Source organism: Aethalodelphis obliquidens, unplaced genomic scaffold (genome assembly GCF_003676395.1).
Source record: "Aethalodelphis obliquidens isolate GAN/ISIS:26980383/991018 unplaced genomic scaffold, ASM367639v1 scaffold4, whole genome shotgun sequence".
In the NCBI taxonomy this organism is placed as follows: Eukaryota; Metazoa; Chordata; class Mammalia; order Artiodactyla; family Delphinidae; genus Aethalodelphis; species Aethalodelphis obliquidens.
Window position 1 is genome coordinate 17,134,796 of NW_020837948.1, and position 144,179 is coordinate 17,278,974.

Consider the following 144,179-nt stretch of genomic DNA (forward strand, 5'->3'; position numbering starts at 1 on the left):
AACCTGTGTCGCCTGCGTTGGCAGGCAGATTCTTAACCACTGCTGTGCCACCAGGGAAGTCCCTGCCATTTTTAGAAGGGCAAATTTTAAACAACAGTAATTATTCGCTTGTGGTAGATTTTCAGTCATTATGATGGTATAAGGGATACATGGGGCAATGGCTTCCTAGATGACATGACAGTTGTTTTGCTACCCAGAATTCCCTTCCCTTCCTCTGGCAATCATATTTAGATATTCCTTTGGAGAACTACCATCTGCGCACTTCTCAAACCATTCGAGTGGACACGATGCTTGATACTGAGGGTTGACATGGAACTTAGACCTGGCCAATGAGGGCTTTGCATTCCTAGTCATAGTAAGGTAGAAGCAACAGTTTGGGAAGACTGTCATCAGCATACCGTGAACAGTGATATTCCCAATTGCACCTCTTTCTTCCCAGACCCATATATACACTGGTCACTGGTTGAGACAAGATTTCACATTCTCTGTGGACCCCAATTCACAAGGCGCTGACTTCTACCTACCATCATAATTGCTGTCTTCAATAAGCCATTTCATTCTTCTATGAGGCCGGCTGCTTCTGTGCAATGAGGTACGCAGTAAGATCTATAAATCTTGTGAGAATAAGCACATTTCTTTACTTCTTTTGGCTAAATTTTGCAGTGTTTTGAAGTGCAACGTATTTTCCTTTCATGTGTGACTTTGTAACTGGGTCCCTGTGGGATCAGATTCTACTTACAGGTCCAGAAGGACTGCTTTAAGTAGAATGGAACATGAGGCAAATTAGTATCCCCTGGTTAGGTGACAACTTCAACAAAAGTCACCACAGCTTTTTAAAGCAAGGAAAGACTAGAACACAGGATAGAAGGGGCTACATTTGCTGTCATTGGAAGGTCAATGGGTTTAGTTTTGGGATAAACAGAATTTTCCAAATTCTTCCAAGGATCACCTCTCCAAATTCCAGAATCTTACTTTTTCCCAAGATATGCATTTTCACGTAAGAAATCTGGCAAGTGTTTGAATTCAACCCATGTTGTAATTTAACAAGCCGTAGGGTCAGACTCTGGTTTCCGGCTACCAACAGCCACAAGAAAGAAGAGTTTTTTAAAGCTAAAAATTTCCTAGTTCTCTAACCACACTGAGTGGATAATTTAAAGCCCTGAATTTTTCATTTCTCTTTTTAATCTAACGCAGTATGCAGCAGCCAGTTCACCCCTACTCATCATGTCTTCATACTGTGCCACCTTATCACTCAGTTATCCAAGTCATGTTTCCACTAGGCACCTCAAGCCAGGTGAATACAGGTAATAATTTAACTATTTCACCACTAGCTTCCACAGATTATTATTGTTCCATTGTTTAATGGTAGGTCAATCCTCACTTCCTTCAAACCCAAGTAGGTTAAGTACCTAACCTACTACCTCAAACACTATTATCAATCAGAATTCAGTCACAGATAACAGAAAACACTCTATTTCAAGCCAGAAGTAATTTAAATCAGGGAATTAGATACTTATAAAATCATTTAAAGAGACGGAGAATTGGACTCTAGAAATAATTTCAAAATGATTCTGGCCCACTAAGGGAGCTGCTAACTTGACCACATTTAGGGAAGCTGGAAATCTGGAAGCTGTCCCTGGAACTATTGCTCTGGGACCAGTTACCTTAACTGTGCAATCCAGGGATCTGGAAGGTGTAGCTGTTAGCTCTAGAACCATTCTGCACCTCCTAGGCTCTGTACTATAACTGGGTCCTGCAAAGCTACTGAATAGACTGGGGGCCTTCACGTGAAGCAGGGAATCCTAATTCCTGCGCAACCATGCTTACCAGCAAAATCAGCAGAAACTGAAGAAGGGAAACCTATGCCTTAAGTAAGTTTCAAATTTTGGGCATCCCGTCTGACTGCAGAACCTAATCCTTCAGCCCTAGCTTCAGCAGACTCTGAGAGGTATAGATTTTAGCTTTCTCACTCCTGCAGCTCAGGAAGTCACACAAGAGGGGCCACATCCCCCATAAAGTCCCAGAGCAAAATTCTAACAAGCTTGAAACAGATGACCTCACTTATTCTTGGATTTGTAATAAATGTGGTTCTTGGATGTGTCATATTTACAAAATGTTAATGAGCTACATTCTGAGTCTAAAATCGGCTTAAGCACAATGTTTTTCCCCCCGCTGACTTTCAGTGAGTTGGGACTGTACTACTTCTCGAACTTCCTTCTCTATGTGGTCAAGGGCTGAATTCTAAGCAAAGCAAATTAACTTCTAGGGATTTGTGAACTGAAAGGTTCTATAAACATCCCTTTAAACAATGTTTAAATTTACCTAAAGAAATTCTGGGGTAAAGTTTCATATGTCTCAGTGCAAGGGGTAGGGAAACATTTCCTGTTATATAGGTATAACAGAGGAATATTATCTCCGTGAGTAGCTTTTTTATCTGTTTCTTAGAAAATACGATGATCTTTTTATTTACATTAATTGACAAGAAAGGCAAATTATATGCTGATTAGGTACAGTAATTTCCTAAAATAATGATTATTAACGTGACATGTGCAAGGGAAAAACAATGGATGAGAGCCCTGAGGCACATGGACATCCCTATACAGCAGCAGGCCCATTGCAAATGGAGCCACATATTTGCAAATTCTCAGATGAGATCTGCACAACCACATCTCATGGTTTAGTGTTTTTAACATATGGACAAATCAAAGAGGAGAACAACTTTATACTATTTAATTGTTTATGTTAATGGCTGGAAGTTTAAAAGCAAAAATGAATTGTGTACAGATATGTTCAACAAATTTAAATAAAAAGGGGGAGGAAACTAAAGGTAGTGTAATCACTTTCAGGACCTAATAAACGTGCAGCGATGAAAGACCATTCAAAATTCAAAACTGTTCCTTAATTGTTCTCTGCATTGGGCACATCCTAACTAATACTTTGCAAACAAACCAGCCCATTCACAGATGAATGTTTTTGAATTAACTGTTGCACTTAGGGTGTACCATTTGCAATTTATTTGCTTACATTTACATTCTAAGTTTCTATAAATTTGCTCCACACATCGCCAACTTGGATAGAACGACAAGGAAATTCAGTTTCAACTCAAATTCAGTGAAAGAAGAATGTCAAAATCCAGATCTGGACATCGTGGCTGGGAACTGAGCGTTCTGTGTTGCTTGGCTGAGCAGTGATGTAGTTGTCCTCTGGTTCCTATTTGCCCTAGTTGCTCATACTTTGTGGTTATTTCCAGTCAACGTGTGCTCTTAAATAATTGAACCCACCCTTCTTAACATGACCTAACTGTGGCCTTTGTATTTATATATCCAAAAAAGAGTATCATTTAATAAATGGATTATTAGTATGGTATAAAAAACACAAAAGGCAAGCAGAGTAGGAAAAAAAAAGGAAACAATCTGTTAAGAGAAAAGGGGAACCAACAGCATAGGTTAATGAAATTCCATGTTTGATTTGAAGAAAACATAGACCATGTATTTCTTGGATTTCCTGAGTGAATCCATCGATAAATCTCTTCCTCCAGCATATGTGCTTGAACTAACTCACCAACATTCCAACAGACTAATGTCTCCACCCAGATACTCATTCCAGAGTTATAGTTATTGAGTCAAATGCCTTGGCCATTCTAAGAAAATTCCACAAGTAACAATTACTGTACTTGGCAGGAAGCCTGGTAATACCCAGCTAGAACTTTTTTGTTGTTGTTGATTTTAAAAATATTTTTCAGATTTATTGCTACTTAGGAAAGTGTATCATCAAAATATAAAGTGAAGAAAGAGCTAAAAGAAGTAACTTAGGCTAATAAATATATAATGATATTCCAAGTCAATATACTTTTTAATTATAACCTAAATATAATTGAATCCCTGTCCCCAAATGGCCTATTCTCAAATAGTAAATAAAAGCAATTGGAATCTTTGCGAAGTCTCTTGGTGGGGGAAAAATGCCTGAAAACGGATGGAGTGTTTTTAATACAAGCCACATGACTTAACTTTTTTATTCTTTTGGATAGTTTTCTTGTTCCTCATCACTTCTCAGTATTCAACTCCATCCCTTAATATGGTTCTCCCACTGCCACCCTTTCTCTCTCATTTTCCTCCTTCCAGAGGAGGGACCCTCCTATGAGTCCCTTACCAATAGCTCTAGCTGCCTACAGTGACTTTCCCTGTTGCATGCAGCCCTCTGTCAAATTTACTCTCACCCTGTGCTTTGATTGCTTGTCTCATAAGAATTATCCTATCACTAAAATTCTGCATAGAAAATGAGACCCAATCAGTAATAATTTTTTCTTCTTGGAAGAAAACAAAGTGGTGAGGGAGGCTATGGATACTTTCAAAGTAATTCTATTTCTCTGTTACCCTTTCTCCCATCAGATATTTATGCACCCACAACCCAGAGGAGAATGCCATATGTGTTTGTACAACTCACCACTACCACTCATCACACTCCAACATGCTTTTCTCCTTCTTCACTTCGGTCAGACAGGCTTCCCATCAGGCACTCTGGAAAGTGTACCATACCTGTGTCTGTCTAAGTTTCTCCTAGAAAATTGGAAAGGAAATGCATCAGCATTAGGATTTTAGTGCCCAACCACCCTCCTGGGGTCCTTGCTTTCATAACATGAGGATGAAGGTAATTTCACAAAATTCTTTCTATTACACAGGCAATTGACTATTAGATGAACTGTACCAACATAACTGAGGCAGTATGGGACCAAGCTGAATAACCAAAGTTTTGAGAAATCAGAAGTCGCCTAGAAAAAATTTCTTGCCATCCTGAATACTATAAAATGAGGGGAGTTAGATAGCTGAAAAATCATACTGGAGTTAAATAAGGAGGGACACTCCCCAAACTGGAACTCCTTTGGCAAGACAGGGGCTCCTCAGGGTCAGAAGTCTCACTGTAGAGCATCGCACTTCAAGAGGCTCAGTCAGTCTTGCCCCATCCCTTCCTCTTCAAGTCTTCTGCAGATCTGGGGTTTAGGTTCATTCACCTGTGATTCTCCTTCAGGGCAGCTGCATTCATCAATTGGTCTACCTCAGCACTGTTTAGCTTCACTAGCCACAAAAATTTGAGGGGATTCTGGGGCACTATAATAAAGTTAAAGCCTATTTAAGGTTTTCTCAAGTCTAAGACTAATCGTTCTTCATGATCAATCATTCCCTCAGGAACTTGATCCAGACAATTCTGAGCCTGTATCATGCTCTACTGCCCCCTAGAGGATGACTCATTTTAGTGGTTTTCTGTAGGAATGCAAAAGCAGAGTTTTTACCCACTCATAGCTATGAACTTGACATATGAATTCCAAAAAACTCCATCCTGCCATACACTCATTCTGGAGCAGTGAGAAAGTCCACTACAGAAAGGAAAAAACTGTGTGGCTTTGAATCCACTAGACCTATAGACAGTATTTTTCTGTCTCCAGGGAAGTCTACTAAAGCAGTTTTAAGTCATTTGCTAGCCACACCTAAAATTCCATTTCTTGGGTTCCTGGTGAGACACCTCCCATGAATTTCTCAAATTCCTAGTAGCAAGTAGCCTGTATCAGTAAATCCAGAAACTGATTTCAAATCTCTCAGTGGAAGCCATGTTCTGAGGACATGAAGTATTTGGAAGAGGAGTAGAGACATTATAAGCACATGTCTGCTATAATCTTTTTTTTTTTTTCCTTTCAGGAGTTATTACCAAAAATTGAGAAAAATTTCGAGAAATTGAGAGTCTGTTGAGAAAAGATTATAAATCAAGCTCATAGATAACCTCCAATACAATGCTGCATAAATCTAGTCCTATTTTTAGAGCATCCAGTTCCCAAAATTGACGTTTTGCTTCAGTACATCTCCACAGCATTTCATTGGCTTTTAGTATTATTCTAAAACCCATTGGCACTTGTTCTCATACCATTTCCTCCTTTATATCTATTCTGTTAATAGTTTGGAAGACATAGGGTAAGTGTTTAGTTCTAGCAATTATTATGCACTAGGCTCAAAATCACCAAAAGTAGTCCCTAACTTGTAACTCAGATAGAGAACTCGGGGGCTTCCCTGGTGGCGCAGTGGTTGAGAGTCCGCCTGCCGATGTAGGGGACACGGGTTCGTGCACCGGTCTGGGAAGATCCCACATGCCGCGGAGCGGCTGGGCCCGTGAGCCATGGCCGCTGAGCCTGCGCGTCTGGAACCTGTGCTCCGCAACGGGAGAGGCCACAACGGTGAGAGGCCCGTGTACCACAAAAAATAATAATAATAATAAACAATGGTCAGTCATCCTAATAGGTAATTAAGCAATTAGAAACTTTACTCAGTCCCCAAGGAAAATGCCAAAATAGAGAGCACATACTTACGACCGCCAGTTTTCTTTAAAAAAAATTTCTTCAGACATCACATTTAGTCTCAATACCTAGTCAATGTGAAATAAACATTGAATATTTAAGATATATCTCCATTCTCTTACAAAGTGTTATGGCAGAGCTGCTCAGAAATTAAGTTGGAGTACCATCATGAAAGACATATCTTTTTGTGAAAGATGATTAAATATACCGTAGCAGATATAGCAGTAGTTTATTTAGGGGTCCCTTAGTATCACATACAAAAAATGTAATCAACTTGATAATAATCAAGAAATAATCAACTTGATAATATCCATTTACTCATAAGGAAATGGGTAAACTGTGTCAATTTTTCTTATGAATCACTTGTTTATATAGTTGATTATTAGTACAGAGTTATAGCATAGTAAAAATGTATTGATAAATAAAACAGTAACTTCTGTTTCTTTATTCTTTGTTCCTATAGCTAGTTGTAAGGGATATTTTTCTTTTGTGAAAGCAAGCCTTTAATGTAGACACTTAGAGAAAAGCCCCTTTGATTGTGTACATAAGTGTCAACACAAGCAAAGTCTGCTGTAGTAATTTGTGAATTTCCTCTGTGGTTTGCTTGAAAGATCACGAAATGATCATTTAGCCCTTCTCATATGAAAATATCACCATTTGGATTGCAGCTGGAGCTGCTCTTAGCTGAGGTCCTGTTACTTCCAAAAACAAGTCACAGCATTTTTAAGAGCCCCGTTTCAATGCTCATGCATGCTTTCTGCCTCATAAACCTTGCAATTTAGTGTCAGATCACCTTAAATTATTTCTTCTCCTCATCTCATTCACAATTCACCATGCAGTCATTGTTGAGATGCCCAAACACCATTCTCAACAAAGGGCAGCTCATAAAATAACCAGAGTCCTAAGAAAATGTGAATACTCAGTTAAATGAATTATTCAATTTACAAATGAAAATTTAAATGGGATAACTCTAAAACTATTTAGTCTACTATAAAACGGCATTGTTTACAATTAAGTTACCTTTACCCTTTTTAAATTAAGAAACAAGTAGATGTTGGTACATGAAATGTGAGGGCCTGACTAAAGCCAGTTTGGTGTGGTCAAGTATTGGGCAAGATTCCCCATTCACTTCAGCCAAAACCTTGTCATTTTGGTGAGATTAAGGTTCCAATTGCTTCAGCCCAAGACCTCTCTGGAGCAGACGCTCTGCTATTCTGGTTAAATTAAGCCCGTTTCTCTCCCAAGTGAGTAATTACTTAAGTTCCATGCTGAGACAGCTGAAGTGACTTTTCATTTGGCACATTGATTCTGGGAGTGCAGTACATGTTTGTTGAAACCATGCTAAGTTAGGACAAAGTGTTTTTATTATTACTACTTATTAACATGTATTGATAATAGATATTGTACTTAGTCCACATATAATACATAAAGGAAGTCCTCATTCCTGCAGATGGAAATAAGCAACATAGATGAATATATATGGATGAAATTTATATCCTTATGGAAACTATAGCTCAATTGAGAAGACGGGCATTGAGCACATAATTACAGGTGAGGCTAGTTTTACAAACAAGTGCAGTATACTATGTATGTGCAAAAAAGAAGTTGACCTTGTTTTGGGGTGAAAAGAAAGTCTCCAGAAAGAAATGACATTTGCTCTGAGACTTGAAGAATGCGATGAAGTTGGCTAGCTAAAGAGTAGAAGAAATAGTGATTCATGCAAAAAAGACTCTGATGGGAGAGCGTATGACAGTTTGGTCTGGAAACTGCAATGAACAGCAGCAGTGTAGAGGAGGTGGGGCTGTGGGGATGTGGCGGTGGTGGCGGCATTGAACCTACATAAATTGGCAAGAGCAGAGTCCATTAGGCCATAGTAGGAATTTTCTACTTCACTCTAAGGAAGTGAGCTTCTCCTAAATTGTTTTGATGACAGAAATGACATCGTCATATGTGTGTTTGTAAAAATAATCACCCTAGCTACAGTATGGACTATGTGAGGGTGGGCATGGGTCAATGAATGTGGGGAAATTGGCTAGGAAGTTATTGCCTGAGAGATGATTGGTGACTTTGTCAGGGGTGTTTGAAATGGAGATGGGGAAAAGCAGAAATGTTAAAGGAGGTCCAATGGACCAAATTCTAAAATGGATTGGATGTTGGGGTAAAGGACAGCGTGACCTGAGGGATGACTCCCAGGTTTCTGGACTAGCCAGCTGGGGTTATGGTTACTAAGAGAGAGGAGAATAAAGTAAAAAGTTTGCTGCAGAAAAATAATCAGTTTGGGACATGTTATATTATATATTAAAAGTATTGCACTAAACATATATGTATATAAATGCATTATTAACATTAATTTAAAAATTATTTCCTTTCTATCCATGATTAAACAAACTTTCATATATACAAATACTATCCTGATTCCTCTTATGCAACTCTTTTATTGATTCTGTGATGGGTTAAATTTATTTAATAAGTAAATAAAATACTTTATACTTTCTTTTTGATTTTTGATTATGATTTTTTATGAATCACCATAATTAGTTTAGAAGTATTAATATTTTATATTAATTAGTAGGTGAATATTTTTGGTAGTATCTGATTATTTCCAATATTGTGAGTATGTGAAATGAATTATTCATGTTCTTTTCAATAGATTTTTTTATGTTTGTTGTTTTCCCAATTGTTTTCCCCAATAAATTGATTCATTCACAGATAGAATAAAGTATGTACCAGATATGTTTCTGAGACAAAGGTACAGCTGAATGTATCTGTATGAGCAGCTAAAAACAGAATAACCACTCAGCTGACCCAAAGGACTGTGAAATAATACTATGTGTATTATTTTAAGGCACTAGGTTTTGAGATGATTTGTTACATAGCAATAGTTAGCAGATATGGTACTATTTTTTCATTACCTACCCTCTAAAATTGTTCATATACAATCATTCTTTGTGATCATATAGAATCATTCTTTGTTGTTCTCTTATTTACATCCATCAGGTTTCTTTCACAGTCTCTTATTATTCTCCTCCTTAAATCTTAACTAAAACAAAGTTTTAAAGAGGATATAAAGTCAATGTATAAAATTTTTGTGTTTCTATAAACTAACAACAAACAATAAGAAAATTAAGTTTAAATATTTTCATTATAATAATCTCAAAACACATAAAATACTTATAAATTTAACAAAAGAGATGCAAAGTTTCTACACTGAACATTACAAAACACTGCTGAAAGAAATTAAAGACCTGAATAAGTGGAGTGTATACCACGTTCATGGACTGGAAGACTCATATTGTTAAAGTATAAATTGTCCCCAAACTGATATATAGATTCAATGAAGCTTCAATCAGAATTCCAGCATTTTTTTGGGTAGAAATTGTCAGGCTGTTTCTAAAATGTATATGGAAATGCAAAGAACCAAAAACAGTCAAAATATTTTTGGAGGACTTTCACTATCTGATTGCAAGACTTACTATAAAGCTATGATAATCATGACAGTGTGGTAATGACATGAGAATAAACATGCTAGTAAAAAAGAATAGGAAGTCCAGAAATAGATCTGCACATAGAGGCAAACTGACTTTTGACAAATGTGCAAAGGGGTGTCTTGGAGAAATAGTCTTTTCAACAAATTTTGCTGAATCAACTGGATAGCCATATGAAGAAAACCTCAACGCCTGCCTTGTACTATACCCAAAAGTATTTTAAAATGGATCATAGGCCTAAACATAAAGCTAAAATTATAAAACTTCTGGAAGAAAATCTTGTCAATTTGGGTTAGAAAAAGATATCTTAGGATGCAAAAGGAAAATAAATTGATCATCTGGATTTTATCAAAATTACAAACTCCTGTTCTTCAAAAGACATTAAGAAAATGAAAAGGTAAGTCCATGGATGGAGAAAATATTTGTAATACATATGTCTCACGTAAGTTTTGTTCCAGAATGTATAAAAAACTCTTACACCTTAATAAGAATATAAGAAAAAAATTGGGCAAAAAATTGAATATATATTTCAAAAATGTATAGCACACAAAAAAGTATCACATGAAAGTAATGCTTAAAATCATAAGTCATTAAGGAAATGCAAATTAAAATAACAATGAAATACCACTTCACACCCAATGGCTAAAATGGAAAAAGACTGAAATATCAGGGGTTGGCAAGAATGTGGAACAACGGAATCTCTGTATGCGGCTGGTGTGAATGTAAAATAATACAACTACTTATAAAAAGATTTGATAGTTTCTTATAAAAGTAAACACATACCTAACTCTAAAGATGCAGCAATTCTACCCCTAAGTATTTACAAAAATAAATAAAAAATACATCCACTGAATAACCTGTAGATGAATACTCATAGCAGCTTTCTTCATAATAGCTCCAGTCTGGGAAACAAACAAGCAAATAAACAAATTATGGTATGTTCATAGCATGAAACATTACTCATTATGAAAGATAAATGAACTGCAGATTGAGCAACAACATGGATCAATCTTAGACATGCTGAGCAAAAGAACAGACACAAAATGATAGCTGCTGCATAATTCCTACTTATATGAAGTCCTAGAGCAGATAAAACTAATCTAGGTGAAAAAAAATCAGATCTGTGGTTTCCTGGGGCAGGGGTGGGGTGGGCTCATGGGGACTTCATGGAATGATGGAAATAGTCTATATCCTGATTGTGGTGCTGATTACAAAGACATATGCATTTGTTAAAACTCATCAAACTGTGTACTTGCAAGTTACACATCTTATTTTATGTAAATTATAGCTAAATAAAGCTGACTTATTTTTTAAAGAATCTTCTTGCCTCAAAGTTACAAAACAGGCACTTTAAAAATTAAATAATGCCTCTTTTTCCATGTTTAGAGAAAACTCCTTTCTGCATAATTGTTTATATACAAATAGTCTTGTTGACTTTTAAATTGTAATGTCCAAGTACCAAGCATTAACAACAGTTATCACCTACTTACTGCCTAATGTAAGCTAGATTCTCTGCCATATACTTACAACTATTTCATCCTCACAACACTTCCTACAAGATAAGTCTTATTATCTTTATTTTTGGTTGAGAAACCTGAGTCTCAGAACACTTAATTCGCCCAAGAACTCCCTGTTAGTAAATAGTAGAGGTAATAGTTATCCAAGGACTGTCTGTCTCCATCAACCAGTTATCCCAAAGCCATTTACCCTTAGGCACTAGGTAAACAGTCATTGCTAGTCATTTAATTGACCTGGCCACAACCTCCTTCAGTGAGTCACTAAGCCTAATTTTCCAATAATTAAAACAAAGAAAGAAAATGAAAGAGACTATTACTTACCTTTATTCTACTTCACGTGGCAAGAGTAATATAGTGTTTATAACAGGATAAACCTGAGGTTCAAGATCTAGTTTTGTCCACTTTTAACTGAGCGTGTTGCTTAATCTATCTAAGCCTCTGTTTTCTATTCATAAAATGGAGGTATTAATAACCAGCTCACAGGGTTGTTGTGAGGATAAAATGAGGTAATACATTTAAGCACTTTACACTGTGTCAGAAGCATTGCAAATGACAAGAAATAGAAATGCTTATTGTTAATGAGAGGACCAGTAGTGTCCTTTAAAGAGAGTGATTAAGTTGCTATTTTTACTACTATTCATTTCCTTATTATTTCCTTCTTCTACTGAGAATCCATTTAGCAAGTTTGAAAAGGGCTTGTGTATTCAACTCATTTTTTGGGCATGAGAGATTCCTTCGTCACGGATCATTTTGAGGTTGTATACATTCATTTACAAGTTTCACTTAATATTCATTTAATATTTTCATTTAATCAATTCATTTAATGTTTCCAAATATGCCATTGTATCATAGGCTCTTGTATTACTTATTTGCAAAAACTTATATAGACTGTTGAGAATAAAGTATAAGAGATATGTCACTGGCAGAAAAGCCTGTCTTGTTCCCATAAGTAGCCCAGAATAGTGGTCAAACTGTTCAGTGCCATTATGTGACCTATAGGAGACAGAGTTCCCACACACTTTATGAGCTTCAATTTTTCTCTTTTTATCTGCCACTTTCTGGAAGGGATGGCTGTGATCCATGAAATAGCTGAAAAGTAGGAAAAGAAAATACATAGAAGCCAAAGAAACCCGTGTTTACAACAACGTACTAACTATATAACTAACTGGACCTGCTTTAAAAGCTATATCATAGCTTTAAGAGCCATGATATAAAAGTCTGATTCTTTGCTTAAGGTGCTATATAATCAAGAAGAAGTGAGATGGTGAAATAAGCAATTTTCTAATAATAACAGAAAGAGAAAGAACAATGATTCTCAAAGCTCATCTTGAGCAACGATTAGTAAACAGGTTTTCACCTCCAGAGCCCCATCAAGATCTTTCTTCACTCCGCCTTTACTCCAAACATCCATAACACCCTCAAATGTTCTGAGAACTACTGTCTTACGGGAGAGAGAGAAAATAATACAACTCCATATAATTTGCAGTAGGTTGTTAGTAATCTGTGGTCTTAGTCCTCCTGGATACTAAATGAAGGCAGGGCACTTTGGGTTAAGTTAAAGCAGAGGGAAGACGATCTGATGGTGGACTGCAATCATAGCATGTGACAAGTAGATGGGGACACCTTAGTTAAGCATGAATGTTCCCCTGACCTCTATCCCACCATCTCAGAGGATCATATCCAGGTTGTATTAAATAACTTTTAGGGTTCTGAGACAGTGAAGCTGAATCCAGGAAGAGCTGAGAAGCAGCAAATAAGGCAGGACATGGACCAAAGGACACACTTCATTGTATCAATTAAAAACAGGAATGACCCTAGTACAACTCATGGCATGAAGAACAGTGGATTCTTTGTCATGGACAGTCCATCACGTCCAATCGAATCACTTGGACTTCATTTGTAGGCAGTTTTGCCAAAAATAAGGCTGACCCCTTATTTCTGTGGTCAATGTAACCAAATTACTTTGAACTCTGATTAACTGAATTTCAAAGACTCATTCTCCTATCATAACTTCACCCCTTCTCATCTTCCCGTTTTGTTATAGTGACTAACAATATTTACTTAATCACATATGAATATGCATTAAAGACACTAGAAAAAAATACTTTTCCATTCCCTAGGGTTAAGCTCCACTTTTCCATTCCCTAGGTGGCCCAAGGAGATAAGTAACCAAACAAGATATTTTAAAATTCATTATTTCTGGAATTCTTCTATCTGGTTTGTTTACAGTTTTGTTTTGTTTTGTTTTCATTTCAGGCTTGACACAGAGATAAGTGTGTACCAACAGTCTACTTTTTATATTTGAGCGAGTACCTGGAAGTGGTATGTGGCAGAAGATAAGAATGAGGTCAAGGGAACACAAGCACATTGTTAACTTCAAAACTAACTTGCTCTTCTCCTCCATTTTACCCTAAGTAAGAAGATTTCTGGTCCAAAGACTTCTGGTTCACGCTGTACTCCTTTCTAAATTACCTTCAAAAATGTGCTTAGTGTTTTCATTCACCTCTCAATTCATCTCCCTTGTGTTGGATATCATGCCTACTTTTTTCTCAATCATTTCTCACTTACACATCTCCAACTTCCCACTTTCTTTGTTGATTTTATTCTCTGTGATGTTTTCAAACTGCATGGCACCAAAGCATGTATGAACATTAGTCTACCAACGAACGACATTTGTATGAGCTTCCTGAACCCCAAACTAAAGAATCTGTGCTCAACTCAGAGTCCTTCCACCAAGGCATTAGTGTTCTGGCTTTCTGCATAAGTCTACTTTCCATTTATATGAATTATCCCACATATATGAATACAGTTTACAAATATCAGAACACTCTTACAGAAACTTTCACAGGAGATGGAAGCAACCTAAGTGTCCATCATCGGATGAATGGATAAAGAAGATGTGGCACATATATACAATGGAATATTACTGAGCCATATAAAGAAACAAAATTGAGTTATTTGTAGTGAGGTGGATGGACCCAGAGTCTGTCATACAGAGTGAAGTAAGTCAGAAAGAGAAAGACAAATACCGTATGCTAACACATATATACGGAATCTAAGAAAAAAAAAATGTCATGAAGAACCTAGGGGTAAGACAGGAATAAAGACACAGACCTACTAGAGAATGGACTTGAGGATGTGGGGAGGCGGAATGGTAAGCTGTGACAAAGTGAGAGAGTGGCATGGACATATATACACTACCAAATGTAAAACAGATAGCTAGTGGGAAGCAGCCGCATAGCACAGGGAGATCAGCTCGGTGCTTTGTGACCACCTAGAGGGGTGGGATAGGGAGGGTGGGAGGGAGGGAGACGCAAGAGGGAAGAGATATGGGAACATATGTATATGTATAACTGATTCACTTTGTTATAAAGCAGAAACTAACACACCATTGTAAAGCAATTATACTCCAATAAAGATGTAAAAAAAAATTATTTATTTATTCTTGGCTGCGTTGGGTCTTTGTTGCTGCGCGTGGGATTTCTCTAGTTGCAGTGAGCGGGGCTACTCTTCGTTGCGGTGTGTGGACTTCTCATTGCGGTGACTTCTCTTGTTGTGGAGCACGGGGTCTAGGCACGCGGGCTTCAGTAGTTGTGGCACGCGGGCTCAGTAGTTGTGGCTCACGGGCTCTAGCGTGCAGGCTCAGTGGTGGCGCATGGGCTTAGTTGCTTCATGGCATGTAGGATCTTCCTGGACCAGGGCTTGAACCTGTGTCCTATGCATTGGCAGGTGGATTCTTAACCACTGCACCACCAGGGAAGTCCCAACAACTTTCACTTCTTAATCAATGTGACAGACACTGCAGTTTAAATTCTTGATATCGATATTCTAGAACCTTGAAAAAATAGCATAATTCCATCTCTTTTCCTCTCATGCTATATACTGTAGAATTGTCCACAAAAGAAGATCTCAGAGTCACAGTGGAATCAGCTATGGATCTTACTAAAGCTAAAAGCAAAGGTATCTTGATGTAGCTGCAGTTATTATTGTCATGATTCATGATTATTTCAGTGTTGAGTAGAAGGAACTGTAGTTTCTCCAATTTTGTGAATAATAGCTTTGTCATTGAACAGAAGGCACAATGTGTGGCTAGACTGTCTCTCACAGGGTTTGCAAACACTTTCAATTGTCCCCAATGTGCTAGCCACATGTTTGTTTTCAGTTGGCTGAATCATAAAGCAGAGAGAATTTAGAGAAAGGGGAAGAGAAAGAAAAGCAACTAACCATCTCATGAGGAAGTATAACAAAGGGTAATGTGTTTTCCCCCCTAAAGTAGTATTGTGTGTTTAAAGGAAAATAAATAGTGCACACATTACTATTCTAGTTATTTTATTCTGACAAGAAATTTTTAAGTCTGTTGGAGCAAATTTGAAAAAAATGGTGAACTTCATTCAGCCATAAATTTTGATGAGTTAATCAATTGACATTCATTGACTGCCCAGGTGGGCAAATCACCATTACGGTATACTACACTTCACAGTATAACTGTATTCAAGAAATATTTGTAAAACAAATGTACACTGAATTTCTGAAGGGAAATATTTAAAAAGGGAAAATGGCAGTCTTCACACTCTCACACATAAAATACATCCAAAGCTTTAAAGTCCAACTAAAGGAGTTATTCAATTAAATATTAATAATCATAATGAAACGTTATAGTGAATGAATTGAAAGTAACTGAAGTTACTTGGCTATTCACAAAAATCAGTGATTTTAAAACAGGGAAAATACTTTAGAAAGGATTTGAGTTAATCCTTGAATCCTACATAAAACTAAGAGCCAGGGAAAGTAAGTCAGCTGTCCAAAGATACACAGCTTTTTTATGTAAACACCAGGATTGGAAGCAAGAGTATTTTATCCAAGATCCAGGAAAAATTTTCTACCCTCCCATTAAGGGACACTCGGGTTTGCCACTCTGACAGTCTGAACTCCATAGCAGAGGTCTTCCCTCAGCAACGTGTGGTCAAGCCCTAGCAGTTGTGGGCTTCTCTTTCCTGGCGAACAAGCTCTTCATGGGTGAATATAGAACATTTTTCTGATGAGAGATAATTATACTCTCTCCCTTCCTGATTCTCCTATAATTTGGCCCGTCCATCCAAATTATATACACCTGCTTCTTCTTTTTACTCCGTCTCTTAGTGCGTTTGGGGAATTGAGTAGTTTAAGTTCTGCTGCAAGTCTATAACATGATAGCTAGAGATGTCTCTGAACTTCATACAGAGGGATAGCACTGCTGACCTGCCATCATCCATGGGATTTGCACTTGAATTTTTATCTTCAATATTTAAGTAAGAGATCTGGCAATCCATAGGCAAGCTTCCACCTGACACCCATTTGTGATCAAGGATGGTGTGTGGACACAGCAGAGCAAATCTTAATTGACTCAGTAAAAGCCAAACGCATCACCTTGGATTCAGAATCATGAGATCTGATTACGTGAGAGAACCAGCCAACCCTCACCTTAGTGTCAATTAGGGTTCTTGAGTGGTAAACAACAGAAATTGACTCTGACCACATTAAGCCACAAAGGAATGCAGTGGAAAAATGGAAGGAAAAGCTGAAGAACCAGGTCTTCGAAGGTACTGGCCTAAGACACCTTAAGGGGAATCTGTGTAGCAACAACTCACAGAAACTTTCTTTACTAGCGGGAAAAGCAGGCTCCAACATTTCTGACCTTTGTGTACTTCTGCTCAAGATTTGAACTCTAGGGAGATGGTTTGATTAGCCATGCTTGAGTCTAATGACCACCGTTTGAAGTGGGGGAAGTCTCACGAATGCTCAGTCAGTCCCACCATGCAACTGGGTAGGGGAAGTTTCCAAAAGGAAGACACAGTTGTTCTGACCAGAAAACAAGTGAAATGTGTGTTGGGCAGTCAAATCAGCAGAGGTCCATGACACAATCCAAATGTGGTGGTTAATCATCAAGAGACAGAGACCAACAGTGATAGGTGAATACTGAAGTGTATCTAGACAATGGCCCAATCAATGATGAGTCCAATTAAAAGGTTAATAAAACCTGGTTCTGACTGTAGTTTTAAATTAAGCCGTTAAATATTTTTCTTTGAAATGCTTCCAGCACTGCCCAAACCCTGAGTGGCATGTGAACAACTCATCCATTAAGCATCCCTTTCCAGTCAGCATTACCTATCTCCTACCCACAGCCTCCTACACATTCTCCTCTGGCCACTCCCATTCCCTTCTCTTTACCAAAATCTGAAACCCAAGGCTGTTTCTTCCTCAACCTCTTTGTTTAGCTTGGAAGATCAATCAAACACCAAAGGATTCTTTACTGACTTTTCAACATTTAACAAATGGTTATTTAAGCTTTTTTTTTAATCCAAAGTCAAACCTCCTTATTAAACATATAAAGAGAAAAAAATCAGATGAAATGCATATTTGAAACTGCCTTCTGAGTGCTAAGGCAGACTTGCTCTAGCCCCCTTTACTGAAACTTCCTGAGAGACACTGTGGAAATGAAAGATGGTTCTTCACTTCCACTTAAAGTACAATTCAGGCCTGCATTTTGAAAGAGACAGGTTTATTCATCACTTCAGCGTTAGCTGGCTTTGTTCCCTGTAAAATTTTACTTTTGGTTATTAAAATATTCACTGGAGGAAATAAATTTGTAACCCATTTCTCATATTACCTACACACAGAAAAACAAAATTTGATATCTTGGGGTTTATTTGCTGAAGGCGCTTCCCATAAAAGCGAGGAGTGTGGAAATTTGTCTGGTTAACTCCTTATGGATAAGTTAGTCACAATCGTTCCTCCGCCCACTTTCCCCCTCCCCCCTCCCCCCATCCCCGACTCTCGCCCCCAGCACCCTCCCCACCTCCCGACTTCCCGCCTCTGCAGGGCTGGTGACCTAATAGCATTTTTCTTCGTGCATATTTTGGCGTCGCCCCATGGCCTGGCTGGCTTTGCCTGTCTGAGTCTTTTGAAATTCCTGCATGTTCGCCCCAGATTAAGAGTGTGTCTCAGGATGTGTGTTCCGTTTTGTTCTTTCCCCTTAACGCTCCCTGTGCAACGTGTCTGGGGGGAGGAGGACAAGACGGGGAGGGGAGGGAGGGGCAGAGGCGAGGAGCTGTCCGCCTTGCACGTTTCCAATCACATTACGTGAACAAATAGCGGAGGGGCGGCCGGGCCAGAACGGCTTGTGTAACTTTGCAAATGTGCCAGAAAGTTTAAAATCTCTCCTCCTTCCTTCACTCCAGACACTGCCCGTTCGCCGGGGCCGCCACGCCGCTCCCCGTCGCCTTCCAGAAGGACTGAGAAAGAGGAGAGAGGCGAGTGCCACGTCCCAGCAGCCGCCTTTACTGGAGAGGGTCTGCAGCCCATCCTTGGCACTGCTTGGTGGGGACTGAGATAGACGCGAGCCCAGTCCGCCTCCCTAGTTGAAGATTTCTCCCTCCCTCTCGTGATTTGAGCCCCGTCTTTCTTTTTTTTTTTTTTCTCCGAGCTACGTCCTCCCGGAGCGGGGACAATCCAGCAAAGGGAGCGATGCGCTACGCCTGGACCGCACTCCTGCTCGGGCCGCTGCAGCTCTGCGCACTCGTGCGCTGCGCCCCGCCGGCCGCCGGCCACCAGCAGCCGCCTCGCGAGCAGCCGGCGGCTCCGGGCGCCTGGCGCCAGAAGATCCAATGGGAGAACAACGGGCAGGTGTTCAGCTTGCTGAGCCTGGGCTCGCAGTACCAGCCACAGCGCCGGCGAGACCCGGGCGCCACCGCCCCGGGCGCCGCCAATGCCACCGCCCCGCAGCTGCGCACGCCAATCTTGCTGCTCCGCAACAACCGCACGGTGGCGGCGCGGGCGCGGACGGCCGGCTCGTCTGGAGCCGCAGCTGGCCGCCCCAGGCCCGCCGCCCGCCACTGGTTCCAAGCTGGCTACTCAATGTCTGGGGCCCCACGCACCGGTAACCAGACGGCGCCAGGAGAGCTCCCGGCGCTCAGTAACCTGCGGCCGCCCAACCGCGTGGACGTGGACGGCATGGTGGGCGACGACCCGTACAACCCCTACAAGTACACCGACGACAACCCCTATTACAACTACTACGACACATACGAAAGGCCCAGGCCTGGGAGCAGGTACCGGCCCGGATATGGCACCGGCTACTTCCAGTATGGTAAGCACCCCCAAGTCGCCGGAAACACCCGCGCACCCTTTCCCCAACTCTGTGGCTCCCCGACGTGGCTGCCTGGGCGCGGCAGGCCTCAGTCCATGCAGATCCCATCCCTCCCCCTGCTCCTGCAGAGGCAGCCCTGGAATCTGCTGCAAACCGCGCGCCTGGCCCCTCCTGCTTTCTTTCCACATTGCTTTGCAGCCCTCGGCGTCCCCATTCTTCTGCTAGCCGCAGCCCTACAACCGCAGTCCGGCTGGGTGAAGGGTGAGGAGTAAGGGACATGGAGGGACCCGGAGCCAGGGTGAGGGCCGCGGAGTTGTCTCACTGTTTTGCCTATCGCCTGGCTGACGTTTAGGTCTTCCGGACCTGGTGCCCGACCCCTACTACATCCAGGCGTCCACGTACGTGCAAAAGACGGCCATGTACAACCTGAGATGCGCTGCGGAGGAAAACTGCTTGGCCAGGTACCAGCTGTATCTCCTCGGCCCAGCTCCTCCGTCTTGGTTCCGGGGGTGCTGCCCAAGTGCCTGGTTCTGACCACTCTTGTTCCGTGCAGAGAGGAGTTGGGAAGTGGAACGTGTTCTCCTGGGCATGCTGACCTGGATGGAGAGTTAAAATTTTGAAGATTTCTGTGGGTTCTGACTTTCAAACTGTGGCACAAGTCAAGGAGATGAAACAAACCCTATCCTGGAGAGTGTGTGTGTGTGTGTGTGTGTGTGTGTGTCTCCTATTCTTTTTCCAAGATCCTTAAACTCTGGAGCCAACTGTTTCCAATAAGGTTTTATTAAACTATAAGGTGGAAAAAATACTGTAATGGAAGAGCTTGTTAATACCCCTTTAAAAGTTTGTGAGCCACTTTGCCAGTACGGCACCCCTTATTGGGTGTCATAGTTTTCTTCTTTTATTTGAAGCCACAATTAACTTAGTTATTTTGGTATTACTTCAGCCAGAATAAGAGCATGAGCAAGAGCTTTGTTTTTGCATTAGTCCTAAAATAAAATCTTAGCAATTTGGGGAATGGAATTCCGAGTTTGCTGCTGGGAAACCAGCAGAGGGAGCAAAAGATGATTTGATAAGATGCATAAAAAAATTTTTTAATGTAAAATAAGGTCATCAATAGTTTTTAAATATATATATTCACACAAAATAAATAAGAAAAAATTTATTTTGTAAATTTCTTCCACTTCCTTTATAACTGTCCAGCTAAAAGAAGAAATCCAAGCTCATCATCTTCATTCTAGAGTCTTGCACCACACACCATTGCACTCCCTATATTACTACAGTAATGCCGTTGTTTTAAAGATAGTTACTAAATTATCTATCTAATCTGGGAATACTCTTTTATTAGAGTTACTTCCCCACTTTACATCTTAGTTAACTGTTTAAGAAAAAAATGTATGCAAAATGCCCTGGTCTCTTGGAACTGATAGCCTAGTTGGGGGAAGAGGGTAGTGACCATTATAAAATGGAAAGGTTTTGCTTATAATTTTGTCTTTAGTTAATATTCTCTGAAAATAATAACGTTTCTTTTTTCAAAATCACAGCTCAGCATACAGGGCAGATGTCAGAGATTATGATCACAGGGTGCTGCTAAGATTTCCCCAAAGAGTGAAAAACCAAGGGACATCAGATTTCTTACCAAGCCGACCGAGATATTCCTGGGAATGGCACAGTTGTCACCAGTAAGTGGATGGGCCTCTTGGGTACTTTTGAGTTGCTTTTTCATTTTACAGGTGATTCTTGACATGACAAATTCTTACACAAAGAGAGAAAATTGCTGTTATTTACATTTAGAATTTCTCTGTGTGATTTGACATAATCAAGGAAATCTATCTTTAAAATAATACATCAACTACTATATCCTGTTATCTTTTAAACTGGAAACTCTAAGCCCAGCTTATTAAAACTGTTGATAGGATACAGCAATTAGCTTCACTAGAATTTTATCCCAATGTACTACAGGTAAGAGTTCTAAAAAAGCCTATTACAGTCAAGATCATCTATAATTAGTTAGCATTTCATAGCATTTAATAAAGATCACACATTATGAAAAGGATTCAGATACCGTTCTCAAAGAAAGATGTAGATGACTTACTCCATGAACTGAGAAGGGCCTACCTCAATCTTTTAAAAGGCCTGTATCAAACCCAAGCAAAAGGTAGTTGCTTGTTTTATCCTAAATTTAAATATTTTCACATAAGGTAATTCTATAGTTTGACTTGGTAACTTGCCTAGGTGTTTACTGCCAGGAAATCCTGTTTTGTGCCCTTAAACTTTCTATAGTTCAAGCCATTTCTTCTTGTTCTTTCCTTATGTGAGAAGATGAACAGCTCAGCACCTTCACTTTAATGAAAGGAGGAAAATAGATGTGAGCACCTAATTTGCTGATAAAATAGAATTATTTCTAAATAAAAGTTTATACTAGTTAAATAATAATGGTGGATAAAACATGCCTTTATTTCTCCTTTGCATTTTAGTAAGGATTTTAAATGTGTGAGAACACATTTTTTTAAAATTTTACAGAAACCTCCCAAGAGACAAGTGCTCTTCTATTTTGGAATGAAGCATCGGTAGTGGCAGCCAAAGGAGATATACTAGATAACATATGGCAAGTTTCACTTAAACAAAGATAATTTACTATCTATCTCTATTTAATATTCAAATATAAAACAGAGTGAAATAGAAAAGCAACATACTCAAAGTAGGTCTTTTTTTCCTAGTAGCAAAGTTAAAGCCTTATAATTTTGATAGATTTTTGTCCTGGAAAAAAAATCTAGCATGAATCTACCTTGAAGAAGATCAACTTGATCTCAATTTTGATGTAAAAACAAGTGCAGGAAGCAGTGGGGATGTCATCTAGAATCCTCGTTGCTTTCTCTGTATGTTACTGACCACTGTCTCTGTGTTGTGTGGGACATTAGACATTACCACAGCATGGATGAATTCAGCCACTATGACCTGCTTGATGCCAGCACCCAGAGGAGAGTGGCTGAAGGCCACAAAGCAAGTTTCTGTCTTGAGGACACATCCTGTGACTACGGCTACCATAGGCGGTTTGCATGTACTGCACACACACAGGTAGGGTGGCAACCTGGAATCAAGAACCCACAAGCTTCAGAGAGAAAACAGTCTTCTATTTTCTTTCCTGCAGGCTGTCTTTTTAAAAGAAAAAACTATTTTATTTAGGGGGTCATCTAGTCCACATGGTAAATTATTGGGAAAAGGAAAGGGATGGCTTGATGATCCAATTACTTTTAAAGTATTTCATCATCACAGAAAGTCAATGTGCCTACCTGTTATGTTCTACAGTGAAAAGCAGTAGTTTATTATCTGAAAAAATCCTAATGGTTTCCAGTTTCTGCACTCATTCTGTATTCTTTAACTTGATTGGTAAGCAATTGTAGAAAAGATATCTGTTTTGTCACCTGCAAAACTATTCCTCCCTCTACCTATTAAACTAAAAATAGAATGGTGATTGGGATTAGCAAAAGGCCAGAAAATAAGTTTCTTAAAAAGTACTTTTAAAAATGTCTCTTTTAATCATATGAAGAAGAGCAGAGGACACAGTTTCTTTCTCCATGCATATATATTTAAACCTACAGTATAATTGATGTCAGATGTCCTTTGGATGGATTTTTAAAAAGAGTGCTGTCCTAAGCAGTTTGTATGTCTTATAATGGGAAAATGTGTGTCATTTAAAAGCTGTGCCAGTATTTCCATAAGAAACCCTAATTTGTAAAAGGACATTATAATTTTACTCCAGCGGAAATCTTGGCAGGGAGTAGTGAATGTACATAACTCAGGGCACAAAAGGATCAGCAGCTGGCATCTTGGGAAGCAAATTCCAGGGCTGTGGCAGGAAGCTTTCTGGTGACCTAAATGTTATCGTTGCTTCTTTCCCTCAGCTTAGAACATCATAGCAATTGGAGGGGTAAGGGTTCAATTCCTCTCGCCCTGGGGCAGGACTTACTCTTTAAGCAAAAGAGATGTAACCTACCCACACATTACACATATGTGTATATAGAGGTCCCCTTTTCACTCAGTGATCTCTAAGTCCCACAGCACCCACCTGTGCAGTGGACCTGGAGTTTATTTTCTTCCTTTAGAAAAAGAGGCACTCTGGACAGCTCACTGCTGAAATATTTGAATCTAAGACTATAGGTATTTATAGCATGTGAGTCCCCCAGTTCCGTGGGGGGTGACCCTACTTCTTTTTATGTGGTAGCTTCCTTTTTTTTTTTTTTTAACATCTTTATTGGAGTATAATTGCTTTACAATGGTGTGTTCGTTTCTGTTTATAATGAAGTGAATCAGCTAGGTAGCTTTCTTGTTAATTATCCTCCGTTTGTGTCCTATTTAACCATTATTCACTAGGTCTTACACTACAAATGACTAATGTATTTGTGTTTTTCACTAGACTGGTGTTTCTTGAACATGGGCTTCATTTAAAGGGAAAAAAAAATTCTCACAAAGTCCCAGTATTGACTTAGATTAGTTGTATTATAAAGTTTTTAAATGTATCCAAAAGTAATACTAAATAGGACTTCTTTATATTTATACTTTCATATAAGTTCTTAGATAACAAATTTACGTATTAAATATATACGAAACTAGAAAGTTACATTAACCTCATTAATTTATGTAACAAACAGTTATGTTTTGCTAAAACCAAATAGTTAATCTATATAGGCTTGGCTAAGGTTCTACATTTCTTTAAAAGTTTTTAAAGTTTGAATACAGGAAATGCCTGTTTGCTTACTGCCCTGAAAAACTCCTTTTTTGTTTGCCAGTTCAAATAATCAAAGCTTATACTTAAATTCTGCCACTTGAGTAAGGTAGAGTGGCAATTTCAGCATTCTTTAAAGTTCTTTTGTTCACTTAAAGGTAAGATAAGCATTGTAGCATTATTTAAACCAGTCTTAAGGGTATCTAATCCAGTGACTCCCTTACAGTGCCATGAAGGTGGTGATGGTGGTGGTGGTGGTAGTAGTAGTAGTAGTAGTAGTAGTAGTAGTAGTAGCAACAATAATAGCTAACACTTACTGAATATATATTATGTGCCAGAATCAGAATTATGTGCTGGAAATCAGAAACAGAAAATTCTTCATAATATATTTACTACTCAACATAAGGTTAACGAATGACCACAAGTTGGTATGGACCAAAGTGGGAAAATGGTTCTCACTGCTGTGGCACAGGTACTTTTTGAGTTTGGCCTATCTGTACTACTGTGTGCTGTATGAGAGCACAGTTCTCCCCCATTCTTCCCAAATCAAACCACAGGCAAACCAGCACTAGTAGAACACGCTTTAGATGATTCTGCCATCTCTCTGGCGACCAAGGTGATCTTGAGCACCAAACAATTTTGGTTGCTGAAATTAAATCGTGGTATTGAGTTTAAATGATTCTAGCCTATACTTTTTAATTCATTTTGATTAGTATTAGACTGCAAATACAACAGTTAAAACGTCTGATGAAGAACCAGTGGAATCAAGAATATACCTATGGACTCCAATTTGAGCAAATTTCACCAGGCTATAACTTTCTGGAGAGCAAGGACCATATCTTAGTGGTGTTTTTCTCTTCTCAGCCTGTAGAAGGCACTCATTTACTTATTGAAGTGACTATCTTTGCAAGTAGAGTTGATGTGGCAATCATCCCTTTAATACAACAAAATATTCAGTGATGATGTGAAAAAGAACATAGTGTGGTGGTTACAATCAGGGACCCTGGACCCCAAATGCCTAAACTCAAAACCAGCTCAGCCATTAACTAGCTGTATATTCTTGTGTGAGCTGTTTGACCTTATAGTGCCTCAGTTTCTTTATTTGTAAAATGGGTTAATACTACCTCCTGCCTCATGTAGTTGTGAGAATTAAATTTATATATTTAACATGTTTAATTGATCCTGGCATATAATACATAGTTCATAAGTGTTAACTATTCAAAAATGCAATATGACTCTGCCCTTGGGGAGCTTACAATCTCTAGTTAGATATATTCTTATATAGTATGACTTTAATATAGAGGAGAGAAGGATAAATACCATAAAATCTATACACAGAGTATCTTGGATATTCAGAGTATAGGAAGGTAATTTCCAAGAAGAGAAATTGGAGAGTTCCACTGATGACAAGACATTTGAGTCAAGTTGATTATTACATGGCCTTTATTCCTGAACTGGTAATATTCAAGAATTTTGGTAGAGGCCTATTTTGTCACTTAAGATTGTATTTATCACTAGTGATTTATGACAATTTTAAGAAGCGAGATGTACTACTACTTATATTAGTCCTGTATTTTTTTTAGCTGGAGGTGCTATAAGGCTGAGTAATATATACTTCTCAAAGGAGATGCAATATAAGTATAGTTTTATGTCAAACTCTTGTAAGTACTAACTTAAAATTTAATTTGCAAATAATAAGCATATTCTTTAGCACATTCTAGCCATATACCATCTTTTTAATTTTTGAATTTTATTTGTTTCAGGGGCTGAGTCCTGGCTGCTATGATACCTATAATGCAGACATAGACTGCCAGTGGATTGATATTACAGATGTAAAACCTGGAAACTATATTCTAAAGGTAGAGAACTTTGAATATGTACCCATAATTTACTTCAGTTGCAACTCATGGGCCTCTTCTCTGGATTCCAATGTTAAATAATCACGGTCCTTCAAGCAATTATACATCTTCCAGAAGTACTTCTAAACCAACCTAGATATATTTTAAAAATTCTTATTTGAAAGAACTTAGGGAAAAATATACAGCCTCTTTCGATAACTTCTCCAGAGTTGAACCATGTGCCTAACTTACACCCCCTCCCTGCTTGATTTAGTTGGAGCACATTGCCTCTGTTCTAGCCCTGTGAAAATAGGAAGGAATTAACCAGTAAACACTGCTAATAAAATCTGAAACACAGATGATGTTTATGTTGCCTAGGTCAGTGTGAACCCCAGCTACCTGGTTCCTGAGTCAGACTATACCAACAATGTCGTCCGCTGTGAAATTCGCTACACAGGACATCATGCATATGCCTCGGGCTGCACAATTTCACCGTGAGTCCTATTTGCCTAGCTAAGTAATTCTCCTGACAATGAGTTTTAGTTCATTGATAGGCATTATACACATTTGTTTTCACTACTACTGCAGCTTCCTTGTAAAATAGACCAAAGGTAGAAAACGGTAGCTTCTGTACTATAACATAATTAGAGCTGATCTTTTTTTGATAATGCTAGAGAATGGAGAAGGGGATGTACTCAGGTTTTTATCACCCTGAAACTTAGCTTTTAAGACAAGACACAGAGCACATTGTTTACCCTCAAAGTCTATGGCAGCTGAATCTGTAAAATATGCAATATGCAGTGTGGATAACCTTGTGGGAGCCCAGAGAGTTGGGTTTCCCGCCTCTTCCCCATAGTCCATGAAGGAGCCCTGAAGAAATTCCTAGAGTTCTTCAAAGTACACTTTGAAAGTGACTGTCTTAAAGCATGCAGCTGAAGAGGTCAGACCACCTGTTCTGTAGAAATCAAGATTTCACATATTTGAGTTCTACAAACACAAGTAATAGGGAAATACCCTGCAAAAGGAGGCTTGTATGGAGGTGCCTTCATAATTTTCCTAGTCCTGAAACCCTTCCTTGAATGAAATCTTAGAAGGAATCCCAGCATGTAAATATTACAGGTGTGGTGCTTTGATGAGAGTAATTAAAGGGTAGTTTTGCGTTCTTGTCTCTCTGTCCCACCTTGACCCCTTAAGCACTGCCTGCTCTAGTGATGCTGGGTTATAGATTCTAACTACATATGCCACCTGGGAGTGATACCTTCCCAACACAAGAACACCATTAGAGTGATACTGAACACATGTCAGCTTTGCTGTGATGTAAGAGTGCCTATGGATCATGCAGAAAGGTGTCTAACAGAGCTACACTAGAAACTTAAAATTTATAGAAATTTCTCCCTGCTACACAAACCAAGTGGTTGCTGCAGATGAACCTGTAGTTGGTGGGCTTTCCAAAGTACAGATAAACCTATCTGGTTGTGCATATTTTGCCCACTACTGGGGATCCTAGCCAGGAGGAAGGTGGAGCTTAAAGTGCATTGGGCTACATTCATCTTGGAGGGGAGCCTTTTCCTTATTTCCATAGAGAAGCAAAGCCTGTGCTTTTTAAGTGTCATCATAGCATTAGAGACAGATGTAGTCTATGACAGCAAAGGTGTAGCACTGAAAGAAGATTATCAAGTATATTCTTCTGAACATGTCCAAAATACAGAAAACCTGGCTGTTTATGGCCCATATTGTGTGGAGCTGATCACTGTATAACTGAAAATCCCCAGAAGAGGAGGAACTTAAAGTAAAATAATTTAAAATAAGTGGATTAATTTCCCTTAATTTTTATAATTCCTTAATTTATTCACTCATTATGTATTCATTGGCACTTTCATTTTTGATACAATATGAAAATTCCATGGTGGGGGGTAAAATAAAATGCAGTCAAAACAGGATGATCTCTGCTACAATAAGCTAAGTGACTCTCAGGGACAACTGCTGCCCTCCCATGAGGAAAAGGTCTGGTGAGGTGATTCTGTTGTTGTATAGAAGGTGTCTTGCTTGTCATCAGTAGAATCCATTGAATTGGGTATTGCTAGATATTTAGAACAAATAAAACTTGTTATTTTGTTCCAGCATAGTTTCTTTCTCTTTTTTTAGCCACTTGTCACTGACTAAATTGCAAGAGTGGTTGATGTAAAATTTTAATGAGCAATATTGATCAGATGAAAATATGAAAAAATGAAAGGACCCATATGTAGTGATCTGTAATAAAATAACGAGCTCATACTTCTCTACGAGTGGAAAATAATGGGAGAAGTACAGAAACCTTGACTTGCGAAAGAAACCCTCACCTTTAGAATGATGCTCACCTCTTATATTTTGACTTTCACTTTCGCCTCCCTTGGTAGGGATCAGAGTTCAGAGGAAGGCGAAATTTTCTCTGGCTGAGATTCAGGAGTGGCTTTAGGACAGCATTTGAATTGGGCCTTGAGGGCTGAGGAGGACTGCACTGGAGAGAGTTAAGGAAGGGCATGCTGGGAGGAGTCAACATCACCTGCAACTGCATGGCAAGAAGAAATTGCAGGGCATGTTTGGAAAAGCAAGTCTTCTAGTCTGGCTAAGGCATAAGTTTCATGGGCAAAAAGAATGGAAAATTTGGGACCAGATCAAAGCGAGCACTGAAGAGCAAGCTAAAATGTTTGAACTTCATCCTGGTGGCCACGGGGAGTCTTTGAAGTTTCTTGAGCAAGGTGTGTATCTTGCCTAAAGCCATGTGGTCAGTCCATGGCTCTGTAAGCAAGTGCGTGTGATTCCGTTGGTAACGTTATTGTACTTTTTTTTAACTCTTAAAGACACATCATCTCTTAGTTCACCGATTTTTTTCATGCTAATCAAATATTTGAGAGCATTCTATTGGTGTGTAAAAACCACCCAGTAAGAAAGTGTGTGCCTTTGATGTGTCCTATCTCCCTCATCTTCCTCACTGTAAACCCAACGTATGAACCAGGTAACTCTGTGGCCCAGTTCAATTCTAAGATACCATGATTAAGTTCTTTTTTCATAGAAATGACTATTTGGAAACTGATGGTTTATGATTTGGACTAAGTGATTCTTATTTCATTTATGTGGGGATCTATGATCACAGTATAAATACAATATTAGGTTTATTGGCTTTGACCCAGTCTCGGCCTGTTAATGTAACATTCTACATCCAGAACCATGCTGGGAAAGGACTAATGCAGGACAGTGCAGAGGTCATGAACCTGCTTCTTAGTGGACATGCCACACTTGCTGCAAGGAGTGAACTCACCGGGCCAGGGCTGCTGTTCCTATAAATCCTGCTTTAGCCTTGATTGTTTCAGAGGATGTTTCTTTTAACTCTAAACATCAAGTTTGTAGGTATCAGGCATACACTTTCTGCTACTGACATAGTCACTTTCTTCAAATCAGTATTAAAATAATGTATTAATGGATAATTTCAGAAGGTGACTATCCCTTTGGTTGAGGGAAATTGCTATCTATCTATCCATCTATCTGTATACACAGACACATATTTTAAAAAGGTGACTTTAAACTTGTCTACTATACTCATTCAGAGTATTATCAGGTTAATAACTTGTCTTATTTTGTTTTCTTAATCTAGGTATTAGAAAGCAAGCCAAAACTTCCAATGGATAAATCAGTACCTGGTGTTCTGAAGTGGGAAAAAATAGATTAACTTCAGTAGGATTCATGTATTTTGAAAGAGAGAACAGAAAACAACAAAGGAATTTTTGTTTGGACTGTTTTGTAACAAAGCACATAACTGGATTTTGAACATTTAAATCGGCATTATTTTGGAAATTTTTAATATTATCATTCACATTACTTTGTGAATTAACGCAGTGTTTCAAGTCTGTAATTGCACACTTGGCTCTTTCAAAGAAATCCAAATTTCTTATGCTCCTTCTGAAATTATAGTGCAAAACGAAAAAAAATATTTCAATGAATGAGTCAAAATTATTTTAAACTGAGAATTTTCTAAAGTTCTGAAACTTTAGTGAACCATAATAATAACTGGCTTATATATGTCCTAGAATAGATTACTTTAGAAATGAGGCTCCTACTGTTTAAATAGATATGGACACATTTGGTGCTGAGGAAGGAACAAACACGTTACCATTGGTGTCAAGAAATATTACTATATAGCAGAGAAATGGCAATATATGTATTCAGATAGTTACACCCTATATAAAATTTATGTTTACATTTTAAAATTAGTAGATAAACTCCTTTCTTTCTGTCAAGTGTAAAATTTCATTCTGACTTAAGTCAGCTTTTGTTTTGGAATTAATTAAGTAATTGAACTGCCCAACTCCTGTCTGACCTTTGTTGATGCTCCCCTCTATTCTTTAGTTTTCCTACGGGCAGAGACCTTTTAATTGGCATTCTTAAAATTACTGTTCTGGGGACTGCTATACATAGGACAACTGTGTCAATGGGAAGTCATTCTGATGATAGATGTAATACATCCAGAGATAGTATGCATTTAAGTATATTAAACTATTAGCCAAAAAAATTTCCTTGCTTACATGAAAATCATTCAAACAAGTACCCCAAACCACAACTGTCTCTAAAATACTTAGAAATATTAATGAAAAACACCTTAGGATTTTCAACTTTTCTACATTTTTTAAATGATCAGCTTTAAAAAGAATAAGACTGAAAAATTTTAAATTATCCAGAATAAATGACAATGTATATGGATACAAGAACATTACCCTAGGTCATCCAGGAATCAGTCATACATGTTTTTTTGTGTGTGTCTGAAATATAATACAAATTAGCAAAGCACATAGCATTATATACTTGAGATGTTGGTCAATAAGGAAAGAAAAAACAACTTTCTGCAAAACCAAGGACTGTGTTGCATGAGACAGCTGTGATTTTATTTTAAACTGTGAAACCATGTGCCACAACACAATTTGGAGAATTTCTATTTTTCTGAGATTCAAAAGGTACAGAAAGAAATCAAATTACACTTTTAAGTTAGTGGTGCTTAAGCAGAAATGTTCCTCCCTTAACCAGTATTAAAATCTCAAGCAAGGTATTTCCAGTGCCAGGACACATTAGGTAGAATTTAAAAGTGAGTTGGCATCCCTGTATTATATGTCATAGAGCTGTAATGTCAACACCAGCTACAAGTAACTGTTCTGCACTCAACAAGTGCCTAGCAAGGCAAGAGGGGCTAGAGATGGACAGTAATCAAGGGTAGATAGAGTGGGCCACATGATCCTCATCTGCCAGGGCACACACTTACCAAGAGACAATACAGACAGCTTGATAGAGACCCAGAACTTCCACTGAGCTAGTATCTGAGCTATGGGATAGCTTCTTTGATGTACCTCTTTGCCTTAAATTGCTTTTAGTTTTAAGATTCTAGAACGATCCTTTTAAATTGTAATCTTTTCTAATAGAGATATTTTAATATACTTGCTTTTTTAAAAACAAAAACTACTGTCAGTATTAATACTGAGCCAGACTGGCATCTACAGATTTAAGACCTGTCATTTCATTAAGATTCTTACCCCTATACTAAAAACTGGCTAATATCATGGCCTTTGGATACATATGAGAAGATGTATTTACTATCATTCCATGGGCCTTCCATCTATCTGTACATCCATCATCATTTAAAGGCCTAATATACACTAGGCACTCACATGCTAGGCATTGGGATATGAAAATGATTGTCCCTAACCTCAATAAGTATTTGAAATGTCATTATAACCCATGAGGTTCAGCTTATTTCATTTTTAACATCATAAGTACATGTCTGAAAGAATTTCTGTTTTAAGCACTATTGTTTTTCATGACCATAGTTTATTAAAGAAAATGTTAAAAATGAATAGATATATGCATGTATGTGTTACTAACAGTTAAAACTATGTTTCCAACCCCTGAAGTGTCTGCCTTTTAAATGTAACACATACTATTTCGTTGATTTTAGAAAAAAACAGTTTCGATTAAGAGGCTAAAGATTCTCACTTACTCCTTATATAAATATTCCTCCCCACCCCTAAACACTCCCACATAACTCACAAGTATTGATTTAACACTCAATATTTTTGAACCTCAAGTAATCTCTTCTCTGAATAACCACCAAGACTCACAGATAATGATTAGCTGGTAAAATTTATCCATTAATAAAATAAAAAATATAATCCAGTCTTACCAAACTCTAAATAAAAAATCTTTTAAACAGGAAGTAGAAATGATACAAAGAATGTTGAGTACTGAAAAGAGACTGGTTTTTAAACTAATAAGAACTGTGAAAAAGTTGGCTAAATGGAAAGATAACTTAGTGAGTCTTCCACATGCCATATTAGTGGCCTCATAATTATTCAGACCACAGTCTGTATTAAAGATGTCTTGACCTTTGAGGCTAGGATTCAGTCTCGCAACAGTACCATAACATACAAACACATAACTTGCCTATTTCCAGGAAATCTTTATATTTTTACATAATGACTTTATTCACAATTGCTATCATCTAATTATTCACTAGGCATTATTTTTAATAATGAACAATTTTTTTTCTCCTTGACCTCATAGGAGATAATCACACTCATAAACCTTCCCAATACTTAGATTGTAGAGGAAATGCAGTTCACTAAAATTATCATGGTACTAAGAATTTATCTTTACCAAATTTGTTAAAATATTGAATTTATGGTCAGAAGATATTTTGTTTTAAAAATAGCTTGATAGTTAACAGTATAACTGATAAATAAAAATTACCCTTTTCTATATTTTTTATGTTTAGAATTCATATTCACAATCAATATATTCAATCAATAGCCATATTTCATTCCCAGCTACCAAAAGTCCTGGGCCACTTTTGAACACTTAAAGCATTTCATTTAACCTTCTAGCCAAAATGGTGCTGAATTATTTCAACTTGAATGTAAAATGTGTTGTCTTAGCTCACAGGATATAAACATTTAATATATAACTGCTTGCTATGAACTGAGTAACATGTGATTTGGTATTGTAATGTTTTTAATGAAGTTTTAGTTTCTCCCAAATTTTTCAGGAATTCTAGTTGTAAAACATTTTTAACTTTTTTGAAGAGCTCTTATTTTAAATGCCCAGACACTGGCTTTATATTCTTCTTTACACTCTCACATTCTTTTATTATATGCCTACACTATGATTGCAAGATTATGTAAAAATGCCTTGAATAAATGATTTCAAGTGTCTAGAGTGGTCATTTATTGTTACATATAAATAAATGATATGAATTTCACTTTAGATTAAGATCTTAAAGCCATGTGTATGGTTGGTGGTTTTGCTTAATTGCCTTTTGTATTAACAAATTATTTAACAAGCTCACATGACTTGAAACTTGTCTGTGATGGATAAAAATCTAGCTGACGTTTTAAAAAGAAACTATCATACATGAACAGATTCTAATGTTTGTCATCATTACCGACCACTTCCAAGGATGCAGGGCAAGCATTGTAAGAATAACCACTCTCTGTTTTGATTAGCATTTCTTAGAAATATACAAGAGCATATATACACCCAGGGGACACATCCAGCTCTAGATACAAATTATTTATATGAAGAAAAATATTGCTATCTTAGTAATCCTTATTTAAACGTGTACCAGATTAGCCTGGAAGCTGGTAACCTGAGAGGACAAACAGGCCCCAAACTGTGGGCAAGTGTTTTGGGAGGACAATTTGAAAAATTAACCCACGAACAATTCACCTTTAAGGAGCTCTTGCAGGCAAAGTAGACGTAGGCTTGTGTGTGGCAATTTTCAGATTTGACATTAGCAGGACATTAGTGACACTGGAAACCACCAATTTCCTGCTTTCCTTGCCTGCTCAAGGCAAAATATGTTATTAGTGTAAAAGATGTTTACCTTTCTCTCATCAGTGTTGACTGTTTCAGGCACTGTTCATTATTATTAGCTCACTAACCAAAGATAGGGAAAGGCAGGTTTTCCATTCTATCAGAAACTTTGACTGCCTTAAGTTACTCATTTATTAATATTTCTAATCCTTGCCACATATTAGTAGGTAATTAACACATAGGTTGAATAAATCACTTAAAGCATGTATTAAGGAATTCTAGTTTCACAAATACTCTACTCAAAAAGAACCCCACAGTAAAATAACTATGGGAAATGTTATCTTTATGGTGGCGATTCACAATACATATTACCATGTTAAAGATTCTGAGAAGCCCTGGAGGAAAGAAACCAGTTTGTTAGCCAGTGTTTCTCAAATTTATTTTGCCACAAGTTTTCTTTTTTTTTTTTTAAATAGCACTTGTTATCCTGTTAAACTTTTTTTTCTTCTTGGAAAACTCTGGAATATGACATATTAAGTAATTATCAATTCATAAAAATAAGGTCATTTACAAATTACTTAAAGTATGATTGAGGTAGCATTTGCACTATAGGACATAGGAATACCTGAAACCCACCAATTTACTGCCTGCCTTGCTTCCAAAAACCTGCATGGTTAAATAGGGTCCTTTCAAAGGAAACGATTATTTCAGCTTCTAAATCATGTTCTCTTTCAGAAGGAAACAGAGATCTTTCTTACTTGTTAGGTAACTTGAAAGCTTTATATACCCCTAATTAAAATCTCTCCTCTCCTACATATTGTTTATAACATTCAGGATGAACCAGTCATTTTCTTCATGGCTCATTCATTTTGTATAACTGAAATTATTATGTTATACATAATAGCATAGCTTAAGTAAATTTCAATTAAATCTTAGTACTTCTCACAGTGGGCAGGGAAAAACAAAACTGCTAATGAATGACTTGGAAGGATATATGCATGTATTTACAGTTTGCAATAATTTGCTGTTTAAACTGTTGATAATAGGCACCAACTTTGGAGAGAGAAAAAATAGCCGCAAACCACAAGGTGAACCATCAATACAATGACCAAGAACATGTCTTTGCCGATGTTAGAAATACAATATTTCCAGTTCCTAATTCCTTTAAATACCAAGTCAAGCCAGAGTTCATGACACAACTGTACATAATAGGGACTAGGGACAAATGCAATGATAGAAACTTTTAAGAGATAACTCCTTTTAAAAATGAATCAATAATGCTGGATGTTTATTCACATATCTTTACTGAACTAATGCATACATTTGGAGCCTGAAAATTTTGGAGCCAATATTGCCAACCAGTCATTTGCAAACTAGTGAATTATACCATTGTCATACAGCAAACCATGAGAATCAACCATTTTCAATTATTACAACGACAGTTTTTCAGTGAGATGGTTTTAGGAAAAAAACTTATATAACAATCTATAGTTGGGTTGATGCTGGGGCTAAGATTCATGGACATATAAACAATCTAATAGTTGTGACCACTTCACTTTTGTTTTAGGGCTCTTTGGTTTCTGGTAACAGGAATATATTTTAAACTTGATTACTCCAAAGAGGAATTTTTAGGCTTATGTAACCAAACAGAGGAGGGGCAAGTTAGGGTTTGCCTCAGGAGCAGATGGAACCAGGAAATCAAATACTATCAAGACCACATTCTTGCTACCTTTTCTCTGTTTGTGTGTCAACTTCATTCTCTTAATTTAGTTTCTCAATAAGGATGGAAACCTTATTGCCTGCAGATCTGGGTACACACCAACATAGCTTGTTGATCAGAAAGAAAATGGCATTAGCCTGTTACTCAAGTGTGAAAATTCTAAGGGAAGGCATTTCATAGGCTCAGTCTGGGTCACGTGCCAATGTCCGTTCCAGTCATTGTGGATACTATGACAGGTCCAACTGAGTCAAGTTCTTTACCCTATTAAATCACCAAAGTCAAGGAGACAGAGTCAAGGAAGAGGATGGCTACTCCCATCCAAAGCAAGTGACTGCATTTTTGGCTTCATGTGTGGGTATGAGGGGAAGGTGGGGCATGGACAATGGTAACTCCAGAGGAAGGGGGTGAGTTATGATGGGTATTGTCAATGAAAAGATTACTGGGAGCCAGCAAGTCACTCAATTTATGTCCAGCAAAAAGACTAATAAAATCAATATCTATAAAATTCAACTCATAACGTTTCCTTCCAAAATACTCACCCACCTCATTTCTGTTAAGAGAACCCCATATTCTCTGTATCTAAGGGCTGACTATTCACCCAGAAAGAAGTAATGCCATCTTGCTCTCCCTTTCAAGATTATTCACCTCCCCTATTGGCAAGTCTGAACACCGTGTTCACTCTCACTCACCATTTCACGACATCTTTAGTAGGGCATTTCAGGAGGGAAGCTCATCTTTACACGTGCGAGAAGATCCTAGTTCCTTTTTATTCAACCAGTCACCTTGAAGTTGCAAAAAAGAAAAAAAAATCCATCCAAAGAGGAAAAGGAAAACAAATAAGAAAAAGAGCCATTCTTTTAAGATTTTGATCCTCCAAATGCTACCCATTCTCACTGACCCGTCTACTATCCCTCTACCCTGTTGTCTCTGACCATCAGTGAGAGACTCCATCTGGAAAGGATATCTTAGAGAGGGAATGTTGCCTTCTTTAGTTCTGTTAGTTGCATTATGCTTCTAACACATTTACAGTCCCTGTAGAGTAGGTATAATTCAATGGCAGGGAAAGTGGGGAATGAAAACCTCAGAGAAAAGCACAGCAAAATATTAGTGTTCTGGAAGAACTGCAGCTGTAATGAGAGGCTTGGGTGAGAGTAATAAGTAGTCAGCTATACCCATCCCTCTCCCAATATTATCTTAGTGTTTTCACCATTCTTTTAAATCCACAGTATAGAAAAATTTACACGGGGTTGATGCTGGGGTGAGGCAGGAGTGGTGCACAGGTATGACAACTCATCCCAGACGTTTCTGAACCTGAGTCCAAGCGCATCAGCAAACTGGGTTAAATTTGCTTTGCAGATGAGGATGAGCTCAGAGGAATGGGATGGAAAACATACATGGTGCAACTTCTTCACTAATTTAGGCAACTAGCTCTCTGGAAAGTGACCTACAAAGCCAAGATATTCTCCAAGGCCTAGGCTGACCAGAGTTGCCTTTTCGTCCGCAGGGAGTTATTCTGTTACTCTTTCAGAGTTTGAGAAGGTTTATCAGGAGCTAGGCACACATAGCCTTATTTCCTGCCCCCCTTCTCCCCAATTTTCTAAAAGGAATACTTTTGAGTATTAGAGACATGGAAAAAAATGACATTCTCCTTTTCTCTCTCATCATGTACAAGATTTCACAATTTAGCAACAGGGGTTCCTCTCTTAATGATCAACAAGAGGCCAATAACAGTGCTTTAACCTCAAACATTGGTCTCATTTGAATGTACTTAGAAAAAAATCTAAGAGTTAGACTTTGCCCTATCAGAGTATTTTAGATTTTCACTCAAAATCAATACTTCCATCCTGGATCCACTGAAATCCTTTAAGTTGGTTATCATCAATAAATAATTTTCATTTCCCTGCAGTAATTACTAAGGTAACAGTTCCTTAATATCATCAGATATCTAGTTAGCATTCAAATTTCACCAACTGTCTCATAATTTTTTTCCTTTTAAGTTGATTTGTTTGATTGAGGAGCAAACAAGGACCACACACTGGCTTGGTTATTTTGTGTTTTAGTCTCTTTAAAATATATATATTTCCTTTTTATCATTCTTTATCTTGCTCTTAATGTGTGTGAAAAAATAGGTATTTTTATAGAATACCTACTGTCTCATAGAATTTTCCACATCCTAGATTTTCCAGACTGTGTCCTGGTGGTGTCACTTAATACATTCTTCTGTTCCTTGTATTTCCTATGAAAAGTCAAATCTAGAGGCTTGACCAGATGTAGGTTAGGTGATTTGGGGGAGCAAGAAGACATGATACGTGGTGGTGTGTTATTCATAACTGCATCATATGACGAAGCCCAGGATGTCTCTACCATCTATCTTTTGGTGATGTTAAGAATGACTAGTGGGTTCAGTGTTGTCAGTCTGATCCATCCAATATAGAAGTCCCCATCAGATTTTCACCTACTCATTTTAGCAGCCATTATTGATCATTGCTAGATCCATTATCAAATTTTCAAAATAGGTGATTTTAAAATTTTTTTAACTTTTTTTTTTTACTTATTCCTTCTTTTTAAAAAATTTTTATTGGAGTACAGTTGCTTTACAATATTGTGTTAGTTTATACTGTACAGCAAAGTGAATGATATATATATATATATATATATATATATACACACACACATATATCCCCTCTTTTTTGGATTTCCTTCTCATCTAGGTCAAAATAAGTAATTTTCTTAAAAAAAGAACAGTGAGTATTCCATAATGCTATATATGCTTTTTCATTTGAATTGAACTACTTGTTTCTTTCATTAATGCACTTTTATTAAATTAAATAACATTTAACATGAAACTTGATAACTGATCTTTTTTTTTTTTTCTTTTAGTAATTTGAGATAGTTTTGGAACCTTATAAAAGACATTTAAGGTGCTGTGCTCTTTCACAAGAAAGGCCAAAACGTTGTTTTTGGAGCTGTTTTTCTCATGTGCGTGTATATTTTTCTCCCCTTATTGTCAAAGGTAATTTTAACCTTACACAAGTGATCTGTTGACTTGAAATATCATGGGAAAACTTTGACCTAGAACATTTTCAAAGAGGATAGTTACTGGAAATACACAAAAGCTAAGGACACTTGGCAAGGAGGTTATATTACTTGCTTCAAATCTCTACACAAGTACATAGCTTTCTCCTTCCTCAGATTTTTCAATTTTAAATTTGGTTTCTCAATTTCCTGTAAACTAAATTTCAAGAACTTTAAATGACATTCAAGGCCTACCTTTATCTCACCCTAATTCTTCACTTTATTGGTTTCATATCTACTACTTTTGTGCATTGTCTCCTCTGGCCAAACTAGACAACTGACTATTCTCCTTACCCCTCTTGTCTCCCCAGGAGTTAAGTACTTCCTGGGGTACACAGAGGGACTTCACTTCTCTCTTAAGGTGTTTGTTTTTTTTTAATAGATTCATATATATTCACGCTCTCTTACTAGACTTGTAGTGGACAGCTACTCTTTCTCGGCTAACACCATGTCTTCCCACTATTTAAAAGAAATTAGCACCCTGATTTCCTTTTGGGGGAATACTTCTCCCACATTGCATTGTTAATCACGGTATCCTACACCAAGCAGGACACAGCTCCAGGTCCCAAGCTCGATGAATTAAAAGAGACTTTCTCCCTAAAATTTTAATTATCAGCAAAGTGACTAAAAGATTGATTAACGGTTATAAAGGACTAACTGGCAGCCAGATGAGTTTCTCAAGAACTAATAGCTATTATTTACTGGGCGCTTGACAAAGAACCCTAAATACTATGTATAGACTACTATTTGCAAATATAGCAGGGCTAGGTCTTAGTATTTATTTTGTTGTTTTCAGGGTATTTCTTACCCTCTTTTCTTTCTCACTTACCCTCAATTGGTCATTTCTCTACTCCCAGTTCATATTCACTCAGGAACAAAGATTCAAAAAAAACTTACCACTGAAGTGTCAGATGAGTTCTTTTCTTTTTTATTTATTTTTTTATGAATTACAGAGATTTATTTAAGAGTTCCTTCTCTTTCCCCCATAAAACACACACAAAACACTTCTGAAAATCAGCAAAGTCACTCAAAGGCTTTTGTTTCCTGAATTTTATTTATTTATTTATACAGCAGGTTCTGATTATCTATTTTATACATATTAGTGTATATATGTCAATCCCAATCTCCCAGTTCATCACACCACCCTCCTCCCCGTTTTCCCCCCATGGTACCTATACGTTTGTTCTCTACATCTGTGTCTCTATTTCTGACTTGCAAACCAGTTCATTGGTACCATTTTTCTAAATTCCACATATATGCGCTAATATACAATATTTGTTTTTCTCTTTCTGACTTACTTCACTCTGCATGACAGTCTCTAGGTCCATCCATGTCTCTACAAATGACCCAATTACGTTCCTTTTAATGGCCGAGTAATATTCCATTGTATATATGTACCACTTCTTCTTTATCCATTCGTTTGTTGATGGGCATTTACATTGTTTCCATGACCTGGCTATTGTAAATAGTGCTGCAATGAACACTGGGGTGCATGTGCCTTTTTTAATTATAGTTTTCTCTGGGTATATGCCCAGTAGTGGGATTACTAGGTCATATGGTAATTCTGCTGTTAGTTTTTTTTTTTTTTTTTGTGGTACACGGGCCTCTCACTGTTGCGGCCTCTCCCATTGCGGAGCACAGGCTCCGGACGCACAGGCTCAGAGGCCATGGCTCACGGGCCCAGCCGCTCCGCGGCATGTGGGATCCTCCCGGACCGGGGCACGAACCCGTGTCCTCTGCATCGGCAGGCAGACTCTCAACCACTGCACCACCAGGGAAGCCCCTGCTGTTAGTTTTTTAAGGAACGTCCATACTGTTCTCCATAGTGGCTGTATCAATTTACATTCCCACCAACAGTGCAAGAGGGTTCTCTTTTCTCCACATCCTCTCCAGCATTTGTTGTTTCTAGGTTTTCTAATGATGCCCATTCTAACTGGTGTGAGGTGATACCTCATTGTAGTTTTGATTTGCATTTCTCTAATAATTAGTGATGTTGAGCAGCTCTTCATGTGCCTCTTGGCCATCTGTATGTCTTCCTTGGAGAAATGTCTATTTAGATCTTCTGCCCGTTTTTTGATTAGGTGGTTTGCTTTTTTAATATTGAGCTGCATGAGCTGTTTAAATATTTTGGAGATCAATCCTTTGTTGATTCGTTTGTAAATATTTTCTTCCATTCTGAGAGTCGTCTTTTCGTCTTGTTTATAGTTTCCTTTGCTGTGCAAAAGCTTTAAAATTTCATTAGGTCCCATTTGTTTATTTTTGTTTTTATTTCCATTACTGTAGGAGGTGGGTCAAAAAAGATTTTGCTGTGATTTACATCAAAGAGTGTTCTTCCTATGTTTCCCTCTAAGAGTTTAATAGTGTCCGGTCTTACATTTAGGTCTTTAATCCATTTTGAGTTTATTTTTGTGCATGGTATTAGGGAGTGTTCTAATTTCATTCTTTTACATAAAGCTGTCCAGTTTTCCCAGCACTGTTTATTGAAGAGACTGTCTTCTCAATTGTATATCCTTACCTCCTTTGTCATAGATTAGTTGACCAAAGGTGCATGAGTTTATCTCTGGGCTTTCTATCCTGTTCCATTGATCTACATTTTTGTTTTTGTGCCAGTACCATATTGTCTTGAGTACTGTAGCTTTGTAGTATAGTCTGAAGTCAGAGAGTCTGATTCCTCCAGCTCTATTTTTTTCCCTCAAGATTGCTTTGGCTATTTGGGGTCTTTTGTGTCTCCATAAGATTTTTTGTTCTAGTTCTGTAAAAAATGTCATTGGTAATTTGATAGGGATTGCATTGAATCTGTAGATTGCTTTGGGTAGTATAGTCACTTTCACAATATTGATTCTTCCAAGCCAAGAACATGGTATATCTCTCCATCTGTTTGTGTCATCTTTGATTTCTTTCATCAGTGTCTTATAGTTTTCTGAGTACAGGTATTTTACCTCCTTAGGTAGGTTTATTCCTAGGTATTTTATTCTTTTTGTTGCAGTGGTGAATGGGATTGTTTCCTTAATATCTCTTTCTGATCTGTCATTGTTAGTGTATAGGAATGCAAGTGATTTCTGTGCATTGATTTTGTATAGTGCAACTTTACCAAATTCATTGATTAGCTCTAGTAGTTTTCTGGTAGCATCTTTAGGATTCTCTATGTATAGTATCATGTCATCTGCAGACAGTGACAGTTTTACTTCTTCTTTTCCAATTTGGATTCCTTTTATTTCTTTTTCTTCTCTGACTGCCATGGCTAGGACTTCCAAAGCTATGTTGAATAATAGTGGTGAGAGTGGACATCCTTGTCTTGTTCCTGATCTTAGAGAAAATGCTTTCAGTTTTTCACCACTGAGAATGATGTTTGCTGTGGGTTTGCCATATATGGTCTTTATTATGTTGAGGTAGATTCCCTCTATACCCACTTTCTGGAGAGTTTTTATCATAAATGGATGTTGAATTTTGTCAAAAGCTTTTTCTGCATCTGTTGAGATGATCATATGGTTTTTATTCTTCAATTTGCTAATATGATCTATCACATTGATTGATTTACATATATTGAAGAATCCTTACATCACTGGGATAAATCCCACTTTATTATAGTGTATGATCCTTTTAATGTTTTGTTGGATTCTGTTTGCTAGTATTTTGTTGAGGATTTTTGCATCTATATTCATCAGTGATATTGGCCTGTAATTTTCTTTTTTTGTAGCATCTCTGTCTGGTTTTGGTGTCAGGGTGATGGTGGCCTCGTAGAATGAGTTTGGGAGTGTTCCTTCCTCTGCAATTTTTTGGAGGTGTTTGAGAAGGATAGGTGTTAGCTCTTCTCTAAATGTTTGATAGAATTCACCTGTGAAACCATCTGGTACTGGACTTTTGGTTGTTGGAAGATTTTTAATCACAGTTTCAATTTCAGTGCCTGTGAGTGGTCTGTTCATATTTTCTATTTCTTCATGATTCAGTCTTGGAAGATTATACCTAAGAATTTGTCGAATTCTTCCAGGTTGTCCATTTTATTGGCATAGAGTTGCTTGTAGTAGTCTCTTATGATGCTTTGTATATCTGCAGTGTCCTTTGTAACTTCTCCTTTTTCATTTCTAATTTTATTGATTTGAGTCCTCTCCCTCTTTTTCTTGATCAATCTGGCTTAAGATTTACCAATTTTGTTTATCTCCTTAAAGAACTAGCTTTTAGTTTCATCGATCTTTGCTACTGTTTTCTTTGTTTGTATTTCATTTATTTCTGCTCTGATCTGTATGATTTCTTTCCTGCTACTAACTTTGGGTTTTCTTTGTTCTTCTTTCTCTAGTTCCTTTAGCTGTAAGGTTAGATTGTTTACTTGAGATTTTTCTTGTTTCTTGAGGTAGGATTGTATTGCTATAATCTTCCCTCTTAGAACTGCTTTTGCTACATCCCATAGGTTTTGGATTGCTGTGTTTTCTTTGTTATTTGTCTCTATGTATTTTTTGATTTCCTCTTTGATTTCTTCAGTGATCTCTTGGTTATTTTGTAGCATATTGTTTAGCTTCCATGTGTTCGTGTTTTTTACAGTTTTTTTTCCTGCAACTGATTTCTAATCTCACAGCGTTGTGGTCAGAAAAGACGCTTGATACAACTTCACTTTTCTTAAACTTACCGAGGCTTGATTTGTGACCCAAGATGTGATGTATCTTGGAGAATGTTCTGTGTGCACTTGAGAAGAAGGTGTAATCTGCTGTTTGCAGATAGAAGGTCCTATAAATATCAATTAAATCTGGTCTATTGTATCATTTAAAGCTTGTGTTTCCTTATTAATTTTCTATCTGGATGATCTGTCCATTGGTGTAAGTGAGGTGTTAACGTCCCCCACTATTATTGTGGTACTGTCAATTTCCTCTTTTCCAGCTGTTAGCAGTTGCCTTACGTATTGAGGTGCTCCTACATTGGGTGCATATATGTTTATAATTGTTATATCTTCTTCTTGGATTGATCCCTTGATCATTATGTAGTGTCCTTCCTTGTCTCTTATAACATTCTTTATTTCAAAGTCTATGTTATCTGATATGAGTATTGCTACTCCAGCTTTCTTTTGATTTCCATTTGCATGGAATATCTTTTTCCATCCCCTAATTTTCAGTCTGCATGTGTCCCCAGGTCTGAAGTGGTTCTCTTGTAAACAGCTTATAAGTGGTATGTTGTTTTTGTATCCATTCAGCAAGCCTGTGTCTTTTGGTTGGAGCATTTAATCCATTCACATTTAAGGTAATTATCAATATGTATGTTCCTATTACCATTTTCTTTATTGTTTTGGGTTTGTTTTTGTAGGTCCTTTTCTTCTCTTGTGTTTCCCACTTAGAGAAGTTCGTTTAGCATTTGTTGTGGAGCTGATTTGGTGGTGCTGAATTCTCTTAGCTTTTGCTTCTCTGTAAAGCTTTTGATTTCTCTGTCGAATCTGAATGAGATCCTTGCTGGGTAGAGTAATCTTGGTTGTAGGTTCTTCCCTTTCATCACTTTAAGTATATCATGCCACTCCCTTCTGGGTTGTAGAGTTTCTGCTGAGAAATCAGCTGTTAACCTTACAGGAGTTCCCTTGTATGTTCTTTGTCATTTTTCCTTTGTTGCTTTTAATAATTTTTCTTTGTCTTTAATTTTTGTGTACTATGTGTCTTGGCACGTTTCTCCTTGCGTTTGTCCTGCCTGGGACTCTCTGAACTTCCTGGACTTGGGTGGCTATTTCCTTTCCCATGTTAGGGAAGTTTTTGACTATAATCTCTTCAAATATTTTCTCAGATCTTTTCTTTCTCTCTTCTTCTGGGACCCCTATAATGAGAATATTGGTGCGTTTAATGTTGTCTCAGAGATCTCTTAGGCTGTCTTTGTTTCTTTTTATTCTTTTTTCTTTATTCTGTTCCATGGCAGTGAATTCCACCATTCTGTCTTCCAGGTTACTTATCCATTCTTCTGCCTCATATATTCTGCTATTGATTCCTTCTAGTGTATTTTTCATTTCAGTTATTGTATTGCTCATCTCTGTTTGTTTGTTCTTTAATTCTTCTAGTTCTTTGTTCTTTAATTCTTCTAGATCTTTGTTAAACATTTCTTGCATCTTCTCGATCTTTACTCCATTCTTTTTCCGAGGTCCTGGATCATCTTCACTATCATTATTCTGAATTCTTTTTCTAGAAGGTTGCCAATTCCACTTCATTTAGTTGTTTTTCTGGGGTTTTATCTTGTTCCTTCATCTGGCACATAATCTTCTGCCTTTTCATTTTGTCTGTCTTTCTGTGAATGTGGTTTTCATTCCATACACTGCAGGATTGTCATTCTTCTTGCTTCTGCTGTCTGCCCTCTGGTGGATGAGGCTACCTAAGAGGCTTGTGGGAGCTTCCTGATGGGAGAGACTGGTGGTGGGTAGAGCTGGGTGTTGCTCTGGTGGGCAGAGCTCAGTAAGACTTTAATTCACTTATCTGCTGATGGGTGGGGCTGAGTTCCCTCCTTGTTGGTTGTGTGGCCTGAGGCGACCCAGCACTGGAGACTACCCAGCTCTTTGGTGGGGCTAATGGTGGTCTTTGGGAGGGCTCACACCAAGGAGTACGTCCCAGAACTTCTGCTGCCAGTGTCTTTGTCCCCGCAGTGAGCCAAAGACACCCTCTGCCTCCGCAGGAGACCCTCCAACACTAGCAGGCAGGTCTGGTTCAGTCTCCTATGGGGTCACTGCTCCTTCCCCCTGGGTCCTGATGCATACACTACTTTGTGTGTGCCCTCCAAGAGTGGAGTCTCTGTCTCCTCCAGTCCTGTCAAAGTCCTGCAGTCAATTCCCACTAGCCTTCAAAGTCTGATTCTCTGGGAATTTCTCCTCCTGTTGCTGGACCCCCAGGTTGGGAAGCCTGACATGGGGCTCAGAACCTTCACTCCAGTTGGTGGACTTCTGTGGTATAACTGTTCTCCTGTTTGTGAGTCACCTACCCAGCGATTATGGGATTTAATTTTATTGTGATTGCACCCCTCCTACCATCTCATTGTGGCTTTTCCTTTGTCTTTGGATGTGGGGTATCTTTTTTGGTGAGTTCCAGTGTCTTCCTGTCAATGACTGTTCAGCAGTTAGTTGTGATTCCAGTGTTCTCGTAAGAGGGAGTGAGTGCACGTCCTTCTACTCCATCTTGAACCAATCTCCAGATCGTTCTTATAGGCATACTTGTAGGGCTGTTTTCTCTGGATTCAAAAGAACAAATAAAACTGGAACTGGAAAAAGAAAAAGGTAGAGTGGGAATTCAACCTGCTGAGGAAGATGGTTAGAAAGAGGAAGGATTAGAACTTTCAGAGTTTGGGGGAGCAGAATGAAAGTTTCTCTGATTTTTTAACCTACAGGTAACCTGTCATTCAACAGTCCTGAATACTTGTGGGTCCTCCTGGAGAAAGGGGTGAGGGAACTTGGATAACCTTACATGAAGATGAGAAAAAACAAACAAAAAACACCCTTACTGTAATTGTAATAAAATTGGAATAAAATGAATGGGAAATTCCACTATAAATGAGGCAGAGGTAGAACCAGTGTTAATCTTATTTCTTCTTTTCCTGTTAGTTATACCTATCGTATTTCTTTTATTTCTAACTACACTGGCTTCAACTTTCCAAACCAATGTGAAGTGAAATTGTAATAATAGTATAATGACAGCCATCCTTGTTATGTTTCTAAATTCCAATATTTCTCCATTAAATGCAATACTGGCTATTAGTCTAAGATACCCATTTTCACATTAAGAAATTAAACTTCTACTCCTAGATTTTTTAAGTGCTTTGTTTAGAAATTGACAGATTAATGAATCTCTTGGTGTTTTAACGGGATGAAAAAAGATTTTTTATTGGTCTTACTGGAATGATGCATTTGGTCAAATTCAGTTCCTATCATTTAATTAACCATGGTAATACTGAACAACACTAAAAAATATAGAGAAGTTGGTTTGCAGTATTATTTGACATTTTCCCATTCACATTTATAAATGATTCAGCTCCTCCCACTCCCCATAATATAATCTTTGTTAATTGTAGTACCAAGATTATCCAATCTTCCAAAAAATACAGCAGCATGATGTAGTTGTTAACAACACAGGCGATTCAGTTCACATCTTAGCTTCACCACTTACTGGCTGTGTGACCTTCAACAAGTCAAGTGACCAACAAAGATTAGGGTGATAGAACAGAATGTAAATTCTATAAACCTTCATAAGGTAGAAATGGTATAAATAACAAACAGTGAGAAGGGAAGAAAAAGCAAAGAAAAATTTGCTACTTTTTCATATTTTTATAGCTGGGTCAAAATATGTAATTGAAAGCAGATAAATATATCCATCCACCTATTCTTAGATTTATTCGTATAAAGATAAACCCTAAGAAAGATAATATCACTGACTAATAGTGATGGAGGAAAGAATGCTGATAGGAAGAAGAACAATTTAATTTAATCATTGTTCAGAATATACTGTCTAAAGCAAGTCAACAAATATGGACAATTGGCTAAATCAAATACATCACCTGTTTTTGTAGATACAGTTTAGTGAAATACAGCCACATCCATTTGTTCACATATTATCTATGGCTGCTTTTGTGCTACAACACCAGAGTCAAGTGGCCACCAGAGACCTTATCGGCTGCAAGGCCTAGAATATTTACTCTCCCACTTGTTACAGAAAGTGTTTGATGACCCATGTTCTAAAGCAACAGAGTATTAAGTATGTCTGTGTATATATACGATTACAATGATAAAGATAGCCTCTATTAAAAAAATTCAAATATTTCATATTATAAAAGAATCATTGACACACACAAAAGTTGCCTAGAAAGAATGACAATGTAACTGACAGCTGACTTCTCAATAGAAACAAAGTCAGAAAACAGTGAGATATTTTCATACTAATGAAGAAAATAATTATTAACCAAGATTAGTTACCCTACTAGAATGTCAGTTGAGAATGAGACTGAAATAAAGACATTATTCTAATAGACAAAAACTAAGAGGGCTTACCACTAACCGATCTTCACTATACAATGTTGAAAAATGTGTACCTAGGAAAGCAGGAAAATGATACCAGAAAGAAGGTCAAAGACAAAAAAAAAAAAAAATAATTGGTCAACAAAGAAACTGGTAAACATGTGAGTAAATCTATATAAACATTAACTGTATAAAGCAATAATGATAATGTCTAATTTGGAGATAAAGTTAAAAGGCAGAACTGAAATTTTTGACACAAATGCATGCAAGATAAAAAAGTGATCAAAGAGTTAGGAAGCTTATGTATTGTTTAGTAGGCTGGTAGAGTTACTGAGGTTAATTTTAATTTTTAAAAATATTCACTTTAAATTTTAAAGGGTAATTACCAAAAGAAATTCCAAAATAGCAGAGAAGGAAAATAGGAAAAACACCTGAAATGCAATTGGAAAAAGGTAGGAAAAGAGAAAACCAGTAGCTTAGAAATCACAATGTATCAGAACCTTTGGTATACGGCTAAAACACCACACAAAGAAAAAACTGAATACCCTACTTAGGTAAACCATTAACTAAGTAATCTAGAAAAAATGTATAAAACATAAATACACAAAATAAAACAAAAGACTGAACTCGCCCAAATTTGTAGAGGTAATTTTAAAAATCAAGAGATTACACTGTTTAGCTCTGCAAATAAAATATATATCATGGATGAAATGGTTACTTTTTTTTTTGGGGGCCACACTGTGTGGTTTGCAGATCTTAGTTCCCCAGACAGAGATCAAAGCCGGGGCCCTGCAGTGACAGCATCGAGTCCTAACCACTGGACCGCCAGGTAATTCCTGAAAAAGTTACTTTTTAAGAAAAATACAAAATTGAGTTCAGGTGAAAATCTAAATAGATACATTAATATAGAAAAAATAGAGAAATACACTAGGCAGAAATGTTTTTTTTAGAATTATTCCACTAAATCTTTAAAGAACAAAAGAGAAAAATCACACAGCAATTTTCAAAAATGCTTAAAAGGTATGTGTTAAAACTCAATATCCATTCTTGATTTTAAAAAAGTATGTTTTAATAAGAGGAAAAGATCATAACTTCATAAAACATATCTTTCTAAATCTAAAAGTCAACTTCATGCTTAAGTGAAAGCACTAAAAGCATTTCCATTAATGTCAGGAATAGACAAAGAGGTCCACTTTCAGTGTTATTATTTTATGTTGTATTGGAGGTACTAGCCATTCTACTTAGGTAAGAGAAATAGAGTTACAAAAATTAGGAGCAAGTAAAATGATCATTATCTGAAGAAGGTATAATTCTGAACCTGGGAAGATGGAGGAAAAACAGTGGAGTAACTATTAAAAAAACAGTGAGAGTTTTGTAAGGTAGCTGAGAAAGTTTTAGCCTTCATATATACCAACAATAACCAGTCAGGAGGTTAAAAATTAGATATCATTTATAACATGAACAAAATCAAATAGCTTATTTGGAAAAAAAAATCAAAGTCAAAAGACAAATGACAAAATGGAAATTCTTTGCAAATCATGGTAGGCACAGGGCTTATTTCAGTAAAATATGAAGAACTCCTACAAACCAGTAGCAAAAAGACTAAGAACCCCAAATAAATATGGTCAAAAAATAGGTCATAGAAAATGAAAATACAAATGGCTGTGTTAATTGTTCTCATTTTAAATTAATTACAGTAAACTTCAAATGAGCTTCTAATGCTGCCTAGTAATCATACTGTTTCTTATTTCAATTATTCTCATACTTTTTCTCCAGCATTAATTCCTACTTTCTCCTCTATAATCAAACATTACCTTCTCTCCCATTCTCATTGTCCACTGCTACCATTCAAGTCCAAGCCATTCTATCTCTTACCTGGATTATTCTAATAGCCTCCTAACTGGCAGCTTCAGGTATTCAACTATATGAGTCACTGGTATGCTGAAAAAACTTGTATATATCCATGATTAGTTATTCAATAATAATATTTATTCAAATATTTACAGAATATGTATTTTAAAAGCAAATATTTAACTGAGCACTACCATGCACTTCTATGAATGTCAGAGAAGAAAAACCAAGCAAAGAGGAAGGAATAATCAGTAGGTTTCTAAGGGAAATCAGAGAAGCTCTCCCTCATAAGCTGACATTTGAACAGAGACCTGCAAAACTGAGGGAGGGAGACTTGCAGATATCAAAGCGGAGATGATAAATTCAAGCACTAAAGTAAAAAAATTCTAAGCATTAGTAATGCAATTATAGAACTCACTAAAGTAAGAAAATTCTAAGCATTGATAAGGCAATTATAGCATTACAGGCCTTAAAAATTTGATAGGGCTTGCAAACCTCTCCTTTATCACAGGTGGTACCTATGATTTAAAAACAAAACAAAAACAAAATCAGAACTAGTTCACACCTATTTTAGACCTGAGTTAAATTGGTTGTTGTTGGTATATGTGAAGACTATGAACTCCCGTCCATAATAGAGACAGCTAAGCTAAACACTGAATATTCATACCATGTTTAGTTTAAAAATAAACACAAATAATCCTCCTCCATTCATTGACCCTCTAAGTTTTGGCTGTCTTTACTGAAAAACATCCTTTCAATTATACCCTGAAAACAGCATGGAGAATGACTTTCTTTCAAAACAAGTTTCCCCTTGAGGAGAAACACATGTTCAAAGTACAAACAACATTCCAGTATTCAACTTAAGGCTACTTAATTTCTGCACGATGCTGTCATACTTAGACTACTGAACTTGCTCCTGTTTATATCATTTTTTCTACAGTTCTATATTTTAGGCCCATCCATGGAAGCAGACACGTCATTTTATACAACTAGAGAACAACAATAAGAACATGTTTGAAACACAAATACCTCCCAGGTTACAAAAATATTCTAAGAGTAATCAAAATTAATATCCCAAGACAATTTTTTAAAATAAAAAGACGCTGATCTTAAAATTTGTTTCTAAAGAAAAGACAAAAGACTTGCCAAGAAAATTCTGAGAAGAACAATTATGAGTAAACAGGGCTACTGGGTATCTAAGGAAAATACAAAGCTATAATAATTTAAAATGTAATATCTGATCAGAGAAACAGATAAGCAGAAAAGAAAGAGAGCCTAGGAACAATGCTGTGCTTATATGGTGACATTTCAAATCAGTAGAGAAGGGATGACCCAACTACTCAAAAATAGCATTAAAACCATATTCATTTCAGAAAAATTAGAAGAGTTAGATCCCAACAACATATCTTACACTTATTAGAATAATTCTTAGCTGCAGTAACAGATAACACCCTAAATCTCAGTGACATAACCAAATACTTATTTCTTACTCATGTGAAGTTCAACAGGTGGCTTGGTAGGGTTGTGGGGATCTGTTCCATGCCACCACGCAGGAACCCTGGCTGACAGAAATTTCACCATCTTCAAAATCTGTCTTGCAAGGTTGCCCAAGATGTTAACATCTAGCTGGAAAACAAAGAAAAGAAATGTGGAGATTGCCTGGAAAGTTCTGTGCGGCATGTGAAAATCACGTAATCACTTTTACCCATATTCGGTTACCAAAGTAAAAGGAGAAATAGATTAAGCGAACACTTTTTAGCCAATTTCTAACATAGTATGTCCTTCTGGTTACCAGGTGCCCTATCACATAGAGCACATTCCCTCCTTCCCTAAGTGAGACAAGCCAAAATTCCATCCAGTTATTACAAACAGCTCAATGTCCAGGATCTCTGAATAATGCACGGTTCTTTCCACCAGTTCTGGATATGGACACTTGAGGTTCCAGTGACACTTGCACCAGCAACAGATGTTATAGAAATCTCTCTACTGCCAGCAGGCCCAATTTATCGTGGTGAAGCATGGACAGGACATTTGTAATAAAAACTGCCATCTGGTAAAGGGAACATGGGAGACACACAGAAGGCGATGGTCTACAGCAGTTATGACTTCCTTCTGGCAGGTGTTTTGAGGTCCCTCTTATCTGGCAGTGGGACATTTTCCTGATTTCAGTTTTTCTATCTGGAAGGAACTACTTATTCAATATTCTTAAAAGCTCTGGATCTACCTTTTTGGAGGTTTTTTGGTCCATTATTGCATTTGATACAAATGATGGGGATCTTGCCCTCACTGGGGGCCTTCACAGGTTTTGCAACCCATCTCTTTCCTGAGCAAGTTTGGGAGCCCTAAAATACTAGTAATAGAATATTTGAAGGCTATTGAAATCCAGTCTGCAATTTCTTCAGCATTACAAAAAAGCAGACTACTGTTTTTGAGGGAAAGGTATCTATTCAGTCACATATGCTGACAGCACCCCCAAAGTTCTTTCCTAAATATAATTCTCACGCCTGCCTTATTTTTTCCCTCACTTGCCAACATAGCTTAAAGTCATCATGTTTAGGAGGAAATGCCACATCCTTACTTAGAACTGTGTGGAGCCAAAAGTCTTAGTGGGCATTTGTCCATAATCTCTTATTATTTGGGGCTAGAAGCCATGGCTTTTCCAACCTTTTACTTTTTTTTTTCCTGCTTTCAAACTAACAAGTTTTTGCTACATCCATTTCTTGTTTTTTGTATCACCTTGATAAATGCAGATAGTAACAATCAACATTCACTACCAACATTCTTCAGCCTCTCTCCATACTATGTCAGTAAGCACGTGGTCCACCTTCCAAGTAATTGTAAATGACCATTTAAAAAATTGTTTTGTTACTGCATGCAGAAATCTCCAGTTTTATAGCCCTGGATATTAGTTTCCATCTTGACTGTATGGTGGACCAATGCCAAGAATTTTGGATTTTTGTTACAGTAGCATCCTTCTTCTAGCAACAATTTCTGCATCAGAGTAATACCTTGTACTATCAACAAACAAAAAGCCCAAATTCTCAGTGGTTTTACACAATAGATGCTTGTTTGATGATAACTTAAGTCCAGTTGGCTTAAGTGGAGGAAAAGGTGGATAACTATGGTTTTCACAGTTATTGATGTTCCCACATTGATGGTTCTTTCTTCATCTTGAAAACAGGGTCCTCTACTGTCTCCCTGGGAATTGACACCCAGCTGAGGGACAAAAGAATGGTGGAGGAGAGAAGAGGATTTCATGGGCCAGACCTGGAAGTGGTTTACATAATTTTCACCCATATTCCAATAAGTAATTCTTGTCACATGATCCCGACCTAACTTCAGGAAAGGCTGAGAAATGCAGATTCATTGTAACTAACTGGTTTGATTAAGCAGTTTGCCAACTGGGGTAAATTCCAGAAAGATTAAGGCCTAAAGGTAAACATAAACCTATACAAGTACTAGAGGAAAATATAGTAGAATTATTTAGGGATGTCAAGTACTCAAAAGGGTATGGGAGTTCCATGGGCCTACACTGGGCACTCAGGTGAAAGATGGCGGACAGAACAAAGATAAGAGAAAACTTTCCTTGATGGTGCAGGCCTGAAAGAGGAGGTTACTGTTACAGGAAGGACACAAATACCCACTGGGATCCTTCTTCCCTACTAAGAAAAAAGCCTTAAGCCAGGGTAAGGTCATCAAACAATTAGCCAGGACACAGGTATAAAGACTCACTGTGGCTTGGAAGTGTAAAAGGGAAAACAAAAAACAAAAACAACTCTGTATCCCTGGGAAAGGTCAAGAAGCTATCCTTCACCTAGATCTCCTAACTTGGGAAGGAGCAAGAAACTCTCTCAAACAAGATTCACCACGGATGCAATGAAAGTTTAGCTGCCACAAGGAAGAGGGGCAGGATCTCTGTTCAGAAAGCCACAATACCAAGATCCAGTCATAATGTTTAAGTATGAAAACCACAGAAAAAATTTTAAAGTATGAAAACTACAGAAAAAATATTTAAATATCAAGAGCTCAAATAATTCCTTCCATGAGTCCTATTTTGAGGAATGTACTAGAAAATGAACTTCATCCAAACAAAACATAACTGAGAAAACTTCAGCAATTTAGCTTTAATATACTTAACTGCAAATCTAAGGCTAAAACTAAGGGGATAAGGGTAGAATAATGTTATATAATAATGTTCAATGTTACATGTTGTACGTTCCAATGAAGTTAAATTAATGCAATTAAAAATTGGAAGGGAAGGCAGATGGAAAAAAAATCTGGCAATTTTTAACTACATATATTTACCTTCTGACATAACAGTGTTACCTCTAGGAACTGACCCCAAAGGCATACCTCCAACAATATGAAAATACATACCGCTGGTTCATATTTTGTTTGAAACACTGTTTGTAGCTGTAAAATATGAAAAATAATCTATAGGCTCCTACATAGATGAGTGGTTGAATAAATTGATAGACCTACGCAATGAGGTACAATGTCATTTTTTATTTATTTATATTCTGTAATGGCTTAAACAACAAAAATTTATTATCTAATAGTTTAGACCCATGTAGTTCTGATACGGGTCTCACTGGGCTAAAAGCGGGGTGTCAGCAGGGCTGTGCTCCTCTCTAGAGGCTCTCTGGGAGGATCCTTTTTGTGGGTTGTTCAGGTTGTTGGCAGAATTCAGTTTCTTGAAGGGGTAGGCTTGAGATACCTATTTTCTTACTGGATGTAAACTGAAGGCTTCTAGAGGCCACCTGCATTCCTTGGCTTGTGATCCTTTTTCTCTATCTTCGAAGCCAGCAATAGCGGGTGCAGTCCCTCTCACACATTTTTTTTGTTTTTAATTGAAGCACAGTTGACTTACAACATTAGTTTCAGGTGTACAACATAGTAAATTGATATTTTTATAGATTATACTCCATATAAAGTTATAAAATTGGCTATACTCCTTATGCTGTATATTACATCCTATAACTTTTTTATACCTAGTAGTTTGTACCTCTTAATTCCCTCCCCTCAAGCCTCTCCCTTCTGGTAAGTACTAGTTTGTTCTCTTTATCTGTATCTATTTCTGTTTTGTTATATTCATTCGTTTTAGTTTAAACAAGAAAGATCTCTCTTGACAGATTTGTAGTGATTTTCAGAATACATTTTTAAATGAAGAAAGCAAAGATCATAAAAGTATCTAGGAAATGTCAATTTTTATGTAAGAAAGAAGGGGAAATAAGAATATATACATGTTTGTTAATCTGTGCAAATAGCAACACAGGAAGAATACACCAAGGACAAATGAGATTGACTATCTACATGGGGTGGGTGGGATTGAGGTGGAAAGGAAAGAAACAATTGGAAGGGCAGAGTTGCCACTTCTCTGAGTATACTGTTTTGTGCTGCTCTAACATATGGAACAATGTTAACGTTTCACATACATAAAGAAAAAAAAATCAAATTACCAAGGATGGAGAAAAAAATGCTTCAAATTAAATATCATCATAAACATATGAATTAAAATGCATTTCAAATGAAGTACTATATGGAAGGAGAGGGGAAAAAAAAAGAAACACTAATCCAGGTAACTTTTTATTATTATTATTTAAAAAACTGAGATACAATTCACATACAATAATGTGCATCCTTATGAAGTGCACAATTCAGTGGATTTTTGTATTCACAAAGTCGTGCAACCAAACTACAATCCAATTCCAGAACACATTCAATCCTAAAAGAAATGCCACAGCCATTAGCAGTCATTCACTATTCCTCCTTCCCCCAGCCCTCAGCAATCACTAACCTGCTTTTGATCTCAATGTATTTACATATTCTAGACATTTCATATAAATGGAACCCTGTTTTGTGTTTGGCTTCTTTCTTAGCATGATGTTTTCAAAGTTCATCCATATCACAATATGTATCAATACTTCATTCCTTGTTATGGCTGAATAATATTCCATTGCATGTACATACCACTTTTATTTATCTAGTCATCAGTTGATGGATATTTGGGTTCTTTCTTCTTTTTACCTATTATGAATAATGCTCCTATGAAATTCATATTCAGGTTTTTTTTTAACAAGTTTTCAATTGTCTTGCAGGTATACAGCTATGATTGGAAATATGGGGTCATATGAGACTCCCATTATGCCTATGTTGGTACATTTGATGGTATCCCCACAAGTCTTTGAAATTTTCGTTATTTTTTTTCCCTCTAACTGGATAATCTCAATTGATCAATTGTTAGGTTTACCCAATCTTTCTTCTGTCTGCTCAAATGTACTGTTGAACCCATCTGTTGAAAGTTTTGTTTCACAGTAATGTACTTTTCAACTCCTAAACTTTTTTCTTTCTTCTTTATAATTTTTATCTCATTACTGATATTCTCGATTTGATGAGACACTGTTCTCAAACTTTCTCTTAGTTTTTTAGATATGGCTTCCTTTCGTTCTTTGAACACATTTAAAATAGCTTATTTAAAGTTTCTGTCAAATATATCCAAACTTTGGACCTGCTTGGGACAGTTTCTATTGATTGCTTCCCCACCCTGTATATGAGCCACAATTTATTTCTGTGTATGTCTTACAACATTCTGTTGAAAACTAGACATTTTAAATAATATAATGTTGCAACTCCAAAATCAGATATTCTCTTCTCCTCAGGGCTTGTTGTTGCTATTTTTTGTTGTTGTCTAGTGACTTTTTTGAACTATTTTTGTGAAGTCTGTATTCTTTGCTGTATATGGCTACTAAAGTCTCTGCTTCATTAGCTTAGTGGTACACTAATAACCGGACAAAGATTTCCTTAATGCTTGCAATTGATATTTCTCTCATTTTGCTGAGAGTCTGTATGTGTGTTGGGGTACAGCTTCAACACTTGGCCAGGAAGTTGACAATTCCACATCAGCCTTCACTTCCTGCTTATGCAGAGCCCCCAAAGTCAACCAGAAGTGAGAGTTTAGGGCCTTCTCGGCACTTTCCTGAACATGCACATAGCCCTGTCATTCATGTGACTTTTCCTTAATTCCAGGAAATTTGTCAAAACTTATCAAATTCCCTGAAGATACTGAATTTTCCAGATTTCCTTTTAATTTGATTAACTTCTTGTTTTCCCCAACTGTTATTCACTGCCTCAGGCAGCTGTGATGTTAACAATTGCCTCTAATTGATTTCCAAAAGTGATCTGAGGAAAAACGCTTTTCACACTGGGAAAGCTCTTAGTCAAGTTAGATAAGGACAGAATTGCCATGGGGTCTTCCAGTGAACTACCATACTGGCCAAATAGTGATAATTCTCGGGGAATGTGTCTTTGAATAAGCTCCAACCCTGTTCTGGCCCCTCCAGTGTCTGCCAGGCTGCAGGTTTTCATCATTACTGTGGGTTGTTGATTTTCAAGACACCATGGATTTGGGGAGTGGGGGATGAAAATAGGACAAGTTAGCATGTCACAAAGATACTGTTCTTACCAAGATTCAGCCATTTTTAATAAATAACATTCCCTGGATTGCTGTAAACTTTTGGTTAATTCCACAGTTCTGAAACACTGATTCTGACAATATGGACAGTTTTCTCATTGTTTTTAATGGAGAAAAAGAATTTCTGGATGTTCTTACTCAGCCATTTTTGCTGACATTATCCCAGGTAACTTGCAAACTTAGTTTTGAGACCATATGCCCTCAGGCTAAAGAAAAAAGAACTCTAAACATAAATTAAAGTTTGGTTAGTAGACTTGTATTTTGCAAAGGCATCAGTCAGCAACTCTGAAGTTAACTTCTGCGTACTCTGGGGTTGAGAAAATAAGTAAATATATTGTGGAAAGTAAGAAACCACCTTCCTCACTATTACAGAAAGGATTTACATGCCAAAAGGACAGAGGAGACAGCTTGAGGGGGCTTCCACTAACCAAATTAAGGATAATTTGAGCATGAAAATAAAGAACTTGTATTTCCCATCACTATAAGATAACAGGGATTAGATCTGTTCTTCTATATTAAACAACTAGAAAACTGGACAAAGTGGATGAAACAAAGGTTTCAGACAATGGACAAAAAGCAGTACAGGATATTAATACCTGAGAGAAAGAACTCAAATGAGTTGAGTGCTATAAGTACACCAGTTCACTGTTTGAGGAGTTTCCAAATTACAGTGCAGGGGGAAGGAAATCCAAAATAGCCCAATGGCCTTTCTGAAGAGACAGTTCAAAGTTTAGATAGGTTAATGTGACTAGAATTTGTGAGGTAAAATAATAGAGGGGAGGGCTTCCATGGTGGCGCAGTGGTTGAGAGTCCGCCTGCCAATGCAGGGGACGCGGGTTCATGCCCTGGTCCGGGAAGATCCCACATGCCGCAGAGCAGCTGGGCCCGTGAGCCATGGCCGCTGAGGCTGCACGTCCAGAGCCTGTGTTCTGCAACGGGAGAAGCCACGGCAGTGAGAGGCCCATGTACCACAAAAAAAAAAAAAAAAAAAAAAATAGAGAAGGAGATGCACAGAAGAGGTAAAAGTGCTCTGTACAATGGTCCCCTCAAGTCAACTGTATTATACTGATCTGTGCAATGTATATAAAGAATCTAACAAGGCCAGGGGGAAAAAGTCACTAGAAAAGAGTTAGTGGAAACATCCTAGGAGCTAACACAGGTCCAGGTACAGTTTGTGTTCTCACCAGACACAATAGAAAAATTTCCTAACAAAGAATTAGGCAGAGTTCTTAGAATTGTAATGCCTCAGTAGTGGCGCCAAATGAGTCCTAGACCAAGATTTCACAACCTTAGTACTACTGAAATTCTGGGCACGAGAATTCTTTGTTGTATATATTGTAGAATATTGAGCAGCATCTCTGGCCTATATCCACTAGATGCAACATCCTTCTCCCCAGCTGTGACATTGAAAATATCTCTAGACATTGCCAAATATACTTTGTGGGTAAAAACTGTCCCAAGTTGGGAACTGCTCCAGACAAGATCATTAAAACAGCTATGAATGTTCTGTATGTTCCAGGAAGCACAGAAAAACATGGACATGATACAAAGACAAGTGGAATATTACAGCAAAATCAATAACCATGTACTATACGGTTAAATGTAGAAGCAAAAAGTATATAAACAATAGCACAAAAGCTGGGGGGAAAAACTGAAGTGTACTGTAGTAAGGTACTTGGACCATATGTAAAGTGGTATAAATACTACCTGAGGTCACACTGTGATAAATTAAACATGTACACTACAGTAAACTTCATAAGCCAATAATAGATAAAATGAAGTAATAAAAAATACCTTATTAATAAAAAATAAATAGAAAAGTAGAAAAAAGAGGTCTCCATGAGATAATACTGAAATACATTTAAAAACTCAATAAACAGGAGAAAATGGAAGACTCTTCCTTATTCTAAAAAGCCATCTAAAAAGTGTAGAAAAAAGATGAAATAAAAAAAAATCATCATTTACAGTTACTATAGCAATAGTTGTTTCAGGTGAGAATTATGAATGAATGTTAAAACTAGTGCATGAAAGTTTCAGGACAGAATTAAACATAGTCTCAAAGTATCTCCTCACAAGATAATTATTAATTATAAACAGAAAAACAGTAACTTTGCAGTGGAGAAACCTTATAGATACCACTTGAAACAAGTAAGTAAAGTTAATACTACCAGTAGTGGGCCAGCCATATCAACATCGTCACCTAACTCCAGATATGATGCACTAGGACAAATACAACATTCCTTCTCTAACACTCCTGCCAAAAGTGCAGAGCTTGAATTTGATAATGGAAATATTAGACAAACCCAAATAAAGGGACACTGCAAAATAGATCTGTACTTTTGAAAAATGTCAATGTCATGAAATCCTCTGACTGAGGTACTGTTCTCAACCAAAGAGAGATGACAAGTGAATGTAATGTGACAACTGTATGTAAGGCATGATGTTGCACTTTCTTTTGCTGTAAAAAGACCCTGGGAAATTGGCAAAATCTGAATATTTGATAATTGGAGTGTGGTAATACAAAAGAATAGAGAATGACTTTGTTTTTAAAGAGAATATAAAGGGGAGAGAGAACAAAGATGGAAATGATAAAAGGGTGAGAGGTAGAGAGTTGTTTTTAAAGAGAGAATATAAAGGGGAGAGAGAAAAAGATGGAAATGATAAAAGGGTGAGAGGTAGAGAGTAGGTAGAGAGGGAGAGAGGGATGAAGTGAAGAAAAGAGACAAGAGAGAAAGGAAGAAAGATAAAAGGAAGAAGAGAAAGGGGAAAAGGAAGGAAAAAAGGAGAGGAGAGAAGGGAGGATGACAGGCAAGGATAAAGTAAATACAGGAAAATGTTAATATTTGGGAAATTTGGGTGAAGGATATTGTGTAGTAAAGGACCTGGCCTTGCCCAAAGAGAGAAAGTGCCTTTGGCTTCAGCTTTGTGGATACACTCTATGTCATACCTGATAGAAGTGTCTTTGTTTAGGGCAGGAGCTGGCTGCACTAAAAAAGACCTACCATGTAATTTAGGATGGGGACTTCGGTATTCTTAATCCATCTGCAACAATCACGCTGGCAGTCAACTGATCACGTCTTCATATCGAAGCCACAATAAAAATTCAGGACACTAAAGCTCAAGTGAGTTTCTCTGATTGCCAATACTCTGTGCATATTGATGCCACGATGGTAATGCAACCTGAGGATAACAGAAACTTTGCTTTTAGAACCCTCACAGACTTTGCCCTAAGCATCCTCTTCCTTTGGCTGGTTATATCTGTACCCTTTCCCTGTAATAAACTATAACTGGGAATATAATAGGTTTCAGTGAGTTCTGCAAGCAAATTTTTGAACCTGAGTGTATTTGGCGAACCCTCCCCTGCAATCTCCAAACCTGCAGCAGGTGTCAGAAGTTGAGAGTGGTCTTGTATGGGTTCTTTCTTCTAACTTTGTAGGCAAACCGTAATTCCTTGAAGTTGGGGTTAGATGTCTTGGGCTGACAGACAGTGCTCTCAACCTCACAGTTTGGCTAAATCTGGGTAGGGATAGAGACATTATTTTTTAACTTTTCCTGTAGTAATTCTTTATAATTAAAATTTCAATTGAAATTAATTTCAATTTGACATAATTGGAATTATGTAAAAATAAAAATTTAAAAAAGGAGAAAAAAACAAATTTTGCATTTAATACAGCAAAAATAATTTTCTTTCTCTATGATCTCTTGAATTCTATTGCTCTAGTTATCTAAATTCTTAAGCTCTTGAAAAAGATAAAAATGACTTTCCAGAGCTTCTGAATTCCTGTTAACCAGAAGGTTTTTTTCTGTCATTAACAGCACCAATGCATAGAAAACAGAATTTAGTTAGTGTTACTTAGTTAACCAAGAACCTTAATTTCTCAGAGCAGCAAAAAGTGAAATATTTGAAGGGATTTTTAAAATCCTGTTTTCCTTTTAAATAACAGTACTATGAAGTATAAAACAGTCCCTTCTTCAGTGAGTTATCTCATAACCTCTGCTCAGCTATCAGTACAAATCCTCCTTCAATCACATCTCCTTCAGAATTTGTTCTTACAAATTCCAATCTATGATTCCTCAAAAACTGTTTCTATAAGAACACATGGGAGAGAGCAAGCAAGGGAACCTGTTGTTGGTTCTCACTGCCCCCTGCTGCTGCAGGGACCCCAATAAAGCCCTGCCTGAAAAAAAAATAAGAACACATGGTCAAGATATTACACATTCTTGATTTGACAGAAATTTTATATGCAGTAAAATACAAAATGCATTTTTGGTTGTGTTGCTACATTTAAACATGAATGTTGTTCAACTAAGTGAAGCATAATTCAGAAATCCAAAATTTTCCTGGGAACCTGTTTTAAAACAGTTAAAAACTAAAAAATTACAAATAATTAAAACTATAACAAAAGTTAATATTTACTTATATAACTTATTATCTGTATACCCATAATAAAAGTTACCACCTTAGTTTTGCTAAGAGCAATTTTCAGCAAAAATGATCTATTTTAGATAGCTACAATTTCCTCATATTTTTCCATTATTATTTTAAAAGTAAAGAAACAGAGCTAAACTAGTGAAATATACTTCATGATTAGCACAAATGAGAAAATCTGGGACAGCCCATATCTCAATATTCTTTTATAGAGGGAATAGTCTTGACATATTTAAAATTAATTTAAGTATGCACTTTATTTGTGGAAGCTTAAACATAACTTGAACACACTTAAAAAAAAAAGACAAAACCAAACTCATTTCTATAACCCATTCAAAGAGACTTATTCAAATACATATTTAAATAATGGGCTGGTTAAAAAAAAAAGGTTAAAAAAAGAAAAACAAATTTTCGATAGAGAAGTTCACAAAAAAATAGTACTAATCAATCCTCAAAGGTAATTTTTTTCCCCTGAAACACAGCAATTTTGGATTGCTGTTCTTTTCGCCTCCGGCTTGCTTCCCATGAAGGATGAAGAGGCAGCTGTGATTTCTGTTTTGTATTTTCAGGTCCTCTTCGTGCACTCTTATTAAACTGATTATTGATCTGAGGTTCAATTTGCTGAAAATCTGGAGGAGAAAGCAAAATTAATGAAAACTAAGTCTATACATAAATAGCATAGAAAACAAATACATTTTATCTTCTCAAGTCAGTGTTTAAGGAAGAAATTTAGTTTTACTTAAATGGAATACCTCAGTCCAGACAACATATAAGGCAAAAAAATTTAAAAAGGAAGGACATTTTGTATTTTTAAAGGAATATGATTCATTATCATATGACACCTGTGTGTGGAGCAATGTAGCCAGAAAATTCACATGTTTTAACTAAAATATTGAATCCAACAGTGTTGATGGGTGAGCTTTTTAAAGGGCTGTTAACTGATTCCACTCCCTTGTTATTGAACAAAAAGTTATGATTGCAAGGTAAACTGCCGTATCTGCTCAAATTTAAGACTAAGTTCTTTTTTAACCATAAAGTTATCCACCAGATATGAGGGTGGCAACTTGTATTCTAGTCCTTACAACCTCTTTTATTATGAGAAACTTCAATTATATTATTTTGAACGAAGTACTGGGAGACTTGCTAGCCTGAAAAGACTGAATCAATGCATATTTATAGAATCAGAAAGAAAAAGAGAGGCAAAAAATTTAATACAGATTTATTAATCAGTCCTAGGGGTGTATAATTTCTCCACTGCAAGTTAGCCATCATTGTCAGAAGCCTTTTAAAGATCTTAAAAAAGCAAATGTCATAATGTTATACAAGCAAGTGTACAGTTGGGATAACATTTCCAAAACATCACTGCACACAGATTCAAAATGTCCCATACTTGTACAAATCACATGTGCTCTAGAAATCTATAATACTCAAAGAATGCCTCTAGTGATAAAGAGTGATGAATTTAAATGTTAAATGAAACTGTTTCATGTAAACTAACATTTGAATAAGGCACTATTTATAAACTGATATATATTTTACATAATTATGTAAAGCATATTTGCATGAGCAAACAAATGAATAAATTAAGTATTATAAATTTATAAACTAAAAACAAAAACATGTTTTACTTGGGTTTCCTCATCGGGAAAATGTGGGAGTGTCTTAAATTTCTAGTTATTCTGTATTTGTGAATATAAGGCCATGTATTTGTCAAACCTAGTATTTTAATACAGCCATTAAAATAACATAAAAATTTGGCATGGGCTTTGCAGTTCAGTGGAGGGTAGTAAGGAAACGGATACCTGAGGCTGAAAAGTGAGCATCCTACGTATATGTTAAGGAAAAGATAAAACTGTTGCCAGTGAAAACTTGGGAAGTAGGCTACATGCCTATGGAATTGCAGCACAAGGGTAAGTGGCTGGAAAGAATAAAAAGATTAGTGTACCGATGGCTCTTTGGCAAAGTATTACACAAAAAAAGAGAAAAGTTCAGGAAAGAACCGGCCAGCTCACAAGCAGAATCAAAAGGGAAGAGAGGGTTCAGATATCTGGGACCTTAAGGTTTAGAAAAGCCTTTGGACTCCTAACAGTAAGAGATAACACTGAGAAAGATTTTAAGCAGTAAAGGTCCAAAGAGATTTAGCTCTGGAGCAGAGATAAGAGTAAAGGTATGGCCGTCTCAACCAAACCTGAGAATCTGAATGCAACAGACACTGAATGATTGGGACAGTGATTGGCAGAGGGAGGGGGTGGGGAACGACCCACTAACATAAATAAGGCAAGTTTGAAAAATAGCTCTAGGAAAGAATTTTTGGTGTGGTGGCTAGCTCATTGATGGACTGACTGGAAATAAAGAGGTCAGAAATCCAGGAAGTTTTGGAGGGAATTTTTATTGTGAAAGAAATCACAAACCTAGGCTGGAAAAAACCTGACTGTTAAGACTTTAAACCATCTTCACGATCATATATTTTTACTAATCACTTGGGGCAACTCCCAAGAAGATCATACTAACTGTCTACTTCAGCTGTGGCCACGGAACAAAGACCCTCCCAAGAACACAGTCAGAGACCATGGAGAACAGTAGATAAGAAAATTCCTCATAGATTCTTCACAATCTTTGCTCAGGTAGTAGACATGTTGCACACCTCCCATGTTTCCCTAAACTGACTGAGAGTTTTTATTGTGGTTACCTTGTTCCTGCTCTGCCACTAAATATCCGGTCTGAGTTGTGGGCAGGCAGTCTGTCTTTTTAGTGCACAGGTCACCAAATTTTGAGCAGTCACATCATGAGATCTGATGGAAAGCACTGCATCATTACTCAGGGATTCTAGGCTTTCAATTGGATACAATGACTGGATGGGACTTTGGGTTGGCTTTCTCAGGAAGGAAGCACATAGTGTGCTCTGTGTGTTGAGAAATTACCAGAGAAAATTACCAGTGAAATTACCATCTGATGATCAAAAGGATGGTCAGCAGCAGACAGTTATATGTTCAAGAAATTCCATTTTCTTTTTCCACCTAGCCGCATAGTTAGACTGCATTTCTTAGCTCCCTTTTGCCTAGGATGGGGTCATGTAACTAAATTCTGGCTAATGAAATGTGAGCAGAACTGATCCTTAACACTTTCAGGCCTGGCCCATGAAAACTTCTTACAAAATTCTCCATGTACTCTATTCCCTTTTGTTGGTCAAATGGAGAATACCTGGGAACAGGAGTAGAAAGGAGGCAAAAGATGGAAGGAGCCTGATCCTTGAATGACTATGTGAAACACAGCCCCTGTGCTGATTCATAGTAGACTGTAATGTAAGAAATAAATTTTTATTATTTTAAATCAGTTTGAGAGTTTGGGATTATGTAGAGAAGTCAGACCACCCAAATATATTAAATTGATTTGTTACAAATTAATCTGAAAATCTGGTTTCACTCTTAACCCTGGAAGTAACATACTTATTACTGAATGTTTAATGGCATGGTGTTGACTAAGATGGAACTTACATAGCAATTTACTTAAAGAATATGTTGATTAGTTCAAGATAAATTAAATAGACCCAATATTTCCTGATAACTTTTATCTAACATATTTCCTATTGGCAGGACATAGAGGGTAAAAAAAAAAAATTTAAATTTAAAAATTATTCTGATAATTATAAGATGCTCTATTTCCATTTCTGTGGGTACATAATTGATTCAGGCTACTAAGCAACCAGAATTTTTCATCTTTCCTCTTTGGCAAAGCATTGCTCAACTGCATATGGAAGTCAGGCAGTCATTAATACATACCTGGGGTTTTGCTTCTTGGAGCCTGTTCTCTGTAATTTCTAAAAGAAGAAAAACACCATTAGGACATTTAAAAGATAAGCAAATCCTCTGACTTTAAGAAGATAACATAATAAAAATGTTGATAAAACTCATTAAATAAAACTATCATACTCCTTTACCCCCCCAGAAATGAATAAAAAAATTATGAAAACCTCATGTTTTAGCTACATCAAAGGTTTGTTAGACCCCAATATTACTATAGAAAAATGTAGGAATTTTCCTCTCACGACCTGTATAGGGATTTCTGGCCATAAAATATCCTGTCTTGGTTACCTTGTACCTTTGAGAACTATCTAGACAAAGAATTTCAAAAATCTTACAGGGGGAATGAGTCACATATAACAATCACATATAACTAAGATTAACTTTTTTTTGGGAGAGGGAAGGGATAGTGGTGCTTAATTTTCAAGTGAGGGAAAAACTGTAGCTTTTTTAGGCACAGTTGGGAGATATATGAAATAATGTAATAATTTTCAAGGCTCCAAAGATGGTTTGTGTGTCTTTTCCATACTCTGACTTTTTTGGAAAATTTCAACATCACATTTTTCTATTCTACTAAAAATTATGCCTGACCTATAAATTATAGAAAAAGTTTACTGAAGAAAATAGCTATTCATGATTTTTATTCTATAATGTGAAGATATCCCCTACCAGATTAGAATTACAAATGAAATTAAACTTATTGATTTATAACAAAACAGCTGTGAAAAGTAGTGATTAACAGAAGGGATAAGGATGACAGCATCACCAAATATAAAGCAGTCTGGAGAAACTCAGTGTTAGGGCAAGCAGCCTTATCTACTGAAACAGAAAAACATAAAACAATTGAGTTTTACAATAATGCCCTGGGTCAACAAGAGAAAAAAAAAAAACAAAACACATTCTTTTCAGAAAGTTCTGTTTAAAAAGTGAGATATGTAAGAAACTTTCAAAAGTTTTCACCAAAAGCTAACTCAAAGTTTCAAAACTTTGATAATCAAAGGAATAAACTTAAATTAGCTAGACAATTAGACAAATTTATCTATATTGTCTCATTTTCTGATGAGGTTGGAAAAATGTAGCATTATCATATGTGTATTTGTATATATTATCCAATATAAAGTTGGAGAGGGCCAAGTCTAAACACAGGATGTATTGTACAAACTAGAATTATGTATGTGAGATAGTATCTCAATGTTAGGATGTGTGGTTATTTCATATCTTTCGAAAAATTAAGAACTAATAATTCTTTCAGGATGAAAAAATACCCTTACCTTCCAGAGCTTTTAGATCCAGATAAAGAATGGAAAAACACTGATTCAAACTTCCTTGCTTCTGTACGTGGCTTGTTTTTATCACTTCTCATATCCTGATGGGTTTCAAGTATATCTTCTTCAGGCAACAATTTTTTGGGGGGGTTTTGTTCCTTAACTGAAAAATGACAACTACTTTCCTTCTTCCGTGTCCGTTTGACTTTCCCAATGAAGAAGTCATCACCACTATCACTATCCTCAGACATGGAAGACTGTTGGTAAAACCTTTCTTCTGTGCTATCATCAAAATATTCCTTCTCTTCTTCATGTAATTCTTCTCCATCACTGTTAACACCAAGTGAGCTACTGGACTCTTTCTCTTTTTTGGTTTGACTAAATGTTTTCATTTTGGGGTCAGTAGGTGTCTTCTGGGGTTCAGAGGGTACTGCAGAATCTTTTTCAGAAGGCTTTGATAGAGAATTTGGAATGTCCACTGTTTTGGGTCCATGCTCCATCTTGGCTATTTTTTCTTTTGAATTATTTATTGGTTTCTTTGCCAATATTTTGGCTTCTTTCTCTTCTTGCTCACTGATAATAGTTCCTTCATGCTGTAACTTACTGGCATCATCATTTGAACACATAGTGTCCTTGGAATGATTTTCTTCTGAAGCATTCTTTGATGACTTAACTTCAACAACATTTTGTCTTGCATCTTTAAAGGCTTTGACAGCAGCTGCAAGAGAAACAGGATATGACTTGTTTCAGCATTGAAACAAATAATACAAAACGTTACTGTTTTAGTACAGTATTACAAAACGTTACTGTTTTAGTACAGTATTTCTTAAATTATTTGGAAATACTTAAGAGAATGATTGGAATTTACATTACATATATATAATGGGTATGAATTTACAAAAAAATCTATTGACTTTTACAAAACCAAACATATACAAAATGCTCAGAGGTATCCATTTTAAATATCTAAAATTAAAAGAATATTTATTCCTTCATGTATGGATGTTAAGAAGAACAGTAAAAACTTCACTAAATACAAATAAAAAGACTAAAATGACAACTTTAATTTCTGTAATAATAATGTATTAATACAATTGTAAATACCATAAATTGTGCTTTCAGACATAAAAATAAGTATCTTCTAATCTGTGACAGAAACATTGAATTCTTTTAATACATTTTTTTCGTGGTACACGGGCCTCTCACTGTTGTGGCCTCTCCCGTTGAGGAGCACAGGCTCCAGACGCGCAGGTTCAGCGGCCATGGCCCACGGGCCCGGCCGCTCCGCGGCATGTGGGATCCTCCCGGACCGGGGCACGAACCCGTGTCCCCTGCATCGGCAGGTGGACTCTCAACCACTGCGCCACCAGGGAAGCCCCTTTCAATACATTTTAAAATGTACATACATAAATAGAAATTATGTGACTAAGTGGCAACATCATAAGTAATAATATGAATTATACCAATATTTAGAAAATCAATTGTATTCAATATTATCATGAATATATATTTTAGAAATTTAGGAAATAGGAATTTAGAAAAAATAAAAAATTTTTTCAGACATCAGATAACTTCCATATTTTCAGGTAGCTTCCCACATTTGGAAATATTTGAAAGAGACATTTATAATATAAAAGATCCTCAAAAGGAGAAAAGCACCCTAAAAGTAAATAAATGAATGGCTGTTTATTCAAATCATGTACCATAAACGGCTTAAAAGTCATTTAATTCATACCTTTTAGCACATCTATTTTTTTCTTCAGAAGAGGGTGCACTGCTAGTCTGGCAACTGCTCTTTCAGTTGCAGTAGAATCAGGCTGCAAATTGAAATAACAAGCACATGCGAATAAAAACTATGTAACACTACTAAGAAGTGAATAAAATGCAATCCATTGTAATTTTTAAAAGTTAAGAGTTAGGGAACAGGAATCTGTTAATATTCTACTTAGACAATTCACCTGTAATCCATGCTAAAGATAACACAGTGACAAAAATACTACTGTTCTTAACAGTTAAAATTATCATGTAATCAATGAATAAATATTCTTTGGGTACTTAATATCTTCCCAGAATTGTGGTAGGCATCGTGTGTGATATTAAAAAAAAAAGTAATATAGCTCCTGTATTCAAAGAGTTTAAAAGATCTAGTTAAGAAGACTAAAATAATATGAAAGAATCAAGTAACATATTAGTACTAAGCTGGGTGATATAATCCATGACTACTATAATGCTTGAAGTTCCATTTACTAGAGACCTAAAAATTATCAAATGCTATATATTTTTATTTGGAATGACTAGTACATTACTGTATTCTCACAACCTTCCACCAGTGCCTGGCTTATAGCCAACACTTTATAGATGTTTGATGATGACTGAATGGGACTATATACATATATATATATATATATATATATATATATATATACACATATATATATACATACATACATTAGTATTTATACATTTAGAAAATTCATAATTCAGACTAACTGCTTTAAATATCACCTATAGGCTGAAAACTTCCAAATTTCTACCTCAAGCTCTAACTTGAGTTCCAGACTCACATATCCAACCACCTACTTGACATGTTAAAAGAGAATGCTGTGACTTTCTTCTTAAACCTACTTCTGCTATAGTCTTTCCCATCTTATTGTAGGTAATTTTAATTTTTCTGGTTGCTCAGGCCTAAAACTCAAATGATTCTTCCATTACATTTCTCCTTTCTTCACAGCTCACAATAAATCCTTCAGCAAATCCTGTGGTTTCATCTGCAAAATCTATCCAGAACCAGTCACTTACACCATTTCTACTTACTACCTTTGACCAAATCACCAATACCTCTCACCTGGACCAATGTAATAAGCTCACACCTGGTCATTCTCCATTGCCTCTTGTTCTCTCACAGTCAATTTCCATATAGCAGTCACAGCAAGCTTTTAAACAAAACCAGATCATGCTATTTCCCTATCTGTTCTTTTTAAAGCTTTACTGCCTTCTGATGCTTAGGCTCTTCCTTTGCAAGCTCTTCTCTACTTGGAATACTCTACTCCCAAATACACACGGGCTGATCATCTCATTGTATTCAGGTCTCTGCTCAAATGTTATCTGAACTAAAACACTTTCCATCACTATTTACTTCACATCACTCAACACAGCACGCCAGTGCAGATATTTTCATATCTGTGAGGCAGGGACTTATGTCTTCCACATTCCTGTAGACCTAGTGCCTAGGACAATAACTGATAATAGTTGGCATTCAATAAATATTCCATGAAGCAAGTAAAAATTTCACTAGTGTGTGAAAGTAGAGTTATCAGCTTTAAACATCTTTACCCTTCATTGTTAACAGCCCAATAAGGCCTTTTCCTTCCCAGTAATAAACACTTATGAGTACCTAAGTAAAAGCAAGATGATAACAGTTTGAAATCTATTGTTTGGAGAACTTATCTAGGTAGAGTCCCTCAGAGAACAACTCCTTTAAATTAGACCTGGTGCAAATCCTGTGCCAGGATGACTTGCTGCCTAATTACCTTCTGTCCTGGGTCACATGGTATCCTCCCCGAATTTTATATCCAACCAGAAACTGAGAATGTGATCCTACTTGGAAACAAGGTCACTGCAGATATAATTAATTAATTAATTATTTGCTAGCTGTATTTAATTAATTCATATCTGTTCTTGATGGTCTGTTACTGACTTGCAAATCTGAGTAGCTCATGATTTGGGGAGTAGAAAAAATATTCTAATGGGGAAAAAACAGTGCAAATGGAAAAACTGTTAATGACATACACATTAGTAATATGCTTTATAAATACTCAGGGTTTAAATTTTCATTCTTTAAGACGAATAAAAGATGTTATACATGTACATGCATACCTTGTTTTATTGTGCTTTGTTTTATTGCACTTCACAGATATTATGTTTTTTTTTACAAAATGAACGTTTGTAGCAACCCTGTGTCTATCAAGTCTATTGGCACCATTCTTCCAATAGCATTTGCTCACTTTGTGTCTCTGTATCACATTTTGGTAATTCCTGCAATATTTCAACTTTTTCATTATTATTATATTTGTTATGGCAATCTGTGACCACTGATCTTTGATGTTACTACTGTAATTGTTTGGGATGCCAAAAACCATGCTAATATAAGAAAACAAACAACTGATGTTCTGACTGCTCCACTGAACACTGAGATGTTCCCCTGTCTCTCTCTCTCTTTGGGCCTTCCTATTCCCTGAGACGAAACAATATTGAAATTAGGCCAGTTAATAACCCTACAATGGCCTGTAAGTATTCATGTGAATGGAAGAGTCACATGTCTCTAACTTTAAATCAAAAGCTAGAAAGGACTAAGCTTAGTGGGGAAGGTATGCTGAAAGCCAAGACAGGCTGAATGCTAGGCCTTTTGCCCCAGACAGTTAGCCAAGATGTAAATGCAAAGGAAAAGTTCTTGAAGGAAACTAAAAGGGCTACTCCAGTGAACACACAAATGATTAGAAAGCAAAACAGCCTCACTGCTGATAACACAGAAAGTTTTAGTGGTCTAGATAGAAGACTAAACCAAGCCACAACATTTCCTTAAACCAAAACCTAATCCAGAGCAAGACCCTAACTCTCTTCAGCTCTTTGAAGGCTGAAAGAGGTGAGGAAGCTGCAGAAGGAAAGCTAGCAGAGTTTGGTTCATGAGGTTTAAGGACAGAAGCTGTCTCCACAACATCAAAGTGCAAGGTAAAGAAGCAAGTGCTGATGTAGAAGCTGTAGCATATTATCCAGAAGATTTGGCTAAGATAAACAATGCAGGTGGCCACACTAAACAACAGATTTTCGACATAGAAACAGCCTTTTTCGGAAGAAGATGCCTTTTACAGCTAGAAAGGAGAAGTTAATGCCTGTTTTCAAAGGACAGGCTGACAACTCTTGTTAGAAGCCAACGCAGCTGGTGACTGAAGCTAAAACCAGTGTTCATTTACCACTCCGAAAATCCTAGGGCCCTTGAGAATTATGCTAAATCTACTCTGCCCAGGCTCTCTAAATGGAACAGTAAAGTCTGGAGACAGCCCATCTGTTTATTACAGGGCTTAATGAATTGAATATTTTAAGCTCATTGTTGAGACTTACTGCTCAGAGAAAAAGATTCCTTTCAAAATATTACTGCTCATTGACAATGCACCTGGTCATCAGGGCTCTGATGGAGGGGTATGACGAGATTCATGTTGTTCTCATGCCTCCTATCACAACACACATTCTGCAGCCCCATGGATCGAAGAGTCGTTTCACCTTTCAAGTCTTCTTTAAGAAATACACTTCATAAGGCTATAGTTGTCATAGCTAGCGATTCCTCCTATGGAACTAGGCAAAGTAAGTTGAAAACCTTCTGGAAAGGATTCACCATTCTACATGCCATTAAAAACATTCATGATTCATGGGAAAAGGTCAAAATAGCAGCAGTAACAGGAGTTTGGAAGAAGTTGATTCTAACCCTCATGAATGACTTTGAGAGGTTCAAGACTTCAGTGAAGGAAGTAACTGCAGATGTGGTGAAACCACCAAGAGAACTAGAATTGGAAGTGAAGATGTGACTGAATTGTTGCAATCTCATGATAAAAGTTGAATATATGGGGATTGCTTCTTATGGATGAGCAAAGAAAGTGGTTCCTGAGATGGAATCTACTCCTGGTGCAGATGCTGTGAAGACTGCTGAAATGACCACAAAGGACTTAGAATATTATATAAACTTAGTTGATAAAACAGCAGCAGTGTTTGAGAGGACTGACACCAATTTTGAAAGAAGTTCTATTGTGGGTAAAATGCTATCAAACAGCACTGCCTGCTACAGAGAAATTGTTTCTGAAAGGAAGAGGCAATCGATGCAGCACACTTCACTGTTGTCTTATTTTAAGAAATCACCACAGCCACCCAAACTTCAGCAACCACCACCCTGATCAGTCAGCAGCCATCAACTTCAAGGCAAAACCCTCCAGCAGCAAAAAGAATACAACTTGCTGAAGACTCATGATGGTTAGCACTTCTTGGCAATGAAGTATTTTTAAATTAAGGTACGTATATTTTTTTAGACATAATGCTATTGCACACTTAATAGTCTACAGTACAGTGTAAACATAACTTTTATATGCACTGAGAAACCAAAAATTTGTCACTTGCTTTATTGCGGTTATTTGATTTACTGAGGTGGTCTGAAATTGAGCCCCCGTTATCTCTGAGGTATGCCTGTAGTTCTTAAAATGTTTGATTTAGAAAAAGTTTTAGTTAAAAATACCAAATTTTATAAATTACAGCAATCATTTAAATAAATGTTTAAATTTCTCTAATAAAAATTTGTCAAATTTAACACTTTAAACCTTTCTTTAATTTTATTCTTAAGAAAGCAATTAGAAATCATTCATTTAATTTTTTAAGTTCAAATTTTAACAAGAGGTTAGAGGTAAAGGGAATATAGACCAAAGATTTTATCTAACAATTAGACTAACAGTATTGACTTGATTTCAAGACCACTTAGCCAGTTAGGAACAAGCTAGAATTCAAAGTCAGGTTTCTGAATTCAGTCTAGTATTCTCAACAAGTTTTCTTCTAAACTATTCAAGATAACTTTCCCTCATTTTGTGACCCAACTCCAAGCCTCCCTCAAATCTTTTTGTAAAGAAATTAAATATAAACATAAGAAAAGAGGCTTGTTAATCAAGAGGGCTCAGGTTTTTACCGTTGGCAGTGTTTTGGGTCTCTGCTGCAATGCGAGATGTCTACATTTTGCTTAAGCCACTGAGCTTAAGTGTAGGAACTCACAAGAGTCAGTACAACAGTCCCTATCATGAGGGACTTCAAATTCTTTATCCTTGGGCTTCCCTGGTGGCACAGTGGTTGAGAGTCCGCCTGCCGAAGCAGGGGACATGGGTTCGTGCCCCGGTCCAGGAATATCCCACATGCCATGGAGCGGCTGGGCCCGTGAGCCATGGCCGCTGAGCCTGCATGTCCGGAGCCTGTGCTCCGCAATGGGAGAGGCCACAGCAATGAGAGGCCAGCGTAAAAAAATTCTTTATCCTTCCTTACTTCTTTCCTGTCCATCTTCCTTCCTCACTTAGTTTCTCCCTCTTTATATTTACAGATATTTATATTTACATAAATATGCATTATGTGAAGGCACAGTCTTACACATAAGGACACAAACACCATCTTTTGAGGTTCATGATCTTGCACTAATTTAAAAGGTTACAACAAATGCACAAATAACTAACCCAAGGTAGAATGTGATAAACTTCATAGGAGAGACTGAAAATGTGGAGGTTTATAAAAGAATTCAAATACAGCCATACTTCTTAAATTTAAATAAAATTATTTTGAAGCTTAAAAGGCTAAGTAATCGCTATTAACAAATAGTTTTTACACATGCATGAAACAATCTTCACAATACTGGGGGATATGAAGGAAACCACAGCTTTCATTACTTGAAGTTGACACAGTGTTTGCCTTGGAAAATTCTCAGGAAACTGTGGTTTTCATACACCTCCAGTTTCTTCCATTTCAAATAAATTAAATTAAAAAAGGAAAACACCTCACTTTTTAATGGACACATTTTATTTTGGCATATGGGTATTTACTGTGAACACAAAGTATTTGGTGTTCAATTTTGAAAAGAATTTTGAGAATGTACATGTAAATATAAATAAGGGTCTAAAAATGAAAAAGCTCTCTTACACACCATGTTCATTCCTTTGAAATGTTGCCTTAAAACAAACTGACGCTAAATGAACTAGTACAGGTAGAATGCTAGTAAGATACTTTTATCATTAACTGGACTTAAATTCAGTTCCAGGTTTTACCTAATGATATAAACCAACACATTCATATTTGTATTTATTAAAAACATTTAGAGATATAATAAGAAACAGTCTATTCAGCTGGATCAGAAGAACTGTGGCAAACAAAGCAAAATATGGCTTAGAGTCCACATTTATAAGAGAATGGGAGACTTTTCTGTATTCAATGAACTCTTAAAATCCCTACAACACCATGATTTCCAAAATGCAGTCTTACACATATGGAACTTATTCCATCCTTTTGTCCTAAACTTTCATTTTGTAGGCAGAGACCTGGGTTTAGAACTTGGATCTGACATTTCCTACTGACTACCTATGACCATCGGTATATTTTACCTTTCTGGGCCCGTTGTCTCATCCGTTAAATGAGATTATCATCATCTTCCCTGAGAAAGCTAACGTGTATAAAGCATCTAACAAGTCAGGCAACTGGTAGATGTTAACAAATATTAATTTGCTTCCTCTCATCCTGTAGCTGTTTAATGTAACTGTGTTCTATTTCCTTCCTTTTTTCCATAGTGCTTAGCTGATTGCTCTGCATATAACAGATGTTTTGAATTGAGAAGCCCTTGAAATTCTGGCAATAATTGTCTGGAAATGTCACAGTTCTAGTCCCCAAACTCTCTAGCTTTAAAACTCTCGTACAAATATTAACTGGCTACTTAATCTTTCTAACCCCTTTCTAAATTTGGAAAATGAAGACACTACTAGTATTACTACACACACATGTACACACATGCATGTGCACACATGAATGTTTTCCATATGAGATCATTGTTGTAAGATCAATTGAGGTAATAATGTATATGGAAGAACTGTGCAAGCTCTAAGAAGTTACACAAATTAGTTTGTTCTGCTCTATTCTGATGGTCAGACAGCTTCAAATGTACAGAGCTCTATATAATAGCCTTATTTCCTCTTTGGTCATCTTTCACTAACCACCCTTCCTATGGCAAACTAATCAGTCTTCTCTCCATGACACTGCTACTTGCCTCATTTTTATTCCAGAGGTTTAATTTATTAACATATTTTGATACAGAACATGAATCCAATCAAAGAATACCACAAATGACATAAAACAAAGCAAAGTAGTTGAAATCAAATAGCTTGGGAGGAATCTGAAATCATTTTAAGCAAGGCAATTTCCCTTGGCTCTAAATCCTCAAGGGTTCCATCAAGAACTCTGATGAAACAGAACTGTTTTCCTTTTCTCCTTCTCCACCTCCCTTTCCTTCCTTCTGTTTGGAGGAAGATACCAAAAGGGCAGAAATGCAATCAGGTTTTGCTTGACAATATTTCAGTTAGATCCTAAACTTTCTATGTGAATATTATAAATCTCATGACTACAAATATAGTAATATGCAAATGAATTTACTATTACAAAATAAAAATGGATAAGCGAATATAGACACATTTCCCCATTTTTAGGATGACATTTTACACAATGGAAGGTTTAACAAAGGGTTGTAAATGAAAGAAGATACCCTAAAAAAACCTGATGCTACAAATATTACACACACATCAACTAATAGTAACCTTCCAAAGTGAAAAAAATCTGACTGAAAAGTTAAAAAAAAAAAAAAGACAAAGGATATTTTATTTTGGATATTTCAAGTTAAAATTAAATAATATTGTCAAGTTTTAGTGTTGAAATTTAAATGGAAACATAGTATTAGCCAACTAAAAATAAATTGCTTTTTATTCTCATCACAAATTAAATATTATTGAAATACTTTTAGAATGCAGCAACCAGAAAATTCAAAAAATTTTTTCTGGTAAAAACCTTAAATTATTATTTTTTTAAACTCTCAAGAGAAAACAAATATGTTCTACCATATTTTTATACAACTACCACTATTGTATTTAACATCATTATTTTGTCAGAAATATAGACAGACCAAGACACAAGTTAAAAACTATACCAGAACTAAAATTTTTTCCTCTCTATGAATGAATGCTATAAAATAAGAATATTTACTGTAAAATCATGTTAGTATAAAATAAGGAAGCTGTTTGTAAAATTATGCTCATGACTTTGGTGTTGCCTTCCTGACAAGGACTGTGACAACAAATCTTCCCTCCCCTGAAACATACAAAAACTTTCATGTTCTGGCCTTCTTACAATAAAATGCTTTAAAATTTAACATGGCTAAAATCAGTGAATTGCAGAGAGGTGAGTGCTAGTGTACATAAATGTAGAATCAGAGTATTTTTTTCCTTAAGGCTGGAATAGGAAAATTGACATTTACAGTTGGAGATTCCAACACACGTCTCTTAGTCAACAATAAAACAAGTAGGTAGAAAGTCAGTAAAGATGTAAATCACCTGAACAACACCATCAATCAGTTGGACCTAAATAACATTTATAGGACACTGATCCCAAAATAATAATATTGTTTTCAGGTGCACATGAAATATTCACCAAGATAAGCCATACTCTAGACAAATAATAAAGTTAAAAGAATAAAAATCATAAAGAGTATGCATATGGATCATAAAGAAAACTAATGAAAAGATACCTGGAAACCCCCAATTGTTCAGAAATTAAACAACGTACTTCTAATTAAACCATAGGTTAAAGGTGAAATTTCAAGGGAAATTTAAAACATTTTAAACTCAAAGAAAATAAAATATATCATATTTATAAGATGTAGCTAAAGCAGTGCTTAGAGGGATATTTATAGCATTAAATGCTTATATTAGGAAAAAAGAAAGGTCTAAATCAGTAATTTAAGCTTCCACGTTAAGAAACTAGAGAAAGAGCAAAGTAAGCACAAATTCAAGAGGAAGAAATAATACAGATTAGAGCAAATGTGAATAAAAGTGAAAAAAGAAATGTAATAGAGTTATAAAAATTAATCAATCCAAAAATCTGTTCTCTGGTGGAACTGTCACATAGCCTTTAGCAAAGTGGGTAGAAATAAAAAAGAGGAAATACTAAGGATGAAGCAAGTGACGCAAATGCAAGGAGCAGAAGATCTGGGTAAAAGTCCTAACTGTGCACCCTAAGAGTGGCATACCCTTAATTAGCTCACTTTATTCTTTCTGAGCTTCAGTTTCCTTACTTACAAAAAGGGGGTAAAAATAATTTTCATAGGGTAAATGCAGGGATTAAATAAAATATTCATAAAAACTATTTAGAAAGAATAAAAATAAAGAGTCTTTATTCTAATTTGTAAGATTAACAGACTAACTGCTATATAACACACAAATGCCACATTAACTTCAACATACCTTTAAGGTCCTTGAGGGTGTGGTATCACAGCAAAGCAAAATTCATAAATTACCATAAAAATAATTTTTGGTGGCAGTAGTAGAGCTCAAATGGGGAAAAATCATTGTACACTAATAGTAACTGGCAGGTGACTGATTGACTGATTGATTGATTTTTTAGTAACTGGCTTTTGGTAAGTTTTCTCTTCAAGGAAAAAAGTGAAAGGAAAAAAGTAGGTCAACAATACAAATAAGGAACTTTTCCTAAAAGAAATACAACCCCTGGCAGAAGTACCTTTTTGCAGATTTTTTCAAAGTTGATATCATCACCAAGAGCAGATTTAGTTACTATATCAGGTTTCAACTCCTGTAAAAGAATAAAACAAACTAATTTTAGTTATGAGCCTTATTTTAAACTGTCATTATTATATGAGAAATTCCTTCCCATGTTGTGCTTTTAAGAAATCCATTATTTAAAGAAACTACTACTTATTTTAATGACATTTCAGGACATTGGCAATTCTATCAATTTAAAAAGAAATGTAGAGATTTACAGAGAAACACATATATATATATATATATTTTTCGGTACGCGGGCCTCTCAGCGTTGTGGCCTCTCCCGGTGCGGAGCAGAGGCTCCAGACGCGCAGGCTCAGCGGCCATGGCTCACGGGCCCAGCTGCTCCACGGCAAATCTGGGCTTCCCTGGTGGCGCGGTGGTTGAGAGTCCGCCTGCCGATGCAGGGGACACGAGTTCGTGTCCCGGTCCGGGAAGATCCTACATGCCGTGGAGTGGCTGGGCCCGTGAGCCATGGCCGCTGAGCCTGCACGTCCGGAGCCTCTGCTCCGTACCGGGAGAGGCCACAACACTGAGAGGCCCGTGTACCGAAAAAAAAAAAAAAAAATCTAACCCACAAAACACTTTTCTATTATGGAAGGAATTAATCCACATTTATTTTAGAAAGTTAAAAAACACAGAAAAACAGAAAGAAAAATAAGTAAAATTACCAGTAATGTTTACATGGTTATAATTTTATTATACACCCTTCTACAAGCTTCTTTAAAAGAATTTAAGTTTGATATGCATTCCACTAAGGGAATGAAGGATGACTTTAGATCATATGAAAATGCAATTTTTCTACATTAATAGTTATCAAGTTATTCTAATACGCATAAAAAAATGAACTTTTTTTATTATTGTCTAGAAGAAAGCTAAATAGAAAAATCAGTTGATTTTAAAACAACACTGAGTGACAGTAAGGTGGATATGTGATGTGACAAAACTGCAAACATTAAATGAAAATGATATTTAAATTATACTTTAAACAAAAACAGGACCATAGTATTTTGTAAACTAGCTTTATTTAATAACAGGGCAAATGTCTATTTTTGGTTTTTTTGCTCTTATTTATTTAATCAAATTCTTATTACTGGACATTAATACATTTTCTGAGTTTTGATCTTTTTATAAATAAGAATGTGATGACTATCCTTGTACATACTGGTTTGTGTCTAACTCCTTCTGAAAAATTACCACAGATTCTATATTAAAGAGCTATATTGGAGTTTTGGAAGAAGAGTAGAATGGGAAAAAAGTATCAAATATTGATAATGATGATCCAATGTCAAAAAGATCAGAAAGCACTGTTTCTGAGAGTAAAAACTCAATTTCATTTTGTGTACACTAATATAAATGTGAAAAATGTGTACGTAAAACAAATCCATATAAAAAGTACATAAATGATGGACTCATTTTAAAATTGTATATGTGTGTATATATAAAAAAATTCATTATGTGACATATTTTGGCTGAAAATGTCTTTAAGTTTGATGAGCTAATTTAGGAGATGGCCTCCCTTAAGCAGTTTCAAGTTAATAAAGCTATTTAAATTATAGTTAAAAATCCAGATTTTAAGACTTGCCCCACGTTTGTCAATGACTGGCTATAAGCACCTTTCTTTACTCTGTAAGACAAAAATCAGCCTAAAGAGTGAATTGGTTAAATTTTATTGCTAAAATGAACTTAAGTAAGTGCAGATGGTAATGATACTACCTAAATCTCAACCCACCCACATATTCCCTCCAAAACAATAAATTCAACAAGGAGTACAAATAAAACCAAGCATGAACCGTGCCCTCAGCATTATTAGTAGATAAATACCTATAAGCAGAGAAACTAACACCAAATTCAACAGCTCTCACTGCTGCTATAAGCTTATGAATTTACAGAGCCAGAGAATGAAAGACTAAGACACTAGGAGGAAAAGAAGAGAGTGGAGTGAAGGACATGCATTAATGACAGACAAAAAGCTCCACAAGAAAGCAAAAAGTACTACAAAAGGTCAAAGTGTTGAACACAAGTCTCAGACTTGGTAATTCACAGCACTACAGAGAAGGGCGGGCTTGAAAGTGAGTGATTTTGAAGGCGACAGCCTCAAGAAGCACTGCTTTGAGGAGAATTAGATAAATAGGGGTCGTGCACTTCCCTTTAGGGATAACAGTGTAGGTAAAGGAAAGAAAGAGAAATTAAGGACCCTACAGAGACAAAAGAAAATACATGTAAACCAAGTCCTCCTTCTCTTTATCCACTAAAAAAATGTCACTTTGCCATACTGACATAAGGTGGGCCCTGTATAAGAAACGTCTACAGTTCAGAAAAGAAAAAAAAGTCAAATTCATATAAAATTAATTTAAGAAGAAAAAAGAAAACGTAAATCAAAATATTTTATCTGATTCTCTCCTAAAAACTAAACACCAAAAAGACAACTGTAACATAACCCTGCAAACTTCATTAGGGAGCCTCAAACAAGTAGTTGGGGCCTATAACAAAAAAACTTGCAAAATGAGAAATTAAAACACTGTAGAAGAGAAACAGGTAAAACACAGAAGTGCATCAACAGTTGATAAAGCTTAGGAAATAAAATGCAAGAAAAGAAAACCTATCTCAGAAAGAGAGAACAGATTTAAAGAAAAATTCAATAAGGAACACTGAAGAAAGGCAAGAAAACATTGAAGAAAGACAAGAAAATGAAAAAAAGATAAAGAAAAAGGACAGAAAGAAAATGGCAAAGGATAATCCCACATACATGTAATTGGAGTCTCTGAAGGAGAAAAACAATAGACAAAAGCCAGTACTTAAAACTATAGTCCTAAAACAACTTTCTGGAAAAAAACAACCAAAGAATTTAACAAAAGGGTTTACTATGTACCTAGCTTAAAGAGACCTGGAACAATCAATAATGAAACCCTATTCTGGTGAAACTATTAGACTTTAAAGACAAAGGAAAAAAATCTTCAGCGCTCGTGGCCAAAAAGATCAATTTAGTTATAAGGGTGAAAAAACTGAGCTGGTGTCAGATATCAAGAACAAAATAAAAATAAGTATGGAGCAGCATTTTCAGTATAAGCAAGTGTAAGCCAAGAATTTTACAGTCAAATAGCTCTAAAGAATCAGGTCTAGAAAAATTAGTTTTGAACTTGCAAAAATTCAGGAAATACAGTACACGTGTTTGTCCAGAGGAATCTTCTAGAGGAGGAGTTCAGCCAGCAAGAGATAATTTTGGTAAAAGAACTGATGGTGAGTATGTATCTGCAGAGCTAGAATTAAAAGAAACGTGGGGGCACAGGAGAAAGAATAACACATAAACTTTGTCCTCATGCTCAGAGCCTGTGAATAAGTTACCTTACATGGCCAAAGAGACTTTATTATGTATTTAAGTTAAGGATCCTAAAATGGGGATCCTGGATTACCCAGAGTGGGCCTAACGTAACCACAAGGCTCCTCCTAAGAGGGAAGCAGAAGGGTATGAGTTAGAGAAAGAGGAGAAAAAGGGAGAGATACTGAGGTACTGAGAACTAAAGATGCTGTGCTGTTGGCCTTGAAGACGGAGGAAGGGGCCATGAGTCAACGAACACAGGTGACCTCTAAAACCTGAAAGAGTCTCCACAAGGGATACAATTCTGTCGACATCTTGGTTTAAAACTTCTGACTCCCAGAACTGTAAGATAATAAATCTGTGTCGTTTTTAGCTGCTAAATTTGTGTTAACTTGTTACAACAGCACTAGAAAACTAATATACATACGTTTTATCTCCCACCAATCTTTATATTATAAAATAATTCATTACACCATATTATTTGAACAAGCACCATATACCATAAATAATGCCCAGAATTAGATACTTACCTTAAAACCATAAAAGTAAAATCTAGATGCATTTGGATGGCTTAAACTTTCCTTATCACCCCACTCATACTACAGTATTTTGGGTCAATTCATTTTTACCTTAATTTTAAATATAAACATATGTGTCATTAAAAGGGAATGCTATCTCCTATGACATAGTTCATATAAAATTTTTAAATGGTGCTTAAATAACAAAACTGTATGGACAGGAATGCTGTGCCATAACTAGAATTTTGGTTCAGAACTATCCTAATTAGACACTGAGGAATTTAATAAATCAAGCAGTTTATCAGACAATGCAAAAATTGCAATAAAATATATATTATGAAGTTATTCTTCCCTCCCTACACTTTTATTCAGAAGAGATCAGGAACTGCCTTTCAGAATAAGACTCTTTGATGTGTTATTCCAAATGGATAGACAGCACCTCAAATGTTAGTATTCCCTTCAGCATGTAAGACGAAATTTAACCCACAGCCTTTCTCAATCCTTCTAAGAGTCTGCTATGCAGTCTACTTGACAAGTTCATGGTAAACTGCCAGGACTTTCAAATCATCTCTTAATTGCTCCAAATTCTAAATTTATATACATTCTGACTCAGAATATCTAATACACATTTAAAGGAAGAAGTCTTAAACAACTATTCTCATTATTCTTGGATTGGACTTAGTAGTTCTCATGATAGGTTATAATTTAGCCACAAAATTTCATTTACTCATATTTTAAGAATAAATTACCCTTCAAACTGATTATGAAAGCCGGTTGCTACAGCAAAATTCACTAGGGTCTAATAGATCAGTAATATAAACTGCAGGGGATAGTGGGAATTTATTTTTTTTTTAAAGATCTGAAGTAATTCAGTTTTCAAAGAATGCCTTGGATGATGGATGTTTTACTGGATTTGCGGCTGCGGTACCTTACCTGACAATACATCTACTCTCTTCGTTATAAATGAATGGCTTCCCACAAGAGTTTGAAAAGCACGTAAGATTGCAAGCTTTGTGGATAAAACTCCAAAAAGCCCTCATTTAGGTAAAACGTAGAGAACTCTAAAAGACAAATGGTATTTAGAGGCTTGGACATGAAAGAGTTGCAACAATGCCAGGTTTCTGGCTAACTACTCAGAAGAGGAAGTAGTTGGAACCAGCTTGTTGGGAACACTTCTGCTTAAGCTAGCTTGAACATGGTTAGGTAGTAAGCCATCTGGTCAAAAGGTCTGAGGAACTACATAAAACAGTCAGAGAATAATTTATGCTTATACTAAGCTTAATCTTTCACTTTCTTTATGGGAAAATGGAATGAAGAGCCCAGAGTGTAAGTTCTTCAAGGGTGAGAATGGTCTCTTATCCACCTTTGACTATTTGATCCTAGTATAATGATATCAATACATTTGTTCAACAGAAATGGACCAGAGTGAAAAAATTTTAAATGCCTATTTCTTAGTGAGAGGTCAGTAAAGTCTCTTACCAATAGACAAGTCAAATTCAGAATTTCCAAAGAATTTTTAGTTGCCAATGTGGGTTTTTTCTTTAGAAAAGCAAAGATGAAGAGATAAAATACTAGAAAAAATACCTAGGACTACTAGAGTGTTGCAAAACAGAAGACTTACTGCTCAAAAGTATTCTACATTACCATAATTTTTATTCATAGTGGGAGACGGCCAAATACTACTTAAGAACTCACTGAAACGTAGATATTATATTGTGAATGGCTGGGAAACTGCATTAGCTAACAAGCCAGGCAGGTGCCATAAAAGACAAGACTGCTCTTTCTGAGAAAAGATTTCATTACGAACTGGAAAACTAAGATCCATTTCTAGACCCAGCAAAAGACATTTTTACACAGCAGCTCTGTTCCTATTCCAAAGACATTAAACATACTCAATGCAGAAGGGTAGACTTAAACATGGTTAAGAAAATACCAATAAAAATGTGAAAGAAAAGACACCAGTTCAGTGCTTATATGATAATTTTACACTATGCCATTCCTAGTATATAGGGTTAATTCTAAGTAAAGTGACTAAGACAGGAACACTTGGCTTTCTTTTATACGAAACTAATTCCAGTGCCTTTTTTCAGATAAAATATTTCTCTTAAATTTTAGAGTTTTCTGTACTTTAAATTGAATTTAACCATTTCAAATAATTCTGCAATTTCAAATGCAGAATAAGATGCATTATTCCATATGGTAATTTGCAAATTTTATACCAAAGTCATACGTTATGGACTTTGGAAAAAAATACCTACCTAGATTTCAACTTAAAAAAGAAAATTTTAAACACTTTTAAAGTTTGACAGAAAGTAAAATGACAAAAGTAAAAACACAAAACCATTCTCAATTAGAAAACCATGGATCAAGAAAAAACAATGGGAAAATGAAGATACCTGAGTTATGTAACAAATGCTAAATATGGAATACTGCACTAAACAACTTTAAAATGAGTGTAAGAGAGACACATTAAACTGGACAAGTAAAACTTGAGCTACTTTACAAAAATGCTGCAAAGATTTTTCATAAAAAAAGATGTTTAAATTTATCATCAAAGGGAAATTAAAAATAACTAATTTGCCACCAATCAAATGCTAATGATAACAAATGCTCTGAAACTGAGCTTAAGTAGTTTTTTTCCCTTAGATTTCCTTAAAATAACTCAAGTCTGAAAATCTTCATCTTCCCACTTGCAAGCTTATTCATCAGTGAGGCAGGGCTCCGTGTTGACTTGCATAAGACATACATTCTTTTATTTTAGACATTCAATCCAGCTTTATTTCTAGCATCAGTATAACTCGTTTCTTTTATTTAAGGTTTCAAATTTATAACTATCCAATCCATCTCAAAGATGAAATAAAGCATTAATTTCTTTACAATATATATGCTATGAGTTACTAATCCATTCATAAACATCAGAATTATAGGGGACTTCAGCTCTCACATAATTCTATACCTGTGTAGGAAAGGGTTAACTCAGCAGGCCTGGGCTGCTCAAACTCTGCACAGTCCTGAGAAGGCCTATCTTCAGGACTGGCCTTTGGCCAGTTCCTAGGAAATAAGTTCTGAGCCCTTGGGCCACAGGCTTACCAAGTTGATGAGGCAGTTTACCCTAACAATGTGATTTATGGTGATCATGTCTCTACTCTGGGGAGCTGGAGTCTAAGTAGTTATGGTGAGTCACGCAGGTGATTCATGGCTATGTGACTGGCTCCCGAAAAAAACCCTGACACCAAAGCTCAACTGAGCTTCCCTGGTAGGCAACACTCTGCAAGTATTGTCACACATCACTGCTAGGAGTGTGTCCATGCGACTATACTGGGAGAGGGCATCTACAAGCTTATGCTTGATTTCTCCTGGACTTCCCCCCATGTGCCTTTTCCTTTTGCCGATTTTAATCTGTATCCTTGAACAGAAATAAACTGTTGCTCTGAGTATAAAAGTTTTTTTTTTTCCTTGAGCCCTGTGAATCCTTCTAGTTAATCACTTAACCTTGGGGACCCTCAACCACTCAACTTTAAAGAAGAGAAAATGATAACCTAATAAAGTTTAAGAGACTCATTCAAGGTATTACAATAGGGCTCAAACTAGAATCCCCACAGTTTGCTTTTTGCCATAACCTGCTGTCAGTGGTGATAAAGTAGAAATTCCTTCTTCATCACGTTAAACTAACATTGCTCAAGTTTCCTGCATTAAAGATAGCCATTCACTAATAACCAGATCCATCAGAATATATCTCGGTTCCTTTATTTCACACTGTGCCAGATGCTATTGCTTTGCTTATATTCAAAAGAGCAAATTTAATTGAAATTAGTTAATCCCAATTTTGAATATTTGGCTGTCTCCTTCTCTCCAGAGGCTTTCGTTTGAACAAATGAATATACTGACTCATAGCTATATAACCAGTGTAATGTTGTCTCTGGCTGAATGGGGAAAGTATGTTTGCAACCAAACTATTCTATATCAGGCAGTGGGGAGGGACACTGGGTAAAGACAAAAAGTAACTTGGAGGCAGTAATCAAGCTGACATTAATTCCAACTGGCTCTAAGATTGGGCTTTTAACGCAGTAAAATATAAAACATGTTTGTAGTTTCCAAAATGTGATTAAAATTGGAACATGATATTTAGATTATGAGGGGTTAATCCCAATACCAGGGAATTACAAGGTGCCAAGAAAAGTCTGGATTCTTGGAGGTTTTTCTTGTCTATTTGGAAATGAGGCAAGAAATGCACTTCTCTGAAATAAAGAAACTGAAATAACTCGTGAGAGACCTATTGACATCCAAATTCATGCTTTTCCACAGATGGGAATCTCATTATGGTTACCCTTCAGTGACAACAAAAACCTTATTTCCTAAATATTGTTCTACTGTCTCCTAAATACAGTACCAGATGTAACTTCAATAAGGTTATACTCTGTCATCATATTGCCAAGGGATTTTTCCAAATAAAATATCTTTGTCTTCCTCCTTCACCTATTCCTGTGTTATCTATGGTAATTAATGGCATCTCCAGCCTCTGCTACTCAGGTTAGACAGCTCAGAGTCATCTGACACTGTGGGCCTCTTCGGCATGCTTCTGTTATGCTCCCATCCCCCTTTCCACTTTCTCTGCTGTAGTGTCTGTTGAATTTAGTTCCCTCCTTTGGATTACCATTATCCTACCCACAGGCTCAGAACTTCATTATCGATTGTGTGGATTATAATAGCATAACTGGGTTTCCTGCTTCCAGAACCAGTTAACTCCAAGGCCCATTATGTCACTGTCTTGAATACAGAATGAAGCCAAAGAACTTAAGTCTGGTCTTTCATTACCTGGTCTCAATGCCTCTTTCTAATATTACATAATACACTTTTTCTAGGAGTCTCATATGCCATTCATTCAGTTTTACACAGAATTCCCTGAATAAATTTCCTATTCTCCCACCTCAGTATCTTTGGCTGGCCATCTGCTTTTAAAATTTTTATCGTGAAATGCCTTTCTCTAACTGGTCACCTACCTTTCTCACTCCCTTTCTCCCCAATCAAGATCTATTCAATTCTTGGTTTCTGAATGTCACTAAAATGAAACAAGGCTTCTTAGAGAAATGGCTGATTATGGATCTGAGGCAGAAAAAGTATAATCCCTGCAAAATTTTGTTATGCCAGAAAAGGAAGAACTAATTGAGTTCTCTCAAAAAGTCATAAAAGCTGGCTTAGAAAGGATACTACTGGTCAAATTTGGGTGTCCAACAGAGTAATGACAGCAAATTATAACCACACTGACCATATCATTTGTTGTTCAAACCAGGACCCATTTGAGAGTGAAATGAGGCTCTTTTAAAAATAATGCTGGGACAAGTGATGATTACCAGAACACCAAGGAAATCTAGTCATATGGTCACCCTAATTATAACACTTGACAATTCTTGCTACCTCCAGATTCTCTTTATTTTCTCTTACAGCCACTTCAAGCAGGCTTTTACCCCACCAATGCTATTCTTGTTAAACTGACCAATCTTCACGTTGCTAAATCTAATGAGCAGACCTCAGTGCTCCTCTTACTCGACATATCCACAGCATCTGACTCTTACCTTCCTTGGCCTATTACCAACTTTCAGTAAGTTAACTGCTCCTTTTTCCTTGATATACTTTATTTGACTTACAGGACCCATGCTATTGGTTGTTCTTTCTTAGCTTTCTTTGCTAGCTCTTCCTCTAACTAAATACCTTAACAGTAGACCAAGATTCTGTCCTTGTTATTCTTCTCTTCACTATTATCTAAGATTTAGTGATTTCATCCAGTTTCATGACTTTAAAGATCACATACATGTCAACAACTCCCAGAAGTCTCTTTCCAGCCGAAACCTCTCTTCTGCACTCCAGACTTATATATCAAACTACTTCATATCATCTCTCCTAACCCTTCGTACCCTGCTCTATTTTTTCCACAGTATATCATCCACTAACATAATACATAAGTAGCTTATTTATTATGTCATCTTCCCCAATCCCCCAGAAAAATAAATTACAAAAGACCAGGAAATTCTATTTTTCCCCCCTCAGGTGTATCATAAGTGCCTAAAAAGAACATGTCATTTGGTAAATGTTCAAAAATACTTGTTAACAGAATAGATACTGAAGTTATTTTTACTTGTTAGACATTATAATTTGTTAAACTGAGTATCTCAGTTATCTCAGTATTGGGTATAGCATAAATCAGACCTGCCAGTAAACACTGCTCCTGTTCAGGAGCTGAATGAACTACAAGAGAGTACATTTAATAACTATGTCTTTCATCCAAGTTTATTATCTGACCAGGTTGATATGTGAATCTAAATTGCTATCACACCTAACACATAACTTCATTTAGGTAAACTAGTAAAATAATCTAAAAACTTTGTATCTCTTGATCCTGCAAGTATTTCCTTTACAAAACAAACACGATAAAGCGATATAAATTTAAGTCTCCATTCTTACCTTGTTACAGTCAGTCACTTTTTAAGACTCAGCTTCATGCTACAGGAAGTTTTCCTTGAATCCTCAAAGCAGTACTAAGTGGTGCTCCTCCAATACATCTATCAGTGTTCTGTACACTGTAGTGAAACTGTTTACATGTCCATGTCTCTCATTAGACTATAAGCTTCTCAAGGGCAAACACCATATTAATTTCTATATATCTATAAACTAGCACAGTATTTGGCATACGAAGTACAGACCTAGTATATTTTTGCTGAGCTGAAATAAAGTACTTTGGACATGAGGATGGTTCTGAAATGACATTATAAAAATGTGCAAACTTTTCCGGCAAAGTACAGAACTAAACAATATCAGGTAAAACTTTCATTTTTTGTATCCTACAGTACAAACTAAAATAATAAGGATGATTTCAACACTGGTCTAAATTCACAATGCAACACGGACAATGATGATGGACTGTGTGGTATAGTACATCTCCAAAAGATCTCTGTTCAAGAACTCTGTCATTGAATAGTTTTGGCCTACCTTAAAAAAAATGGTATTGAAGGCAATGGCTATCTTGAATAATATTTCATCTATGCTATTTATATGGAGTGAAAGACTACAGAGATTCAAAATCTTAAAAAGTTTATTAAAAGAGTACTATACTAGGAACACTGATATTGCATATTTTATTTAATCCCCACAGCAAAGAAGTCAGACATGAATTATTTCCAGTTTTAAAATGAAGAAACAGACTCAATGACACACAATTAGTTAATGGTACGAAAACAATATCAACCCAACTTGTTAAAAATTTCAGGAAATAACACAAATGGCTTTATTCTTCTTTGCTGTTGTAATTATACCCTTCCTCATCTTAAAAGTTATCAACATACTGTTGATTTTAGTTCAAAAAACTCACTGTTTGAAACTCAAATTCTTAAACCTAAAATTAAAAATGAACTAATAATAAAGTCTCTAGCATTAGTATTAGATAGAGTATAAGAAAAAGAAACAAAAAAATTACCAAACAACTTTGATAGAGATTTATCTTCATTTTGATTAGAAAAATTTAATGGTACTTTGCTATAACCTCTTTAAATATCTATTTATAATAAATGTGCACATTAATATTTGAAATATGTTACTGAGAGTCTTCTATTGTGCAGAATATCAGGCATTGCTTAAAAATACAAATAACCAGGAAGAGTAGAGTTTAATTTTCAAAATAACATGCAAATGACCTGACATAACACAAAGGAGCAAGCACTGCAATAGACTGTTAAAAACTGATCACCCAAGTACTATACATATGAAGATGAAGTAGCAAGGCAATTTCTCCTCAGTGCTGTCGCTCTCAATGGCGGAAAAAATAAAACGATACCCAGAATCACTGCGGGACCTTTCTCAAATCGCACAAACATCCCATTCATCATGATGTATGTCCCCAGGCATGCATCTTCGACCATTTATCCTCTGCCTCCCCCAACAAAATCACTGTTTCAGAGGATGGTGAAGGCTGTGAAAATGATTCGCTCTGGTTTTGTTAAGAGCATGTACGAGGTGGTGAATTCTGCCTTGTTATCAGATAAAGCTACAGAAACTTAACAACAGGAATGCACAAAGCATGTGGAGGGGATATAATATTGATTGAAACATGTAGACAGAAATGGTCAGGAAGAGAGAGGCCAACTGATAAAAAAGCTTTTAATACCCACAAGGAATCAGAACTGGTCTGGTAGACAACAGGAAAAGCTAACTTAGGTTGCTGATTATGAGGATGATATAATAGGAAATTTTACCAGTGTCAGGTTTTTGCTGGCAGCCAGTTAAAAGAATTACTAAATATCAACAAATAGTACAGTAGTCTCCCCTTATCTGCAGTTTTGCTTTCTGTGGTTTCAGTTACCCATGGTAAACAGCAGATCGAAAATAAAAAATTCCAGAAATAAACAATTCATAAGTTTTAAATTGTGCACCACCGTTCTGGGTAGTGCGATGAAATTTTGTGCCATTTTGACCTGTCCTGCCTGGTACATCAATCATCCCTTTGTCCAGGTTTCTTGCCCGTTAGTCACTCAGAAGCCATCTCCTACCAAATTGACTGTTGAGGCATCACAGAGCCTCGGAGTAGTGACACTGGCTATTCGATTATGCCAAAAAGAAGCGATAAAGTGCTTTCTTTAAGTGAAAAGGTGGAAGTTCTCGACTTAGTAAGAAAAAAATCCTAAGCTGAGGGTGCTAAGATTCACAGTAAGAACAAATCTTCAATCCATGAAATGGTGAAGAAGAAAAAGAAATTCAGGCTAGTTTTGCTGCTGCACCTCAAACTGCAAAAATCACAGATAAGTGCTCAGTTAAAAAAGGCATTAAATCTGTGGATGGAAGACATGAACACAAAACATGTTCCAACTGACGGCCATGTGCTGCACCAGAAAGCACTGAGCCTACAGGAAGACTGCAGCCAGGTATCCACTGAAACAAGTGACATTAGCTTTACTGCAAGTAAGGGATGACTACACAGATTCAGTAATAGGTTTGGACTGAAAGATATAAAAATTACTGGAAAAGCTGCATTTGCCAATGATGAAACCTCTGCCACATTTTTGGCAGAGTTAAAGGGGTTGATTAAACAGAGAGACCACATTCACATAACTTTTATTACAGTATATTGTTAAAATTGTTCCATTTTATTATTAATCTCTTATTGTGCCTAATTTATAAATTAAACTTTATCACAGGTATTTACTTTTAGGATAAAACATAGTACTTATAGGATTGAGTACTATCTGCCATTTTATGCACCCACTGAGGGTCTTGGCATGCCTACAGACAAGGGACTACTATACAGTCTCATTTTACTTCCAACTTGACTTTCATGTTTAAAGTTAAATCTCATATTCTAAAAACTAAACGGAATTAATCTTTTAACTATAAATTATTTTCATCAAGATATGAAAATAATTACTGACACAAAAATAATTACCATTTCAGTGTGCTAAAAACAACTTGCATAATTCAATAGTCCAAAGATTTGCATTTCACTTAAAAATAGATATTAAGTAAGCATAAATGTCGTCAAATAATTTGGTCAAATGAAGCTCCAAAGCCACCTTGTCATGATATACTCCTATCTCTCACAACAGAAATACTTTTAGAAAACAGAAAATTTTTTTTTTTTTTTGCGGTGCGCCACCAGGGAAGCACGAACAAAACATTTTTATCCTCCCCTCCCCTGATCTAAACTGTTCTTGGCACATAAAATGACCCACTTCTGTCATGTTCAAAGAGGCAGGCAGAGAAAATGAGACAGAGCAATTATATCAGCCCAAAGATTCTACATAGAACACTTCTGCACTCTAAGGAGTAAGTCAGAGTGGACAGATTCTTTCATCATTCTAGAGATTCTCTTCTAACAAAATGGCTGGCTTTGGGGATAAAAGTTAACCATTTTGAAGTGGAATCCAAACATTTGTTTAAAAGGGCATTATTTCGTGGCAAATTTATAAGGAGTAAATAAAATACTTAAAACCACTTTATTTAGAATAAAATGTTAAGAATAAGAATAATTAGAAAAGGTGAGATATATATAGGTATTATTTTTTATTATTTAGTATATCAAAAAAAATGACAAAATTACAACTTGGTATGAATATATTATATTCACCTTTTTACTCCTGAATTTTTTAAATCTACATACCCATGCAAGTTTAGGTTTCCTTACCGAACCACAAAGAGTTAAGGAAACAAAAAAAAAAGAAACAAAATCTCAAATTTAATGAACAATTACATAAACTCATAGCACATTTTCCCCCCAAGAGTGTAGCACCTAGGAAATGCATCAAAAGGCCTTAGGAAAATTGTATTAGGTGACTGAGGCAGATTTTCCCTTTAATTTTAGAATTATGACTAAGATATAGGGAGGTACTCTAAAGGGTACAGGTATGTGTTAAAAGAGAGCAGTCTTTAACTGAAAGAATAAGGAACAATCATTCAAAGTCTCAAGAAAGTCAAACTATTTGTTATTATAAGTTCTAATTCCTTCAAAGTATTTTCTCTAGAACCTTCAAGTTTTCAGTAATCTTTTTCAAGGGCATATATGATAATAAAATACATACTTATTTCTTAAATATATTTCTATGTGTTAATAATTTAAAGAACCTGCATCAAGTAATTCTAGAATGTTACATTCAAACGTTTTTAAAATATACTGCCAAACTGAGTAAGGAAAAAAAATGTTTTGAAATATAATCAGTTACCAATGCACAGTCCCAAGGGAATTGATTATTTTGGTATTTAGCTTCCAGATGTTATTTCTAAATGTTAAATGCACACACAAAATCCTTTATGGATAACAAGACACTGTATCTTTAGGGAGGCCCAACTATTCTAATTATATCAAATTAATAATAAATCCTATTTTTTTCCAAAAGGGGCAATGATGATATATTATTTCACTATTGTTTTCACTTTTCAATTAATAATGATCATTAAAAGCACAATGCAAAAGCACACTGATCACACCTAATTATTCTTGATAAAATTATGCACTTAATTCTTAAGAGAGGTTAGGTTAGTAGAGTGTTAAGAACATGGGTTCTTTTTTTTTTCTTTTTTTTTTATAATCCTACAAAGAAATGTATTATCCTAAAACTTTGCAAAAACAGATGGTTGAAAGATTAAAAAAAAACTTTGTAGTATATCATTTGCCCACAAGTCAATAAGCTAACAAATAAGTGTCCAGATTATTTTTGTTATTTCAACAAGCATATATGACAATATTGATGGCATCATGAGGTCTATTTTTCTATATAAAAACGGACATATGCTTCTTGAAACTTGCCTATACAACAGAAGGGAACATTGTAGTTTCTTTTTTTTTTTTTTAACATCTTTATTGGAGTACAATTGCTTTACAATGGTATGTTAGTTTCAGCTTCACAACAAAATGAATCAGTTATATATATACATATATTCCCATATCTCCTCCCGCTTGCGTCTCCCTCCCTCCCACCCTCCCTACCCCACCCCTCCAGGCAGTCACAAAGCACCGAGCCGATCTCCCTGCGCCATGCGGCTGCTTCCCACTAGCCATCCACCTTACGTTTGGTAGTGTATATATGTCCATGCCTCTTTATCGCTTTGTCACCGTTTACCCTTCCCCCTCCCCATAGCCTCAAGTCCATTCTCTAGTAAGTCTGTGTCCCCATTCCTGTTTCACCCCTAGGTTTTTCATGTCATTTTTTTTTTTTTTAAATTCCATATACATGTGTTAGCATACGGTATTTGTCTCTCTCCTTCTGACCTACTTCACTCTGTATGACAGACTCTAGGTCTATCCACCTCATTACAAATAGCTCAATTTCGTCTCTTTTTATGGCTGAGTAATATTCCATTGTATATATGTGCCACATCTTCTTTATCCATTCATCCGATGATGGACACTTAGGTTGTTTCCATCTCTGGGCTATTGTAAATAGAGCTGCAATGAACATTTTGGTACATGCCTCTTTCTGAATTATGGTTTTCTCAGGGTATATGCCCAGTAGTGGGATTGCTGGGTCATATGGTAGTTCTATTTGTAGCTTTTTAAGGAACCTCCATACTGTTCTCCACAGTGGCTGTATCAATTTGCATTCCCACCAACAGTGTAAGAGGGTTCCCTTTTCTCCACACCCTCTCCAGCATTTATTGTTTCTAGATTTTTTGATGATGGCCATTCTGACTGGTGTGAGATGATATCTCATTGTAGTTTTGATTTGCATTGCTCTAATGATTAATGATGTTGAGCATTCTTTCATGTGTTTGTTGGCACTCTGAAGAACATGGGTTATTGATTCAGATAGATTTGGACTGAATCCTGGCTTTGCCATGCTCTAGTAGTGTAACTCTGAGCAAGGCAATTAACGCTTAAATCCCCAGTTTCCACTTCAGTAAAACGGGGCTAATTAGGAACCGTGAAGAGCCACTATGAAGATTAGAGATCATATATGTAGGCTGTAGCAAAGAACATGACATAGAGTAGGTGCTCAATAAAAACTGAAATTATTATTAAGTTATTTATGAGCAGTGTTCTTATATCTGAAATTGAGCTTCCTAGTGCTATAAATAATATTTAAGTCTGGGAAGTAAAGTTGTTACATGACACAGTATCCTTGCTATATAATTGGGATTCAATTAAATACTATCAAGGAAATCATATCAATTTGATAAATCAGTAAAATTTAAATTTTAAAAATTAAAATTTTTTATTAAACTTTTCCAAGAAACCTTCCCTAATTACTAGCTAGAAGCAACCTTTTGCTCTTTTAAGATTTTCAAAGACCCTATCATAACTTACCCAGTTTTTAAAACTGTGCATACCAGCTCCTTTCTCTGATAGTATATGATTTTTGCAGAGCAGGATCAATGAATCACATAGCATATTAGCTTCCATAAAGATAACCTTGATAAATGTCTCCTTAATGAATGAAAAAATTAAGCCAGTAATTGCTTTCTAATCAGGGATCTCACCTCCAATCTTGTTTCCTTTTAATCAATCTTCCACTCTCCTCCAAATTTCTCTTTCTAGAAAACACATATGATTATTCAAAAACCTTTGATTACCCACATTTCCCAAAAGGCTTTCAGTTGTAATCACATCTTCCATCTAGCCACTATCTTCAGCTATTTGTTCTTCCTCTCAATCTATATTCCAGCCACAACATTAATTCATTAATGAAATACTTGCTGAATATGTTTTATGTCAATTAGTGCACTAAGCACTGGAGACAGAAATATTCTATCCGTAAAAAAGTCATATAAAGAAATAATTACAGTTCAATGTGCTAAATGAATACTATTATAGCCAAAGAGTCCTAAGCAGCCCTTCCAAATCACACAATGTACTTGCAGACCTATATGCTCTGTTCTTGTGCTCTATTTACCTAGACTACCTTTTCTAAAACAGAATCATACTTATTCTTCAAGTTCCAACTCAGTGCCACACATTCTGTAAGATCCTCCCTAAATTCTGTAAGTAATGAAATAAATTGATCCCTTCTCTAGGTTCCTACAAATCTTTGATTGTAACACGGTATGGTATATATCATACAGAGACTCATACACTTGTTTCCCACAGAACAGTATGTTCCCTGACAGCAGAAACCTATTAATCTACATACATAATAGGTTCTAATTTAAAACGTATTTAACTAACCTGAGTATATGATATGATTTATAATAGCTGTACTGTAAATTCTTAATCATCTTTTTATTTGTACATTTTTCATTTTTGGTTGCAAATTTTATGAGTCTTAGAAGATATATGATCATTAATAAACTAGGAGGCTATCTTAGATTGTGATGAACAGAAGAATAACTGTAGTTACTGATTGACTACCACCAAAACTCATAAGTTCTACTTTAATATACTGAGTTTCAACAAAAATCAAGAATTAAAAAAGTGAGAATTTCTCTCCCTACCTCACCCATACATAAAATTAATATGCCTTGTAAAGAGTTTAGTTCTTATAGAAGGGGAGAATAAAAGAACTACACATTTTCAATGTAAATTGCTAAAAAAGCACTTTTAATTGGAGCAATCACTACCCTTGGGATTATTTTTATTTCTTAGAAGACTACATAGTTTATATAATTTAGTGGCAGGTAGAGAAAAAAATAAAATTCTTCACAGCCAAGAAAAAAAACGGAACATTTACTGAGTTTTTCTCGTCACAAAATACTGAGTAGCAAAACACTAACATGAGTTATTCTAACATATAGAATGTTTATGTTCATAACATAAAACATAAAGAATACAGAGTTTCCATTACAACAGAAATCTAACAACATAAAACATATGTTCAAATTAAGGAGTGTAAATGTTTAAAAATAATCTATCTCCATTTAACCCAAAATTCAGGTGATATCGCAGTTGAATAAAAAGAAAATCCCATTTAAAAAAAGTTATTTACTATTCTTATTGCTGCTTTTCTTTGGGGCCCTTTGTCTCCCACTGTGTGTTTCCAACAAAATATGTTGTAATATTTGCCCCTTTTCTTAATCACCACATTATTCCATATTGGAATTAGGATAGTAGTATTAGTTGTCCAAATTTTTTAAAATTAAAAGTTGAAAAGGGCTTTGGATACTTTCACAGTTAGTAGGAATGTCCTGCCAAGATTGTAAGTTCAAATTTCCAAAATTACAAAACTTAAAAAATCAAATCAAAACAAACAGAAATAAGAAAAAAAAATTTTGGAAAAAAGGCTCATGTGATACTCCTTCCTTCTTACCCCTAAATCCTGTTTACACACTCAGTAGCCTTTGAACTAGGCTTATCTGGACTGAAGCAATTCCAAAGTCAGTTTTTTATTTTAAAATTAAATGTATATAATGACTCAGTAAATGGTAAGAGCACTTCATCACTTTTACCAACAAGGACATGTACCTTTTCCTTTGTTTTCAAATAGAAGCAATAAGGTTAAAAAGCAGAGAATGGATACCACTTTTATTTGCTACCACTGCTCTTATTTAAAAGACAAAAATATTTTAAGGTCACCATAGACTTGATATAACATCTTTATATCAACACAGCTTACAATGAAAATCGTGACCCCTACACATTAAAAATGCAACACTGCTAAGGATTTTAGGATTATGAGCTATTCAAAATACTGGCTTAAAGCTGCAGAAACCACATGCCAGGAAAGCAAACTAGAATTCCAATGTGATGATCTGTTTCTAAACACTGTTGCGTGAGTGTGAAGAGAGCGGTATATACTGACCCCTTGCCCTTTTCAAACACCACTATGACTTCCTGTTTATCATTTCAAATGTCACAAGTTGAGTACAGAAGGATATTAAATCAGGGCATCTTGCTTTGCCTTCAGAGGCAATAAAAGTTCTCCCTTAAAGAAAACTGAATTAGAAGTTAACCACTCTTAGAGCACCGGCTAAGCTGGCTATAAAATGGAGAGCCTATTCATTCTTCTGTTTCTGATAATTAACATTAAAACCAACAAACAAAACATACTACCCTAAGTTGAAAATTTTTATTGAGGGTCTTTAAAGTTACCCTAAAGGTTTAAAGAAATTCTTTATTACTTGATTTCTATAATGCATTAGAGAAAAATACTCTAAATTAAAAGTACAGATATATAAAAGAGAATTCTAGGTTATATAGTGCTGATCTTGAAGCTATAAAAGACCATAATGTGGGTATGCTCAATGAGTATGGGGAAGCAAACAAGAAAGAGAAACATTATGCCTCTTCCATACTTGGAACAGTGTTTGCAGCTTTTAGGTTTCAGACGAAAGGAAGAAAATATGAATGTGGAAACAATTTCAGACTTTTGAGATTTAAATATACTTTAACAGAAAGAAATAGGACAGGGAAGGGGAAGAAGGAGAGAAGGCATGCTTAGGATCACATGAGCAAGAACAAAACCCTTTCTAATTCTATCAGCACAGTTCTGCAAAGTATTCTAGACCACAGAAGAACAACAACTTGAAAAATTCATCAATAATTAGGATCTAATAAATGAGCTTACACTTTAAAAATAATATTGCTAATTTTGAAAACAAGAACAACAATATCAACATAAACACCTAATTCATCACTCTGTTCTCTTGAAATGGTCTCTTCACTTGGTTTCCTAGATACCATACTCTCTTGGTTCTCTTTGTCTGCCTACACTTTCTCAGTCTCTTTTACTTATTCCATCTCTCTAAGACCTAAATTTACAGTATCAGTGTCGTGGGTGCTCAGTCCTCTTTTTCAGCTATTTACAATTACTTTTAACTTTCGCTACTTCCATTTCTGGGTATAACAGACTAAGGTACTAACAGATAATATGATTAACCCTTCCTCCAAAAAACAAAGTAAAGCAAAACATGAAACCTGGACACAGTACAAAAAAACCTACCTGAAGGTAAAGCAGAGTAAATGAAAGAAGACAGGCTCTGATGTAGAGTCTAAACAAACTAGGGTAAAGATGGGAAGCTATATAAATAAGACATCATCTCTTCAGAGTGCAACCTAAGACTAACTGCAGTCTGCATGGTTCAGGAGCAGTGGCTAAGGAACACATGGAACAGTGAAGCCTGGGTACATTATCCACTTAGAGAGCAGGGGAAACCCAGAAGGGAAAGAACCACACAAGGAATCCCTAAACTTAAATAACTCATCCAAGGAACAGATCCAAAGCATCTCACTAAAAGGCAAAAGATCTGAACTGAGGCTAGAGGTGGTGTCCAAGAAACACTGTTTGAAATTAAAGCCTATTCCAAAAGTTAACTGATAAAGCCACCACTCACTGGAGAAAAATAACCAAACACAGAATCTCTGCTTAATCTTCATAATGTCCAGAGCACAATTCAAAATTACCCAGCATATGGGAATTCCCTGGCAGTCCAGTGGTTAGGATTCAGTGTTTCCAGTGCAGGGGGCACAGGTTTGATCTCTGGTTGAGGAATAATTAAGATCCTGCATGCTGCGCGGCATGGCCCCAAACAAAAAAACAAACAAAATTACCCAGCAGATGAAGAACCAAGAAAAAGAAATATCTTTTCTTCTCCACAAGCACAAATGGCTATTAGCACTATCCTCCATGATATTAAAAAAAAAAATTCCTCTCAATGGATTAAAATCTTATCAGAGAAATAAAAAATCCCAGCAGAGAAACAGAAACAATAAAAAACTGTTAACTGATTCAGCCAAAGAACATCAGTCACTGGGTGAAAAGACCACAGGATATTCACATAGTCTCAAAGTTATCATCTCACAGATTACTTAACAAATGCAAACAGAAAAAGGTAACTTTAAAAGGGAGGAATCTGCCAGACAACATCTAAACCAAGTAACTGGAACTCACCATTACCAGTAAAGGGACAAACATGTATGTGATACAATGTATTATTACTGTACTGTAACATTACAATTTTTCTATAGGTTTGAAATATATTCCAAAAAGTTAGAGGGAAATACAAACAAAAGGAAAAAATGCCAAAAGGCATACTATTATAAATCAGAGAGGGGAAGAATTAAAACAGCTGTCTTGGGATCTATTCATGTCCCTTACCAGGAAGAAACTGAGGGAGAAGTAGGTGATGGAGTTTAATCTACTTGTTAATATGCTGATAACTGGTTCTCCTGGTAATTATGCTAATGATTTTTGTTAGGAGGAAAGTCCTTCGCTAATGAATGCTCTCAGTGGGATGTCCTGCTGTTAAGGATGCTTACAGTAAACTAACCCGGAATCTATGAATTTATGAGGGATAGCACATTGGAGAATATCATGTAAGCTACACAACCTTGGGGTACAGAATGCATAAGTTTCAAAATCTAAATGCTCGCTGCTATTAAGTAATACCTAAACTTCCTCATTTAAAGATCTCATCTACTCTGTGCCAGAAAGTACATGTCTGATGCAGAAAGGAAGGACCTATGGAATCATGGAGAGTCCTAAATCTCTCCTATGTTCACCTATGCCTTCTGATTGCATCTATCTTTGAAACTATTAGTAAAGCTGGATTCTAGGTAAGATCTCTAATATATGAGTCTGAGTTGATGATATGATTCTTTGGATTGGCTTACAAATAAAAGATGAAACTATCAAAAATAATTACAATCTTAGAATAACAATAGTATTAATACTATTACTTTAGTAGAATAAGTGAATTAAATGTTAATTTGACACAAATAATTAACACAGTATACTTTCAGGACAAATAAGGCATCTTTTACCCTGTGGCAAATTTCTTTTTAAGCATTCATAATGGAAAAAACTTAACAAAATCATAGTATGTGAAATTACAGAGAAAAATCTCAATAAATTTTTGAAAAGCATATATAACCTGAAATACCATAAAATTCTAATTAATATATGACTATATATGACAAACATGCAACCAAGGGGTGTGTGCAGTCTAGAACACGTCTAAATATGTCCTTTAAGTTAAGACTTTGCCTACTTTAGAGTTGTGAAGTTCAAATGATATGATATAGAGTCGACCCTTGAACAAAATGCCTTTGAACTGCATGAGTCCACATACACGAGGATTTTTTTCAAGAGTAAATACAATAGTACTACACAATCCAAGGTTGGTTGAATCTGCAGATGCAGATCCACAGATACTGAGGTCCCACACTAATTTATACCCAACTATTACCCAGATTTTCAACTGTACAGGGGGTCAGAGCCCCAAACCCCATGTGTTCAAGGGTCAACTGTAGTTATATTATTTTGATAATGTATTACTTTACTTTATTTTATATAATGCTTCTAAAGATCATAATCTACACCATTTTCCTATCTGTGATCCACTAATGACAACCATTTAGAAACAGGCCATGATGGAGCAAGAGATAAGGCAATCCTAACAGCTGATAAAGCTCAAAGGATGCTTTTAATAATAGAGAGTAGAAGATGTAAAAATAGAAAAAAAAAATGCAACAAAAGGTGAAAGAGGTTTAAAATAGAGAAGTAAAAGGTAGCAGGCAGAGCAAGATCTCACATGATATACAACTTAACACTGCATAGGAATATTCAGCATAAGGAAAATTAATGGTCTCAGAGAGGACAAAGTAAAAAAAAACAAAAAAGAGGTAACTGGGTATATTTAGCTGTAAGGAATTAAAGAATCTGAAAACTTGTTACACATCTTTGGGCCTTTTTTTCCTAGTGGGCAAGTTTCACGCTTATTATATTACTTAATCCAATCTTTAAGAAAGTAGAGACTAGATATATTTCAGAAGTTCTCATCTTAATGAAGCAGCACCGTGAAATAGCTAACAGTATCAGCTTTATAATTAGTTACAGTTAGTCCACCACCTAACAACCATTTGACTTTGAACAAGCTGCTGAACTTCTCTAAGCCTCAGTTTCCTATTCTGTAAGATAGGGATAATAGTATCTATTTCATGAGATAGTGAATATAAAACATACAATATAGTGCCTGGCACATAGTAAATAATAAAAGCTAGTTATATTACCTTTATTGTTGAGAAAAAGATTTCTTGGACATTTTGATTAATTTCACTGTATGCTTTAATTTTACCATCTCTTTCTCTAGCTAAATAACTTAGGGATCTGTAAAAGTCAATAAGCTACTTTAATATCCAAAGAAAAAGGAACTGTTTCAAAAGGCAGGGTATATACTAGTATCAAAGTTAAAAGTGTGAATACTATTAGAAAAGGTAGCGAAGATTTCTTTCGTATTTATACATTACAGTCTATAAAACTGGAATCTTTCATTTTATAGTATCATAAAGATCGGGCCATTTTTTTTCCCTTGGCCAGAAAAAACAAACTCCCATTTCTAAAAATATATCAGGTTTTCTTCTTAAGGAAGTCTTCTTGCAACAAAATACCCTATTATCATATAAAGCAAGTATAGGACAGTATGTCATGAACAAGACTAAAAATGTAATGGTATATAAGCCAAGGAAAAAATTCATTTGGAAAAATGAGTAAGAAGAGGTTTTTCTCCAAATTTAATTGAGACTGTGAGCTTTCTGTTTTGTGACTATTTCTTTGATACTCCCATGTACACAATAAACACTCCCTTAAGAAATTACAAATGACCTTTCAATTTAAAAAAGTGCTTTATGTACTTGCTTCTTTTAGAAAAGTAGACCAATTTTGTAAAAGAACCACGGATGAAGAATGAAATTTGACATGTAAGGAAAGCAAACATATAGACTTACTCTTTTTCTGGTTTTTATACTTAGATTTAATCCAGTTTTTAAATACCATTACAAAAGGAGTTGAAGGCAGAGTATCCAAATAAACCACGCTAACCACTGACAATAACTCAAGGAATATATATACTATTAATTTTATGAATTCAAGGACTATACCAGGCTAGGAATTTTAGCTTTATATGAGGCAACAGTTCCATAGTGGTCTTTTATAAACACAAGGAAAAACAGAAACAAAACAAACAAAAACAATGATCATGACATAGTAATCTTGTAAACCTATGAACTTTAATTATCACTGAGTCTGATTTTCTACTGCTGATGAGGTTTAAGAATGACAGAAAATAAGTTTCACATATAGATAAAATAGGACAACTTTTCTTTCTAATTAACTAAATTAAATTCATTATTGAGAGTTATGGAAGGGAAGTATTTTAAAGATTAATGAATACCTTTTCTTCCCAAACTCCTGATATACTGTACATAGGCTTATTATATTATAAGCCATCCTTTCCATGGTAAAATAAAATCAGCAATTATATGGTAGCTCAAAGCCTCTGAATAATTTAGGACTACAAAAATGACTATTCAGAAGAAATTACAGGGAAAAATTTAGGTAAGGAATGTAATTTAGTAAGGAGCTTGGTTAAGAGAAAGTGAAAAACAACGGCATAAACCATAACTTCCTACCTTAGTGTTATCCTCAAAAACAAAAATCTCTAAATATTTTATTTCTCACAGGAATTTTATGGAAAAAAAAGAAAAAGTCTAAATGATGTGTAATACAAAGTGATACAAATAATAATTAAGAGTCAAATACAGAGTATTTTGAATGAATGACTGGACAACAAGGGTATTAAAACTTATGAGATATCAAATGGATTCCATGAATTTTACAGTCCTGTGAAAATAAACTTTAAAACCCCCCACAAAAACCATACCTCACACCAAAGAATCATGTCCTACATCGGATTCTATTCAGATTAACTATGATAACTCTGTCTTATAGGACACTTTATCATCCTTCAAAAGGAAAAAATTGTGAGAAGCTTTGATAATCTAACTCAATTAAAATATTGTTAGAGATTTCTCTTGCTCTTTTATCTATCTCAAAACTTAGAAGTTCTACCAAAATGTAATAGTCAAACATACATGCAAAATGACCCTGCAATTAAGGTAATTGCTGGTACCAAATGTCGTTTTTCAGTACTGCAATAAAACAGTCTCCCAGACATTTAATAGTATGTCATTTGGTAAATGAAAGTTTCCACAAAGTAAGAACAGAGAGAAGACCTAAAAATTATGCTAGTGAAGAGTTTGGCTGAAATAAAACAAAAATATGGATCATTTTGGTCCAATACTAATTTTATTTCAAGTTACTACAGAGCTGAATAAAATGCTGACACCACCACACAAAAATTTATTGAGTTGGCAATAGGCAAAGCATGATGTCAGCCACCAATATCACCATCCACATTACCAAACAGCATGAACTTAACTTAGATTTGATCTTAACTTAGACTTCATGCCTAAAGTTACAGTAAAAATAAAAATCTTAGGTATGAAGCATTATTAAACATAGATGAGTTTAGTTTGGCATAGTTTTGACTCAAATTAGTCTAGTACTTTAAGAACTTCAGTAAAAAACATAGAATAATGCAAACAAACATATTACAATTTTCTAAACATGCTACATTCTTCACCAAACAGACCCACACAAATAAGTCTTGGTCAACTCACAATTATATTCAAATAAGTAACACCAAACACACACAGAATGCAGGCTGACAGGAGACATGGAAACACACATATATACACATCCACACAATTTCTTACCTTCATGGCATGAATTTCTTCGAGCAATCGTTGTGCCCGTCTTTGGTTTTTCAACAGTGCATCTTCGGTACCCCTGCAAAAGACACATTATAATATGTGGCCAGAAAAACCATTTATTTTAGACTAGTATCATAATGAAAAGTCTCTCCATTTCTTTTAGAAGAGCTTAATAACTCTCTAAGTAACAAACATTCTGTTATCCTGCACTGCCCTCTCCCGCATCCGACACATACCCCAATTCCATCAACAAACCCAAGCTTTTGGCAAAAATAAGCACTGTCCAGGTATTATATTATGACTATTACCACTGATAGACAGTTTGCCTTCTAATTCCTTAATGGGAAAGCCAAATAATACTTTCTAATCAATTGATTAATAGCACATTGTATTTCATGTAAGTTTTATAAGCTACAGTTAAGTTTCATAAGCTACAAGGTTGGATATAATTTTATTAAATGAAAACTGTTCTCTGGAATTAAATAAATACATAAAGATGTTAAATACACGATTATATCAGAGAGAACGGCTATCTTATGAAACATTTACAAAAGAAAAAACAAGAAATTAATCAGAAACAAAACACATTTGAAGACTTTGTAAGTACTCATGCTTAAAGCATAAGAACTATAAATAACATACTTTTTCTCTAATACTAGTGATACCAAAAATACAAAACATTATTTTTTCAAAAAAATTAAATGGAACACAATGTTTTGATAAACACTTCCAAAAGGTCCTAAAGATTTCAAATTAATTATCAATTCAAGGAATAAGGTGATATGAAATCTTTATAACTGATTAAAGGTATCACTTGATTTGTTAAACTATATCAACATCTTAAAAAAATAACTACTAATAACATAAAATACATGAATAACCCCAAAGGATTTTCACTTTGAAAAAGCCACAAGAAGAGTTTTGAGAAAACAGAATTTATCATATATTTTAATTGAATATGGTCCAAACTATGTAAGGACATGCTGACAGAGCACATTTTCTCTCACTCAGATCCCATCTACATATAAAACAAAGTGCTGTATGAGTAAGACATTTAATTACTCCTCTAGGTCCTACCCTCAAAGTTTGTAAATACTGAATAAAGACAACTTTTGACATTTTATTAGTCATAGGACCATGACTTTAAATGACTAACTTTTTTGACTTCAGTCTGCCAACACTCCTGACAAGTTTTCGGATAACCAAAACTCGGATTCTCTTCACTTCTTTTCTCATCTTCACAACCTTCAAGGAATAAAGCCAAAATTAGAGAGATTCTTAATTTAAGAAGAAACATACCTTATTCTGAGTATCAATATTATAGAATAAGTCTACCACTTTAATCAAAGCTTTATTTAACTATACTCATAGTTTGATGAAATCAAACTTCTTCCATAAACAGTGAAGGAATAAGAAATCAACATTCTAAATATGCGTCTGAGGATTTAGGAGAAACAACTTATTAAAAAAAAAAAAATCACAGCATTCCCAGTGGCTAGTATTTTAAATTACACTTATATCTTGTTGGGCTTGGAACATAATAAATTGTGAGCTCCCTGACATCAGAGACCACCACATTTATCTTTGAATCCTTGTGGTTTAAAACAAAGCTTCACCCGTAATTGTAGGAATTTAATTTACTGAATAGGCATTTGTATTAACAAAAGCAAATGCATGAAAGTGACTTTATTTTACTTGTTTTTAGCACACCCCTTTTATTTATATTCAGTAACAAATTATTTCAAGCATAACTCAAAAAACACAAGGGCACACACGCAGGTGCGCGCGTGCACACACACGCACGCGCGCGCACACACACACACACACACACACACACTTTAAATCGCCCCATTACAGAACAATGCTGAGGTCTAAGAACAAAAAAACAGAATTATTGGCCAAGAGATACAAATATTCCAATGATAAAGAACCACATGTTATAATAGTACTTACTGCAATGGGATGCTATTGAGTTTACCTTTTATCTATCACTGTTACGAGGCATACATCTTATAATTCCTCCTGTAATATCCTTCACCCCTCCTCCACTTCAGGAACTACATGAAATTCAGTTCAGAGATAATCGCTCCGGTGAAACCTTCAATGACTTCTTCAGTTAGATAACCATTCCATCCTTGGAGTTCCCACTATACCTGTAGGTAGCACCTACCACTGTACTGTCACTAACTGCTCATGAGGCTGTCTTTTTCTACTGTCTAAAATCTCCTGAAGGGTAGGGGCCTTGCAATATTTACATGTTTTCTGTGCCTGGCAAGAGTGCTTAGCACACATAATCCTCAAATTCCTCTTGCCAAAATAACAGTATCACCATCATTCTGTTTTTACAAGGCTCTTGTATTTAGCTGTTACCTCTTACCCTTCATTAATATCTTTCACCCCCTTATATTGACAATATTGGCAACCAACTTACAATTTCTCTCCACCCTAAGTTTTGCCATTATTCTGGGTGATGTAGGTGTCTACTTGAATAATCCACCCCAATATTATATCCTCACTTCTTGACTTCCTCCTTTCTAATGACCTAATCTATTCTATCACAGCCACCCACTTCCATGGTCACACGTAGTTCTAGTCATTGCTCATAACTATTCCATTTCTAAAACCATCAATTCAAATACTCTGCACTGAGATCACAACTTCTTTCAGCTTGCTTGTTCAACCCCACCCACCATAATGGTCTTCGAGTTTACTGGAACCACTAGTTCACTGACCCCTATACATTCTCTCAAATGATTAGTCCTTTTCTTTTTAATTTTCCTTCTCTTATCCAGTTTAGGTACATAATCAACACTTGCCAATACCTTAAACTCATCCCTCTGGTTAGCAATCCCTCTAGTGAACCCTGGATAAAAACAACATTCTGAGTTCTTTTATCACAGTACCCCAAGAGCCAGGAAATATCTGAGGCAGTCTATCTACTAGATATTCATCATAACTAACCTCAAATGGGTCCTTACACTTCCTAGCAATCCTATTATACATATATATTTTGGTCAATTCACTTTATAATGACTATTTTAAATGTGTCTGCTTTCCTAAAACATCTAACCTTTCTCTTCTCTCTTTTTCAATTTCATGGAGAAAATAAACATCAGATGGGAAACATCGTCTTTCTACTACTATGAATGTAAATTTACTTGCATCACCCATCCTCCTCTATTAATAAAGTTACAATATAAGAAATAACCCTGAACTTTTCTGAGGTTAATCTTTTAACTGTATTTTGGATCCCATCCTCTTCTGCCTTCCTATAACCCTTACTACAAACTATCCATTTACTCTAGCATTGTCAATCTCTTAAATGGATGTTTTCCACTAATCTTTAATCATGTTTGAGTCATTTTCATTAAAGAAAAGACAAACAAAACATCTCAGTACAAAGTTCACTAGAAGTACCCTCTCTCAACTGCCCCAGAGTCAAGCTTTTGGAGATGTTCAAACTCACCATCTCCTTATCTGCATGCCACATAAAAATTCCCATCAGTCTACTAAAAGCTGTCAAAATGATTTCTAGAAGTCACCAATGATGTCTACAAGTCCCTGAATCCAACAAGAATTTTTCAGACTTCATTTTGCTTGAAGTCTCAGCAGCATTTGATACTGTTGAACACTTTCTCCTTCTTGAAATACTCTCCTTTTGGTTTCCGTAACAGAATACTATCCTGGTTTTCCTGCTTTTTCTCTAGCTACTTCACTTTGGTCTTCTATGAAGGCACATCCACCTCTAATCAGTCTTGAACTGATTAGGCCAGCTCTTCTTTTCAAGATATACTTTTTAGCCCTAAGTGATCTTATGTGTGTATACAGTTTTAATTTGCCACCTAAACAAAGATGACTTGAAAATTCCTACCTTTACATGAGATCTCCACTTTAGCTCCAGACCTAAATGTGTAACTACCTACTTGACATTTCAAGTATGCTTAAAAAATCACCTCCAACTCACACCTGAACCCACGTTCTTCACTCCCAACTGGATCCCTTTTTTGGTGTTTCATATTTAAGGGAATAGAACAATCCTTTCAGTTATAAACCTAGGCTCATTCTAGGTAGCTTTCTTTTCTAAATCCCTCACAATGAATCTATTATCAAGTCCTGATAATTTTATTTCCTAATTACCTCTCAAATTGTACCATTTTTCTTCTATCTTGACTTCTTGGCTCTCTTGGCTGAGTTACTGGCAACTGTTTTCTCAATATCCATTCCTGCCCTTCTCCAATCAGGTACCCACAACTCAATCAGAATACATTTTTTAACACTTAGATCCAATTGCTCTTAGAATGGCCACATGGGCCATCTTTTACTCCATCCTCACCATGCTTATAACTACCACCAAATCTTTACACCTGCTGTTTTCTCTGATAGGACTGCTTTCTCTCCATGTTAGCTTAACATCTTATCTTTCTGATTTTGGCCCAACTGTCATTTCTCAATAAAGTGTCTCCTGGCCTCCCTCAGGGGTCAAAAAGTGCTTCTAGAATTATCATGACACTTATTTTAAGTTTAATATTTTACTTTTAATCTGATTATGCTTAATGTGTCTTTCTCCCACTAGGTTATAAACTCCACGAAGGTCAAATATCTGGTTTTATTCAACATTGCATCTTAACACCCAGCATAGTAGATGGCATACAATAAGTGTGTTCAATAAATATTTGTTAAGCAAATGACCAGAAAGGGAGCAATACTCACTTGTTCATTCACTGTTTCAAAAGAGTAATATAATAACAGAATGTAGAGTAATCAGATTTCCACTAGATATGTTAACCTCTTTGAAATTTGTTTCAAAGTTAGATCTACTTAGGAAAAAAATCATACTTGCATAAACAAAAGCCATTTAGACAAGGTTTAAGTGGAAAAATGAATTGCTACATTTCATAAGCGGCATAATAGGGGGTTATGATACATTTTTTGAAAGTTAAGTCATTCATAAAATAAATAGCAAGTAATAAATTATGCATTAAAATATAGTAACAAATATTTCTAATTGCTGTAACCTGTAGGTGCATGACATGATTATATACTATTTGCTAACTGCTCTTAACCAAACTTGATTAATAAATTGCAGTGGGCAGAACTGGTCCTCAGTTACATTTCAATCTTGGGAAAGCTAGACTCCAATTTTAAAATTCCAATTAAGAAGTACTATGTTTGTCATTACTGCATAAGGGAATTCTGAAAAGCAAAGGGAATGCTTCATGTATTTAGTTTCATGCCAATGCCAAAAAATGCTTTTCTAGCTTATTAACTTTTCCAGTATTTGTTAAGCTTAATATACTAAAAAAATAAGTATATTCACTTCATGTAAAAATGAAACTATTACTTTTATTTTCCTCACACTGCCTGCCCCAAACACCTAGCTTTCTCCAAGCATTTAAATTTATTTTTGTAAAACTGACAAACAGCTACCAGTAGCCTTTTAGTTAGGATTTAAAAGGTTGCCAATTCATTTGTTACCCAGGAATTATGAAGCTGGTTGACAGATAACCCAGATGTCAACAAATAGGCCTAAAACACTCAGTATTGCCAGAAGGCCAATGTACTGCTTAAGGGCAACATGCTTTGGTGAATTCTTCAACCAAAAGCAAATAGAACTGTCATTGTTAGAAATGTGAAAAGAGTATAATATTGTTCAGGAGGAAAAGAAGGAAAGAGAAATAAAGTAAGCAAGGACAAAACAGGCAGAATAATGAAATGTGCTGAAAGAGAAGAGACAAAATGAAAAAGAAGTGGAAGGGAAGAGTTTGAAGTCAAAAATAGAAGGACAAAACTCTGTAGGTCATCATTAGCAAGACTGATAAGTCCAAGCTGAGTGCTTCCAAGCTGCAAAAGAATGCATTTAATAATCTATAAGAGGACAAGAAAAAGAGGTAAGACACACACATCCACACCCACACAAAATACATGCACTGAAAATGAGGTGTCGCCTAAAACCTAGGCATAGAGATGCCCTCAGTTAACCTGGCGAAATCTGAACACAGTAATGCAACCTGGATCAACTCTTAGGTAGACAGTACAAAAATACAATCATAAATAAATAAAAAGCTAATATACCTGACTGGGAAAAGAACATGTGAACATATGGGCAAGAGTCAACTTAAAACACAGGAAAGGGAACCACAAAGAGCAAAAGCTGGCAGTGTCTGAATCAAGAAGATTCCAAAGAAAGGTTCCCCAGCTCAAAGACCTGGGAACTCCAATTTGTACTGGAATAACTCAATTATGGGGACAGATGTATCACAGCCCAACACTGAATCATGCACCTGAAACCCTTTTTGTGGCTCTGTACTTCAAGTAGCTCCTGTGGATCAGTAGACAGGAAAAGAATGTGTCTTACAATGTGAGCATTAGTAGCCACATTAGATATATTTCTCAATAAACTAGTTTTGTTATGTATATGGTCTCTTAAAAGTTTATGGTTGATATGAATTTGCTTTTGAGAGAATACTTTTTTGAGAATACTTTTGGAGTGACAACAATAGCAAGTTTCTGATCTACAAAGCTGAGAGCAAACTTTGGTTCACAGACAAAAGTAAACGTAAATGTTACCTTGAAATGAGTCATAGTTGGCTATCTGCTAGCCAGTCAATTAGCCAACCTCTTTTGGTAATGTACTAACTTTGCTACACATATGAATTAACTTATAACAAAAACCCATGGTTATTAGAAAACAATTATTCTAAGAGCTAGTTGCTCTAGAGAAGCCTGCAGTGCTAAGAAAAATCTGAGTGTATCTCTGTTTCTTAGAATATATTAAAACTTCTGCTTATTCATTACCCACCTGTCAGACTGGCAAATACAAAACAATATGACAACACATTCTGTTTGTGAGACTGTGAGGAAACAGGCACTCTCATACATTGCTGGTAGGAATGCAAATTGGTATACTCCTTCTGGAGGAAACTCTGGCAACACCTAACAAAAATTCTACTTCTAGAAATCTGTCCAGAAGACATACCTCCAGCTATAGCAAAAGGCTATGCACAAGACTATTCAATGCAGCATTTTTACAAAATGTTGCATAAGAGATAAAATATTGCATATAAATAAAGCATAAGCAATGTACCATTTTAGATCAATGCAGGAAATCTGCATGTATTATGGATAAACACTGTTGGGTGAAAAAAATAACTTTTTGAATTATACATATGATACTGCATTTATCCAGTATGATACCACACATGCAAAGTGTAAAAATATACAACACAATACTATACACTGGGTATGAATATGAAAATTATAAAAAATACATATGAGAAAACACACTGAATGAGTAATACTTCTACGGTGGAAAAGAAGCTGGGTGGAATTAAGCCTTACAATATGGCAAAATATTGACACTTGCTAAATACAGAAAACAGATTATAAGGACATTTGTTTTATCATTTTCCATATGTTTGAACTATTTCATAGTTAACAATATTAATTACAGGTTTATACAGAGGACTTCTAATTTGGCCATTTGGATGATAATTTACTACTGAATTATACTTTTTATTTCTGATGAGCAACAATTTTAAAATTCTAGAGTGCTTGGTGATTATCTACAACTTGAGCATATGCTGCCACCTAGCAAAACTTCCCAGAATTGTTTAACAACCAAACAGAAAATGGTTCTCTTCTGAAGGATGGACCCTAGTTTACTACTTCAGTAAAGAATTATTAAAAAGTATCACATATTTAATTATGAAACTGGAGTTTTGCAACTTCAGAAGCACGTACAAACATAATTCTTGACATTCTTATCTTTTACAAATAAGTAAAGGCAAATCATTTTGTTCTCTGGCATTTTAGTTTCTACCTTTACTATCTTGCAGGACATGGAAAGCAATTTTCTAATGAGCTTCTTAATAATTTGCTATCAAGAATAAAATAATGTCAGTTTCATACAGAAGCCTTTGGCCCTACTGTGGAATTAGAGTACCAGATTAGAATGTTTCACCTCCTAATTCTGATTTTATATATCACTGCTGCCTAAAGAAACAAATGACTGAAGGAAACCCAGCTCTAGTTTTCCAAATTCTTTACTCATTAAATGCTTACTGTTGTTTTCAATTGTGCATCCCTTCTCTGGTTCTAATGGAAAGGGAGAAAAAAGTCTTCATTTAGCAGATTTCTCCCCCTCATCTTAACATTAGGTGATTCAAGTTGAGTTAGCCATACTTTTACCTGCCCAGCAAGTATATGGTACTTATTATACACAAGGTACTATGTTAAACATTAGGGAAGCTGCTATAATAAATCAATTAAATATTCTCTCTTCAAAGTCCACATGAGTGCTTGTGAAGATAAAATATGCAATAAATAATCATAAGATAAAGTAAAAAGTAATACTTTATTTTTTAAAAAAAGTAAAGGTAGAATTTTACATTATTTCAGAAGAATACATGTATTTTAAGAACCTAGAGCCAGGAAGTGTGTTATAAATGTCAGCCTTTAGCCCTGGAAAATTATTTAAAAAAACAGAATTAGAGCTGAAGACATTGAAAGTTAGCATAATATAATAGTTGTGTCTGCAAGCTGGCTTTTATCTTCACAAAAGACATTTTGGGAAATTAAATATACTGTAAATTAGCTGGCCACATAACTTTTTAAAAGAAAAGACTATAATTAAAAATTATGGACAAAGGATTCCAATCAAATTAATCACAGATATGAGTACCAATATTCCAAAGATAATACCAGAGATTTACAAATTTTTGCAAATGTGATAAAACCTATGAAATATTTCGCCCTCCCCCAGAAACAGGCTAAATACAACAAATTACACATAATTTCAGGCAGTTATACGATCCCTGAAATTCATTCCTGAATCTCAGTTAAGGAGACCTAATTTAAGTTATTAAGGATCATAAAAATGATGCCTCAAGTTTCTCATTTAACAGACAGGCACTGAGGATATGATGGTAAGCGAAAATTTAGGCAGGTTGAGGGCATAAGAAATCTCTCTCACATTCACATGCCCCACACATTAAGCAATTCTTACACATGCTAAAAAGAAATAAATAGTGCTACAAAAGCTTACAAAAGGAGTAAATGAAAGTCAAGAAGCATTTCCCTGAGAAAGTGACTAAGTAGAAGTATAAAATGTACTGAGAGGAAAAGGAGCTGTGGGTAAAAGGAACAGCAAGTGCAAAAGATCTGGAGAAGGCTATGCTAGATAGTGGAGGAAAGCCAGTGTGGCTGAAGTACACAGCCTGAGGGCGCTGAGGGTAGTGGTATAACAGTGGAGACTGGCTTTGTGTAGATTGGTCTTGACCAAAAGCAACAGGAAGCCACCAAATCAGTTCTAAGCAAGGAAACACATGATTAGATTTGTTTTGAAGAGAGCACTCCAGCTATACTAGAGAGATGAGATGAGAAAACAAGTCAAAGTAGCTGGGAGGCTAGGATAGTAGTTCTGCTGGGAGATATAACTTGGACTAAGATGGGGTGATGATGGAAAAGTAATGGAAAGATAGAAAGATAACAGTGAATTTAAACTCTTTTTCATATATATTTCTTCCATGAAGAAGTTTTAATTCATTTCTTTTACCAATTTTCTATGAGATGACTTTTCTTAAGTTCCATGAGCTATTTTACAGTAATACATTAGCCATTTATCTGTCATATTTGCTGGATTTTTTTTCTAATTGGTTGTCCCGTTTTTCCCCCTTTGTTTTTCAATTTTTATGTAAACAACTGTTTTTCCCTTAGTAGTGTTTCTCCCATTAATTTTAAATTATAACACTTTTCTTCCACCATCTCCACTTTCTTCTATCCTTTTTTTTCTACCTTCATATTAGAACATGTAAGGTTTACTTCAGTGTGGGATGTACAAACTTCCTAATTGGATAAGTTCATTCAATCATCCAGCAAACAGTTACAGACCACATATGTTGCAGGTGACAGACATACACACCAAAAGAGAGAAACAGGTAAACAAGTGTTTTCAGAGTAGAAAGCGTCCTGGTTGCATAAAGAATAGACACGAGCCCAGACTGCGGTGAATTAGTGAAGACTTCCTAAAGGCCAAATTTTAACTGTTTTGAAGAGGCCTGGAAACTAAGTGGAAAAAGAAAGAGCCTTAAGTGAAGAGTGGGGTAAATGACTGTCACCACTCCTTTCACAGTAATTTCGAAATTGAACAGGAAGTTCACTAGTATTTCCAGTGAATTTCCAAGGACATCACTCCGATTAAGATCTTTTATACCTCCTAGGGAATCTAATGGAAAAATAAACCACCAAATGCTTTCTGTAACTAGCACAAGCTTAACATATGTTTATCAATATAAACACCTTCAAGAGTTCTCCTCTTCGGTATACCCTGTTCTCCACTGTCAAGCGAAACCCAGACTTACTAACCTGGTAATAAGGCAATAATACATTTCAGCTTTATTTCCTACTTTATCCCAAAAGTTCTCATCAGTAGAGAGTTATCTACTACTATACAATCCAAGGGGATTCCCACTCCCATTCTTTCCTCACTTATACTGGTCCCTCTGGTTAGAACACCTTCTTTCTCCATCATTGAATTCCTGAATGCAATCCTGTGTAGGACCCTTAAAGACCAAGAACAAGTATACTCATTTCATCTTGCCCTCTTTGGAAACTTTTCTGCACTACGTAACTTTTTTCTGTGAGCATTATCCTGTATCATTGATGAACGGTGCTTAACCTTTCCTACCTCAGAACAGGTTGCTTACAGAACTGTGTAATATGAACAGTGGCTTGCTCACAGCAAACTCATATATCCACTGAATAAAAATGGCGAATAATTTCCTTTGCTGTAGTTGTGAGGTCCTCATTTGATTCCCGCTTTTCCAGCTTACTTTAAGTCTTTGATGACTATGACTTCCTTGAATAGAAGCAGAAACTAGAAAGGAGAAAATGACAGAAATGGTAACCTGGTGACATGTAATGGTGGAGGTGATGAGGGCAAACGTCTGATGAGACTGGATTTAAGAGAAAAGGAGAGATGAAAACTTGTGGACAGCAAGTATTAATGTTTTGCTGTAAATGGAAGCACAGAAATAGGACAGTAGCGGAAAGAAGAAATGAGGTACTGAGCGAGCGTACATCCTTATAAATGATATGGTCTCATTCAAGATGAACAATTTCTTAGGAAAAGCTACAGCTCTCAATCTCTCCCTTTCATTTTCTGCAGTCAACAAAAGGCAGGAAATATATACTGAGAGTTTACTGTCAGGCACTGTGCAAACACTACATACTCCAGTTAATTTAATTCTCACTCCAGCCTTGTTGGGAAAGGTACTATCATGAGCTTCGTTTTACAGATGGACACTGAATAAAGAGATTAAATGATCTTCCCAAAGTACCACAAATAAAAACTCATGAGGACTGAGGGCCAGAGACACTTCACCTAGAAACCAGGGGGTAGGAGGGTGGGGGTGGGGAGTTACGGTTGTCAGTCTCTGAGTTCCGGAAAACTCACCTGACTCCCGCCTCGCCCAGGCCCCTCAAAATGACGCAGCAAAGCTGTTCTGAGGGCCCTAAAGGTCAGTCCCACAGGTTTCTAGACCCCGGTGCTCACCTCGTTATTGAGGTTCAAAGTCCCCGGCTGGTCCATGGTAGCTCTAAGAAGTTCCCCGGCTGCCCGCACGTGAACTGCATCGGCCGGAACGCGGGTGCGTTGCCACGCCCCTCCAACGGCGGCCTCGTTGGCCCAAAATTCATCCGCCGACTGCTTCAGCCGAAGCGCGAGTAAAAGGTACACCGACTCTGAGGTGAAGGACGGAAGTGACGAATAACAACTTCCTGCGTGGGGTGCTCCCCGTCTGATTTGCGCGTTCCTATGGAAACTAGGTAGGGGCCGGTGGCAAAGAGGGCGCTCCAGAAGCCGTTGCCTTAGAAGCCGTTGTTTAGAAGTTTTTCAAGATGCTAATTTTCTTATATTCGTTCGCAGAGTGGGTCCAGCTGTGTAAGGACCTTGTTTTTCGTGTCTCAATGGGAGTGAAAGCCTTTATGAAATGATCACTTGAGCGACCAGTTTTGCTCCGAATTTTTATCTAGCGTTTGTGAAGATTTTTGCGCTTCTAACAAACACATCTGTTAGATTCAGCTTTTTTACCAGCTTCACTTTATAGCTCAAGCATGGACATATTTTTCTGCACACTGTAAGAAGATATAATGAGCTTATAAAACAGAACCAGGATGCACATTTCATGCTGCCTGTGAGATTGGCTGTTTTGAAGTATTAGGCTGCGTGTAGAGGACACATGAGGGACTGAGTCAGAGTTAAATAACATATTAATAGTTAACACCTGGTAGTACAGAGCTTTAAAATGGGTCAAGTGCTGGGACAAACACTTTGCGTGAATTATCTCCAAAATAGTCAAATCCAATGAGATAGGAAATATTATTCTTATTTTACAGGTTTGGAAACTAACTTTCGAGGGGCCAAGTGTCTTGTCAAGAGTTGCCCAGCTGGAGCCGACCACTGCTACAGGATTCCAGGGCTGGTTACATAATCTAAGGGGCCCAGTGCAAAATGAAAATGCAGGACCCCCCCCATTCAAAAAGTAGGAAAAAGTTTCTTCTTTTCTTCCGTGGTGTCTTTTGACCTGTCATGTGCTTTCTATTTGGTATTTAGTGTGATGCTCCCTCAAGCACAGGGATGCCATGGGGCTAGTGCACATCTTCACAGGTGCCTGGGACCCATGCTTGAGGACTCAGGGAGGAGTGCCTGTACTGGACCAAGATGGCAGTAGTTGCTGGGCAGAGACAGGGAAGTAGGAAGCCAGAGAACCCAAATGGAAGTATGTAGCAGGTAAGACCACACTTGACCTGAGACTAAGCCGTTGACATATGTTTCATTGTCCCACTGGATTTCACTTACAAAACTCAAATTCACAGATAAACTTATTAAGTATTTCAAGACTGTGTGGAAAGTAAATTTAAGCCAGGCCCACTTCTGAGCTTCTGTCCAGGAAGACAGTCCTGTGCAGGGCCAATGCTCTTGACTCCTGATTCTGTACTCAATTTACAATAACTCAGTCTTGTGTTTGGATTGGTATTCTTCAGTGTGTGATTTGGGCAGAATTGGATTAATGCGTGACTTCCTGTTTGACTAGCGTTGCATAAAGGTAGTTTTTGCATTCATAAATCATACGCTGAATTTTAATTGTCTCCTTATTCAGCTACTTCTCCTCATTAAAACTGATCTCCTGGAGTGCAGGGGTTTTTCACCCCAGGTGGCTAGTAGGCACTTCATACATAAATACTCAGGAAAGATTGTTTTAAAGATAAATGTAGAGCTTTATGGAAAATGTGTCTTCTAATTTAGGAGAAAGGTATTAGTATGATTCCATAATGCTTCAAAAAATGTATTAATATGAAGTTTGTCTATAGCTCTTAAAGTCTCTGTAATGTTTTCTCTTCACCACTCCTCTTGTTCTCCAACATCTCATTTCTCTAGCCAGCACAGTCTCTTCAGGCTCAGCATTTGTTTTCTACCTTTTCTTAGCAGAAGCTCTCTCCTTTGCTTATGATGCTCCCTCTGCCAGATCGGCTTTCTCAAGTGCTACTTTTCAAGACAGGTTCACATTCTATACATCCTTTTTTAAGAATGGTCTTCATAGCCCCCAACAGAAGTTAATTTTTCTCATCAGCAGTTCATTCTTATATTATTTACAATATTCTGCTTTAATTTGAAATTTCTTATGTACTGTCTACTCTTTTACATGATAAGCTCTCAGCAACTTTAGATATTCATTTTTAAAGTGACTCGTAGTTTTTCATTGTACCTGATATATCACTTAAATATCAATCCATCTCTGTCTTTTGATGTAACAACCTCAAAAATCATTTTGATTCTTTACAGGGGTGATTCTACTAACTAATCTGCTTTCATTAAGCTATACACATGTCCTCTAGGAATAATAATGCATTTGTGTTCATCAGGCTACAAGTTTCTCTAGAAAGCAACACCTGCCCCTTTTATTCCTGAAGGGCTGGTCCTGGATCATTTAAATGCTGTCAGAGATATGAAACAACAAAACTACTATCATTAAAAGCAACTGGTATAAGATCTTTTTCCTCTTTATTGCAGTGTTACATTTAGTGGAAGTAAGGATTCGCAAGCATATACAATAGGGACTCAAGTTTTCCAAATTCAAACTTCTTAAGACTTTCTCAAATCCCACTGTACTTGTCTACTCAGGCTACAACAAAATACCACAGAATGGGTGGCTTAAACAACAGAAATTTATTTTCATACAGTTCTGGAGGCCAGAAGTCCAAGATCAAGGTGCTGTCATGGTTGTTTCTCCTGAGAGTTCTCTTCCTGGCTTGCAGAAACAGCCTTCTTGCTGTGTCCTCACATGGCCTTTCCAATGTGCATAGCCGGAAGAGCCTTCTCTGATGTCTTTCCCTCTTCTTATAAGGATGCCAATCCTATTGTATTAGGGCTCCACCCTTATGACCTTGTTTCACCTTAATTGACTCCCTAAAGACTTTATCTCCAAACCTCATTATATTGGGGATTAGAGTTTCAATATATGGAGACACAATTCAGTCTATAACACCCACGTTCTTTGAAAAAAGGAAATTACCTCAAAAGTAATATTCTCCTTATCTAACATGCCTGATGACTGACATTTCTATCATTTTGCACTTTCAAAAATTATAATCATACATTTCTAGATTACAACTAAACTCATGGATGTTTAGCATTCAGAATAGAATTGAGGAATAGACCCATGCATATATGGACAACTGATTTTCAACAAAGTTGTAAAGATAAGTCAGTGGAGGAAAGGTAGCCTTTTCAAAAATTGTGCTGAAACAATTGGATACTCATATAAAAAATTAACTTTGACCCACATCTCACACCAAATACAAAACAAAAAGCCTAAAATGTATTATACACCTAAATGTAAAGCACAAAACTGTAAAACTTCTAGAATAAAAGATAGGACAAAGACGTTGTGACCTAGGGTTAGGCAAAGATTTCTTGGATATCAGAACAAATGCAGAATCCATATAAAAATGCACTGATAAACTGGACTGAATCAACATTAAAACTTCTCTTCAAAATGCACTGTTAAGATAGTAAAAAGATAAGCTCTACATGTAGAAGAAAATTTTGCAACTAACATATTTTATAAAGGACTTTTATCTAGAATATGTAAAGAACTCTCCAAACTCAATAAGGATAAAAAGAACCCAATAAAATAAGTGGCCAAAAGATCCAGACAGAAAATATACTTAAAAAGATATGTGGGACTTCCCTGGTGGTGCAATGGTTAAGAATCTGCCTGCCAATGCAGGGGACAAGGGTTCGAGCTCTGGTCCAGGAAGATCCCACATACCGTGGAGCAACTAAGTCCGTGCACCACAACTACTGAGCCTGCACTCTAGAGCCTGTGAGCCACAACTACGGAGCCTGCATGCCACAACTACTGAAGCCCGCACACCTAGAGCCTGTGCTCCACAACAAGAGGAGCCACTGCAATGAGAAGCCCGTGTACCACAACAAAGTGTAGCCCCTGCTCACCGCAACTAGAGATAGCCTGCATGCAGCAATGAAGACCCAATGCAGCCAAATATAAATAAATAAATAAATAGTTTAAAATGGCTAAAATGGTATATTAAAAAAAGATATGTAGATAGCAAATAAGCACATGAAAGTATGTTCAACATCATCAGGGAAAAGCAAGTTAAAACCACAATATGATACAGTTACACACCTAATAGAAGAGTTAAAAAGTGATCATAACAAGTGCTAGTGAGGATGTGGAACAACTGGAACTCTCAAGCATCATTTGTGGGAATATAGAATGGTAGGATCACCTGGTAACTGAGCCCACTGCAGCAGCATTCACAGTATCCAAGACATGGAAGCAATCTAAATGTTCATCTGTGGATGACTGGATAAAGAAAATGTGTTATACACAAACAATAGATTGTTATTCAACTTTTAAAAAGAAGGAAATTCTGCCATTTGTAACTACATGAATGAACCTGAAGGACATTATGTTAAGTGAAATAAGCCAGACACAGACAGACAAATACTACATGATACCACTTATATCAGGAATCAAAAGCTGTCAAACTCATAGAAGCAAAGAATAGAATGGTGGTTGTCAGAGGCCCGAGGGAGGGGAAAATGGGAAAGTTATTAGTCAAAAGGCACAAAGTTTTAATTATACAAAATAAGTAAGTGCTGTGGATTTACTGTACAGCATAGTTCTCAGTTAACCATACTTTATTGTATACTTAAAATTTTGCTGAGAGGACAAATCTTAAAAGCATTTAAGTGTTTTTATCATCACACAAATAATGATAGAGGGGGCAGGAAGAAACTTTTGGAGGTGATGGATATGCTAATGGCACAGATTGTGGTGATGGTTTCATGGTGTATGCTTATCTCCAAAGTCATCAAGTTGAAAATATTATTTACAGCTTTTTGTATGTCAATTATACCACAATAAAATTTTTTTCTTTTTAAAAAAAAGCTATGGGGTTTAAAAACACAAATGTTACACCTTTCTCTTACTTGAATAAGTGGTAAAGAGAAATTATTATTGGCAAACCTGTCATTTTTTCAGCATATCATTTACAATCTTTAGTACTTGAGCTATTATTAGTAATTCACCTCACAACAGATTCCAACACAACTGTTTCAATCCCAGCTTACAACCACTGCATTAAGTTTCTCCGTTATTCTGGCTCTGCATTTTTTTTTTTAATTATATATATACTTTTTTGAATTTTATATTTTTATACAGCAGGTTCTTATTAGTTATCCATTTTATACATATTATTGTATATATGTCAGTCCCAATCTCCCAATTCATCACTCCCCGCCTGCCCCCCGCCCCCCACCCCACCCCTTTCCCTACTTGGTGTCCATACATTGGCTCTGCATTTTCAATCCTCTATCCCCTGGATGGCAGTCTTCTCCACATTTCACATTACAGTTGAAACTTGGCATCTTAAAGAAATCAATCTGAATGAATGGCTTACAATAGCGTTTTTGAATTAGAAGGAAAATAGATGGATCTATCAGACTTTATATATATATTTTTTATTCAAACAGAAAGTCACAAAAATTATAATCATCCTCATCAGTTCACTCAGTCCCATGTAATTAATTTTTTTTTCATCTTGATCTTTTGTTAGCACTTTATGAATTCATCAGTTTTCCATTAGAGTTCTGAAAATGCTTATTCATTCAGTTCAGCAGTATAGTCAGAAACCAGAAACCAGTACTTGTCAGAGTCTTTTCCATGAATTCCTTGAAAATGAAGCCCTTTTATAGGAACATTTTTGCAAAAGCATCAGAGTACACCCAGAACTCTCTGTAAATGACAAAAGACTTGGAAATGACCACGGTTAAAGATTTGATGAAAGTTCATAATAATGCAATTGACAAGGAAATTTAGTTATTTCTGAGATATACATTTCAAAGTAATAACTGGAATTATGACTTATTACACCAGAACATATAAGATTTTTAGGAATTTCATGTAATGTCTGAAACATTTATATTAACATATTTCCATACAAATAACCCAAAGAAAGTTTAGTATTAGTTTTTTTTTTGAATTTTATCTTTTTATTTTTTTATACAGCAGGTTCTTATTAGTCATCAATTTTATACACATCAGTGTACAGACTTTATATTTTTAATGTCTAAGATTAACTTCTCAGGTTTCAATTTTTGACTTGAAGTGAATTCCTAAACAATAATAAACCCTCTAATTGAGCTACTAATGGATTTATGTAAGATTCAAAGTTTTATATATATAACGTACCGAAGGGTGTAACTAGTTACTGTATAGGAGACAAGTAGTTGGCAACTTACTAGGCTAATATGTTTCCTAAATCAATCTTCTAACAGATTATTTTTTGCCTAAATTTCATGTCAATGTTTATGGAGTGTTTTGGTTAGATTTGTTACTTTATATCTCTAGGAAATTTAAAGAAAAGTTTCTACTGTAGGAATTTTAGATCTTAAAAATTTTGAAATAGCTAGTTAATATTACATAGTCAAGTTTTATAAAATCTGAAGGAATGGAGCCGACACTTAGCAATTTAGCATTTTGGCCTAGAGCTTTGGCTCTGGAATCAGATGGATATCAAATTCTAATTCTATCTTTTAATAACTATGTGCCCTTGGGCAAATTATATTAACTCTCTGTGACAAGACTTCTTTTTTTTTTTATAAAAATGGGAATGGTAAAATGAAAACACAATGTAGAGTTCTTGAATATTTACCTCTCAATAATTTAATCTGCTATTATTTTCCATTGTCTAATTTGATCTTGACAGTAACTTTGGGAGATAGGCATGGTACATATGAAGGATGCATGTCTTACGAATAACAAATATGCCTGAGGTCACAGAGGTAATAAGAGGGCAATCCAAGTATCTTGACATAAAATCTCTGGTGGCAGTTTTACAACAACTCTATGGTATGAATGTGTAAATTACATTAATAATTTATGACCACTATTCTTTCCCATTCACCTAATTATTTATTGATTTTTTCAGCAATTAATGAGCTAAGGCACTTTATAAACTATAAATCTTAACATATATATGATTTATTTTTTTAAATTATTTTCCAATTATCCCAAGATAGACTCAAGATTATGCAACAAAGCCTATAATATTTTAAAGCTAAGTTCAGAAAACATTATTAAAGCCCAATTCGGATTCATTTTCAATAAAGTGATTGGCTTTGATTCACTTAAATCAACATTTTTGACCATCTGTTTTGCAAAGCATGGTGCTAGGTTCAGTAGGAGATTTTGAAAAATGATTAAGACATTGTCCTTGTCCACGTTCACCATAGACTTACAGAGTGATAACTTTAATAATTCTAACACCAAGGCCAACTCAATATATTAAGTGCCAGAGAAAGAATATTACAGGGAAGTGAGAGCAATTTGATTAGAAGGCTTCCTAGAGGAGGTGGGTTTTGAGTTCTATTTTGAAAGAAGGGTGGGACTTCAATAGGCAGCTGTAGAATAGGGAGAAAATTCCTCAGCAGAAGAAATTAGTTAAATAAAAGCAAGGTAATAAAAGGCACTCTATTTCATAAATAAAGTAAAGCATCTAAAAGTTTTTTTATATACTCTTATTTAAAGTTTCCAAAAACATTGTTAGAAAGACGTAGAAATTAAAACCTTTTAAATTTCTTAAATATATCTCCCCTGCACATACCTCTGAAAAAGGATGCTCTCTTAAGTTATTGAAATTTTTAAAAAGTGAAGCAAAATCTTTTGAGGCAAAAACCAAATTTCATGAATCATAATAGACTGGAAGAGGTGGGTTTTAAAATACCTGGGAATTTTCAGATTTGTAAATGAGTAATATTTAAAGGGAATTTTGCTGCAGTTATATTTAAACATAAAGATGGAAATTCGAGATAGAATGAAGTGAATGGTGTAAAAGCCAGTTCAGAGAAAACATTTTTAATTGAACATACCATCAAGAGCAAGGAATTTATAGCAAATATTTCTGGTTGCATGTCCATCAAGACCAAGACAGAGAGAAAATACGTAGCTTGGGAGTTAAATTTAGCAGGTCGTATAGCTTCTCCTTGAAGGAATTCAATGCCTTTTCTCTGGCAAGGATTAAGGTTAAAAAAAGAAATTCCATTATTTTCCCCAACTCTTACTCAAGGTTCTTGAAAGTGCTGTCTCTGCTTCTTCAGTTTTTAGCTGTTGCATAGTTTTGGAATCCCCTTTTAAAACCCCACTGAAGATCTGCTGGTCAGAGTCACCAGTAACCTCCCAGGTACTCAACTGACCTTGGGGTACAAGATATCACCTCTTTTCTTTGCCAGCATTGACTCACCTGAATGTGTTGGCTGAGCCAGTGACTCCTTTCCTCTTTCATCTCCCCACATGTATCATTGTCCAAGCTAGAAATCTTGCCAGATAGGTTTACCTATGTAGTGGCATTTCATACCAGACCTTTTTATGCCTGACCCTAGCCATATGAACACTAATGATTCAACAAAGAATTACCCAACCCAAATGTCACTAGTGCTGAGATTGAGAGCTGCTAATCTATGTTCATGTCTGTAACAATCCATTTTATAGTGCAGTGAAGTACCAAGGGCCAGGCTGTGGGAGAGGTCAGATCTGGGTACAAGAAATGAGGGAGGATGCAGGGATTGGTCTGTGTAGAATTTTTTTTTTTTTTTTTTTTCCGGTACGCGGACCTCTCACTGTTGTGGCCTCTCCCGTTGCGGAGCACAGGCTCCGGACGCGCAGGCTCAGCGGCCATGGCTCACAGGCCCAGCCGCTCTGCGGCATGTGGGATCTTCCCGGACACGGGCTCGAACCCGTGTCCCCTGCATCGGCAGCCGGACTCTCAACCACTGCACCACCAGGGAAGCCCTAGAATTTTTTTTGATGTGGACCATTTTTAAAGTCTTTACTGAATTTGGTACAATATTGCTTCTGGTTTATGTTTTTTTGGTTTATTGGCCATGAGGCATGTGGGATGTTAGCTCCCTGACCAGGGATCAAACCCACATCCCCTGCATTAGAAGGTGAAGTCTTAACGACTGGACCGCCAGGTAAGTCCCTGTGTAGAATTTTAAACCAGTTATAATTCTGACTAAAAGTCAATCTGGTTTTATTATCACCATGCATTAGAAATTCTAAAAAAAAATTCAGTGATAAAAATTCTCCTCCCTGAACAAATATTTTATCAGTCTAAGTATAAATAACTAGTTCAGTTTTACTGTTAAGTTTTAAAATTATATATGTAGGCTTCAAAATTAGTAAAGTTTTATTAACTTTAATAAACATTGTATTCTATATGAAAGTAAGTTTGGAGCACTGCCAGTTATGCAGTAGGCCCCTGACACATGTAGACCTAGGGACACCTATTCAGTAATGAGTTTGTAATTGTTTGCAATCAACTGAGCTCACTTTTTGACACAGTTCATTTGCAATCTCTGTGATAGGACAAATTCCTGCATTTAACAGTGATTCAAAATAAACAATGATAGCTGTGTGTGATTTTTTTTTTGAGTTATCTTGCTTTTTCTAGTGTGAGGTTTTAGATGAGGTTAATCTGACCAAAAAAGAAAAATCACAAACAGCTGGAATTATCCTGGAGCACTGTACAGTGAAACACCAAGCTTTAAAATCATTTCTTAAAGAGAGGCATACAGAAAATGTGGGAAAGGATATTAACTATTTAACAACAATGACCAACAAAGTAAGAAAATGGACATTCATAGAGAAAAAAGAGTCAAATTTCAGAGAAGAATGCCAGGAGAAACAACAGAAGATGCTAGTATTACATTGCCATTAAAAATAGCAACATGTGAATGCCTTAATTGTTTCCATGAAGAATGGACACTTGTTCTAAAGCAATGGATCAAATAATGTCCATGTTTGTTATCATTCGGCCATTTTCTTTCACTTTTGCAAAAGAAGAAAAAATTTGTAGTTATAACCAGTGTTATAGAAATTTATGATGCATTTTATGGTGAAAATATTGTAGTGGAAGTATTTTTGACTGAAGAGCCATTTGAAACCACCAGCATACATTCTGAAGAAACAAAGACATGGATAGTATAACAATCTTTGGAATTTATTGTGAATCAGATTATTATAAAGTTTAAGTTTTTTTCACTAGTTGCATATATGTTGCTTCGTGTGAAAGAAACATAAATGTTAAAATTAATTAAAAGTGCTCTTCGGGCTTCCCTGGTGGTGCAGTGGTTGGGAGTCCGCCTGCCGATGCAGAGGACACGGGTTCGTGCCCCGGTTCGGGAGGATCCCGCATGCTGTGGGGCGGCTGGGCCCGTGGGCCATGGCCGCTGAGCCTGCGCGTCCGGAGCCTGTGCTCCGCAACGGGAGAGGCCACAGCAGTGAGAGGCCTGCGTACCACAAAAAAAAAAAAAAAAAGTGCTCTTCAATTCTAAGTGAAGAGAAGTTGACAAATCTGGCTATACTATCTTGTAAATATGAATATGTGAAGAAGATCAATTTTTGATGAAGTTTTTGACACATATGCAGAAGTTTGGGCTTGAAAACAAAGATAATTATGTTATTATTGAATGCTGTGACAGACCAATATGTAGGAATAAATTTTACCTTTTTAAGACATTATTGACCAGGGGATTTTTGCAGAAACTAATGCCTGTAATGTGTCTCTGGTCAAAAATGTGTTAAAATATAGTTAAAAATCATTAGTATGTTTTCTTTTATATTTTTATATTCCAGCATTTAATTAATCTTTTCAGTTTAAAGTTCTTTTACTAAATGATTTTATATACAAAATTCAATAAAAAATAATTTCACTGTGTGCTTTCTCTTCTGGCCATTATTTGTTGTTTCTTTTTACAACTTTTTCTGAAAATAATTTTTTTGTATAGAGAATAGTAATATAATTTGTTCTGGATGTACAATAGGTTATGCCATTGATGTTCTAATATCTGAGAGGTACTTGAAGTTGATATGTCTGAAACTATTGATAAATTCACTACTTACCCTTCATGAAGTCATGTTTAAAAAGCAAACAATAAGAACTCCTAATTCCAGTAAAGGGCATTATCATTCACACCATCATCCTTGACTTCTTCCTTCATTCAGTCCTCACTCCCACATAAATAGTCAATAATAACATTGTTTAGCTTCTCCTTCTTTCATCTCTCTCCTGAATCTCTTCATTTCTATCCACACAGCTGCTGATTTCAGTTAGGCCCTACCCTTTTCTCTCATGGATTATGTAGTAGTTTCCCAAGTTGGCTCCCTGCCTTCACATTTACCACTATCTATCCATTCCTCACATTGCCAGGGATGTTTTCTAGATAACTAATCACATCATTCCCTCCATAAAACTTTCACTGGGTTTTCATTGCTTTTAGTATAAAAACCAAACTTCTTGGTATGGTATATCAGACTCTTTATGATTTGGTCCGTGATGACATCTACAGGTATATTCCCTGCTAAAACTTTATAGTTATAAAATGTACCCCCAAATTTTCATCTCTTTTAACATTTTCTGTTGGATATGTCATTGTAGATATGGATTCTTGGCCCAAAACACTTAACATTTCACTCCTCACGCTTGCCCAGGGGTCCATTTATCTACTTCTATATTTATCAGTCTGGATTACTTAACTCTGATGCCATTTTCCCACCAGAAACTGGTGTAATCTCAGGTTAGGTTTAGTCATATTTCTCAGTTCATATACATTTTCATCATTGGTCAGGACAATATTCCTTTCTTATTTTAGTTATGTATTTCCTCTATCCACTCCTATTTCCACCCTTCACCCTGGTAAGTAACTATTCTATTATATTTAATATGTATCTTTTTTGCGGGGGCAGGTGTCTTTACAAAATGTGTATTACCTAATTCTGTTTTAAAATCTTCACATTCCACCATACGGATCAAACAGAAGCTCAAAAACATAGATAATTGTATGATGTTTGGACTTACCTGGTGGTGCAGTAGTTAAGACCCCGCCTGCCAATGCAGGGGACACAGCTTCAATCCCTGGTCCAGGAAGATCCCACGTGCTGCGGAGCAGCTAAGCCGTTGCACCACAACTACTGAGCCTGCGCTCTAGAGCCCGTGAGCCACAACTACTGAGCCCATGTGCCACAACAACTGAAGCCCGCATGCCTAGAGCCCATGCTCTGCAACAAGAGAAGCCATCACAGTGAGAAGCCCGTGCACCGCAGCGAAGATTAGCCCCCGCTTGCTGCAACCAGAGAAAGCCCGTGTGCAGCAACAAAGGCCCAACATAGACAAAAATAAATAAATACATTAATTAATTAAAAAAAAGTATGATGTAGTAAAAAAAAAAATTAGGAAGGGATGAGTTTTGAGTATCTATTACCTTTGTTTCTAATGTCGTTTAATTATAAATTTCGATAAATTTTAATAATGGTTTTAAAAAATTTATTTATTTTTGGCTGCATTGGGTCTTCATTGCTGCACGTGGGCTTTCTCTAGTTGCGGTGCGTGAGCTTCTCACTGCAGTGGCTTCTCTTGTTGCAGAGCACCGGCTCTAGGTGCACGGACTCAGTAGTCGTGGCTTGCAGGCTGTAGAGCGCACGGGCTTAGTTGCTATGTGGCATGTGGGATCTTCCTGGACCAGGGATCAAACCCATGTCCCCTTCATTGGCCGGCGGGTTCTTAACCACTGTGCCAGCGGGGAAGTTCCAATAATGGTTATGTTTTGCAACAGATTATATTCTTGGTTTTTTTTCCTCTTTTGGTGTATGTTTACTCTTTGAGGAATCTCATCTACCCCTAATGTTTCACCTTTCTTTTGAAACATTTACCAAGTAATGTTCTATGCAATATCTCACGGCATTAGCACTAGCTAGAAAAATAGTTCTATATTTAAATACATTTAGAATTTTCTGTGTGATTCATGATGTAATGTAACATTCATAATGTAAACTAAATCCTATGATAATTCTGAAGTAATGATCCTTCTCAACCATGTTTAAACTAATCCTTTCCAATACCATTGGAGTATAGATCACATCATGGTGCATTTATTAAATCTACTGAAACTGTGTATACTAGCTTGGGAAATATTGGCATAAAAGTTGATAACTTTCCAATGTATGTATCCAGTCCCTACTGTCATGTGAACTCCAAGACTGAATTTCCAACTGTCTCTTACATACCCAGAGGTACTTCAAGATTATATAGTCCAATATTAGGCCTGTTGCTGTATCAATGACCTGAAGCCAAAGACCACCAACATACACTTATAGTTAAACAAGTTGAATTTATTACTGGTTACAGTGAGGGAAAATGCACAACATAGCAAAATGCAGGGTGTCTCACAAAGAGGATGTTAGAAAGATCTTACTGTGAGATTTTAGTTTAGTTTGAGTAATTTTGCAGAGGATCTAAGGAAGCAGGGACTAGCTCTAGATTGGGTGGTATCAGAAACAGAGAGCAGCTCTATTATTGAATATCTCAATACATTTTATGTTTAGGAGGGCTGGCTAGAGTGAGAATAAAGCTGTAATTGGTAAAGAAGTAGCAGTCATTTATTTTAGCTGAGGGAGGGGAATATTTAGTATTTTGTGAATTTCCCAATTCATCTTTTTGTCTTATTTAGTCATGGTTACAGAGTTATTGTGTTTGATATTCATGTTTGATGAGGTTGTTTATGTCCAAGAGCAGAACAACATGGCTTAACTTTTAGCATCAGAAGGACTTGTAATAACATTGAGAATAGGTGTGTATTAGAACAGGTCTCCAATATCAAGAGCTGTTTTGTCCTTTCTTAGATCCATTACAGTACTTGTTCTTTGTTTTGTATTATTTACTGGCACAACCTTAGTCATCCAAATAAGAAGCATATGGTTAACATTCATCTCTCATCTCTCGTACTCCTGACATTTTAGAGGATTATTAATCACCAATTTTACTCCTAATTATCCATGAAATACCTTTCAAAATTATTCCTGCATCTCGTATCTCAATATTCAGGTCCTTATTATCTCTTACCTGAAGAGTTGCAATTGCTAGCAAACAGATGTTCCTGATTCTAGTTTTATAGCTAATCATGTTATCCTCTCACTATTATCAAAGGTTTACTTCCCGAAACATAAATAAGATCATGTCCTTCCTCCATTTTACAACCTTAAATGGCTCAGTTTGTCTATACATTTTCTTATGCATGGTATAAGTACCTATGCTGCTATTTAAGGCCCTTGACAATTTGGTATATCTTAACTTTAGATCTCACTTCACATCTAGTCCTAACTGTCATCATGTACGGTCTGTGCCCTAAAATTCATTCAGTAAATATTTATTGAAATTATTTATTACTAATTCTATAATAACTGTGACAGAGATTAAGAGTTTCTTCTATTACTTCTTTTCCTCATCTGATATTGTAAAAGAATCATTGATTTTTTTAAAGCTGGGACAACTAAAAATATATTCAGCCACCCAGGGTATAGATTCTGTGTTAGCCTCCTTTACAGATAAGCTAGCCACCTTATCAATTTCTGACCAAAGGGTTATAAATGAAAGTGGTTGGTAGCTTATGTTAAAGTGAATGTGCCTCTTGCTGTGCCTCCTTACTACTGGCTGAAATGTTGACATAATGGTAGGAGCTCCAGCAATATTTAAGAACATACAGATGAAGGCTACATAAAATAATGATGAAGTCAAAATTTGGAAGGAGTTTGGGTCCCTGATTACTTCATTGAACTGTCATACCAAGACTGGGCTATTCCTTGGGTGAAAAGAAATATAAGACAAAACTTGTGTGCTTGAGCCACTTAAATTTGGACGTTTTGAAACATTGGGGTGAACTTAATTTCCTCTGATATAATAATAATGGTAACTGTATTTTTAAAAATTTCGTTTGATTTAGCTACCCATTTGTCACTTTCCTTCCCATACAATTATCTATCTATTCAAAAGAACTCAATGCAGTGTGGTGGGATAATATTATAAAACATCAAAATTACATAATATAAAAAAAAGAATATCTGCCTCCTTTCCCCGCCTCCCATAATACTTTCATCTGAACCCTGAAAGCTTCTTCCCTTCCCAGTCAAAAGGACAAAAATTACCCAGAGAAAAGCATAAAGGCTACAGAAAGTATTAAGAAAACAAACAAACAGAAGAATTAAAAAAAACAGCCACTGGCCAAAGCAGAGTTTAGAAATCTTAGAATATGCACACCCCATGTTAATTTTCTTGCTTAGATAAACTGAGTAGAGTGCATGGGCAGAGGAGGGAAAAAGTTGAGAGAACCATGGGGTAAAAGAGAATGTGCTGGAGAAACTAAGAACCTCTGCTGAAGTTTCAGAAAACTGTATTTCTTGATTACCAAAAGCTAGCTTTTGCCTATGGAATATTAGGTTTCAATTAAAACTTGACTGTGCCAGTGTCACATCTCCATCCAATACATCCTTTAAAGGCAGCCCTCTTTCTGATGGCTCAGGACGATTGAAAGCCTCTACAAATGTATATGAGAGACCTGGACCCTGAGGTTCGATTTTTAATGTGAAAAGAATCCTTGCCTCTAGGCAGGAAAATAAGATGGAAGAAGAACAAAGGTTAATATACAAAATGGATGCCACAAGGTCCTATATATTTTTTAGGGATGAGCCATGAGTTAAAATCTAAAATTATAGTGCTAATATACAGGGAGAAATACAGTAATTTTGATGCTTTAAAAGTCCATAACATAACATATTCTCATTGTTTAGAAGGATAATTAACACTGATACTAAGATCACAGAAAACCAACCTCAACTATATCCTCCTCCCTGAAGCCATCATGTCAATGAAGACATTGTGAAAATTTTTATAGTCAACACTGTCATTTTTCCTGTTGTTTACTATTTATTTGTCCTTAAAAGAATGCTTATATTTTGTGTTCTACAACTGAAGGATATCCAAAGTTTTGATTCACCAAAGTGTTGTTTCAAAATATTGAAGATCAAGTTAAAAAAAAAAAGTGGAGGGCAGGGTGGTTCATCTCCCAACCCTGAGAGACTAACATGATCTGGGATTACTTTCTGCTGTAAACAACTAGAAAGCTGTATGAAATGTATGGAAATGTATGGAATTGGACAATAGGCAGCACAGGCCTGTAATCACTGAAAGAAAGCAAACAAATGAATATAAACCTATTTAAGATGTTCTTCTACCATGGAGTATTACTCAGCCATAAAAAGGAATGAAATTGGGTCATTTGTAGAGACGTGGGTGAATCCAGAGAGTGTCATACAGAGTGAAGTTAAGTCAGAAAGAGAAAAACAAATATCGTATATTAACGCATATATGTGGAACCTAGAAAAATGGTACAGATGAACCAGTTTACAGGGCAGAAATTGAGACAGAAATGTAGAGAAGAGACGTATGGGCACCAAGGGGGGAAAGTGGCTGGGGGGGTGGTGGTGTGATGAATTGGGAGATTGGGATTGACATGTATACACAAATATGTATAAAATGGATAACTAGGGCTTCCCTGGTGGCGCAGTGGTTGAGAATCCGCCTGCCAATGCAGGGGACACGGGTTCGTGCCCCGGTCTGGGAAGATCCCAGATGCCGCGGAGCGACTAGGCCCATGAGCCATGGCCGCTGAGCCTGCGCGTGCTGAGCCTGTGCTCCACAACGGAAGAGGCCGTAACAGTGAGAGAGGCCCACGTACCGCAAAAAAAAAAAAAAAAAAAAATTTGGATAACTAATAAGAACCTGCTGTATAAAAAAATAAATAAAATAAAATTCGAAAATTAAAAAAAAAGATATTCTTCTATGCTCTCAGTCAGTATTAATTATACTTCTAAACAAGATATATATTATGTTATGAATATTTTGAGTTTTAAAATTATTTTATTGTTTTTTTAAGTACTAAAACCACCTCTAAATACCATAGTATCATTTAATCTGTCCCCTAACCCCTATATTTTTTGTGATGTAGTACTTAGATCTGGAGGCTAAATAGGATTTTGATTTTTTTTAAAAAATAAAGACACTTCATTTGTAATAATGTGTACTTCCATGAGAAGGCATGGATATTTGACTCCTGTGACTTAATGTAGCTATTGTCATCATTGTTTAGCTCAATTCATTTCTTAATGGCTACAAAATGGTGATATTTTAATTCCATCGTTTGTTTATTTAGGAGTTTTCTTACTTCTATAAAGAGAAACTTTTTCCTTTTCAATTATTTGATTATCTTAAAGAGCAATAGTATAAATAGTGTTCTTTCAGTGGAGACAGGTCAGCAAGTTTGAACAAAACTAGATAATTAAGAATCATGCAAAGGTTTTAAAATAAATTTTATTTTTTGTGAGAATGCTAAATGTGTCTGCTGCTAGTAGTAGGTCAAATCTAAGTACTGACAGAAGTAGTTTAAAACGTCAATTTTGATTAGAATTTTGACAATTTTCTAGCCTTAAATGATTTTATGTCCATCCAGCATAGAATACTGTATCTAAACAGAAATGGGAAAAACGGACTCATGAACTTGGCAGAATGATGAATCATTCATCCGTAATATTTTTGTGTCAAAAAAAAAGCTCAAAGCTATAGTTATAGATTTTGATTTTACCTTGTAGTTAAGATTTTTGCAAGATAGCTTTCATAACAAAGTAAAGAAATGACATTTCCCTTTAGGATAAATGTGACTTTTTTTTTCAGTTTTCAAGAAGTGAACTTTAAATTTTCATATTTTAAACAAGAAAACCTCATAATATTAATATTTTTAAATGTAGGAATCAATTGCAGTGTTGTATGATTTTATATTCTTAATGAAAAGTTATCTCTGCATGGATCCACTGATCAGAGAAATTTTATACCCTAAATGTATTGGAACATGATACCAAAAATAAAAACGCATTTATGAAATGGTTCTTAATTTTTTATTTGAGCAACAGTTTCCTATGGTCAGGCATATTTAGTATATTTACTAGGGCTTAAGCCCATTCTTCATTGGCTTTGCAGTGAGGTTTTCAGGATAGCACCCCTCTGATGCCATAGCCAAAAAAATTGGGTCATCACTGCTTGTAGAGTAAAGGAGCCATGTGAGTACCTAGGTTAATGCAAGCAAAGGTATTGGAATAACATTAAGTTTTGTTCAGTTCAACTCTGCAGCTATTCTAAGAAAGTGAAGACTTTGCTTCCAGTTTTGTTGACTCCATAATATATCAGAGTACATAATAGTAATAGGCTCATAATTACAATGTTATGGCTCTTAAAATTATTAATCAAAAATATTGAGATAATACATCAGAACTATTCTTTTCTAGCTATTTGAATATTTTAACTTATTATTGAATACTACATTTTTTTCAAGTGAGTGTCTTATAATGTATTAATCTTGTATATCTCTCTTGATTTCCATGCTTCCCTCCTGGTAATTTGCATTCTTTGATTTTAATGTTTGGGCTAGCAGTAGACAGGCAGGGAATGATCAGATTTTAGTTCAATATTTAAAAGCTACTTAGCAATCCACACACATTTCCTGATTCTAAAATCCAAATTGTCACCATACAAGTTTACATTTGTATTCAGCCTCATGTTACAAAAGCAATCCATTATATTTCCCTTATTCCAAGCTGTCTCAACTTCCATTAAATCCTCAACTTTCATTACTTTCTGAATAGTGACTGGCTCCAGGATCATCCCAGAAACCTGAAACTGTCGTGAATTTTTCTATTTATCTTGCTTTTTGCATCAATTGCTGCAGCCTGTTGGTCCTTTTACTTAAACTAATCTCATTTCTCTCCATGCTTCTCCATCCCCTTGAAACAATCCTCTTAGCTGGACTTTCTGTTTCTGGAATAAAGCCATCCAAACCAAAGCTCTATCATGCATCCAGAGTAATCTTTGTAGCGAGGATATGTTATCATATCACTTCTCTCTGTACAATTTTTCAGTGGTTCCCCACTGCTTACAGAATAAATTTTAAATCCTTTCCACATAGCATATAACATCTTGCCTTTCTCTGAAGCTTTAACTTTTAGAACTCCCACCTGTGCACTTGTAATATACCACAAATGCTCAACTAATTGTAATCCCTGGAACATCTGAGACTCACAAAGCTCTGAGTCTTTGCTCAGGCTGTTCCCACTGCTTGGAAATCCCTTCCTCACCCGTCTGCCTAATAAATATCTACTCTTTCTACATGCTTTTTGGCAATATGCCTACAACTCCTTCTCCCCTTCCATCATTCAGAACTTTATCAGCTCAGTTAGTCTCTGAGACCACCAAGACTATTCCCACCGCAATTTTGATTTTTGTGTATTCCAGTCCCCGCTGGAAGCCCCAGACTCTCATAACCACCACACTATTTTTCATGTATGTTTTTCAGGTACCGGTTATTTTTCTTCTCCTATGGCCCTTGTGACTCTGAGCCTGAAATTGAAATAAATGGCCTTTTTGTTTCTCTCTGTTATATTCAGAACACTGTCTTTCCCTCTTTCCAAAAAGCCTCCAGCATTGAAGCTTCTGCCATCAGACTGTGTCACTCATTATTATTTCTGTTAGCTACACACAGGCCAGTCTCTCCCATTTCTTGAATACTTAAGTACTGGTTCACTGTCACACTCCAGTGCAACAAACACAAAATTTGATGATTTCAGTATCCACATAGATTCAAGTAGATGGACCTTCCACTTCCTTGTCCTGGTTTCTCAATTCTTTGACTTTCCTTTATTAACCATATTTTTCATCTTAAAACAGGCAACTCTCATGTTCTTACTCTAAACTAGTCATAACCAACAATTGTACTTCTTCATCCATCATTTCATGTTTAAGTATACTGCTTTCTTTTCCTTTCCAGCGTTTTATTATAAAAAGTTTTCAAACATACAGAAAAGTTGAAAGAATTTTTACAGTAAATATCTGTATACCCACCACCTAGATTCTATCATTAACATTTTACTGTATTTGCTATACAACATTATCTATCTATCTATCTATCTATCTATCTATCTATCTATCCATCCCTCTCTCCGTCATTATTTCATCTTATTTTAAGTGCATTTCAAAGTAAATTGCAGACATGAGTAAAACTACTTTAGTACCTTAGAATAAATATCATTAACTATAGTTTATTATTTGTTTACAATAATAGTGATTCACACACACACGTAATTATTTGCATCCTGCTCCTGCTTTACCATTGAACTGTGATCTCCCTGAGGGCATGCACAATGATCCACTTATATTTGTATTGGCTAGCACAGGAAAATTTAATAGGTGGTAAATAAATGCTAGTTGAATGAATGAAGGTCTCTCCTCACAGTAATACCAATCTAGTCAGTTAAGATAATAGGATAAATCCCACTGGATGACTCAAATCCAGAATTAGGTTATCTTGACAAATCAGGCAGAGAACATTGCCAAGATATCAGGACACTTAAGACTGAGTTCATAGACAAGTTGGGCTCTTTCTTGAACGGCTTTTCTTACATTTCATTACATCCTGAAGAAGTGACAAAATTGAAATTTATTGCATGAACAAAAGGCATAATGCTTAATTGCTTTCTTCAGAAATGCATGCTTATCACTGTCATCACATTTACTTTCTATTATGGCTAAGTAGAGACTAATATTTTTATTATTAGATTAGTATGTCTAGAATAATTATGGTTATAGCCTCTTAATATAGAATTACTTCCAGACTGCTTTTTACCTTTGAGCTTGGTTAAGCAAGACTATATCATATATAGCAGAAAGACACCATTAACGAATAAAATGTTTACATCAAATCTTCTTAGGTTACATGGATCAGGCATTTAATAAACAGGTTGCAATCTGACTTGGCTTCATACATCTTGTTGATTTTCCATGGTTGCCTATAGTGTAAGTTATACTGATGTCATCATGTTAATCAGAAAATTAAGACTGTGCAATATACCATACTTTCAACAATGTAATTGGATGATTTATCCCTCCTGCTAAGGGAATCAGTAAGCATACTTACAGAACAGATGCAAAGAAAGAGAAATGTGTGAGATGCTCTGACAGGATGACACCATCCACAATACTAAACAAGAAGCATGTGTCATAAATGTGAACCTTATATAATAGAATAACACCTTTCAAAACACAAGTGTGATCGTAAAACCATCTGCTTCATAATCAGCTTCTCAAGTACATCTGGTATTGCTATATGCTCACTAAATTGTTCCTAAATGCATTTTTTAAACATAAAATGATTACAGATAGTCTGTGGGATGAGAGACTAAATGTCCAGATGGCTTCCTTTAGTACCTTTACTAATTTCATCATTGTATTTCTTAATTAAGCTCTCTCAGTAAGCATGTAACTGTTACAATTAAAAACGCACATTGATTAAATGAGTGTTTGAAAGACTCAGGTAAGTGGTGGTTTCAATTTAGCTGTGTAAGTTGAGTACAATTTTATTTCTACTCAATTCTTTCTATTAAAATAAAAGAAAATACAACATCACTAGAGTCCTTATTTCAATCATAGTATCATATACAGTATGACTGTATTGTTAGAAGTAGCCAAGCTTAAAATGATAAATTAATGTAGAGCAGAAAAGTGGTTCTGGCTTTAAACATTTTTAAGAAGACAGTTAAAAACTTAGTCTAAACTCAGAAGACACCCTTAGCTTTTATTATTGACATCAGATAATTTGTTATTATATCTTTTTAAGAATAACGTTTGAGTCAGAAATAATTATTTCCTGGTTGATCAGTATTTCACAGGCAAAGGTCTTCTTTATACTTGCTGAAGAAAAACTGAAAAGAATCTATGCCTGTTAGGAGGTTATTTTAATAATCATGTGGACTACTGTTTTTATCATATCTTTTCTGTGAGAGTTTGAACTGTTTCCTGGATTAGGATTCTAGGATTTACTTTTGCATGTGTGTCTCTCTCCCGTCAATATTGTTGTTTTCAGTACAATTGTTTATTTTTTCTCCTGTCCTGGGAAGAAAGGCAGAAGTGTTTCTACTAGGGTGTTTTAACCATTTTTAAAATAAACATTTAAGAATATTTAATTTTTTATCTGGTGTCAAAGATGATCATATAGGAAGACCCTCAACTCACTTCTTCCTATGGACACACCTAATCTACACCTACATATAAAGCAATTCCTCATAAAGAATAAATGAAGGCTGATTGAACAGCTTCTGAACAAATGATAGAGGGACCACATAGAGACAGATAGAAGAGATGGAAACATGGAATTGATGGGAACCCCCACTCCTGATGTAGTGACCTGCAGTAAGAGGAGGTAATAGTAAGGGGCCTACATGCAGACTTGCCTGTTCTGGGGTACAGTGAAAAAAACAGTGGTTTAAAGGGTACCAAACTACACTTGAAGGAAATCCATTAACTGACCCTAGAGAGTCTTCCAAATGGGCCAGGAATTATTGGAACTCTTGCCAGGGTCTGAGGCACCAAGAGTGCCATTTTTTGCACCCCCCATCCACCTTGATAGTGCAGCTAGGAACATGGTCCATGCACTCTAGCCAGCCTGCTAGAACTGCCCCATCACATCCCAGGCCCCCTGCTTACACCAGCTCCAGCCACATCCCCACAACCCAAGGCCACCCCAGCCCATGCCTGCTCCAACCCCAGTCATCCTGAGGTGGCCTTGGTGCAGAGCACCCTGGGACACCCTCACCTGTGCCTGCTCCAGCTACAGCCATCCCACCAGGGTGGCCTTGGAGCACAAGGCTGCAGGACCTCCTGGCACACACCTGCTCCACCTCAAGCTGTCCCACTGGGTTGGCTCTGGTGCAGCATGCCCTGTGACCCCCTTGACCCACACTTGCTCCAGCCCCAGCTGGCCTACCAAAGCTTCTTGGTACATGCAGACTACACATGGGATGTTCTTACTCTAAGCCCAGTCTTTAAGACCAGGTGAGGTACCTGTTTTGCTTAATTCATAGAAACAAACACAGAAAGTCAAACAAAATAGACATAAGAATACATTCAAAACAAAAGAACAAGATATGATCACAGAAAAAACACTGATGAAATGGAGATAAGTAATTTATCTGATTGAGAGTTCAAGGTAATGATCATAAAGAAGCTTATCGAACACAGGAGAAGAATGGAGGAACACAGTGAGAATGTCAACAAAACATTAGAAAATATGAGAAAGAACTAATCAGAGATGAAGACTATAAATGAAATGAAAAATACATGAGAAGGAATCAACAGCAGATTAGATGATAAGAACAGATAAGCGATCTAGAAGACAGAATAATGGAAATCACCCAATCATAACAGCAAAAAGAAAAAAGAATTTTAAAAAATGAGGATAGTTTAAGGGAGCTCTGGGATAACATGAAGCATATCAACATTTGCATTATAGGGGTCCCAGAAGAAGAGAGAGAAAGAAAGGGGCAGAAAAAATATTTAAATAAATAATGGCTGAAAACTTCCCTAATCTGGGGAAGGAAACATATCTAGGTGTAGGAAGAACAGAAAGTCCCAAACAAGATGAACCCAAAGAGATCCACATCAAGATATACCATAATTAAAACGGCAAATGTTAAGATTATAAGAGTGGGAAGAAGGGTACTAGGTACCAAGAAATTCAGGTAGCCTCTAGAAACTGGGAAGATGGAATGTTCTGGAGGAGATTAAGATGGCAGAGTAGGAGGATGTGAAACTCACCTCCCTCCAGGATCACATGAAAAGTACATCTATATGTGGAACAATTCTCACAGAAAACTAACAGGAGACTTGCAGAAAGACTCCTGTACAACCAAGGCTGTAAGAAAGATCCATGTGGATTTGGGTAGGAAGAGAAGAGAAGCAATCAGGTCGGGACCTTTGCCCCTGTGAGGGGACTCAAAGGAAAAGGGAGATTACACAGGTGGAAATCCTCCCTGGGAAGTGGGTGGTTCAAGCCACATATTGGGTGTCCAAGCTCTGGGGCCCAACACGGGGAATACAAGCCCCCTTCGTTGTTTGGAAGGCTGATGAGACTAGCAGGAGGGCTGTGGGAAGCCTGAACTCTGCTTGTAAGGAGGACACATTTTCTTGCTCCCAAAACAGGGCAGAGAGGTTGGATTGAAAACTGCACCAGTGGCTGGAAAATTACCTATGATTGCCCTAGTGTGTGCCACAGCCTGAGCCAAGCTAATGGTCCAACCTGAAGCTTCACGAAACAACTCCACACTGGGGCAAGGGCTTGGTTGTGAGACACAGAGGCAGCTCAGACCCAAAGCTGCATCTCAGCAGGGTGGGGCAGCCATTACTGGCACTTACAAAAGCAGTGCATCAGAAGTAGTCCAAATCTAGACTCAGGCTGGACTGCTGCAGCCTGTGCCTGGACACACACCAAATGACCACACCACACACTTTTGCTCCAGCACTGTTTTCCTTCTGGATGAGGATGCAGGTGCTAGGAAGGGGGAGAGCACACAGCTAAAGAGAATGGAGCCAGGTTGGACATGATCCTCAGGGCTTCTACTCATGCAAGTTGGGACCTGCCTCTGCCCCTGATAAGGTGGTGACAGCCATGGATCTGATGGGTAGCCCCAGCTCATAGCTGGCTCCAGTGTTAGTCCCTCCATTTCCAGCCCCACCTCTCACCAAGTGATAGCTGGCAGCACACCCAGAGAAAAGATGCGACTTGTGTTCACATCAATTCCAGTTCTCCCACCAAAGCACTGGGCATATGCAGACTATACAGGGATGCTCCCATATGAGGAAGCCATTCAAGACCACCAGAGATAACTGTTTCACTTAATTTCATAGATACAGAAAAAGTTAAGCAAAATGACAAGACAAAGGAATTTCTTTCAATAGGTAGGAAGAATGTTTCTTTCAATAGAAAGAACAAGAGAAAATCCCTGAAAAAACAGCTAATGAAACAGAAAGAAATAATTTACCAGATAAAGAATTCAAAGCATTAGTAATAAGAATGCTAACTGAATTAGGAAAAAATAGATGAAAATAGTGAAAATTTTAATAAGAAACTAGAAAATATTTAAAAAGCAGTCAAAACTGAAGAGTAAAATTACTGAAATGAAAAAACACACTAGGAGGAATTAATAGCAGACTAGGTAATATGTAAGAACACATAAATGATCTGGAAGATAAAATAATGAAAATCACCCAATCAGAAGAGAAAAAAGAGAAAAAATAATAAAAAGAGTTTAAAGGATCTCTGGGATAACTTCAAGCATACCAACATTCCCATTAAAAGGGTACCAGAAGAAGAAGAGGGAGAGGGTTGAAAATGTATTTGATAAAATTATGACTAAAATCTTACCAAGCCTGAAGAAGGAAACAGATATCCAGGTACAAGAAGCAGAGGGTCCCAGACAAGATGGACACAGACCCACATCAAGATATATCATAATTAGACAAAAGTTAAGGGTAAAGAGAATTCTAAAGGCAGCAAGAAAAAAACAAAGAATCATATGCAAGGGACTGCCTATAAGGCTACAAGCTAATTTCTCTGCAGAAACTTTGCAGATCAGAAGGGAATGGTATAATATATTCAAACTGCTGAAAGAGAAAAACCTGCAACATAGGATACTCTACCCAGGATTATATTTAGAATTGAAGGAGAGATAAGGAACTTAGACAAGTAAAAACTAAAAGAGTTCATCAATACTAAACCTAAAAGAAATGATAATGGGTCTTCTCGAAGTGGAAAATAGAAGGCAATAAAAAGAGGTAAGAAACTAGAGGAAAGGAAAAATCCCACTAGTAAAGGTAAATATATAGTAAATGCAGAGGATAAACCACTTAAATAAGCTAGTATGAAGATTAAAAGACAAAAAATTGTAAAAGCAACAATAACTACAATAAACAGTTAAGGAATAAACATGAAGATTTAAAATATGACATCAAAAACCAAAATGTGGAGGAGAGGAATGAAAATGTAGAACTTTTAGAATGAACTTGAACTTAAAGGAAAACCTACTTAAAACAAGTAGATATAGTTATAGGTCAACATTTAAGAACCCCATGTTAACCACAAATCACAAACCTATCATACAATAGATGGGCAAAAGCTAGAGAGAAAGGAATGCAAGCATAGGACTAGAGAAAATTATCAAACCACAAGGGAAGAAACAAAAATTAGATGAAGAGAACAGAAAAGAACTTTAAAAACAGCTGGAAAATAAGTACTAAAATGGCAATAAGTACATACTTATCAATAATTACTTTAAATGTCAATAGACTAAATCCTCTAATCAAAAAACAGAGGGTGGCTGATTGGATAAAAAAAAAAACAAAACAGAACTCATCTATATGCTGCTTAAAAGAGACTCACTTTACAAAGAAATACACACAGACTGAAAGTAAAGAGATGGAGAAAGATAGTAATGTGAATGGAAATGACAAGAAAGGGAAGATAGCAATACTCATATCAGACAAAACTATAAAAAAGACAAAGAAGGGAATTAAATAGTGATAAAGGGATCAATAAAAGAAGAGAATATAACACTCATTAACATATATACACTCAATAAAGGAACACCTAAATATATAAAGCAAATACTATCAGACATAAAGGGGAAAATTGACAGTAATACAATAATGGTAAGGGACTTTAACACCCCTCTTATATCAATGGACAGATCATCCAGACAAAATCAAAAAGTTAACAGTGGTCTAAAATAAAACAATAGATCAATTGGACTTAATAGATATCTATAGGACATTTCATCCAAAAAAAAAAAAAAAAAGCAGAATACACATTTTTTGAAGTGTACATGTAATATTGTCCACAATAGCTCACATGTTAGGCCATAAATCAAGTCTCAGTAAATTTAAGAATATGGAGATCATATCAGGCATCTTTTCTAATCTCAACAGTATGAAACTAGAAATCTATTACAAGCAGAAAACTGGAGAAAAATCACAAATATGTGGAGACTGAACAACATGCTACTAAATAGCCAATGGGTCAATGAAGAAATCAAAAAAGAAATCAAAAACTACCTTGAGACAAATGAAAATGGACAAACAACTTTCCAAAATTTATGGGATGTAGCAAAAGCAGTTCTAAGAGAGAAGTTCATAGCAATGCAGGCCTACTTCAAAAAATAAGAAAAATCTCTTGGGCCTTCCCTGGTGGCACAGTAGTTGAGAGTCTGCCTGCCAATGCAGGGGACACAGGTTCATGCCCCGGTCTGGGAAGATCCCACATGCCGTGGAGCGGCTGGGCCCGTGAGCCATGGCCACTGGGTCTGCGTGTCCGGAGCCTGTGCTCCACAACGGGAGAGGCCACAACAGTGAGAGGCCCACGTACTGCAAACAAAACAAAAAAAAGACAAAACAAAACAAAAAAAGAAAAATCTCAAATAAATAATCTAACTTTACACTTACAGAAACTAGAAAAAGATTTTTTAAAAGCCTATAATTAGTAGAAGGAAGGACATAATAAAGATCAGAGTGGAATTAAATAAGATAGAGACCAAAAAAAATCAATGAAACCAAGAGCTAGTTCTTTGAAAAGATAAAGAAAATTTACAGACCTTTAACCAGATTCATTAAGAAAAATAGAGAAAGGACTCAAATAAAGAAAATCAGAAATGAAAGAAGAGAAGTTACAACCAATACCACAGAAATAAAAAAAACTATGAGATTACCATGACCAATTATGCACCAACAAATTGGACAACCTAGAAGAAAAGGATAAATTTGTAGGAACATACAATTCTTCCAAGACTGAATCAGGAAGAAATAGAAAACCTAAACAGACCAATAACTAGTAATGAAACTGAATCAGTAATCAAAAAACTTTCAACCAACAAAAGCCCAGGATCAGAGGGTTTCACAGGCCAATTCTGCCAAAATTCAACATCCATTTATGATTAAAAAACTCTCATGTGTGGGTATAGAGGGATGATATCTCAACATAATAAAGTCCATTTATGATCATCCGACAGCTAATTTCATACCCAATGGTGCAAGGCTGAAATTATTGCCTCCAAGATCAGAAACAAGACAAGAATGTCCACTCTCACCACTTCTATTCAAAATAGTATTGGAAGTCCTAGCCACAGAAATCAGAGAAGAAAGAGAATTAAAAGGAATCCAAATTGAGAAGAAAATAGTAAAATTGTTGCTGTTTGCAGATGACATGATATTATACATAGAAAATCCTAAAGATGCCATCAAAAAACTACTGAAGCTCATCAAAGAATTTGGTAAATTTGCAAGATACAAAATTAATACACAGAAATCTGTTGCTTTTCTATACACTAATAATGAACAATCCAAATGAGAAATTAAGAGAAAAATCCCATTTACAATTGCATCAAAAAGAATTAAATACCTAGTAATAAATCTAGCTAAGTAGGTAAAAGACCTGTATGCAGAAAACTATAAAACACTGATGAAAGAAACTGAAGGTGACACAAACAGATGGAAAGATATACTGAGTTCATGGATTGGAAGAGTTAAAGTGTAAACTTACCATACTACAAAAGTCAATCTACAGATTCAATACAATCCCTATCAAAATACCAATATAATTTTTCATAGAACTAGAATAAATAATTCTAAAATTTGTATGGAAACACAAAGGATGTCAAATAGTCAAAACAATTTTGAGAAAGAACAGAGCTGGAGGTATCATGCTCTGTAACCTCAGACTATACTACCAAACTACTGTAATCATAACAGCATGGTACAGGCACAAAAATAGACTCATAGATCAATGGAACAGGATAGAGAGCCCAGAAATAAACCCACACACTTATGGTCAATTGATCTATGACAAAGGAAACAAGAATATACAATGAAGAAAAGACAGTCACTTCAATAAATGGTGCTGGGAAAACTGGACAGCCTGATGGAAAAGAATGAGTTTAGAACATTTGCTCATACCTTATACAAAAATAAAATAAAAATTGATTAAAGACCTAAATGTAAAACCTGAAACCATAAAATTCGTAGAAGAGAACATAGGCAAAACACTCTGACATAAATTGTAGCAATGTTGTTTTTTTTGTTTGTGCTTCCTAAAGCAAAAGAAAAAAACACAAGAATAAACTAATGTGCTGCTGGATTCTGTTTGCTAGTATTTTATTGAGGATTTTTGCATCTATGTTCATCAGTGATACTGGGCTGTAGTATTCTTTTTTCATGACATCTTTCTCTGGTTTTGGTATCAGGGTG

At 36.1% G+C, this 144,179-nt stretch overlaps 2 protein-coding genes and 1 long non-coding RNA gene across 5 annotated transcripts; 1 reads left to right on the plus strand and 2 right to left on the minus strand.

Annotated features, from left to right (window-relative positions):
• Nucleotides 1-18,455: 18,455 nt before the first annotated feature.
• Nucleotides 18,456-33,257, plus strand: LOX (lysyl oxidase). Of its 2 annotated transcripts, XM_027099433.1 has the most exons (7): nucleotides 18,459-19,467; nucleotides 19,820-19,928; nucleotides 21,009-21,146; nucleotides 22,386-22,542; nucleotides 25,954-26,049; nucleotides 26,407-26,522; nucleotides 29,660-33,257. In XM_027099433.1, exons 1-7 carry the CDS (start codon nucleotides 18,846-18,848, stop codon nucleotides 29,664-29,666), a joined length of 1,245 nt encoding a protein of 414 aa, XP_026955234.1. In that variant the 5' UTR covers nucleotides 18,459-18,845; the 3' UTR covers nucleotides 29,667-33,257. The 2 variants fall into 2 exon arrangements, with proteins under 2 accessions (XP_026955244.1, XP_026955234.1); XM_027099443.1 differs by lacking the exon at nucleotides 29,660-33,257 and having other exon boundaries at nucleotides 18,456-19,467; nucleotides 26,407-26,526.
• LOC113616148 (uncharacterized) lies at nucleotides 19,463-33,882 on the minus strand. Its single transcript, XR_003431233.1, has 3 exons — nucleotides 33,772-33,882; nucleotides 21,104-21,219; nucleotides 19,463-20,063 (listed from the first exon to the last, which is right to left on the minus strand). It is a non-coding gene; the product is annotated as an uncharacterized LOC113616148 (long non-coding RNA).
• A 26,709-nt stretch (nucleotides 33,883-60,591) lies between these two features.
• SRFBP1 (serum response factor binding protein 1) lies at nucleotides 60,592-115,275 on the minus strand. Of its 2 annotated transcripts, none has more exons than XM_027099420.1 (8): nucleotides 115,051-115,162; nucleotides 104,755-104,843; nucleotides 103,602-103,674; nucleotides 77,763-77,834; nucleotides 68,158-68,239; nucleotides 66,429-67,140; nucleotides 65,137-65,174; nucleotides 60,592-61,986 (listed from the first exon to the last, which is right to left on the minus strand). In XM_027099420.1, exons 2-8 carry the CDS (start codon nucleotides 104,832-104,834, stop codon nucleotides 61,802-61,804), a joined length of 1,242 nt encoding a protein of 413 aa, XP_026955221.1. In that variant the 5' UTR covers nucleotides 104,835-104,843; nucleotides 115,051-115,162; the 3' UTR covers nucleotides 60,592-61,801. The 2 variants fall into 2 exon arrangements, with proteins under 2 accessions (XP_026955221.1, XP_026955210.1); XM_027099409.1 differs by having other exon boundaries at nucleotides 61,698-61,986; nucleotides 115,150-115,275.
• Between the last annotated feature and the right edge of the window lie 28,904 nt (nucleotides 115,276-144,179).

What these genes read in the sequence shown, in the direction of transcription:
- LOX (XM_027099433.1), top strand. Translation starts at nt 18,846, where the DNA reads ATGCGCTACGCCTGGACCGCACTCCTGCTCGGGCCGCTGCAGCTCTGC. An exon ending in CATGTACTGCACACACACAG is followed by an intron (nt 22,543 to 25,953) that starts GTAGGGTGGCAA and finishes TATTTGTTTCAG; the next exon opens with GGGCTGAGTCCTGGCTGCTA. An exon ending in CTGGAAACTATATTCTAAAG is followed by an intron (nt 26,050 to 26,406) that starts GTAGAGAACTTT and finishes TATGTTGCCTAG; the next exon opens with GTCAGTGTGAACCCCAGCTA.
- SRFBP1 (XM_027099409.1), bottom strand. Translation starts at nt 115,185, where the DNA reads ATGGACCAGCCGGGGACTTTGAACCTCAATAACGAG. An exon ending in AAGAAATTCATGCCATGAAG is followed by an intron (nt 77,835 to 103,601) that starts GTAAGAAATTGT and finishes ATTCTTTTACAG; the next exon opens with GAGTTGAAACCTGATATAGT. An exon ending in TCCAAGAAGCAAAACCCCAG is followed by an intron (nt 61,987 to 65,136) that starts GTATGTATTAAT and finishes TTTCTCCTCCAG; the next exon opens with ATTTTCAGCAAATTGAACCT.